Raw genomic sequence first — 125177 nt, 5'->3', positions numbered from 1 at the left:
AAGAGGTGTATTTTTAGAACAAACTTTAGAACTACTGTATGAATAGTTCAAAAGTAACCAAATTGTCTGGGGTAGTGCAATCCAGAGAACTGGCGCAGCACAAGAGAAGTCCTGGAGATGAAAATGTGAAGTTTAGATTATAGAGATTGTTAGTCTTAGATGATAAGCAGAACAGAGCACATGTAGGGTGGTAGGTGGAGATGTAGGGTGTTTCAGAACTGTGGAGAGCTTTGTGGGTGAGAGTGATGTTTGTTTTGTACTCTGTAGCAGATAGGCAACCATTGAAATGACTGGTACAGAGTGGAGGTAGCAGTGTAGCGTCTGGTCAGAAATATGACCTTGCTACATTTAGAAAAAAAAGCCAAACATACGCACTTAGTACATACGTACACCTATACAGATATCTACAAAAGGAAGGTACACTAACTTTATACAGGCATGCTCACTTATGCACACTCATATCACATAAGGTCTCATGCTGATGTATGCGCTCGGACCGCAATGCCGCAGTCCGTGCATTGCAGTGCTTGCTTGGAACGTGTTGCACGGACGTCTGCATGAAACGTTAAATACATGCGCCTATACACTAGATACACTAGATACAGCCATTTAAAAGAAAAAAAATCTAAAAAAAACAAATACTCATTTTAATGCTGCCTTAGGCACCCATCCTCATGTGACTAGTGGCTAATAGCTTTGATCACAACAATGTTTCTATTCTGATTTTTTTCTACAGCTCATGAGGGATTGCTGCCTCCCAACCATCAGTGTCTGTCGTGTGCTCCCCTTCCCTCACAGAGGTGCAGCCTATGTGACCTCTTTCCATCTTTATTTGCATGTGTTTTCTCATTCCTGTTTTCCTCTGATACAGTAAAGGCTGTGTATTCTGCCTTCACTCACAACTTGTGTACTTTCTTCCATTTCCCTCTCCACACACTGATCTGCTGTTTACAACCACAGGTAGGAACTGTCAAATGTCATGAGCAACCTGACAGCCAGCTATGTACTGGTGTTACACAGACTCTACAGCAGCAAAGTATTAAATGTATAATTAATACTATTTGGAGAAATGCCTTATTTGTCCATTTAAGGAGCAAAAGAACAATTTGAAAATTTACAGTGTAAAGTTGTCTTTAAGTCATTATAACTACCTCACTCATGTTTCATGTGGGGACTACTGATTTTCTTTTTTTCTGTACATAAGTTCGCGACATAAATTTACTTTTATAACGCTGGTTCACGGCACAGGCTGAATTTGGGGAATGATATGGCTTCATTGCTGCCGAGATGCATTTCCCCTCTTTAGCTGTTTGCATTCTGTGCTTTGAGTCCACTTTCCTCCCAAACTTCTTAGGGGTTCTCAACTTACTGTGAAAACATCCCTGTCGCTTGTCCTCTGAGAAGTGACATCATGTTTATTACCACATCCACCATTAATGACATCATATCGCAACCCTGTATCAAAATGACTGCCCGCCATAGTCTCATGGCGTTACATTTCACTGCATGTGACATCGATATCCAGAGAACTAGTGATGGGGGAACAACGGACTATGGTGCTCAAAAGTCTTGTACAATTTTTATGCTTTTTTTTCTCCCTCTGGTTGACCTCTGAATAGTTGTGCCATTTTCATTGTTTTTGCCAATGTCTTTGTGTTTTGAAATTTATTGAGACGACACATGAAAAGTCTCTTTTGTATTACTATTTTTCTATATTGTATTTATTTATTCAGGATCCGCTTTTATCTCGTATAAATTGAATTATAATAGATTCTTTTTTTTTTTTCTAATTGTTTTTCTTTAATTCCAGACCTTTAGCTTTAAATCTTTACCTTAATTCAAGATGTCGTTACCTTTTCTTAAGAACAAAACAAGGCATAGACTTGATATTTTAAGCTAATGTCTAGCTTTAAAGTTAAACCATTCAGCACGTTTTTACATAAGGAAGTATATTCCCTTGCCTCCCAATAAAAATTCTACATTTTTTTTTATAGAGATTAGTGTTGAGCGAGTATGTTCTGTCCAAGTATGCTCGGGCCGAGCTCCGAGTATTTACAGCTGCTCGGTGATATGTTTGAATCGCTCCCGTGTGCATGATTTGCGACTGTTTTACAGCTTTATTACATGTGAGGAATGTCTATTTCTTACACATTCCTCACATGTAATAAAGCTGCCAAACAGTTGCAAATCATGCACATGGGAGGGATTCAACCTCATCACCGAGCAGTTGTAAATACTCGGAGCTCGGCCCGAGCATACTCGGAACAGAACATACTCGCTCAACACTAATAGAGATCCGATATGCTAGTCATGAGAAATAGTCATGTCTGAAAGTGTTGGTACCCTTGCAATTGTTCCAGAAAATGAAGTACCGTATTTTTCGGACTATAAGACGCACCTAGGTTTTAGAGGAGGAAAATAGAAAAAAAATGTAAGCAAAAAATGTGGTCATGATGCCCTGTTAAGGGGGAGGGAGCCTGCTGCTGACACTGTTATAGGGATATTGTCCCCCAATTCTTTTAATATCCCCCATCTTGGTATATATGGCCCCCTCCTTCCTGTTATACGTGGCCCCCATCCTGATATGCATGGCACCCCAAACCACCATCCTGGTATGCATGGCACCCTTCATCCTGTTATGTATGGCCCCCCTCACACCCATCCTGGTATGTATGGCACCTTCATCCCTCTACCTGGTATGTATGGTACCTTCATTCCTCTTCCTGGTATGTATGGCACTCTTCATCCCTGTATGTATGGCCCCCTTCATCCCTGTATGAATAGCACCCCTCATCCTTCATCTCTGTATGTATGGCCCCCCTCATCCTGCTATGTATGGCCCCCTTTATCCCTGTATGTATGGCCCCCTTTATCCCTGTATGTATGGCCCCCTTTATCCCTGTATGTATGGCCCCCTTTATCCCTGTATGTATGGCCCCCTTTATCCCTGTATGTATGGCCCCCTTTATCCCTGTATGTATCTCCCCCTTTATCCCTGTATGTATCGCCCCCTTTATCCCTGTATGTATGGCCCCCTTTATCCCTGTATGTATGGCCCCCTTTATCCCTGTATGTATGGCCCCCTTTATCCCTGTATGTATGGCCCCCTTTATCCCTGTATGTATGGCCCCCTTTATCCCTGTATGTATGGCCCCCTTTATCCCTGTATGTATGGCCCCCTTCATCCCTGTATGCATGGCCCCCCCTCATCCCTCATCCCTGTATGTATGGCTCCCTCATCCTGTTATGCTTGGCACCCCCTGATCCCCGTCACGCTGCACAGAAACAAAATGAACAATCATACTCACCTCCTCTCTCCTCCAGTGCTGTGTTCCGCTCTGTGCCTGAATAGTCACTGTTCCACTCCCATGGGTGTGGTGAATATTCGTGAGCTTTAATAGCAGGCACACTGACTGGCTAGCGCAGCAGGAGCCGCACTGGCTACAGCGTGCTCGCTATTAGGGAGAATGAATGGTCACTGCTCCCCTTGCACGCAGTACCGGCGTGGGGAACAGTGACTATTCCTGCAGAGAGCTGGACACAGCGCTGGAGGAGAGAGGAGGTGAGTATGAAAGTTTTTTTTTTTTTTCTGTGCTGCGTGACGGGGATTAGCGGGTGCCAAGCATACCTGGATGAGGGGAGACATACATAAAGGGATGAAGGGTGCCATACATACCGGGATGAGGGGGGCCATACATACAGGGATGAAAGGTGCCATACATACCATGAGCCGCACTGCGGGAACGGTGTGCTGGTTATTAAGGAAAATTAATATTCACTGCTCCCCACACTCATGGGGGTGCGGAGCAGTGAATATTCATTTTCTTTAGTAGCGGGCACAATCCAGGCTGCAGCAGGCGGCTGCTGCCTCCTGTTCACCGCTACTCCGCCACTGTTGCTTCCTGCACATCCCCCACCACCCACAGCCACAGTAGTTATGTATATCGGACTGTAAGACGCACCCCCCACTTTCCTCCAAAATTTTGGAGGAAAAAAGTGTGTCTTATAGTCCGAAAAATACGGTATTTCTCCCAGAAAATTACTGCAATTACATGTTTAGTTATACCCATATTTATTTCCCTTGTGTGTATTGGAACAACATAAAAAAACAGAGAAAAAAAGGCAAATTGGACGTAATTTCACACAAAACCCCAAAAATGGTCCAGGTGTCACCACATGACATCGATACATTTGGCTTGAAGTTAATTACCAAACTAATGCAGTAAGTATATTTTGAAAAACCTTTTAAAGCAGATCTGTCTCCAGATTTCAAAATACAAGCCACATACGTCATTACACACTGTAGATCTCATAAATCTGATGAGGCTAGTGTACTTACTTTGAAAATAGATGTTAGGCTGTCATAAATGTCTCTGCCAGCTAGCCTGATTGAAAGCTACTTGGTGTCTCTCCTTCCTGCTGCTGAGATCTCAAGTACAACTGTCAGCTGACAAACTGGATAGGCAGACACTGAATATACTTGGACTCATGAACTCTCCTTCCTTTACCTGGACTCATACGATGATCATTTTAGTATTAGGATTATGCAGCCATTCTAATTTGTGTTTTCAAAGTATGTACACCTGCCTCATCAGGTCTAAAAGATCTGTGTAATAATTTATGCAGTTTGTATAGGAAATTAGCAGTTTTTAATTTTTGCTTTTTCATTTTTTCCTCTCCTTCTATCAACAGCTATAGCTGTTATTTTTCCATCAAAACGGATATGAGTGCTTTATTTTTTGAACTACAAAGTGTAGTTTTCACTATTTGCTTTACCATATGTTTTGCTGAAAAAAAGGGGAAAAATTCCAAGTGGGGTAAAATAGTGGAAAAAAATGCAATTCCACCATTGTTTTTTGAATTTTTAGATTTTTTTTTATATATTTTAGTGGTTAAAAATATTCAGCACCTCAAATGCCATTTTGAAGTACATGCACCTTTTTGATCACCATTTATTGCAATTTTAAAAGATGTGCCGCAACTGAAAAAAACAAAACAATACTGGTGCACTTTTTTTAAAAAAAACTGACGTATATTTTATTAGTTGGTAATTGCTTTTTAATATTTTTTAACATTTTATTAGTCACCTTAAGCTATTGGAGCCTGTGATCTCTTTGTCGTCTGTACATTACACTGCAACCCATTAGTACTAGAGATGAGCCGATCGATCCATGGAGGATCAACCTTGGAGTTGATTTTCCTGAAGATCGCGGTTCTACGCAAATTCTCTTTCCCTCTATCTCTCCCCCTCTCTCTTCTGCTCTTTCTTCACCCCTCTTCCCTTTTCTCCTACTCTGTACTCCACTCTTACTCCCCCCATATTTTCTCTCCCCCTTATTTATCTCTCCCCTTTATTTCTCTCTCCCCTTTATTTCTCTCTCCTCCCCCCATCTTTCCCTCCTCTTTTCCTCTCCCCATCTCCCCCCCCATCTTTCCCTCCTCCTTCCTCCCCCCATCTTTCTCTCCTCCTTCCCCACATCTTTCCCTCCTCCCCCCCATCTTTCCCTCCTCCTTCCTCCCCCCCCATATTTCCCTCCTCCTTCCTCCCCCCATCTTTCCCTCCTCCTTCCTCCCCCCCATCTTTCCCTCCTCCTTCCTCCCCCCCATCTTTCCCTCCTCCTTCCTCCCCCCCATCTTTCCCTCCTCCTTCCTCCCCTCCCATCTTTCCCTCCTCCTTCCTCCCCTCCCATCTTTCCCTCCTCCTTCCTCCCCCCATCTTTCCCTCCTCCTCCCCCCCCATCTTTCCCTCCTCCTTTCCCTCCTACCCCTATTTCCCTCATCTTTTCCTCCACCTCCCATCTTTCCTTCCTCCTCCCCTCCCATCTTTCCCTCCTTCCTCCCCCATCTTTCCCTCCTCCCCCTATTTCCCCATCTTTCCCTCCTATCTTTTCCTCCTACTCCCCCTCCCATCTTTCGCTCCTACTCCCCCTCCCATCTTTCGCTCCTACTCCCCTCCCATCTTTCACTCCTCCTCCCCCTCCCATCTTTCGCTCCTCCTCCCCCTCCCATCTTTCGCTCCTCCTCCCCCTCCCATCTTTCGCTCCTCTCCCTCCCATCTTTCCCTCCTCCTCCCCCTCCCATCTTTCCTTCCTCCCCCCCATCTTTTCCTCCTCCTCCCCCCCCATCTTTCCTCCTCCTTCCTCCCCCCATCTTTCCCTCCTACTTCCTCCCCCTCCCATCTTTCCCTCCTACTTCCTCCCCCTCCCATCTTTCCCTCCTTCCTCCCCCCTCATCTTTCCCTCCTTCCTCCCCCCCTCATCTTTCCCTCCTTCCTCCCCCCCTCATCTTTCCCTCCTTCCTCCCCCCCTCATCTTTCCCTCCTTCCTCCCCCCCTCATCTTTCCCTCCTTCCTCCCCCCATCTTTCCCTCCTTCCTCCCCCATCTTTCCCTCCTTCCTCCCCCCCTCATCTTTCCCTCCTTCCTCCCCCCTCATCTTTCCCTCCTTCCTCCCCCCCTCATCTTTCCCTCCTTCCTCCCCCCCTCATCTTTCCCTCCTTCCTCCCCCCCTCATCTTTCCCTCCTTCCTCCCCCCCTCATCTTTCCCTCCTTCCTCCCCCCCTCATCTTTCCCTCCTTCCTCCCCCCCTCATCTTTCCCTCCTTCCTCCCCCCCTATCGTTTCCCTCCTTCCTCCCCCCCCCATCGTTTCCCTCCTTCCTCCCCCCCCATCGTTTCCCTCCTTCCTCCCCCCCCTATCGTTTCCCTCCTTCCTCCCCCCCCCTATCGTTTCCCTCCTTCCTCCCCCCCCTATCGTTTCCCTCCTTCCTCCCCCCCCTATCGTTTCCCTCCTTCCCCCCCCCCCCCTATCGTTTCCCTCCTTCCCCCCCCCCCCTATCGTTTCCCTCCTTCCTCCCCCCCCCTATCGTTTCCCTCCTTCCTCCCCCCCCCTATCGTTTCCCTCCTTCCTTCCCCCCCCTATCGTTTCCCTCCTTCCTTCCCCCCCCTATCGTTTCCCTCCTTCCTTCCCCCCCCTATCGTTTCCCTCCTTCCTTCCCCCCCCCTATCGTTTCCCTCCTTCCTTCCCCCCCCTATCGTTTCCCTCCTTCCTTCCCCCCCCTATCGTTTCCCTCCTTCCTTCCCCCCCCTATCGTTTCCCTCCTTCCTTCCCCCCCCCTATCGTTTCCCTCCTTCCTCCCCCTATCGTTTCCCTCCTTCCTCCCCCCCCTATCGTTTCCCTCCTTCCTCCCCCCCCTATCGTTTCCCTCCTTCCTCCCCCCCCTATCGTTTCCCTCCTTCCTCCCCCCCTATCGTTTCCCTCCTTCCTCCCCCCCATCGTTTCCCTCCTTCCCCCCCCCCTATCGTTTCCCTCCTTCCCCCCCCCCCTATCGTTTCCCTCCTTCCCCCCCCCTATCGTTTCCCTCCTTCCTCCCCCCCCCTATCGTTTCCCTCCTTCCTCCCCCCCCTATCGTTTCCCTCCTTCCTCCCCCCCCTATCGTTTCCCTCCTTCCTCCCCCCCCTATCGTTTCCCTCCTTCCTCCCCCCCCTATCGTTTCCCTCCTTCCTCCCCCCCCTATCGTTTCCCTCCTTCCCCCCCCCCCATCGTTTCCCTCCTTCCCCCCCCCCCATCGTTTCCCTCCTTCCCCCCCCCCCATCGTTTCCCTCCTTCCCCCCCCCCCATCGTTTCCCTCCTTCCCCCCCCCCCTATCGTTTCCCTCCTTCCCCCCCCCCCTATCGTTTCCCTCCTTCCTCCCCCCCCTATCGTTTCCCTCCTTCCTCCCCCCCCTATCGTTTCCCTCCTTCCTCCCCCCCCCTATCGTTTCCCTCCTTCCTCCCCCCCCCTATCGTTTCCCTCCTTCCTCCCCCCCCCTATCGTTTCCCTCCTTCCCCCCCCCCCCTATCGTTTCCCTCCTTCCCCCCCCCCCCTATCGTTTCCCTCCTTCCTCCCCCCCCCTATCGTTTCCCTCCTTCCTCCCCCCCCCTATCGTTTCCCTCCTTCCTCCCCCCCCCTATCGTTTCCCTCCTTCCTCCCCCCCCTATCGTTTCCCTCCTTCCTCCCCCCCCCCTATCGTTTCCCTCCTTCCTCCCCCCCCTATCGTTTCCCTCCTTCCTCCCCCCCCTATCGTTTCCCTCCTTCCTCCCCCCCCTATCGTTTCCCTCCTTCCTCCCCCCCCTATCGTTTCCCTCCTTCCTCCCCCCCCTATCGTTTCCCTCCTTCCTCCCCCCCCTATCGTTTCCCTCCTTCCTCCCCCCCCTATCGTTTCCCTCCTTCCTCCCCCCCCTATCGTTTCCCTCCTTCCTCCCCCCCCTATCGTTTCCCTCCTTCCTCCCCCCCCTATCGTTTCCCTCCTTCCCCCCCCCCTATCGTTTCCCTCCTTCCCCCCCCCCTATCGTTTCCCTCCTTCCCCCCCCCCCTATCGTTTCCCTCCTTCCCCCCCCCCCTATCGTTTCCCTCTTTCCTCCCCCCCCTATCGTTTCCCTCTTTCCTCCCCCCCCTATCGTTTCCCTCTTTCCTCCCCCCCCTATCGTTTCCCTCTTTCCTCCCCCCCCTATCGTTTCCCTCTTTCCTCCCCCCCCTATCGTTTCCCTCCTTCCTCCCCCCCCTATCGTTTCCCTCCTTCCTCCCCCCCCTATCGTTTCCCTCCTTCCTCCCCCCCCCTATCGTTTCCCTCCTTCCTCCCCCCCCCTATCGTTTCCCTCCTTCCTCCCCCCCCCTATCGTTTCCCTCCTTCCTCCCCCCCCCTATCGTTTCCCTCCTTCCTCCCCCCCCCTATCGTTTCCCTCCTTCCTCCCCCCCCCCTATCGTTTCCCTCCTTCCTCCCCCCCCCTATCGTTTCCCTCCTTCCTCCCCCCCTATCGTTTCCCTCCTTCCTCCCCCCCTATCGTTTCCCTTCCTCCCCCCCCCCCTATCGTTTCCCTGAAATGATGGTGACCATCTTGGATATATTTTTAAATACTGCTGTCACGCTTGAAAGTCATTTAATAAGTTAGGCTACAGCCCCACTATCTGTATTTGGTATTCAATCAATATTTTTTCTCAGGAGTGGGAGCCAAAACCAGGAGTGGGTGATAAATGCAGAATTGGTGACTTGTTTCTATTAGACCTTTTCTCTAATTGTTCCTCACCTGGTTTTGGCTCCCACTCCTGAGAAAAAATACTGACCAGATACTGATAGTGGGGCCGTGGCCTTAAACGGATGATCCAGCTCTGATCGCATCAGTCACTCACTCTGGGTGCCATCTATTTAATGCAGCTGTCACTTGCACTCTACAGAGCAGGCTCATCTACTCAGCCCCCTTCCGTATAGTGACAGCACAGGACCGCCATACATGTACGGCAGCCATCACAATGTTTCTAGTTCAGCACTTTGCAATATTTTAATTTTTCTAAATTGTTCTGTTAGAGGTTTTTGCTGGTAAAACTCAGTAAGGACCGCTCGAAGTCTGTGCTGTGGGCTGCACTAAATTGGGCAACGTCCTGCTCATCACTCCTTGCTCGCATGAGTGAGCGTTGTAAGATCCTACGATGCTCGCTCCTGCCCTGAAGACTAACACTACAGAGTTTAGTGCAGGAAAAATCCTCCTAAGAGTAGGTTCACACTGAGTTTTTTTTCCTCAGGAGTATTTGGAGCAAAAACTCTTAAAGAAAAAAAAAAAAACATGAGTTCAAAAAGCATGCGTTTTAGAAATTTTTAGAGTTTGTGCTCCAAAAACTCAGTGTGAACATACCCTTATCGTGTAAATTAGAAAAACGATTGAATTACAAAGTCCTGATGTAAAATACTGACCAAATACTGAAGACATGAGCGAGGACGTAAGTGGAGGTACGTTTTAACTTCCCTACAAAATGTTTCCTACCTATATCATTACCAACAGTGAACACTAGGTGGAGCTCATATTAAGCTTTTGACATTTTTGGTTGTGACACATATTGGTAAGTCTGGATCCTGCACAGCTGCCACCATTGCTGCGCTCAGCATAATCTGCCTCCACTGCGAGGAAAGGAAGTTCACCAAGGCTCTAAAAAGTGTCTGCCCTATGTGATCTCACATGAGGCAGCAAAATTCGATGATGTTATTTATAATCTCGGTCTAATATTCCTGTTACCAGTACTACGAAACTGACAGATTATATTTTGGGGACTTTTCTTAACCCTTACAAATAAATTACTTATGTCCAATAATAAAGAATATATGATAATTCAGAAGCCATCATAACTAATAAAAGGAATTTAGAAGGGTTGTCAGACAGATAATACTGATGACCGTCTGTTAACGGGTCAATAGGAACTGAGCTGCAGTACCCAGAACGGCCACTTACACGTTGTACAGAGCTGTGGTTTAGCTGTGGCCACCATGTGACCTTCTCACAGCTGATTGGTTGAGGTGCAATGTGTTGGACCCCCACTGATATGATATTGATGACCTTTCCTGAGGATAGGTCATCAATATCATTTGCCAGGACAACCCCTTTAAGAACTACAGATGCATCTCTCTAAATTAGAATATCATCAAAAAGTTAATTTATTTCAGTTCTTCAATACAAAAAGTGAAACTCATATAATATATAGAGTCATTACACACACAGTGATCTATTTCAAGTGTTTATTTCAGTGAATGTTGATGATTATGGCTTACAGCCAATGAAAACACAAAAGTCATAATCTCAGTAAATTAGAATAATTAACAAAAAACACCTGCAAAGGCTTCCTAAGCATTTAAAAAGGTCCCTTAGGCTGTTTCAGTAGGCTCCACAATCATGGGCAAGACTGCTGACTTGACAGATGTCCAGAAGGCAGTCATTGACTCACTCCACAAGGTCCCAGAGTCTGGAGGAAGAGTGGAGAGGCCACAATCCAAGCTGCTTGAGGTCTAGTGTGAAGTTTCCACAATCAGTGATGGTTTGGGGAGCCATGTCATCTGCTGGTGTAGGTCCACTGTGTTTTATCAAGACCAAAGTCAGTGCAGCCGTCTACCAGGACATTTTAGAGCACTTCATGCTTCCCTCTGCCGACAAGCTTTTCGGAGATGGAAATGTCATTCTCCAGCAGGACTTGGCCCCTGTCCACACTGCCAAAAGTACCAATACCTGGTTTACACACAACAGTATCACTGTGCTTGATTGGCCAGCAAACTCGCCTGACCTTAATCCCATAGAGAATCTATTATAGAGAATCTATAGGGTATTGTCAAGAGGAAGATGAGAGACACCAGACCCAACAATGCAGACGAGCTGAAGGCTGCTATCAAAGCAACCTGGGCTTCCATAACACCTCAGCAGTGCCACAGGCTGATCGCCTCCATGCCATGCCGCATTGCTGCATTGATGGAGTAATTGATGCAAAAGGAGCCCGACCAAGTATTGAGTGCATTTACTGAACATACATTTCAGATTTTAAAAACATTTTTCAAGCTGTTGTTACAACCCCTGGCAAAAATTATGAAATCACCGGGCTTGGAGGTGGTGCAAAAAATACTAGTGATGTATTGGAGTGTTCTTTTGTGTGTTTGTTTTTCATGTTTCCATAATTTTTTCCTTAGAATTGAGTGATTCTATAATTTTTTCCCTCTGCTTGGTCTGAAAAAAAATTACCCTTACTGAGTACCACATTTTTAATCTTGATTTCTTTTAGTGTTTCTTAAAGCCTTAAAGTTGCCATTTGAAATGACTTTAGTTTTGTGCCATGTCTGTGATCTGCTTTTTTTCAACAACATTAAAAAATGAACATCCTCCGAGCACGGTGATTCCATAATTTTTGCCAGGGGTTGTATAAAGTATTCTAATTTACTGAGATAATGACTTTTGTGTTTTCATTGGTTGTAAGCCATAATCATCAACATTAACAGAAATAAACACTTGAAATAGATCACTCGGTTTGTAATGACTCTATATAATATATGAGTTTCACTTTTTGCATTGAAGAACTGAAATAAATTTAACTTTTTGATGATATTCTAGTTTAGTGAGATGCGCCTGTATCAGGCGTGGTAATCAATTATCACAGTGAGCGCCACTTCAGTCAGAGAAAAATAATGGTTATTTAAAAACAACCAATAAGTGAAAAGTCCTAAAACATAACAAACACATCTTTGGTATGCCCAAAATCATTAAGAAAATAAGTGTACTATTTAATTATTGGCAAAAAAGTAATTTTATTCTTATAGTAAAATTTAATATAAATTCAATAAAAAATAAAAACACAAAACATGGAATGTGAAATGTAAAAATGATGATATCACAAATGAGCAAAAACCCATCCAGAAGGCACACCCACACAGGAGATGAAAAAGGTTGTGGATTTTGTTATAGATTCCAATCTATGTATAGCAAAAGATAAAATCCATTGGGAATTTTGATATTAGATTGATGAAATATGTTACAATGTGGCAAGTAGATTAGATTTTATGTCCCCCCCCCACATATTTTGAGGCCCCCCACTGTGATCCCCCCCAGACAGTATGATGGCCCCCGTACAGTATGATGTCCTCACATTACCCTTCACATAGTATAATGGTTCCTCAGCCCCATACACACAGTATGATGCCCCCACACACATTATGATGTGCCCATAGCACTCCACACAGTTTGATGGCTCCCACAATCCCCCACACAATATAATGCCATCACAATCATCCAACACAATATGGTACCCCCACAGCTCCCGACTCCCACACAGTATTATGGCCCCACAGTGCCCACCACACAATAATAGCAATAATACTCTGTAATACAATAATAGCAATAATACACTGCAAAATTTCCAACCACAAATCCCAATGATAAAGGGCTTCTTGGGGCAAAATTTTGACATCACCGTTCAAGCAGCATGAACACAGGGGCCTGTGATTGGCTGCCATAATCAAGTGACTTTAGCTGTGTGTCATTGCTGACGTCAGCGAAGACGCACGGCTAAAGTCACATGACCACGCAGCCAATCTCAGGCCACCATGGTCCTGCTGTTTGAACGGTGACGTCTGCAGGTGTAAACATAGCACCCTGTGATGGATCCAGGTAACTGCCAGTAGGTGAGTCTAGTTTAGTTTGTAATTTTTTTAACTATATCAAGCCACTGGTGAAAATTTTAATTTTGCCTGGACAACCCCTTTAAATACGCAGAATTACCACTCTGTAAACTCCTGGGTATCCAAACATGCCTCCGATTACTGGTGTCTGTAATGCGCTGCACCATCTTACTATGGCCGAGCTCACACTCTCTGTTCTAGATCCAGAAAGTGTTGGATGGGACTACGCTCAGGGCTCTGTCATGGTCTTCCACACCAAATAATAATGAATAGAGGGTGAGAGAGAGAGGACATGACATAATGAATTGGGGCGGAGGGGTGCATGTAAATATAATGAATCGGGGGAGTGGGAGGTACAGAGTGGGGGCATTGAAGATGACCGAGTGTGACTGGTAATTAATTGGGGGAAAGAGTACAGGTTCTAATTAATTTACTTATTGGGTGTGAAAAGTGGCCGTTTATAGTCAGTGGGGGCACAGTAGTAGATTACAATTGATATTTGGAATGGTGGCTTGCAGATATATTAATGGTGGTTGCACGTCTATATTCAACTGCATAGTGTAGAAGTTGGGGAATGTGCTCGAAGCGGTGCTCTAGAGAACAGTGTTATTTTATGCAGAGACGAGTTTTGGCTGGAAGAAGTGACGGTGGTCTGCGCTGGATCAAGAAAAGCGAAGATGAAGGACTTCAACTAGAGACGTGACTGATGAGGAGTCAGTAGCTTAGTTGTACACTGACACTATACACTGTATACTATATACAGAGCTCCTGTGTATAATGGCACTGGTGATCACTGTATTACCTGCATACTATGCACTATATACAGAGCTCTTATGTATAATGTCACTGGTGATCACTGTATTACCTGTACAGTGACACTACAGAGCTCATATGTATAATGTCACTTGTGATCACTGTATTACCTGCATATCTATGCACTATATACAGAGCTCTTGTGTATAATGTCACTGGTGATCACTGTATTACCTATACACTATATACAGAGCTCCTGTGTATAATGTCACTGGTCAATGTATTGCTTGTACACTATACACTATATACAGAGCTCCTGTGTATAATGTCAATGGTGATTACTGTATTACCTTTACACTATATACTGCATACTATGCATAGAGCTCCTGTGTATAATGGCACTTAAGATAATATTAGTATTGTGTTTTTGTATTAATTATCAGTATTGAAATTATCGGTCACCATGTGGTGGTAATATGTGGTCTGGTTACAGTGTGGCGGTATTTGTTTCTTGTATGTGGTATTATTTGTTAACTGTGTGGTCTGGTCATGGTGTGGCGGTATTTGTCCCTTGTATGTGGTATTATTGGTCATTTAGAAAAATGTATGTGACACATTCCCTTAAAGAAAAATAAAGAAAAATATACTTAAAAAGAGTATTGGATATTTTAAGAGTACAGTAGGGCTCTGCCAAAAAAGTCTACCTTGTCTTGGTGGCGGCTTAAAAAATCTTTTGGCCAAAACAAAAGCTGATGGCTATGTGTGTGATATGGTGTTCAAAGGGAACTCTTAATGCGTGATTATTGAGGATGTGGTGCAAAAGTGGAGTTTTTCCAAGAGTGGGCGGTGGGACTGTGGAAGGTTCAAGGGGTGGAGCCTGGGCGGAGTCTTAAGGGTGCCCAAAAATTTTGCAAGTATGGGGCCCTGATATTCCTGGTGGCAGCCCTGCTCCTATTACAGGACTGCGCTGGTATCTCTGAGCTCTTTACCACCAGCCATTCTGGTACATGTTAGTAAAGGCAGACAGCATGACGAGGGACTTGATGTTATACACGAGGGGCGGTATATTATACACCCCAGGGCAGTAGCACTGAATAAAAAAACTGTAGTCAAAGTTAAAGTAGTGCGGCTCAAAAACTTTGTCCAAATGGTGTATCATCTTCAGGAGAAGACCATCTATATTCCCACCCCTAGTGACATTGCACCATAACGAAAAGCTTTGCATTTTCTATTGCCCTTTTTGTTTGAGCTCCTCTCAATTTGTTAAATTTCGGTTTGCTGCGAGTGAATAGGAACATTTTAGTTCATAGAGTTAAACTTCTTTACAGATAAGATTTTCTCTGAGAATTTGTTACAATTTCATCCTCTTTTTTTTTTTTTTGCAATCCTTTGTTAGCAATAAATTGTTTTACTTCTATTGATATATTGTATTAGTCTGGAGCCTGGAAGATTTGGCTCTGCATAGACTGGATACAAGAGTATTCACCTCTTGGCTGTGAGCGCTCCTCAAGTCTGTACAGGTGTTTAGCCAGCAGAGATTGTAATACCGGCAGTACGAAAAAAAAAATATGAAAAAGTTGCATTGCGGCGGTATTATTTATTGTAATCTGAAAAACTGGAACAAATACTTACACTTTCTTCCCTTCTACCTTCTATGAATCAGTTCATTGTGAGCGGAGTAAAATATAATTACAGGAGGAATGTTGTCCTGTCATGTCGTGGTGCTGGCAGAAAAATGGCCATATTTGCAGATCCTTGGTAAACTCGCCAAGAATTAACCTCAAAGTTTCTCCTGGAAATAAAAAATTGAATTTATTCAATAAGCAAAAAGCTCTTTATTAATCAAGAACATATGCTGGATTCACTATATAACTGTTGCTCAAAACCCATTATACAGTGGATATATCGTATAAGAGATACGTTACATCTGAATTAAAGCCGATGTGTCCGATTCATCATCTGCATTTTTTTTGTCAATTTTTTGTCTTGTGGTATTAGTTGTTTTTCTTTTAGTTCTTTTTAAATTCTTCAAAATGGCGCACATGGTTCATAAATTTTGTGTAAAATCAAAAATGCTCTTTTTTTTCTCTAACAAAGAGCAAATAATAAAACTATGTTCCACTAAAATGCGCAAAATTTGCACAAACTTGTACAGACTTGCATAAAATCGCTCCAGCGGAGGACTCGAACGTATTTACGCAAAAATTTCACAGTTGATGAATCATCCGTAAAAATTTGGAAACACCAAACACCACCCACAATGACTAACTTAAAAAAAAAATGGGGACACTTGTAAAATAGACTTTAAAAAAGGCATAGATTAAAAAAAGAATAATACACAAATTAAAAACACAAAAAATAGCCAAAAAAGACGCAGAAATACAATAATGAATTGGCCCCATTGTTTTTTATTTCAGTGCTGATTTATCAGAAGTTGAAGTTACAGGCCTCCTGTGAGAAGGGCTTACATGCTTTTGTCCCCATGATAAAACTTCCTGGCCCTATACTGCTTGTTTCAGGTCCTTCCACAACATTTCTATTGAAAAGGTTGAAGAGAGACCCACTTGAGACTATGTCGCCCAAGGGCCACATAAACTTTGAGCAGACCCTGAGAATAATTCTGTTTTTCCCTTCACCTATGACAGCACACATTGAGAGATTGATCTGCCCCATTAAGGACAGGAAACCGTCTGAAATTAAGGGCGCTACCTCTCCCTCGCTTCAGTTTAGCCTACATTTTTGCGGGAGTTCCAGCCCCAAGAGGTATCAAAGCCCACTCTACCAGGGCTGTGGCAACCTCCTGGGCCGAGAGAGCGGAGATCTCCATCAACCAGATATATAAAGCCGCTACTTGGTCTGAACCTTCCACTTTTTATAGGCACTATAGATTGGATCTGTCCTCCTCTGCTGAACTCGCCTTTGGGAGAAGGGTACTTCAAGCGGTGGTCCATCCCTAGGGTGCTTTCATTCTCCAAAATTCTCTCAAGGTGTGCTGTCATGGGTGAAGGGAAAACACCAAGGAAACACCCGTATTTTTCCCCCCGTTTTCTCACTAGTTGGGTGCTTTGTGTGTGATGTAGGTGTTGTTTATGTGCCTAACATTTGTATTGAGGTCTTCTCAATGCTCTGTAATCAACTGAAGCGAGGGAGAGGTACTACCCTTTTATTTCAGATGGTTTCCGGTCCTTGATGGGGCGGATCCCTCTCTCAAGGTGTGCCGTCATGGGTTCTGGAAAAACCTGCTGCTACCGGTAAGTAACCTTGGTGTTTTGATGACCAGATTATCACTGCAGTCTACATGGTTTCTGACATCATAAAGAATACTGAGACCCCTGACAAAGCGTATAGCGCCAATGTGAACAGAGCCCAATCTATGGCCCTCATGTACTGGATAGATCACTGCTCTGATTTTCATTGTGTAAATGTCTGCAGAGGAATAATATATGGAGCAGATGTCATGGGGGATACACTCGCTCCACTGTTATTTAAAGCTTAGTCTCTTTTATTTCAAGCAACATTAAGGAATTTCTTTTGATTTTACAGAACAGTCCAAGGGGTAATGTGCTGAATTGATGCCACATGCAGTCCAGCTGAGGGCTTCCCTTTGTATCATCACTCTGGAGAATTATAAGGTCGATATTCCACCTGTTTGATTTGGACTGTTTTTATTTTCGGTTCCTCATCCTCTCTGTGACTTTTCTGCACTAATATCATGTAGTCTGGGGTCTCAGGATGCAGCTGTGGGTGCCAGCGCTCGATTTATAGGACACCCAACTGGTGAAATGTTCACATGTCACACCGCCACCTGTGACATCACCACCCTTTGTTTGGACACATCGGGCACAATGCCCATAACCATGTCATCACTGTGGTACGACATCTCTATAATTTTACAGGGCGGCCTACATGTGCATCTCTTTGACAACAGCCCTGATCACAATAGTGGAGTGAAAGGCCCTCATGATGTCATTTCCATACTATTGACACCCATCTTAGAATAGGGGGTATGATGTTTAATGCATGGACCACTCCTACTAGATGCAGCTGTTGTGTAGCAGATGATGATCCCTTAATTTATCTGGCCGGTGCCCCTAGTGACATCATCATGGGGGCCATCGCTGCCTCTCATTATGTCCAATGTCCTCATCCATAAAAAGGACTAAAATGAAGGGCGGACATACCACTGGTGCAACCTGTGCAGCCACACAAGGACCCAAGAGGTAAGGAGGCCACTTCAACCTCCAACGTGGCAAGCAGTTTCTATCATAGACAGATAAAGGGATGCATTATCATGAGCTATTCGACTGCAAAGGGCCAAAATACTGTTCTTGCATGGAGGCCCTCTCTTGTACCCTTGAATAGAATAGTGCATGCTGCTATTTTTTTTGACACAGACATTCCTGTGCACTTGGTAAAAGACCACGGCACTCAGAATGATGCAAATTTAATGTGCTTTTATTGGGGGATCAGTATGAGGTAAGAATCCATAGTGTCATAGATGGCCAACGTTTCGGTCCATCCCTAGAGCTTTGTCAAGGCCTTAGTCTAGTAGTGTGGGTATATGCAGTTGTCTCCATGTCCACTGCTGTGCACTTGATTGTCTGAAACAAGCCTGATACCTTCAAATTCTTGTCCCATAGTGCATCATGTTGTCAGCAGCACATCCCATTTACATCAGGTGATCTACTGTTGAAAATAATGATTTATTTTTTTGCCAGCACAAATGATCAAATCACCCGACCAACAAGAATTTAGCTCATTTGTCAGTATGCTTACAAGGATTGATAATTGGGAATGAGTGGACTTATGGCCATTTTACGAATATGTAAAACAGCCGAAAAATGTACCTCTCATTTCAGGTAATTTCAAAATAAGCATTCATGTGTGTGTATATAAGGGAGAAGACTATTTATAATTTTCAGTTGTCTCTGAGTTAGTGGGTAGATACTAGCCGCTATGCTGTCTCCAGGAACTCCTGCTCTCATGTCTCTGTGTAGCACACAGACAGAAGGAGCAGAGGTATGGAAAAAATATACAGCAGTACTGAGCTCTGTGGCTGTTAATCCAGAGCTGTAATTATGTAAAACCGTTGCATGAAGCTGCAGGATGATCATAGAATCATAGAATAGTAGAGTTGGAAGGGACCTCCTGGGTCATCTGGTCCAACCCCCTGATCAATGCAGGATTCACTAAATCATCTCAGACAGATGTCTGTCCAGCCTCTGTTTGAAGACGTCCATTGAAGGGGATCTCACCACCTCTCGTGGCAGCCTGTTCCACTCATTGATCACCCTCACCGTCAAAAGTTTTTTCTAATATCTAATCTGTGTCTCCTCCCATTCAGTTTCATCCCATTGCTTCTAGTCTTTCCTTGTGCAAATGAGAATAAAGATGATCCTTCTACAAAATGATCTTTCTCATTGTGCCGAATACTTCTCTCCCCTGGTGTTATGTTTGCATCAAGAATTTGTTGAAATTTCATTGAATCCATTCTTCCCTCTACCTGTGAAATGTTCCCTGTGCTATTGGCTGCAACACTACCCCAAAGTGTGATTGATCCACCCCATGCTTAATGGTTGGCGAGATGTTTTTTTTCCTGAAATTCTGTGCCCTTTTTTCTCCGCACATACCTTTGATCAATGTGGCAAAAGAAGTCTTATTTTAACCTCATTGGTCCACAAGACTTGTTTCCAAACTACCTCAGGCTTGTTTAGATGTTCTTTTTCATACTTCTGACCCTGAATTTTATGGTGAGGACGTAAGAGAGGTTTTCGTCTGATGACTCTTCCATGAAGGTCATATTTGTGCAGGTGTCTCTGAACAGTAGAACAATGTACCACAACTCCATAGTTTGCTAAATCTTTCTGAAAGTCTTTTGCAGTCAAACGGGGGTTCTGCTTTGCCTCTCTAGCAGGCCTCCGAGCAGCTCTCATTTAAATTTAGCTTGGTCTTCCAGACCTTATCTTTACCTCCACTGTTTCTGTTAATTGCCATTTCTTAATTATATTTCAAACTGAGGAAAAGCCAACTTGAAAATGCTTTGCTATTTTCTTATAGCCTTCTCCTGCTTTGTGGAACTCCACCATTTTTATTTTCAGAGTGCTAGGTGGCTGCTTAGAAGAACCCATGGCTGCTGTTTCTTGGCACAAGGTTAGAGGAGGCTGGGTTTTTATAAAGCTGGGAAATTTGCATCACCTGGCCTTTCTTAACGATGATAGTGAACCATCCATAACCCTAACAGGCTAATTAAGGTCTGAAACCTTGGTGAAAGTTATTTGAGCACACAAATCTCCAAGGGTGCCGAACTTTTGCATCAAACCAATTTTCCTTTTTTTCATTTTTAAAATGAAAAAAAAAAAAAGTATATACTGTATATCTTTTTTGCCTAAAATAGAAAGGAAATGTGTCATCTTTAACTTTATGCCTTTTTGAGATCATTTCAACTTCAACTTGCTTAACTGTTCACAATAACAGTAATCTTGAAAAGGGGTGTCCAAACTTTTACATGCTACTGTACATTCACTGTATGGCGTCATTGCATATTCCAGTCCTATCCATACGTCTCTATTTTTTTAATGACGTCACTCCTGGACTCAGAGTGAATGTATAAAATGTTAGACAGAGTCACTTGAGAATACACAACGATTATTTCTGGCGCTGGGTCATATAAAGCTGTTTATACATTGGTACAAGGAACAGAGTGACTTTATATGGGAAACACGCTGGTATTTTGGGAAAGAATTTCGAGCTTTCAAAACCTCATTCCTGTCCAACACGACCACGATCAGAGAAACGTCCATGCCATGTGAACACAAGCCAGCAGTCCCACTAATGTCCGTGTTACTGCACTGATTTACCTTTGCTTTGGTAATAATCACCTTTAGGAAGTGACAAATTTTGGTTTTAAGAAGACTTGTCACTTGCCATAAATTTGTAATTTTTGTTAACCTGGTGAAAATGCAGCTGTTCTCCTGAATCCAGAGATGTTTTTCTTTTGTTCCCGTTTCTCTCCGTTCCTGAGATACGGCCCCCTCCACCTTTCATATAAATGTTCTTTTAGCCGACAGGACATTGTCCTCATAAAGACCCCCACAGAGAAGAACTGATCATCACGACCACTTGGCTAACAATGCTAGATAAAATGACCCCTATACAGCTCTATTGACTGAAAATGTAAAAAGTTATGGCGAGGAGGAAAAATAATTATCAAAAGCAAAGAGGGAACTGCATGTGATGCCTTCAGAGATGCTGAATGGGTTAATATCCTATACTGAGCTGCGGGAGCGTCTCAGTGTTAGACTTTTAACTGCACGAAGACTGCGCCCTGAATGTTGATGTGGCAGCGAGAGTTAACATATGCTCTGCATTGCACTTCTAATGATTTAGCTTTTTTTCTTTTTAGATGATGATGTCAACAATTTTCCCCCGTTTAGCGCACGGCCCAGGGTAGTGTCATATTCCATCCATTTACCGAGCGAATGGGAGAGTAAGGCCGCAGCAGAGCCATCCGGAGAGAATTAGACTGCCAAATTGAATCCCTTCCTTGTCCGTGAATACTCCAGAACGTGATGTATATAAAGACATTCCCAGGAATGATTTACATAGTGGTATGAAAAAGTCTAATACTCTGAATGCTGATCTGCATGGAACAGAATGAAAGGGAAATACAGTGGCATGTAAAAGTTTGGGCACCCCTGGTCAAAATTACGGTTATTGTGAACAATTAAGCAAGTTGAAGATGAAATGATTTCTAAAAGGCCTAAAGTTAAAAATGACACATTTCCTGTGTATTTTAGGCAAAAAAAATATTGTACTTTTTTTTACATTTTAAAAATACAAAAAGGAAAATGGTCCGATGCAAAAGTTGGGCACCCTTGGAGATTTGTGTGCTCAGATGGTTTTGACCAAGGTTTCAGACATTAATTGCAAAGCTTGGGCACCCTGCATGGTTAGTACCTATTAGCACCCCCCTTTTGACAGCTTGTAAATGCTTTTTGTAGCCAGAAAAGAGTCTTTCAATTCCTGTGTGAGGGATTTTCATCCATTCTTCCTTGGAAAATTATTCCAGTTCTGTGAGATTTCTGGGTCGTCTTGCATGCACTGCTATTTTGACGTCTAGCCACAGATTTTCAATGATGTTCAGATTAGGGGACTGTGAGGGCCATTGTAAAATCTTCAGCTTGCGCCTTTTGCGGTAGTCTATTGTGGATTTTGACGTGTGTTTAGGATCATTATCCATTTGTAGAAGCCATCCACTTTTCAACTTCAGCTTTTTTACAGATGGTGGTATGTTTGCATCAAGAATTTGTTAAAATTTGATTGAATCCATTCTTCCCTCTACTCGTGAAATGCTCCCCATACCATTGGCTGCAACATAACCCCAAAGCATGATTGATCCACCCCAATGCTGAATGGTTGTTGAGATGTCCTTTTCCTTTTAATCATTGTAGCTTAAGAGTTCTATTTTAACCTCTTCGGCCATAGGACTTGTTTCCAAAATGCATCAGACTTGTTTAGATGTATTTTTGCATACTTCTGACCCTGAATTTTATGGTGATAATGCAGAAGAGGTTTTCTTCTGATGACTTTTCCATGAAGGCCATATTTGTGCAGGGGTCTCTGAACAGTAGAACAATGCACCACAACTCCATAGTCTGCTAAATCCTTCTGAAGGTCTTTTGCAGTCAAGCGGGGGTTCTGATTTGCCTCTCTAGCTATTCTATAAGCAGTTCTCACTGAAATTTTGCTTGGTTTTCCAGACCTTATCTTGCCCTACACTGTTCCTGTTAACTGCCATTTCTTAATTACATTTGGAACTGAGGAAAGGGCAACTTGAAAACGCTTTGATATCTCCTCATAGCCTTCTCCTGCTTTGTGGGCCTTCACCATTTTCATTTTCAGAGTCCTAAGAAGCTGCTTAGAAGAATCCATGGCTGCTGTCTTTTGGCACAAGGATAGTCTGGGTTTTTATAAAGCTAAGAAATTTGCATCACTTGGCCTTTCCTAACAATGTTAGGGAACAAGCCATAACCCTAACAGGCTAATTAAGGTCTGAAACCTTGGTCAAAGTTATCTGAGCACACACATCTCCAAAGCTGCCCAAACTTTTGCATCGGCCCATTTTCCTTTTTGTAGTTTTTCAAATTAAAAAAAATGACTGTGTGACGATACAGCTTATAATCTTAATCAGCCGGACAATTAGATTGTTAAACCAAGAGAAATACACTATTATCTTTGTGTTGACTTATAAATGTATGTGCATTTATGTGGCTGGTCAAGAAAGACATACGATTATTTGTATAACCCTGATTGTTGTCTTATGTTGGTCTGTGGAACAATGAATGTTTGCTAAATATGTTGATTAACCATTGTGTGGACCCTGTGGCTTGTTGATTTGCAAAATAGGAGCACAAACTACGTAAATTGATTAAATGCACAAACAATGAGACCTGAGACCTGTGAGTAATTCCCTCCCTAACCCCTTACCTGTGAATGTGTACTTGAATGGACAACTGTAACTATTTTAAGGGAGATGTGGATCTGTAGGAGAGAGACTTGAAACAGAAATTGGAAAGAGACTTTAAAAGGAGAATCAAATATCAGAGACTCTCTCAGACAATCAACTAGCTTGGTATCATGGCTTTACCCAAAGAGACATAGATTTGGATTCTACATGATTCCGGCCCTGACTGGAAAGATACGGATCTGCTCCATTGACCACCAGAGAGCCCATGGATACATTTGGGGAGACCAGGTTGGGATGATGAAGTCACTTGTCCCCATGGATATGTTGTTTGGGGTTGCCAGGTGAGACCCTCCGGACGCCTGAAACCCATGGAGACAGATTGGCACCAGCCGGTCATCTGGCCGGTCATCTGGCCCCATGGAAACTCTCAGAGAGGCTAGGGTGGGACCCTCGGGTCTCCTGGCCTTGTACCTCAATGGACTGCTAGCTTCCTAAGCTTTCCACTACCATCTCTCTGTGGGGGCCAGCCAGAAGTGGGAGTCCACTGGTTGAGATAGTTGGCCCTGGAAGTCCCAAAGTCGCAGCTGTTCCATCCCAGGTGGGCTAGAGGAAGGGTGAGGACTGTGTAATGTGGTACCATCTCGGGTATTTGCTGGGACTGTTTTGTGTGTTTATTGCCTGCTTTGTGGTTCAATAAAGTATTGCCACGCTGTTTTACCCTCACCTTGTGTTGTCTGAGTGGTATTACCCCCACGGAAGACCCCGGGTCTTCACAATATGTATATTTTTTTTGCCTAAAATACAAAGGAAATGTGTCATCTTTAACTTTAGGCCTTTTAGACATTAACAGTAATTTTGACCAGGGGTGCCCAAACTTTTATATGTCACTGTAGTCAGGGCCGTATTTGAAGTTTCTGCTGCCCTAGGCACTGTCAGTGGTCGCCTCCCCGTCACGTCCCCCCCCACGTCGTGCCCCCCTCGCATCCAATATCTTCCCCCCCGTCGCGGCCGTTTCCCCAAGTTTTATGTAGCTTCCCCCCCCCATTCCATGTAGCACATATAAAAGGTTTGTAGGGGTAAATTCCTGCAGACAAACTGCCTTGAAATAAGACCACAGGGCTGCTGCAGGCACTGCAGCATTGCATATGGGGGTGAGGGTGGGGTGGGAGCGGCCCACACAGACCACAGGGCTGCAGCATTGCATATGGGGGTGGGGGGGAAGGGAGCGGCCCACACAGACCACTGGGCTGCAGAATTGTATATGGGGGTGGGGGGGGATGGGAGCGGCCCACACAGACCACAGGGCTGCAGCATTGCATATGGGGGTGGGGGGATGGGAGCGGTCCACACAGACTACAGGGCTGCAGCATTACATATGGGGGGGGGGTGGGAGCGGCCCACTCAAACCACAGGGCTGCAGCATTGTATATGGGGGGGGGGGGGTGGGAGCGGCCCACACAGAACTGGGCTGCAGCAGGCACTGCAGCATTGCATATGGCCCATATGGCCCACTGTGTCCCTCCCTGCCTGCCATCATGTCTCACCAGTGACAACAGTCACAGACTAGTCAGACTCCTCAGAGTTTGAGACTAGTCAGAGACTCAGGCAGTCTGGGCTCTGTCAGGCTGGCTGTACTGTCTGTGCACAGCACAGAACACAGTACCGGCGGCAGCTGCCGACTGCGCGTCTGCGCCTAAACTATGATCCCGCCGCCTGCTGACGCGCCCCTGGGCCTACTTGGTGTAGCGTTGCGCACGCGGGGACTACCCGGAGCCGGGCCTGTTGGGGGTAGTAGTCTCGTGGCGGTGACCCGGTCCGTGCCCAGGGAGTCAAACTGTGTGGCTGAGTAGTAGTAGCAGTAGATGTTGGACGACTACGCCACCCGTTGAATGCAGCTATGGAGCTGCCGCTGCAGGGCAGACCGCTGAGGCCGGTGGAAGGATTGTGCAGCGTGGATGGTATAACCCCCAACGGGAGGGGTATGGCCTCAGGGCAGCCGACGTGGATGATGGGGGTAGCAGGAACCACTCAGAGACGATGCGGTGTAGTTCAGGGTCTTTACTGGTGATAAAGATAGACCCTCCCGGAGTACTGGCTAGCGATCGGGGCCTGGTCAGTCTTTGAGCAGATGGGATCTCCCCTGGCCAGGCGGAGTTGTAGGCCTCCCCAACTAATTGTACTCTTCTGGCTACCTTGCTAGAGGCGGGTAAAAGTAGCCCACGTCCCTGAGTGTACCGTGTGGTGCTCACCCGTATGGCCGGTGACTCGGGGCCTTCTAGTGGCTTCCGCTCCACGACGGCGGTGCTGGTCCCACGCGTGTGACCGTGCCTTCGGGTTTCTTGGCCAGAGGACCTGAAATCCCCTGCCGGTCCGTTTCTGCTGCTGGGTAAGGATTAGTCCCCACAGCCTCGGACTCCGGGTCCGGTGGTAACTCTTCAATCAGGGCGAGCTCTACAGCTGCCAGCCCCTGATTCCTTTTAGCACGACTTCCCCAGAGCTCCTGATCTCTCTTTCCTATGCTGCTTCTCCTCTTCTCTCTGTACTCTTTCTCACTAACCCTGCCTCAGCCCCAGTTTTATATAGGGGAAGTTCTTCCCCTCCCAGGACTGGGCAGGAGGTGTGGCATGCATAGGATTCCTGACCAAGAGACCTCCCACCTGCTCTCAGACGTAATATCTCTATTACTGTGGCAACCAGACCCCTGGGGTGTCACACCGCCATCATCAATTATGCTGCAGTCTAGAGCAGACTGTCTGCAGAAGCGGCAGCTCCTCAGCCAGCATCATGCACCGGCACCACGGCCCGGGTGGCAGTGTCGGCGCAATGGTACATCACAACAGAACACAATTACCGGCACTGCCTGCTGAGATGAGCCGCCGCCAGCGATGTGCTGCCGGCCCTCCGCGGGAACTTCAAGTGCCCGGCAGGGGCGTACATAGAAATCATGGGGCCACATAGCAGAAGTCCCAATTGGACCCCCCCTCCGAAAAAAGAAAAAAACAAAAATTAAATAATTGTCGGGGTCACAGAAGAGCAAATCTCACAACTTTCCAGGCTTTACATAGTAATTTTCCTCCTGCTGAAGTCCTAGATTCCTCTTTCATTGCCCTCATAAAAAGTATGATGCCAACAAAAGTGCCCCCATAGTGAATTCCTCCACATGAACAGTATAATGACCCTACTGTACCCCACCTCAACTCCCAAGGCAAAGTATGGTGACCCCAACACAGTATGATCCCCCCGACTGTGACTCCCACACAGTCCTCCATGCACATTAAAGGGCCTACGTACATTGTAATGGCCGCACTAGCCCTCCAAACAGTAAGATGGCCCCCACACAAACCTTCATACTGTATAATTCCTTTCACACAGTATAATGGTCCCACACAAACCTTCATACGGTATAATTCCTTTCACACAGTATAATGGTCCCACATAACCCTCCAAATATTATAATGCGCCCACCATAATCCTCCATATAGTATAATGCGCCCACCATAATCCTCCATGCAATGAAATGCACTCCCCATGGTCCTCCATGCAATGAAATGCACCCCATGGTCCTCCATATAGTATATTGCACTCCTCATAGTCCTCCACACAATATATTGCAGCCCCCATGGTCCTCCATACAGTATAATGCGGCCCCATAGGGCATAGTGCGGCCACAGTCCTCCAGTAATATGGGCACCACATTTAAATAAATACACACTCACCGCTCCTTGTTTCCCCGCTGCTTCAGTCTCTCAGCTCCACTGTCTGACCCGCGGTGAAGTGATGTCATCGCGTCGCTGCGTCAAACGCAGAGGGGAAATGATGGGAGAGGCAGGGCCGGTTTTAGATAAAGTGGGGCCCTAGGCAAAAGTTTAAAGTGGGGCCACAAATGCTCACATATTGCACCATCACACTCAAAGATTTTGGTTGTATTTACATGCTCTGAGCACAGACCATTAAATGAGCGTGATTGACAACACTGAAGTCGTTCTACAGTTTTTCCCCGGCCTCTTTACACCGGCTGAGGAGGAATGGAGACAGAATGATCAATCTGTCCCCATATAGTTGCATATTATCAGCAGCAGATCTGCAGGTTACACCGGGCGATGTGCTGCTGAGAACAATGATGTTTGTTCTTCCATAAACAATCCAATCACCCGATGAATGAACAGAATTTTGCTCGTTCGTTGGATGATTGCCGATATGTTTACACCTACAGTGGTGGCCAAAAGTATTGGCACCCCTGCAATTCTGTCAGATAATACTCAGTTTCTTCCTGAAAATGATTGCAATCACAAATTCTTTGGTATTATTATCTTCATTTAATTTGCTTGCAAGGAAAAAACACAAAAGAGAATGAAGCAAAAGTCAAATCATTGATCATTTCACCCAAAACTCCAAAAATGGGCCAGACAAAAGTATTGGCACCCTCAGCCTAATACTTGGTTGCACAACCTTTAGCCAAAATAACTGCGAACAACCGCTTCCGGTAACCATTAATGAGTTTCTTACAATGCTCTGCTGGAATTGTAGACCATTCTTCTTTGGCAAACTGCTCCAGGTCCCTGATATTTGAAGGGTGCCTTCTCCAAACTGCCATTTTGAGATCTCCCCACAGGTGTTCTATGGGATTCAGGTCTGGACTCATTGCTGGCCACCTTAGAAGTCTCCAGTGCTTTCTCTCAAACCATTTTATAGTGCTTTTGGAAGTGTGTTTTGGGTCATTGTCCTGCTTGAAGACCCATGACCTCTGAGGGAGACCCAGCTTTCTCACACTGGGCCCTACATTATGCTGAAAAATTTGTTGGTAGTCTTCAGACTTCATAATGCCATGCACACGGTCAAGCAGTCCAGTGCCAGAGGCAGCAAAGCAACCCCAAAACATCAGGGAACCTCCGCCATGTTTGACTGTAGAGACCGTGATCTTTTCTTTGAATGCCCTCTTTTTTTTTCCTGTACACTCTATGTTGATGCTTTTTCCCAAAAAGCTCTACTTTTGTCTCATCTGACCAGAGAACATTCTTCCAAAACGTTTTAGGCTTTCTCAGGTAAGTTTTGGCAAACTCCAGCCTGGCTTTTTTATGCCTCGGGGTAAGAAGTGGGGTCTTCCTGGGTATCCTACCATACAGTCCCTTTTCATTCAGACGCCGACGGATAGTACGGGTTGACACTGTTGTACCCTCGGACTGCAGGGCAGCTTGAACTTGTTTGGATGTTAGTCAAGGTTCTTTATCCACCATCCGCACAATCTTGCGTTGAAATCTCTCGTCAATTTTTCTTTTCCGTCCACATCTAGGGAGGTTAGCCACAGTGCCATGGGCTTTAAACTTCTTGATGACACTGCGCACGGAAGACACAGGAACATTCAGGTCTTTGGAGATGGACTTGTAGCCTTGAGATTGCTCATGCTTCCTCACAATTTGGTTTCTCAAGTCCTCAGACAGTTCTTTGGTCTTCTTTATTTTCTCCATGCTCAATGTGGTACACACAAGGACACAGGACAGAGGTTGAGTCAACTTTAATCCATGTTAACTGGCTGCAAGTGTGATTTAGTTATTGCCAACACCTGTTAGGTGCCACAGGTAAGTTACAGGTGCTGTTAATTACACGAATTAGAGAAGCATCACATGATTTTTCAAACAGTGCCAATACTTTTGTCCACCCCCTTTTTTAGGTTTGGTGTGGAATTATATCCAATTTGGCTTTAGGACAATTCTTTTTGTGTTTTTTCATTGAAGACAAATTAAATGAAGATAATAATACCAAAGAATTTGTGATTGCAATCATTTTCAGGAAGAAACTGAGTATTACCTGACAGAATTGCAAGGGTGTCAATACTTTTGGCCACCACTGTATGAGCTCTCATCTGTGCAGTCAGGATTTAGAAGTGTGGAATCTACACACACACTGTGTGTCACATAATGACACTGTGTCTATATCTGGCCATCTACATATACAAGTTAGAATAATGCAATAAAATATATAAACATACATATTTAAACACGTACGTACACGGCACACACACGTACAAGGCACACATGGCACACACACACGAACAATGCACACACACAAGTACAATGCACACACATGCAAGGCACACACACGTACAAGGCACACACAAGTACACAATGCACACACACGTACAAGGCACATACACGTACAATGCACACACACGGCATACACACACGCGCTGAAGAACTAATGCTCAGTAGATACACACATTAGACATAGCACATGTATGCAGGACAACACATGTTCATATAAACACATACAGATATCTCACAGACAGCACACACTGCACACACCTCACATACACACACTGCTTTACACTGCAGGAGCAGCACAGCACACAGGTGGACACAGACTTATCTGGCAGCTCAGGTTGGTAGATGCCGGTCTCTGGCTCCCCCCCCCCCCCTCTGTGCAGGAGGACAGGAGCACGCTCCTCTTTCAATGCAAGGCCCTCATCAAAGGTCCTGAAGCTCTCCAGACTGCAAGACCTGAGGTGACATCACGGTCACATGACAAGTTGCATGATCGTGATGTCACTACAGGTCCTGAATCAGTCTCTACATCAGAAGTTTCACTGACAATGCTATTATCAGTGAAGCTCCTGCTGTAGACAGTGGGGGCCCAATGTGGGGGTGTGGCTCCGATGCGGACGCTGGGGGGGGCGGAGCCACGCTGCCGGCTCGGAGCACGAACCAAAAAAAAAACACGCTCAGGCGCCGCCCTCCCCGAATTCCGGCGCCCTAGGCACGTGCCTACAAGTGCCTAAGGGCAAATACTGCCCTGACTGTAGTAATATTATTGATCAGTGTATATTTCTTTTTTTTTGTACATTGTATGGTTTTTTTTTAGTATTTCATGCTGGTATTTTTACTGTGGTACTATTTGTGCACTGTATGGTAGTTTTTGTGCCATTTTAAAATAATTATACAATTTTAACCTGTTGTCTGTAGCCTCTTCTTGCTGAGCGATACCTTGCCTCTCCACTTCTGAAAATAGTAGGATGGTTCATGTCAACGACAACGTAGTCCTAGCAAGAAGGCACGTGCTCCCTGATGCATTCAGTCTCAATATGACTTTTTACGGTACACATACAGCTATTTAGACTGTAATTTAGCTAATATCCAAATCTAAATTCTTAATTAACAAAAAAGCAAAAATTTTCTACTATAATCGCAAAGAAAGAAAAATTTGGATGGAAAATGTGTTATCTCTTTTTTCACACATGTCTATTTTGTAGTTTCCTTCACCTGTTCACTGTATGAATGGCAACATGTAGGTTAAAATTAATTTATAAAGATTAGTAGATTGCAGGACTGGAATGGGAAAAAAACGGAAACACTTGGGTCCTAAAAGACATTAGTTCCTAAAATAAAATTTATTTGAAATTGGATACACTATGTTATACTTACAGAGTATGAGGAGAACAATGCACGACTCCGGTATTCAAAAAACACCAAAGAGTAAGTGCCCTCATCACCCTCAAGCCCTGCACTCAGTATAAGGCCGTTTTCACAGATCCGTGAAACATGGGTCATGCATAAAAGGGAAAACCTGACCCAAACCGTTGGTCTCCTGACCTGAGCTAATTGGTTCATAGGCATATATGAATTAATTAGCTCAGGTTGGTAGACCGGGTGGACTGGTCGGGTCTCCTGATCCAACATGCTCCGTGTTTCACAGATGAGTATATTCATTTTGCCCTGAGTGTTCCTATAAAAAAGCAGTAGTGTAAGGTGATCTTTCAACAGCTCCATAAGTTTTATATTAGTGGGCTTCTCTATTTTACAGGGCCAGTGAGGGCGGAGAGGTCCACCCGAGTACCAGAGGATCCTCCAGGACACCTAGACATGGACACAGTAAAGGACTAGCAACTAGATTGCAACTACTTAGCGTAGATATCTGCATGGTCTATAGACCTACAATTTTGATAGTGACGGATCAATTTTGCCAGAGAAAGAAGAATATTTCTTTGATAAGATATATTACAAAGTTGCTTATTTTCATGTGTTCTATTGATTTATGAAATAAAATTAAAATGATGGTTAAAATGTAAGCAATTTTTTTAATTTTTTAAAGGGGTTGTCAAATATTAGAAAACATGGCTGCTTTCTTTCCAAGATAACGCCACCCAGGACCCATGGGATTTGTATGGTAATGCAGCTCAGCTCTATTTACGTCAATGGAGCTGAGTTGCGGTACAAGAAACAACCTATAGTCATGGGCGGCACTATTTCTGAAATAAAGCAAGCAGGTTTATTTAATCCTAGGAAACCCATGGTCTAGTACAATATGAAGATTATTTTTAACATACTTGGAAATTTTAAAAAACGGACCTCCTGTGTCCTCACTTCTAAAAGGCCATACATCCATCTTGCGCCTCCTTAGTTGCATCTGGATCTCAGAACTCTATGTAATGACGGAGCATACCGGGTATACACACACAAAGTCTTCCAGAAGCGATGCTTTCCAGGAGGTTCAGCAGCATCTGAAAGATTTGTCACATTTTCTGGGAATCTCAGAGGTTGCGGACATTCCAAGAAAGTCTTTCTGTGGATGCTCAAAGGTAATATGAGGCCTTGCGAGGAGGCAGGCAATTCACTTTGATAATTCATGAGCATATGGTTCCAGTTCACAGTGACATATATGCTTTTTAAACAGCAGAAACAGACAGAAGAGGGCCCCTGTGCAAGAACAATATATGGGCCCTTTGCCGTTCAATATCTCACCATAATACACAATTTCACCTGCTCTGAAGATGGTAGTGGGCCCCTTACATCTTGGGCCCCCGTGTGGCATAGTGTTTCTGCCCTTGTGCTTTTTATTGTAAAAAAAGGTATCAAACCCCAAATTATTCACTAAGTAGAAAAAACTAGGGGAAGATCCCACTAGAAAGACCCCTCTTTAACAGGACTTTAAAACTTAGCTTTTATAATGACCTCTAAAATATATATCTCTGTTTTGGGGTGATAGTTAAAATAAATCCGTTGTAATTAGTGTACAAGTAAATGCTTCAATAAATATCTAAATTATAGCACCTTGGGGTGCCATTCTTATTAGGTAGAATAGGACATGAAAGAGTTACAGCACATGTCTCACCCCCTCCCCCCAATATGTTTCACCGCAGATGCGGCGTCATCAGGGGATGGGACAATGTTGTGAATGGCGGCCGGAGACCTGGAGCAGTTTGCAAAAGAGTGGTCCAAAATTCCAGTTGAGAGGTGTAAGAAGCTTGTTGATGGTTATAGGAAGCGATTGATTGCAGTTATTTATTCCAAAGAGTTTGCAACCAAATATTAAGTTGAGGGTGCCAATAATTTTGTCTGGAGGTTTGTGAGAAATTATGTCCAATTTGCCTTTTTTTTCTGTTTTTTTTTTTGTGTTGTTCCAATACACACAAAGGAAATAAACATGTGTATAACAAAACATGTGTAACTGCAATAACTGTCAACGGTGCCAACACTTTCGGCCATGACTGTATCTATTTAAGCATTCACTTGTATACTAATTACACCGTAAAGCAGACAACGGACTTATTTAAACTATCACCCCAATACAGAGATATATATATTTCATAGGTCATAATAAAAGCTAAATTTGAATGCCCTGTTAGAGAGGAGTCTTTCTAGTGGGTTCTTCCCCTAGTTTTTTCTATTTGGACAATATACCCCCCCCCCAGGTCATTTGTCTCCATTTGTGTATTCTAAACTATTACCAGATTATTCACCTTCTCATTGCTTAACCCCAAAACTGCTATAGAAAATAAAAATAAACTCTCCAGATCTTCCTATGTGAGTGCAGAGCCGCCACTGAGGGCCATGCCCTACTTTCCTACAGGTCGGTGACTCTCGCTCTTCATGTTCTGTGCAGATTTCCTTCACCTCGTGAGGTAGCGGAGATCGGATGTCTGCGGCTGGAGTTTCGGCTTCCTGTTTAGCTGTTGAAATCTATGTGAGTCAGCAAGAAGCTGCTGGTGCGACACCTAGGAATGTTCCCCGTTACTCGTCTTCCTCGACAGTTTATGAGGAGAGATTTCAGGATTCCTTCTATTTTCCTCTTGTTTGTCTCAAGTCATGTGTTGGCTCATTATTAATATCTGTAATGTGTTCCTTTAGTTCACGCCTAAATATAAATGAGTTAAAAATGCTCTAAATTAATTCTCCACTCTGCTCTGATAAAGGGGAAGAATAAAAACATCAATCTTCTGCAGATGGGTGTCTTTTCCTGTTAGGGTATATTCAGACGCAGGGGTGTAATGACCACAGTCGCAGCTGCTACCGGGCCCGGAGGATAAGGGACCCGCCATTGCCAGCAAATATTTCAGCTGGATGTGCGACCTCAGATGCATGTTCAGTTAAGTGTATTGCAGCGCACAGACACGTAGGGTCCATGCGCTGCAATACACACTGCTGGCCAATCAGAGGCCAGCAGCTGACATCGGTGTGCATGTGACCGGGGCGCAGGGACGTCATGCGCTCCCATCGCTTGCATGCTGAAGTCAGCTGCCAACTCCAGAAGAAGACGCCGCGTGGTAGGGGAGAGGAGGAAAGGTGAGTATAATGTTTCTGTCTTGTTTTTTAAATTAGTGAGTACACAGGGCTCGTGGCCATACTACTACATGTATGACTATGGGCTGTGCATTATACTATATGGAGGACTATGGGGAGTGCATTATACTATATGAAGGACTATGGGCTATGCATTATACTGTATGGTGGACTATGGACTGTGCATTATACTATATGGATGACTATGGGCTGTGCATTATACTATATGGAGGACTATGGGGAGTGCATTATACTATATGAAGGACTATGGGCTATGCATTATACTGTATGGTGGACTATGGACTGTGCATTATACTATATGGATGACTATGGGCTGTGCATTATACTATATGGAGGACTATGGGGAGTGCATTATACTATATGAAGGACTATGGGCTATGCATTATACTGTATGGTGGACTATGGACTGTGCATTATACTATATGGAGGACTATGGACTGTGCATTATATTACATGTATGACTGGGATATGCATTATACTGTATGGATGACTATGGGCTGTGTATTATACTATATGTGGACTATGCATTATACTATATGTGGACTATGGGCTGTGCCTTATACTATATGGAGGACTATGGGCTGTGCATTATACTTTATGAAGGACTATGGGCTATGCATTATACTATATGGTGGACTATGGACTGTGCATTATACTATATGGAGGACTATGGGGAGTGCATTATACTACATGGTAGACTATGGACTGGGCATTATACTACATGTATGACTATGGACTGTGCATTATACTACATGTATGACTGGGATATGCATTATACTGTATGGATGACTATGGGCTATGCATTATACTATATGGTGGACTATGGGCTGTGCATTATACTATATGGAGGACTATGTGCTGTGCATTATACTATATGGAGGACTATGGGCTGTGCATTATACTATATGGAAGACTATGGACTGTGCATTATATTATATGGAGGACTATGGGCTATGCATTATACTATATGGAGGACTATGGACTGTGCATTATACTATATGGTGGACTATGAACTGTGCATTATACTATATGGTGGACTATGGGCTGTGCATTATACTATATGGTGGACTATGAACTATGCATTATACTATATGGTGGACTATTGGGAGTGCATTATACTACATGATGGACTATAGGCTGTGCATTATGCGTCATGCGCTCCCATCGCTTGCATGCTGAATTCAGTTGCCAACTCCAGAAGAAGACGCTGCGTGGTAGTGGAGAGGAGGAAAGGTGAGTATAATGTTTCTGTCTTGTTTTTTAAATTAGTGAGTACACAGGGCTTGTGACCATACTACTACATGTATGACTATGGGCTGTGCATTATACTATATGGTGGACTATGGGCTGTGCATTATACTCTATGGTGGACTATGGGCTGTGCATTATACTATATGGAGGACTATGGACTGTGCATTATACTATATGGAGGACTATGGGGAGTGCATTCTACTATATGGTGGACTATGGACTGTGCATTATGCTACATGGAGGACTATGGGGAGTGCATTATACTATATGGAGGACTATGTGCTGTTCATTATACTATATGGTGGACTATGGAGAGTGCATTATGCTATATGGTGGACTATGGGGAGTGCATTCTACTATATGGAGGACTATGGGCTGTGCATTATACTATATGGAGGACTATGTGCTGTGCATTATACTATATGAAGGACTATGGACTGTGCATTATACTATATGGTGGACTATGGAGAGTGCATTATATTATATGGTGGTCTATGGGGAGTGCATTCTACTATATGGAGGACTGTGGGCTGTGCATTATACTATATGGAGGACTATGTGCTGTGCATTATACTATATGGAGGACTATGTGCTGTGCATTATACTATTTGGAGGACTATGGACTGTGCATTATACTATATGGAGGACTATGGGGAGTGCATACTACTATATGGTGGACTGTGCATTATACTTTATGAAGGACTATGGGCTATGCATTATACTATATGGTGGACTATGGGCTGTGCATTATACTATATGGAGGACTATGGGCTGTGCATTATACTATATGGAGGACTATGGGCTGTGCATTATACTATATGGTGGACTATGGGCTATGCATTAGACTATATGGAGGACTATGGGCTATGCATTAGACTATATGGAGGACTATGGGCTGTGCATTATACTTTATGGAGGACTATGGGCTGTGCATTATACTATATGGAGGACTATAGGCTGTGCATTATACTATATGGAGGACTGTGGGCTGTGTATTATAATATATGGTGGACTATGGGCTATGCATTATACTATATGGTGGACTATGACCTATACATTCTGTGCATTATACTCTATGGTGGACTATGGACTATGCATTATACTATATGGTGGACTATGGACTGTGCATTATACTATATGGGGGACTATGTGCTGTGCATTATACTATATGGAGGACTATGGGCTGTGCATTATACTATATGGAAGACTATGGACTGTGCATTATATTATATGGAGGACTATGGGCTGTGCATTATACTATATGGAGGACTATGGACTGTGCATTATACTATATGGTGGACTATGAACAGTGCATTATACTATATGGTGGACTATGAACTATGCATTATACTATATGGTGGACTATTGGGAGTGCATTATACTACATGATGGACTATGGGCTGTGCATTATGCGTCATGCGCTCCCATCGCTTGCATGCTGAATTCAGTTGCCAACTCCAGAAGAAGACGCTGCGTGGTAGGGGAGAGGAGGAAAGGTGAGTATAATGTTTCTGTCTTGTTTTTTAAATTAGTGAGTACACAGGGCTCGTGGCCATACTACTACATGTATGACTATGGGCTGTGCATTATACTATATGGAGGACTATGGGGAGTGCATTATATTATATGGAGGACTATGGGGAGTGCATTATACTATATGGTGGACTATGGACTGGGCATTATACTACATGTATGACTATGGCCTGTGCATTATACTACATGTATGACTGGGATATGCATTACACTGTATGGATGACTATGGAGTGTGCATTATACTATATGGAGGACTATGGGGAGTGCACTATACTATATGGAGGACTATGGGCTGTGCATTATACTATATGGAAGACTATGGGCTGTGCATTATTCTATATGGAGGACTATGGGCTGTGCATTATACTATATGGTGGACTATGGGCTGTGCATTATACTATATGTGGACTATGGGCTGTGCGTTATACTATATGGAGGACTATGGGCTGTGCATTATAATTTATGAAGGACTGTGGGCTATGCATTATACTATATGGAGGACTATGGGCTGTGCATTATACTATATGGAGGATTATGGACTGTGCATTATACTATATGGTGGACTATGGGCTATGCATTATACTTTATGGAGGACTATGGGCTGTGTATTATACTATATGGTGGACTATGGGCTATGCATTATACTATATGGTGGACTATGAACTGTACATTCTGTGCATTCTACTCTATGGTGGACTATGGACTATGCATTATACTCTATGGTGGACTATGGACTGTGCATTATACTCTATGGTGGACTATGGACTGTGCATTATACTATATGGTGGACTATCGACTGTGCATTATACTATATGGAGGACTATGGACTGTGCATTATACTATATGGTGGACTATGGGGAGTGCATTATACTATATGGAGGACTATGGGGAGTGCATTCTACTATATGGTGGACTATGGACTGTGCATTATACTACATGGAGGACTATGGACTGTGCATTATACTATATGGTGGACTATGGACTGTGTATTATACTATATGTGGACTATGGGGAGTGCATTATACTATATGGAGGACTATGTGCTGTTCATTATATTATATGAAGGACTATGGGCTGTGCATTATACTATATGGTGGACTATGGAGAGTGCATTATGCTATATGGTGGACTATGGGGAGTGCATTCTACTATATGGAGGACTATGGGCTGTGCATTATACTATATGGAGGACTATGTGCTGTGCATTATACTATATGAAGGACTATGGACTGTGCATTATACTATATGGTGGACTATGGAGAGTGCATTATACTATATGGTGGTCTATGGGGAGTGCATTCTACTATATGGAGGACTGTGGGCTGTGCATTATACTATATGGAGGACTATGTGCTGTGCATTATACTATATGGAGGACTATGTGCTGTGCATTATACTATTTGGAGGACTATGGACTGTGCATTATACTATATGGAGGACTATGGGGAGTGCATACTACTATATGGTGGACTGTGCATTATACTATGTGGAGGACTATGGGGAGTGCATTCTACTATATGAAGGACTATGGGGAGTGCATTCTACTATATGGTGGACTATGGACTGTGCATTATACTATATGGAGGACTATGGGCTGTGCATTATACTATATGGAGGACTATGGACTGTGCATTCTACTATATGGTGGACTATGGACTGTGCATTATACTATATGGAGGACTATGGGCTGTGCATTATACTATATGGGGACTATGGACTGTGTATTATACTATATGGAGGATTATGGGGAGTGCATTATACTATATGGAGAACTATGGGCTGTGCATTATACTTTATGATGGACTATGGACTATGCATTATACTATATGGAGGACTATGGACTGTGCATTCTGTGCATTATAGTATATGGTGGACTATAGACTGTGCATTATACTATATGGAGGACTATGGGCTGTGCATTATACAACCCCTGGCAAAAATTATGGAATCACCGTGCTCGGAGGATGTTCATTCAGTTGTTTAATGTTGTTGAAAAAAAGCAGATCACAGACATGGCACAAAACTAAAGTCATTTCAAATGGCAACTTTAGGGCTTTAAGAAACACTACAAGAAATCAGATAAAAAATGTGGCACTCAGTAAGGGTAATTTTTTTTCAGACCAAGCAGAGGGAAAAAATTATGGAATCACTCAATTCTGAGGAAAAAATTATGGAATCATGAAAAACAAACACACAAAAGAACACTCCAATACATCACTAGTATTTTGTTGCACCACCTCTGGCTTTAATAACAGCTTGCAGTCTCTGAGGCATGGACTTAATGAGTGACAAACAGTACTCTTCATCAATCTAGCTCCAACTTTTTCTGATTGCTGTTGCCAGATCATCTTTGCAGTTTGGAGCCTTGTCATGGACCATTTTCTTCAACTTCCACCAAAGATTTTCAATTGGATTGAGATCCGGACTATTTGCAGGCCATGACATTGACCTTATGTGTCGTCTTTCAAGGAATGTTTCACAGTTTTTGCTCTATGGCAGGATGCATTATGATCTAGAAAAATGATGTCATCATCCCCAAACATCCTTTCAATTGATGGGATAAGAAAACTGTCCAAAATATCAATGTAAACTTCGGCATTTATTGAAGATGTAATGACAGCCATCTCCCCAGTACCTTTACCTGACATGCAGCCCCATATCATCAATGACTGTGGAAGTTTGCATGTTCTCTTCATGCAGTCATCTTTATAAATCTCATTGGAACGGCACCAAACAAAAGTTCCAGCATCATCACCTTGCCCAATGCAGATTCGCGATTCATCACTGAATATGACTTTCATCCAGTCATCCACAGTCCACGATTGCTTTTCCTTAGCCCATTGTAACCTTGTTTTTTTCTGTTTAGGTGTTAATGATGGCTTTTGTTTAGCTTTTCTGTATGTAAATCCCATTTCCTTTAGGCGGGTTTCTTACAGTTCGGTCACAGACATTGACTCCAGTTTCTTCCCATTCGTTCCTCATTTGTTTTGTTGTGCATTTCCTGTTTTGGAGACATATTGCTTTCAGTTTCCGGTCTTGACCCTTTGATGTCTTCCTTGGTCTACCAGTATGTTTGCCTTTAACAACCTTCCCATGTTGTTTGTATTTGGTCCAGATTTTAGACACAGCTGACTGTGAACAACCAACATCTTTTGCAACATTGCGTGATGATTTACCTTCTTTTAAGAGTTTGATAATCCTCTCCTTTGTTTCAACTGACATATCTCGTGTTGGAGCCATGATTCCTGTCAGTCCACTTGGTGCAACAGCTCTCCAAGGTGTGATCACTCCTTTTTAGATGCAGACTAACGAGCAGATCTAATTTGATGCAGGTGTTAGTTTTGGAAATGAAAATTTACAGGGTGATTCCATAATTTTTTCCCTCTGCTTGGTCTGAAAAAAATTACCTTTACGGAGTACCACATTTTTAATCTTGATTTCTTTTAGTGTTTCTTAAAGCCTTAAAGTTGCCATTTGAAATTACTTTAGTTTTGTGCCATGTCTCTGATCTGCTTTTTTTCAACAACATTAAACAACTGAATGAACATCCTTCGAGCCCGGTGATTCCATAATTTTTGCCAGGGGTTGTACTATATGGAGGACTATGAACTGTGCATTATACTATATGGTGGACTATGGGCTGTGCATTATACTATATGGTAGACTATGGAGTGTGCATTATACTATATGGAGGACTACAGGCTGTGCATTATACTATATGGTGGACTATGGACTGTGCATTATACTATATGGTGGACTCTGGAGTGTGCATTATACTATATAGAGGACTACGGACTGTGCATTATACTATATGGAGGACTATGTACTGCATTTTACTATATGGAGGACTATGGGCTGTGAATTATACTATATGGAGGACTGTGGGCTGTGCATTATACTATATGGAGGACTATGGACTGTGCATTCTACTATATGGAGGACTATGGACTGTGCATTCTACTATATGGAGGACTATGGACTGTGCATTATACTATATGGAGGACTATGTGTGGAACCCCAGGGGTCTGGTTTCCACAGTAATAGTAATATTACGTCTGTGAGCAGGTGGAAGGTCTCCTGGTCAGGAATCCTAAGCATGCCACAACTCCTGCCCAGTCCTGGGAGGGGAAGAACTTCCCCTATAAAAACTGGGGCTGAGGTGGGGTTAGAAAAGAACACAGACAGAGACAGAGACACAGTCTGGTCTGGTGTGGAGCAGTTGCAGGGAAAGTGACAACAGGAGCTCTGTGGGAGCAGTGATAAAAGGAGTCCGGGACTGGAAGCTGTAGAGCTCGTCCGGACTGGAGAGATCTCACCGGACACGGAGTCCGAGGCTGTGGGGACTGTTCCATACCCAGCAGCAGAAACCGACCGGCAGGGGATTTCAGGTCCTCTGGCCAAGAAACCCGAAGGCACGGTCACACGCAAGGGACCAGCACCGCCGTCGTGGAGCGGAGGCTACCAGAAGGCCCCGAGTCACCGGCCATACGGGTGAGCACCACACGGTACACTCAGGGACGTGGGCTACTTTTACCCGCTTCTAGCAAGGTAGCCAAGAAGAGTACAGTTAGTTGGGGAGGCCTACAACTCCGCCTGGCCAGGGGAGATCCTGTCTGCTCACGGACTGACCAGACCCCGACCGCTAGCCAGTACTCCCGGGAGGGTCTATCTTTGTCACCAGTAAAGACCCTGAACTACACCGCACCGTCTCTGAGTGGTTCCTGGTGCCTGCGTGCAATTCTACCATCCCCATCATTCACGTCCGCTGCCCTGAGGCCATACCCCTCCCGTTGGGGGTTATACTACCCACGCTGCACAACTGTACCACCGGCCTCAGCGGTCTGCCCTGCAGCGGCGGTTTCGTAACCGCATTCAACGGGTGGCGTAGTCGAACAATATCACATCTGCCACTAAAAACATCGCCACTTAGTTTGACACCCTGGGCACGGACCGGGTCACCGCCACGAGGACTACCACCCCCAACAGATCCGGCTCCGGGTATTCCCCAAACATGGCCCAGGGGCGAGTCAACTTTTGGCGTAGTCGGCAGGATTTCGTGCCCGCAACCACCGGGTACTGCATGCCTGAAAAAGACTGTTAAACTTACCTGTGGTGAAGATTCCCGCCATCCGACGCCATCTTTTGCCTTCTTCCCGCCATCCGTGGAGTTTTCCCGCCATCCGACGCCATCTTTTGCCTTCTTCCCGCCATCCGTGGAGTTTTCCCGCCGTTGGACGCCATCTCGAGGACGCCGCGCGGGAAGAAGAGGGGCGTGGACTCCGAAAGCGCGCGAGAACTGAAGCCCCGCCTCACGTCCGGACGTTGCGTAAGGTCCTGGAAGGAACCCAGCAGACGCCGACGTCACAGGAGCGCGATGGAAGGTCCTCAACCCTGACAATCCACTGCGGAGCCGCGGCCTATGGAAGAGGATCATCGCAAGGTAGGCCACGGTCCACTAGGGGGGAGGAGGATGTCGGATACGGAGGAGAGCTTCACTGTCACAGCCACCGCCAGCACCACCGCTGCTGCGGTCATGCCTTTCACCATGCCCTACATCCCGGGGGCAGCCTGGCTACCCCAGTACTCAGGGGAGTCACATACCCTAAATGACTTCAGAGAAAGGCTGGATAGCCTCTTCCAGGTGTACCCCCTCACAGAAGAGCAAAAAGTGAGCATCCTGGTGGCTCAATTAACGGGGGCAGCCCAAAGGGAGGTAAAGTCCTGGCCACTTGAGAGGAGGAGGACTGTCGCAGAGATACTAGCCCGGCTGAAGGACACCTTTGATACCCGTACCTCAGCCGAGATCAAGCTTAGATTCTACGGGTGCAAGCAGCGAGCACATGAGAATATAAGGGACTATGCACTAAACCTACAAGAGGCCCTGAGAGCCATTAAGCAGGCCGACCCTGACGGCGTAGGGAACGAAGACAAGCTGTTGACTGAACAGTTTATAGAGGGTCTACATTGCAATGCCCACCGAACCCAGTTGCGAGCAATGGCCTTACAGGACCCTCATCTGGACTTTGCACAGTTCAAGGACAGAGCCATCCGGGTGCTCAGAGAACCGGCACCAGGTGGCGCTGTGACCCACAAACGCCCTGCTACCACTTACCACCAGGAGGCGGCGCCCCTGTCGGCAGGGCCTGTGGGAGCTGATGCGCAGGCTTTAAACAATGACCCGGCTACAGACCTGCACCATCAGGTCCAAGAGCTAACTAAAAGCGTTGCCGCGCTAACCCGAACTGTGCAGTCTTTACAGGTTTCTACTCCAGGGAAGATCCAGCTGGCATCCGGACCGGAGGATATCCCGTGGCGCCGACCAAGGAGGACCCCACCGGCCAGAGGAAGACCCAGCGACCGATACAACGAGGACGGACAACCCATCTGCCGCCGCTGCAATCAACCCGGACATATGGCAAGGTACTGTCCTTTAAACTGGCACAACCTGGGGTAGAGGGCCAACCCCTAGGAATAAGATCACCAGGCCCATCGAACTGGCGTGACAAATACGTGGGAGGACGTCCAGTCTTGCCTGTAGTACTGGATGGCATTCCTATGAGTGCCCTACTTGACACCGGGTCACAGGTCACCACCATCCCGTACGTGCTCTTCAAGCAGTACTGGAATGACTCGGATATAACCCGCTACCCAGACGACGACTTGAGTATCATCGCCAGCAATGGTCAGCCCGTGCCACAGATCGGATTTAAAGAGATGACCATTAAAATCGGTAAAGTCGAACTGGCAGCACAGGGACTGATCATTGTGGACATTGACAAGCGCGAGAGTCACCCAAAGATAACTCTAGGAACTAATGTGATTGAAAATTGTCTTGCAGAGGTGATTCTTATTTTACAGCAGGTTGCCAAGAACGCCAGCTCCGGCCAGCAGCGAGTGCTCCAAAAAGAGATCCGGGCACTGATGCGACGGCAACAGGTGGAACTCTCCGGTGGTGAGATTGGTAGCGTGAGAATGTGTGACCCTTTCCCTATTGCCATGCCCCCGAAAAGTGAAATGATGATTTGGTGCCGGGCAGCTATTGGTCTCAGAGGTAGAGACTACCAAGCAATGGTAGAACCCGTCTACTCAGACAGTAGGCCCACCATTTTGACAGCACGGGGGGTGGTTGATGTACGCCATGGGAGGGTGCCCGTTCGCATAATAAATATCGGGAAGAGGGAAGTGTACCTGCCCCGGTATGCTACGCTAGCCAAATTGTATACCATCAACCAAAATTCTGTACAGTCCTTGGAACCCTTGCCTCCATCTCATCCAGAGGAAGGTAACGGCTCTAAGCAACAAATGGAGGACTGGTGTCAGCAACTGCATTTGGGTACTGACTCCACACCCGCTCACCAAAAGCAGGGAGTCTACCGGGTGATCCAGGAATACGAGAGAGTGTTCAGTAAACACCCGCTGGACTTCGGGCGAGTAAAGGGAGTGGAACATCACATCCCCACGGGAGATCATCCTCCCATAAAGGAAAGGTATCGTCCCGTACCCCCTGCACACTACCAACACGCCAAGGGGATGCTTAGAGACATGAAGGAGGCTGGGGTAATCAGGGATAGCTGTAGCCCCTGGGCAGCTCCACTAGTCTTGGTTAAAAAAAAAGACAACACCATGAGAATGTGTGTAGATTACCGGAAAATCAACCGTATCACACACAAAGATGCGTACCCCTTACCAAGGATAGAGGAGTCTTTGGCTGCTTTAAAATCTGCTAACTTCTTCTCCACTTTGGATCTCACTAGCGGGTACTGGCAGGTTCCTGTCGCAGAGGCGGACCGGGAGAAGACCGCATTCACCACCCCGATGGGACTTAGCGAGTTTACCTGCATGCCGTTCGGACTCTGCAACGCACCAGGAACCTTCCAACGATTGATGGAATGCTGTCTGGGACACCGGAACTTTGAGACGGTCCTGCTGTACCTGGACGATGTTATAGTTTATTCCAAAACCTACGAGGACCACCTGAAACACCTGGCGGAAGTGTTCGAAGCCCTGGCAAACTACGGTCTGAAGGTGAAACCGTCGAAGTGTCACCTGCTAAAACCAAAAGTGCAGTACCTGGGACACGTGGTGAGTGCTGACGGAGTGGCTCCTGACCCTGATAAGATCACCGCGATTAAGGAATGGCCAAGACCCTCCAGCGTAAAGGAAGTGCGGCAGTTCCTCGGGTTGGTAGGCTACTACCGAAGATTCATTCCCGGTTTCACCAAAAAGGCAGCTCCTATGCAGGACCTCCTGATAAGCCAGTCCAGGAAGGCCAAGAACCAGAAGCCGCCCTTCAGATGGGAGAAGCTGGAAGAAGAGTCCTTCCGCCAGCTGAAGATGGCCCTCACGGGGGATGAAATCCTGGCGTACCCGGATTACAGCCAGCCCTTTATCCTCTACACCGACGCAAGTAACATCGGGCTAGGAGCCGTACTGTCCCAGATCCAGCAGGGGAGAGAACGGGTAATTGCTTACGCCAGCCGAAAACTGCGACCCACCGAAAGAAACCCTGAGAATTACAGCTCATTCAAGCTAGAGTTCCTGGCAGTGGTGTGGGCAGTCACCGAACGCTTTAAGCACTACCTCGCCTCTTCGCGGTTCACCGTGTACATGGATAACAACCCGTTGACACACCTGGACACTGCAAGACTCGGTGCCCTGGAGCAGAGATGGATGGCCCGCCTGTCCAACTATGAGTTCACGATCAAATACCGGGCAGGACGCTCCAATACCAACGCGGATGCCTTGTCCAGAATGCCAAACCTACCGGACGTAGGGGAAGATCCAGAGGAACTGGAAGAAGTTGAACTCCCCGCGTTTCACCGTCATGGGACTACCCAGTATTCCCACCGTGTAAGGGGTAAGCAATCCGCTACGTTCAACCCCTTACCTCATTACAACTGGGCGGAAACACAAGACAGTGACCCCGCCGTCCGACTAGTGAAGGAGATGCTGACTCAGCCAGATGCCCGCCTTGACCCAGACGCTCCGGAGGAGACCAAGCAACTGTGGGCTGAGAAGAGTCGACTGTTTCTTTACAAGGGGAAGTTGTGCCGCAGAATGGTTAACTCCCGGACGCATGAACTGATCTGGCAAGTAGTGGTGCCAAGAAGAGACGCGGCTATGGTACTGGAGGCATACCACGACGGAGCTGGGCACTTCGGATGGAAGAAGCTGGAGTTCCTGCTGCGCGGGCGGTTCCACTGGGTAGGCATGAGAGGGACCATCGAGAGGTGGTGCAGAGACTGTGGCCCATGCAACCTAAGAAGGAAGGACCGTGCCAGCCAGAAGACCCCCCTGCAGTCCATCGTCACCAGGCAGCCGTTGGAACTGGTAGCCTTGGACCATGTAAAACTGACCCCCAGCAGAAGTGGCTACGTCTATGCGTTAACCATCGTGGATCACTACTCCCGGTTCTTGGTTGTAGTCCCCGTCAAGGACTTAACGGCTCAAACAGCAGCTAGAGCCTTCCAGCAGCACTTCTGTCGTCCACACGGATACCCAGAGCAGGTGCTGACGGACCAAGGACCTGCCTTTGAAACGGAAGTCTTCCAGGAGTTCTGCACTCTGTATGGCTGCCGGAAGATAAGAACAACACCCTATCATCCGCAAACCAATGGACTTTGCGAGAAGATGAACCAGGTGGTGATAGACCTTCTGAAAACATTGCCCCTGGAAGAACGCAGTCTGTGGCCTGAGAAACTGCCTGATCTGGTGGACCTATACAACCACATCCCTGTAGGTTCTACCAACTGTACCCCGGCTTACCTAATGAGAGCAAGACCTGGTAAGCTGCCTGTTGATCTGGATATGGGAGTCCTGACACACGAGGACACTTCACCAGAAGCAGACTGGGACACAGAGAGGCAGCAGCAGTACCGGAAAGTACAGGAGAGCGTTGAGCGAAGTCTCCGTCAAGCAAGAGAAAGACAGGAGAAGACTTACAACCAGTATGCTCCCGCTGTTCCCCTGGTACCTGGAGAGCAGGTCTTGAAGTGGAAAAGATGGCTCCACAAGTTGGACGACCAGTGGGAGAAGGACCCGTACACCATACTGCCATCAAGCCATGAAAACCCAAAAATCTGCACAATCAGTAAGGATGGAGGAGAGACCACAGCCATTGTCTCCCGAGATCACCTGAAGAAGTGTCCCGAGCAGCTACGAAACCCTGAAGAAGATCAAGAAAACCCTCAACCCGCAGAGGAAAGGGAAGAGATGGTCAGTACTGTACTCGGAGACTTCCCTCGGTCTTGGACACAGGTAAATGGCGCTGTTGTGGTACCCGTCCTCACCTTCCTCCAGCCAGCATCCCAAGTGCCTACGGAAAAACAGGTAGAGCTGGAAGAGCAGCCGGTCCAGGAGGCAGAAGACCCCACACAAGCAGACCAGGAGAATCGACCCTCTGCTTATAGTGAGCCTGCCGTGCCCCTAGTGAGCCAAAGAGTCCGTAGACAGCTGCCCAGCTTACCTTTGACAGCTCCTACACCCTGTAGCTCAGGACCGGTCAGTAAGCTCCGTAGGTCTACTAGGGCCAATAGAGGCCAGTTGCCCGTACGTTGGAGGATTTAAAGTGATTTAGACTGTTTTATTGGTATTTACCTGTTTACTGTTGCTTGTAAATAATTATGTTTTTCCAGTTATTTTATAGGTATCTTTTGTGGATTTACTAGAACTCTATTGTATATATGTTTGGAGCGTAACCCAGGAACGGACTAAAGACTGTTAAAGACTCGGGGCAGGACAGACCCCTACCTGGTTACGGCTCCCTGTTCTTTGGTGAAATGGACACCCTTTTGCTTCAAAAATTGCACCCGGTTGCGGACACGCCGTGACCACCTTAACGTGTTTTTCCTTATTGTATTGTTCCTGCTTATACCCTGTTATGTTTTCAAAAATATGTTTAGTCCCGGAGTACTAAATTTTACTAGGGGGGAATGTGGAACCCCAGGGGTCTGGTTTCCACAGTAATAGTAATATTACGTCTGTGAGCAGGTGGGAGGTCTCCTGGTCAGGAATCCTAAGCATGCCACACCTCCTGCCCAGTCCTGGGAGGGGAAGAACTTCCCCTATAAAAACTGGGGCTGAGGTGGGGTTAGAAAAGAACACAGACAGAGACAGAGACACAGTCTGGTCTGGTGTGGAGCAGTTGCAGGGAAAGTGACAACAGGAGCTCTGTGGGAGCAGTGATAAAAGGAGTCCGGGACTGGAAGCTGTAGAGCTCGTCCGGACTGGAGAGATCTCACCGGACACGGAGTCCGAGGCTGTGGGGACTGTTCCATACCCAGCAGCAGAAACCGACCGGCAGGGGATTTCAGGTCCTCTGGCCAAGAAACCCGAAGGCACGGTCACACGCAAGGGACCAGCACCGCCGTCGTGGAGCGGAGGCTACCAGAAGGCCCCGAGTCACCGGTCATACGGGTGAGCACCACACGGTACACTCAGGGACGTGGGCTACTTTTACCCGCTTCTAGCAAGGTAGCCAAGAAGAGTACAGTTAGTTGGGGAGGCCTACAACTCCGCCTGGCCAGGGGAGATCCTGTCTGCTCACGGACTGACCAGACCCCGTCCGCTAGCCAGTACTCCCGGGAGGGTCTATCTTTGTCACCAGTAAAGACCCTGAACTACACCGCACCGTCTCTGAGTGGTTCCTGGTGCCTGCGTGCAATTCTACAATCCCCATCATTCACGTCCGCTGCCCTGAGGCCATACCCCTCCCGTTGGGGGTTATACTACCCACGCTGCACAACTGTACCACCGGCCTCAGCGGTCTGCCCTGCAGCGGCGGTTTCGTAACCGCATTCAACGGGTGGCGTAGTCGAACAATATCACATCTGCCACTAAAAACATCGCCACTTAGTTTGACACCCTGGGCACGGACCGGGTCACTGCCACGAGGACTACCACCCCCAACAGATCCGGCTCCGGGTATTCCCCAAACATGGCCCAGGGGCGCGTCACTATGGACTGTGCATTCTACTATATGGAGGACTATGGACTGTGCATTATACTATATGGAGGACTATGGGATGTGCATTATACTATATTGAGGACTATGGGCTGTGCGTTATACTATATGGAGGACTATGGACTGTGCATTATACTATATGGAGGACTATGGACTGTGCATTATACTATATGGAGGACTATGGACTGTGCATTATACTATATGGAGGACTATGGACTACATTTTACTATAAGGAGGACTATGGACTGTGCATTCTACTATATGGAGGACTATGGACTGTGCATTCTACTATATGGAGGACTATGGACGGTGCATTATGCTATATGGAGGACTATGGGATGTGCATTATACTATATGGAGGACTATGGGCTGTGCATTATACTATATGGAGGACTATGGACTGTGCATTATACTATATGGTGGACTATGGACTGTGCATTATACTATATGGTGGACTATGGACTGTGCATTATACTATATGGAGGACTATGGACTGTGCATTATACTACATGGAGGACTATGGGGAGTGCATTATACTATATGGAGGACTATGGACTGTGCATTATACTATATGGTGGACTATGGACTGTGCATTATACTATATGGAGGACTATGGACTGTGCATTATACTACATGGAGGACTATGGACTGTGCATTATACTATATGGTGGACTATGGGCTGTGCATTATACTATATGGAGGACTATGGACTGTGCATTATACTACATGGTGGACTATGGGCTGTGCATTATACTATATGGTGGACTATGCACTGTGCATTATACTATATGGAGGACTAATGGCTATGCATTATACTATATGGAGATTAAGGGCTATGCATTATACTATATGGAGGACTATGGGGTGCATTATACTACATGGATGACTATGGGGTGCATTATACTACATGGATGACTATGGGAAGTGCATTATACTTCTGCTATGGGGCCCCATGACATCTATCTTTGCCCCTGTTGAGTATAATGGTTTATTTTTTTCTATACATAAAAGAACAGCGGTAGACCGGGGGACATATATCAGAATGGGGGATATATATACCAGGATGGGGCCAAGACGAGGGACATAGCCCTCGGTGCATCCTGCTATTTATCAGACTCCAGTTACACCACTGTTCCAGAGGCATATTTGCCAGGCGGATTCAGCTTGAAAAACTCAGCGGAGTGCCATAAAATGAGCATGGCATTACTGTGCACATGTCTTATGTCACTTCTTTTAACCACCACGGGGTTTGAAAACCGTGTAGCGGTTAAAGGAATTGACATGATGGTTCTTCGGGCGGCTTCCTAGCAGAAAGTATAGAGTAAAAGATGCCGGTGGCGGCGCTGCTGCCAGAAGAATGAAAGCAAAACCACCGGTGAGGGCTGTTTCAGGAAAAGGCCCCGTACTGGGAATACTCGGCGGCTGCGCTGGCATCTAATGGACGCCTTAAAGAAGACTCTGGTTTGGCTAAACATTGACTTAGTGCTATTTTTTTCCTATAGATGGCACTAAAGAGCCAGCTTTCTTATTACCAGAGTAGAGCTAATTTGCATACCTTTTATCCCTTGGAGCTTTGCCTGCCTTATATGGCTATGTTTACACACAGGGTATTTTTTAGGCATTTATATTTTTCTAGTGGAAAACACTTCAGAAAACGTTCCTTTTTGGGGATGTTTTTGGAGGAGGATTTCTTTTCCTGAAGCAGTTTTGAAGTTCTTTGCAGGCTTTTGATTGGACAAAATCTATTTTGGACATGTTTTCTTCAGGATCTGCTTCAAAGAAGTGACATGAGTTTTTCCTCATAGAAATTAATAGGAAGAGTTTTCACGGGATTTTTAAACTGTTTATGAAAAGGATTGTGAAGCCGATCTGCTCTAAAAAAATATTTATAAAACTGTGTGAACTTAGCCTAAGTCACCCTTCTCCCTAAGGAGAGAGCACTCCCTAATGCTGTACATGATCATGCACTACCCTAATCTTCCACTTTGGCCAATCAGTTGTTGTTAATAGTCCCTCAAAAATAAACTAATCCCACTAATGAGAAGAAGAAGTTTCCAAATCCGTTCTCTTAGCACAGCAGGTCACACACTGGACTATAGTTGTGAATCTACACTTGGGGTAAAGTTAATGAAATGAAGATGTGGCATAAAATGTAAATTGAAACCATAACATATCCTCTTTTATAATTACAGCTGAATTCTTACTGAAACTTGAGTTTCTTTTTTACATTATCACGAGTGCCACCACCAAGTCATCTTGTGCCGCCTGCCTGGTTTGCCATTTACTCTTCTTTTCCAGACAGTCTGACATAACTTCCTGTTTGCTGTAGAAACTCCGGTCCATGAGATTATGAGTCCTGTGACCTTTTATGTTCTTTTTTTATGTTATTTTTGGATACAGAGGAGACATCTGCCCCTGATTGCTGTTTTCTACAGTGACCAACCAATGGACTGATTGGTGGGAAACAAGGTTCAGCCATTGTCCTTCCCTAAGGCGATAAGAGGTTAGGAAGGCAGTGCTTGTGGCACATATCATCGTTGACACTATCTGCCGGCTCTCTGAGATGCTCTTCCGTGGGAAAATCACTTGAACCAAAAATGTTTTTTTTTACATAGTTAAACCCCTTTTTTACGCTATGTTTCTTTGATGCCTCTGCTATGCCCCTTGAATGTACATTTGGAAGCTAGAGCTTTGTTATTAGACGGCATCCAAACATCATCATCCTGGATGTACCTGGAGAGTTGGCAAATATGTAATTGTTGCCTCTCTAGGAGTTTAGTTATATAGTGTCCAGAGATTGTAGTCACACTCAGGCAATGGTGCATAAACGCTTAAAGGGCACAGGTATTGTGGGGGTGTGATAGATTCTACGCTAGGGCTCAAAAACTTTAATCCACTCCTCCATGTCACTTCTCATTGGGTGTGAAGAAAAGAAAGGCACTTCTGGATACAAGGTGCACAAGTAGGATCCCAATCCGTTAATAATATGCAAAAGATACTTGGCACTCCACCGCTACATGTCTAAGCGGGTGATGCCGCAGACTTCTTCTCCGCACTACTGCACACAGTCTCCTAGTATCTGGAGGACTGATGAAGGTCTTGTATTGACCGAAATGTCTTATTCTTTTCTGGATGTTCCATATGTAATAACATACTCCTGTTAAACACATGTAACGATTGCCAAGTATCTTTTGCATACTTCTCATTGGGTGACATTGCTGGATCTCCACTAGAATTCGGAGATGATGGTTCTCTTACGCCCTTGTTTATTATACAAATACAACGCAGCAATTGTATTGTATGTAAGAAGTGTTAAAGGGGTTCTATCATCTCTCTTCAGGAGCACATCGCTTCCCTTTCACCCAGTTAAAGGGGTTGCATCATATCTCTTCAGGAGTGCATCGCTTCCCTTCCTCCCAGTTTCCTGCTTGCCAGGGTGTGATGCGCTTCTGAAGGTTGACAGTTCGGATCAATGATACAGTCGCGCTGCTTGTCTGAACTTTGCTCTCTCCCATGTTGCACGTAGACTGACCTTTGCCTCTGCAGCATGGGAGAGAGAACAGGGACACTGATGCTAGCTGGATTGAGCAATATGGCCAACTTTGGAACAGTGAGTCCAGGCTCTGGAAGTACATCCTGACGCTGGCACTGGTGTCAGGACGTAATCTTTCATTGCACGCGCCTCAGTGCTCAGTAGTGAAAACTACGTGTGCGTGCTCACAGAGCAAAAAGAAATTAGAAGGCCAGTGGTCATCAAAACATGGCTGCCTGTACAAGCACTGTGGCGAAAAGGTCATCGAGGGCCGTATATGGCCCTCGGGCCTGAGGTTCCCTACCCCTGCTCTAAAGCATAAAGCATGCAAATTCTCGCACCTTACCTAAAAAAACAGCCACCTCTGAAACTGTAGAGGTGGCCAGTAACCTAGGCAATGCGGTGTACACAATCAAATGAAATATCCCGTCGTCCTTGAGAACAAAGAGTATTTTTAATAAGAGGTAAATTCTAAAGTAGTTTGTTTTTCCAAGCACTTTTCAATTTTACCCATTTAATAAGATGAGGCGACTCGCTTAATCTTGCCATTCACATTAGATAGCTATCAGCCAAACAGAGATACGGCAGACATCTACTGGATCTATCCTGACTCCTCCATACACCGGATCACTCGACCAAATGTTCCTGTTTTCTCTTTGAGGGATCTACTGCCCCAATCATCTGACATTGGCCTATATCTCCTGCCGAATAAAAGGACTAGGTGCTGAAATCCAACCGCCGGATCCTTATAGTCTACGAGGTACAGTTGGGACTTGGAAGGTCTCACAATAGATGGGGTGCCGATACTGAAAAAATCAGCAGCTTTGGCCAACATTTATCCAATATGTGGGGGTCTTTAGGCCACAATTACAATGGTGCATTATTGTCTACGTATTCTGATATGAACTAGGTCCTAGTGCACTAGCGTATTTCCCTGGAGCTGTAAAAACACATGTATATATTATACCGCCATGCTCCATATTCTACAGTACACTGTCAGATTCCATATGTAGAAGTCAGTGGAGCCTGAAAAAAAATACATTTCATCCATATGGACTTTATTAGGCAAAAATAAATCCATAAAATCTAATGAAAAATTGAATAAAAAAAATCCTGTAGGCCCTGAAATCGTAGGTCTACCCAGGTACAGTATGACCCTATAAACTTCAACCGTCATGTAGATAATGCATGAAAATGAAAAAAAGATTAAAGTAGTTGGTAATGAAACAAGTGTTTAGTTGGGAAACCCAGTTGAGCCATTTTTCTTTGAGGATGATGAAGGATGATGTTCCTCTGCTCTTCACATGTGTTCATTGTTCTCGCAGCCAGAATGGTTTATTCATAATTACAACTTGTATATTGGACGCCTGCAGGCAGGGAAACACTCTGCTAGAAAAGATATGATGACATCTCTTAATCCATCGCCCTTTAGTCTACACCCACACACAGTGATCATTACACCAAGGGCTCCGGATGTGATTCACTGTCGCTTTTATTATTTATATGAATTACAACCTTACATAATAGAAAGAGGGACAGAGTCTCCATTCTTATAATGTCACATTCGTAGGACCCTTTATAAAAACTATCACAAGAATTATTTCTATGGCGCCAACCTATTCCGCAGCACTTTGCTATTCAGAAGAATATGTACAAACAATCTTAGATATTAAAAAGTAATATGTGATTCAGGCAAAGAAGAGGGAGTGTACAAGAGCTTACAGTCTATGAGAAAATAGGGGGCACAAAAGGTAAAAAGTGCATGTGGTGTATAGTCCAGCCATCTTTATAATAAATAGGGATATTTATGTAAAGCTGCACAAACTAGTCACCATGAGTCTGTATATGCCCAGATACAAAGTGTTACTGTGTGCATGGAGGGTGTGGGAAACAGCTGATAAAAGGGACCGGGAAATAATGCAGGAAGGGAGAACAGAGAAAAGTAAGATTAGTGAGGAGAGGTGATAAACCAGCCTAAAAAGTTGTTTTTAGTAATCATTTAAAACTGTTGTTATTAGGAAATAGCCTTATTTTTTTAAGTAGCGCATTCCAGAGAACTAATGCAGCACGGGAAGAGTTTTTGAGATGAGTAATGAGAATCTACTATGGAAAGTGTTAGTCCTAGATTTTTTAGCATAACAGAGAGAGCATGGATAGGGTGGTAGTCAGAAATGAGGGGTGAGATATTGGGCAATGTAGCATAATGGAGTGATAATTTATATTACACAGGGAGGAGGCTGCCACTGGAAAGGGAGGATTCTGGAGATGTTTTTAAGGTGCATGTGGCATGAGCAGGGCCAGGACAAGGGATAGGCCGGATAGGCACCTGCCTAGGACGCCACCGTCTGCCTACCCAAGGGCGGCATACTTAAAAAAAATTAAATGCCTGTGGCCGCCCAACATCTTCCTTCAGCCATAGACATTCAGCACAGTGATGGCCAGGGTGCAGACACGGAGGTGAACAATGGCAGGTACTGACTGTATGATATAGTCAGCACCTACCCTTAGTGGAACGAGTTCAGCTCCTGAGCCCGCTCCATACACCCTCACTTGCTCCATGATGTAAAAGTATTTTATGATGTTATGGAGTGATAAGGTTTTAAAAAGTGGACAAGAAGTTCTTTGCTATGACTATTTGCTGAAAGAGTCTGTTTATAATAAACTATTCCCTTTTGTAACCACCATACCCAGCGATCAGTTATGATCTGTTGGGTAACCAAGAAGTAAGTGTCCAGTTTCCCTGCAGCAACACCACAGGAAGAAATAAGCATTGCATAGTATCCTTTCAAACTGTTAGGTTATCTGTGTAATGTAGGAGAAAACTGGTCCTCCACAGTTCTCCACTATGGCCAAGAAGTGAGGATTCAGGGTATTTTAGGTTTTCTATAGTAGACTGCCCTTTTAAGCTCCTTTGGATTTAGTCACACACAGTACTTAATATGGGCAAGAATATCTCTTTGAATTTCTTTATCTCTAAAGTATTTATCTGCTTTCAAAACACATTGTTATTGCTATTATCATAGTGTCTTAAATAATCCACTTTTAGCCTATCTTATCGTATTCCGTCTAGACTAGAGTAACACCCTCCTATATGCTTCCTTTTAAACAGATTGGATCCTGTCCAAGCAACTGAGAATAGTTCAGCTAACACAACCTGAGTATCGCCTTCTTCGGTGCCATATAAAGTAAGATGAAAAATTATGGTTCTACAGATCCTGGCCGCCTCCCTTTGCAATAATCCACGCCAGGTTTCTCAGGTAACCCTGCAAACTTCTCTGACATTGTCACCCAGGACCTTTTAAGGCCGTCTCAGGTGGAGGCTCGGTGCTCGGGTACCAAGTACATTGTCCACAGTTGCCTCAAGTTTGCTACTTCTTCACTTAGCTGACCTACAGACAGATGTCTTTCATCACTTTTTTTACTCTTGTCTTACATGCTACAACCGCCCTTATTTCTAAACTCAGTCCAGCTTACTAGGTTTTGCCCACATCCATCTTTCTGCAAGCAAGTTTCTAATTTCTCACAACTGTTTTCGGTGCTGTTCACTCCTGGCCTCTGCTTTCAAGGTAACATATCAATTCACACAAGACCCCGGTCTGCCTATGCTTCACTCCTATTCTGCTGGGAGATATTAGACTGGATTTACTTCACTGATGCTCTAGTGATTAACCATTGCTCTGCTGGAATTTCCCAGGCTGCATACCTGTCAAAAGAGACTAGTTTCCTTTACAATTACTGCTCCCATGTTTCTGCACACCTGAACCTGTTTTATCTGTGCTACCTGTTCCATTTTTTTGTCTGGCAACTTGCATACCCTGATTTCCTGGTCCTTGCTGATCCATGTGTTGTCCATTAAGAAACGCTTTTCTGCACTATCTCCTCCGGTCCATGCTGCTCACTCAGACCTGTGGCTTAAAGAATCCACATCACCGATTGAGTTATTTGAGAGACTGCTCTATAATTTATTTATTTTCTTTATGGACATAATTTTTATGTTGTACTGTGTAAATAATAGTATTTCATTGCAGGATATGAAAATGTCAAGTCAGGATGTATGGGCTAATCACTAGTGTTGAGCGAGTATGTTCTGTCCGAGTATGCTCGGGCCGAGCTCCGAGTATTTATAGCTGCTCGGTGATATGGTTGAATCGCTCCCGTGTGCATGATTTGCAACAGTTTGACAGCTTTATTACATGTGAGGAATGTGTAAGAAATAGACATTCCTCACATGTAATAAAACTGTCAAACAGTTGCAAATCATGCACATGGGAGCGATTCAACCATATCACCGAGCAGCTATAAATACTCGGAGCTCGGCCCGAGCATACTCGGCGAAAGGGTTAATAGAACATACTCGCTCAACACTAATAATCACAGTTTATTGTATTGTTTAATACAAGGTAGCGGGGAGGCCAGAGTTGCAGGGCAGGGTTTTGTCAGTTGGTGACTGTTGTTAGGGGAGTTCAAGGAGGCAGTGAAGCTGTGCATCATAGGAAAAAGGTCTGGATAGAGCGGTGCGACCCTGGATCTGTTTTTGGTGACCCTGGGATGTATGTTTTTGCTTCACATGAGCTGACTCATCGAGGACAACCAAGGACACAGCATCTTGGCTATGTGAGGCCTTATTTCTAAGGACTTAGAGAAGCCCTGCATTTGAGAGATTGGCATTCTCTATGAGATTCAAGTCAGCATTTCTGATTATTCGGGACTCAGCCCAGCAAGGACATTTCAGTCTCAGGATGTACCGGTACCATTTACAGCTGAATATATATGAGCATATATAAATAACTGTATGGAGTTCTAGTTAGTTAGGAGAAAAGGCCTCTTCTGTAAGAGACAGTCCAAAAACTACTCTGAGTAGGCGATTACTAAAGTACTGGCACAACACTGTCGTTTTATTGATTTATTCATAGAAAGGGTTAATCGCGTGTATTTTGCTTGCATGTAACTGTTAATTCTGTTAACTGTACCTGTGTATACTCTTATTCGGTGTTATTGACAGTAACTGCTGTCATTGTATTTGTTATATATTCTCTGTTTCCCTACCATCATTTCCTTTGTTTTATAAACTGGTTAGTAAATGTTCATATTATATTATTTAATCTTTGTGCGTGTCTGCTGATTGCTGCTGAACCTCTCTACCTGTGGCCGTCCCTCATCCATGTTTCAAGGATACTATGTCAGGATTTTGCCAAGAAGATGTGTGTGTATGACACAAAACAGCTGCAGCACCACACTACAATTGCCTGCACTGGGGTCTCGATAAAAATGGGGATTTGGCTCCAATTGGAGATGCTGCGGTGCCTACACTGAAGCTGCAGTTGCCCTGCGAAACAGGAAGACATGATGTCTGTTCCATATTGGGAGGATTTTAAAAAGCATAATTACTAAGGTTAGAAAGGACAAAACTCACATGTTTAATGTTATTTGTATGGCTGAGAAATGATCCTTGTACAGAGATCTAAGACTATGCTCAAACAGAATTTTTTAAAGAGCTTTTCTGGGGAGAAAATCCACTCTAAAATTCTCCTCAAAAACTGTTCAAAAAATGCTTGGAAAATTCATTTCACAAATCCACTTTTCTGTTCATATGAGGTGGTTTTTAAACCTTTTTTTTTTCCCTGAATAGGTATTGAAAAACACTTTTTTGAAGCAGATGCTGATGGAATCTGCTACAAACTAGGCACTATCAAATGAAAAGTCTGCAAAACGCTTCAGGGCAAAAAAAAAAAACTCTTCCTAAACTCTTCAAAAGCTCTTAAGGAAATGATACTTCCTCCCAACCCCCACCCCCTCCAAAAAAAAAATGTTTCATGATGTGGGAAATTATTGAAATGGTCACCTCAAAAAATCTCCATGTGAACATAGTCTAACAGTTTGGGTATGTGCACGCGACGTCTTTGTTGTTTTTTTCTGGAGCGTGTCAGGTCAGGTCAGTTGCTTCACGGCTTTCCAAGCAGTTAAAAGAAGTGGAAAAAAAAAAAAGAATATATACACAGCAAGTGTTTTTGACATTTCTGTACATAAGTTCATTCTTTTTGGCTTTTTTTAGCACTTTTGTAGGCTGGTTCCTGGCGGAATCCATCTGAAAAAGACGTTGTGTGCACATAACCTTTGTCTGTGCATTTTCAGTCTTCCTTGTCATAAAATAATTCAGCATCTCAGCTCTTTCATCTCTCACATATTTTCTCTTCCAAGGAAGCTGATCAGCAGATCCCGCCCGAGTATGGAATCGCTCAGTTCTCTCCGTACACTGTCAATACTTTGTGATACGCATGCCCCATCCATGGCCGCCCCATCCATCACCTCCCCAACCCACACCCAGTTGTTTACACCCAACACAACAAGCAATCTCATGGCGCTGTGGGATATGTAGCGTTAATAGGGGAAACGTCCCCTGTAATCAAATAAGGAATCTCAGTAAAGTATAATTATCAATCTGACATTCCAGGGATTGCTAAGTAGAGACTCCCAGAGGCTCTCTGGAAATGTCTGGTATTTCTCTCGCCTTGTACTGTACGCTGTTTGTCCTATGAAAGAGCTGCTTGTAATTCTTGTATTCATTAGCTCTGCCGAGCCTCCAGCTCCTTCATAAATGTTGTCTGTTGCTGTAATATTGATGGACAGACAGAACAAGGGCCCCCTATTTCTCCATAGTTGTAATGTGGTGAAACCCCCACCCCCAGAACACAAGCACTCACACTAACAGTATCGGACTGGGTTGCCAAGGGCCCACCAGAAACATCAACTCCAGGGCCCCACTTTTCAGCTACGTGCAAATGTGACTTTATCCTTATTCACAAAATTCTATAGCAACAAACTAATACACTGGGTTGATTGACAAATGAATAAAATGCTGCCTTTGTCTGTATATGGTTAATCAAATATATTTAACTCATAAGTACTGCTCATATAAGAGGGTGGTGGGCAAGTCCTGCAGAGGGGCCCACCGGAGGATTCTCCTGTTCTCCTGTGGGCCAGTCCGAGCATGCACACTAGTATAAAGGATGGGAAATGACTTACCCACTAATTTATCTGGTCAACTTACAAAATTCTAGGGCTAGATTCATCATCTGCATATTTTTTTTCAGTCTAACTTGATGTTTTTGAGCCAAATTAATCAAAGTGGTGTAAATTTTGCACAAAGCCCCCAATTTTTTTTTCTGTCTTTAAATAAAAGAAAAGTAAAATTTTGCAAAATGTCACAAAAATGTGCCAAAATAACAACATAAAATTACTCCAGTGGATGGTGTGGTTGGTTACAGGGGGAGAAAAGCAGATTTTTTTTCTAAGGCCACGTTCACACGTTCAGTATTTGGCCAGTATTTCACATCAATATTTGTAAGCCAAAATCAGAAGTGGTTGAAAAATACAGAAATGGTGCACTTGTTTCTGTAGCGCCCTGCTGCGCACTGGTGCCACAGATCCCAGAGGGGTGCATGGATGGAATTCTCCCCAGTGGCCTCACTACATGCAGACATCTCCACCTAATCCACTAGATGGAGCCCTGTCAGGTATATAAATACTAGGGGGTGGAGTTCAGGAAGTCAGTCAGTTGGAAGCAGACAGTGTGACACCATGCTGCAGCTCCAGACAAGCTGAAGTCTGTGTGGCTGAAGGCCAGGCTAGGCCCAAGCTGCGGGCTAGTCTGGCCAGTGAGAGCCTGGAGCAGGCTAGAAGGCAGGTGAGAGTTCCTGTCAGGCATAGACAGGGACAGAACTCAGAGAGTGTGCATGAGAGAGTCTGCAGACTGAGGAGAAGAAGGAGAAACCCATAGGGGGCAGAGGAGCATAACAGGCTCACCCCGAACCATATACCGGACACCGGCTCCGCGCCTACAGGGATCTTTATGACCAGTAGGAACAACCGGAATCCCTGGAGAACTACAAGTCCCAGGTTAACCAACCGCTGACCACAGCAACAGGGTTAGGTACCACTAAGGCTCCAGCGACCAGGAATAGTGGGAACCAGGAGAAAACCCACCACCAGGTCAGTAGGTACAAGAAGGAAGCAGTAAGCAAGCCAGGCCTAGCTCCAGGCAGGCCCGAAGCTTAGAGAGTAAAAGACACAGATCAGGAGGCCTTACACCCGCTCACTGGGGAGAGTCCAGAAATGTACCCTTCGCCCTGAGTGCCCTGGACCGTACCTGCATCACCACCAGTAAAGGTATTGAAGTTTACCCTTGTGTGTGTGCCTGTACTTCCTCTGGGACCATCCTGCCGTCTCCCTCCTGCTTCCACCATCTTTCTACACCTCTACACTGCCCTGAGGCCTGCTCCACCTGTGGGGAGCCGTCCCATCATAGCTGCCCCTAACATCATCCTCAGTGGACTGTCGCAGCGCTGGTAACCTCTTACCAGAATCCACACGAATAATCCCAAAATCCCCATATAATATAAATTCCCCTTTTCAGTGACCGCCCTGGGCCATGGACCGGGCCATCCACCGTGATATCCCCCGCAAGCAGCCACAAGGCCCGGCTGCCGAGTACCCCACAGCCCTGGGGGCGAGTCATCTTCTGGCGTCATGAACAGGATTTCGTGCCCACTGCAACGACGGAGTATTGTGCCCGTTGCCACCGGGTACTGTGCGCCTTTAATAAGAACTGTGTGTTTAACTGTGGCGAAGATCGCCGCCATTACTGTGTTGCCGCGCGGGAAGAAGGGCGTAACCGTGGGAAACTGAGAGGCGTACCTGCTGAAGCGCGCGAAGCCCAGGACACGCCCCACTCCGCGACAACGAACCAGGAAACGCAAGGTCCTGGAAGGAGTCCAGTGAGCGCCCTGACACCAGACGCAAGCGACACAAGGTCCTGAAAGAAGACCGTCGCCTGCGGAGCTGCGGCCTACCGGAAGAAAAGTAAAGAAGGTAGGCCACGGTTCACTAGGGGGGCTCAACGATGTCCGAAGCCCAGCAGAACGCCGCGGCCCTCGACAGCGCCCCCGCAGGAGTCTCTTCGTCCGGTGCTGCTCATGCAGGAGCAGTCGCCGCACCAGCAGGAGCTGTGGCACGGATGGTGCCCATGGCTCTACAGCATGCCCTAAATGTTCAGAGGGTGAGGGAACTGTTGGAACAGGACACCCTGACTGAACGGGAGGATGACCAGGACGGGTCACCCACCTCCCATAACCAGGCGCAGCCCAGGAGGGGGCGCCCTTGAGCTACTAGTTCCCCGGTAGCTCTCATGTAACCTGAACTTGGAGTCCGTGAGCTATGAGCGGTCCCACCATTGTACGTAGTTTGCACCTCCTGAGGTGCCCCCTGGTGGTTTTCACAAGACCACCACCACTAAAACCTGCTTGGCGTGGCCGAACCAGTGGTCCTACACCAGTCCTGCAGCCCGCCCAGGACCTTCGTTGGGGGTTTGGAGCAGGTCCCCCACGAGCCAGCTTACCCGGATGAGAGGGACACACCCGAGGAGGGATCTCATCAAAACTGGTCATTGCAGAACGTAAAGTTGTGTTGCTGCTATTGTGTGTGTGCAGCCCACAAACTATTTCCTTGTACATAATTGCACTCCCTGGAGTGCCGCTAAAGCTACTTATGCAGTGAAATGGACACCCTGTTAGGGGACTCACTGACATGTGCTCCAAAACTTTAACTATTGTATATATGTGTATTACTTATATGTTTTTGCAACGTTCAAGAAAAGTGCCTCCCATAAAGGGAAGAAATGTTATTGTTTAACCTGTTTTTGAAAAATGCTTCAGTCCAGGAGTACTGAGTTTTACTAGGGGGGAATGTGGCGCCCTGCTGCGCACTGGTGCCACAGATCCCAGAGGGGTGCACGGATGGAATTCTCCCCAGTGGCCTCACTACATGCAGACATCTCCACCCAAGTCCACTAGATGGAGCCCTGTCAGGTATATAAATACTGGGGGGGTGGAGTTCAGGAAGTCAGTCAGTGGGAAGCAGACAGTGTGACACCATGCTGCAGCTCCAGACTAGCTGAAGTCTGTATGGCTGAAGGCCAGGCTAGACCCAAGCTGCGGGCTCGTCTGGCCAGTGAGAGCCTGGAGCGGGCTAGAAGGCAAGTGAGAGTTCCTGTCAGGCACAGACAGGGACAGAACTCAGAGAGTCTGCTCAGGGAGTCTGCATGAGAGAGTCTGCAGACTGAGGAGAAGAAGGAGAAACCCATAGGGGGCAGAGGAGCATAACAGGCTCACCTCGAACCATATACCGGACACCGGCTCCGCACCTACAGGGATCTTTATGACCAGTAGGAACAACTGGAATCCCTGGAGAACTACAAGTCCCAGGTTAACCAACCGCTGACCACAGCAACAGGGTTAGGTACCACTAAGGCTCCAGCGACCAGGAATAGTGGGAACCAGGAGAAAACCCTACCGCCAGGTCAGTAGGTACAAGAAGGAAGCAGTAAGCAAGCCAGTCCTAGCTCCAGGCTGGGACTGTCCTGCCGTCTCCCTCCTGCTTCCACCATCTTTCTACACCTCTACACTGCCCTGAGGCCTGCTCCACCTGTGGGGAGCCGTCCCATCATAGATGCCCCTAACATCAGCCTCAGTGGATTGTCGCAGCGCTGGTAACCTCTTACCAGAATCCTCAGGTGGCGTCACGAATAATCCCAAAATCCCCATATAATACAAATTCCCCTTTTCAGTGACCGCCCTGAGCCACGGACCGGGCCATCCACCGTGATATCCCCCGCAAGCAGCCACAAGGCCCGGCTGCCGAGTACCCCACAGCCCTGGGGGCGAGTCATTTCTATTATACTTTTCCTCTGATTGTTTTGGCTTACAAATATGGAGTTAAAAAACTCACGAAATAATCAATGTTTGCCATGGCCTAAAACAACTATAAAAGAAACATTCATGTAAAAATCTGAAAGCGAAATCGCAAAACATAACTTGAAAAAAGGCGCAAATCATTTGATGAATTTGTCGCAAATCCATAAGTCACTACTTGAGAGGTATTCACACCAAAAAACTGGCGGAAATGCAATGAGGAATCAAGCCCCTAGCGTTTGTGCTCTGTAACCAAGCCAGGACATAGCCAGGACTCACCTTTAGGGTATACATACACTGGAAAGATATGCTTCAAATTTTTAGTTCATATTTCCGTGCTGAAAATCTGAAGATTACTAGAATACCTACAAAGTGAATGAGATTTTACCGAATCTCATTGAAAAGCCACAAAAATAATCCGTGTGTAAAATGACGTGCAGATTTAAATGCTGCAGCCTGTCTACTGATGTTGCCGACTTGTAACACGGATCACAGCCTTTGTAATGCAAGAGGTGAAATCTGTAACTATTCCACAGCTAATTTACAACAAATCTATAGATTCTTTGCAGATTTTTTTCTGGTCAATTTACATTCTGTGTAGATATAGTCTTAGGAAACATTCACACAAAGTTTTTCATGCAGATTTTGAAGTGTATTGTGTTCCAGAATCCACGAAACAACACTTTGGATACTCTTTTAGTACTCTTCCTGACTTAAATAGGAAAATCATCTTGTTGTTCATACAAGCTTTTTTTCCAATAAGGGATTATTTTTAATTATATGTCACTTCTTTGATGCAGATTCCTTGTTGAATCCATTTAAAAATGAATTGTCAGAACATACATCCCTAGCCTTGTCCATGCACTGACTAAACAGTACAGACCCTGACTAAATCAGACACCACTGAGCTAGCGCCAGTTTAGTCAGACACATCTAGTCTGCTCAGTTTCCCCAGAAGACTGACTTAGATGAACACCTAGCCTGTTTACATGCTGAGCTAGTCTGGTGCACCTAATCAGAGCCTGCAGAGCTAGGATTTTTTACCAATATTTCTCTTTAAAACCATGTTGAATTTTTCCACTTCAGTGCAAACATACACTTAAACAGCTAAAGTTATAAAAGTAAAAATTGTAAGTGTGCCCTGCTGTATTTTCTAGCCAGGACTACTTGTCTACAGAATCAGTCAAGTGGTAATGATTAGTTCTGGAAGGTCCAGAACTGACTTGGTACCCAAGCAATAATGCTCATGGGCACCAACTATACATGTTTTTTTTATTACTTTTTCCCATAAATTTAAATGTTAGCACAATTTTATTAACTGAAGGTAAGTTTCAATCTGCAATCTTCATTCATTTCTAGATCACCTGACATGCAGTTTGCACCTTCACCTAAGTTTCAGATTTTTCTTTTGTGGGAGTGTTTCTCCCAGTAATACATGCTGGATGTGAGGTTTGTGTGTATCCAGTGTACTGCTGTCTTTTTTAGCTCATTTTTCAGCACAGCTGCTATCCTGCACCTTTTTCCTTTACATGTGCTTTCCTCCCGATCTTTAACCTGTGTTTTTCTGCTTTCCATAAGACTTTAGATATTTTTTCCTCTCTCCACACTGTGGAGATCTATGTACACCCCTCACACCTTCTTGCTGCTCTCTCTAATATTAAAGGGTTTTCCGCTTTTAGAAAATAATTCCTGTAGTGAATCTGTAGAAAGCCAGATATTATTCCCTCTCCCTTGCTCCAGTTCTCTGTAAAATTTTAGATATTTTTTCCTCTCTTCACACTGTGGAGATCTGCATCCAACACCTCCCTGCTGCTATCTCGAACATTAAGAGGGTTTTACACTTTTGAAAAAAAAAATTCCGGAAGTCTTAAATAAGAAAGCCAGATATTATTCCCTCTCCTCCACTCCAGTGCCAGCTTTCCGCCGCTGCCTCAATCGCAGTGTTTTGGCTACAACAGTGACATCACATTGACGGGTCACAACTCCGCTGCAGCCAATCACTGAGCTCAGCGGCTTGTGCCCTCTACGAAGGCAGAGTCACTGAGGTCAGCAATTGGCTGCAGTGGTGATGTGAGCTGTAGAAGTGACATCACTGCTGCAGTTAAAAATAGAAACAAAAACAGTGGTGGAGAGCTGGTGCTGGAGCTGGGATTGGTGAATATTATCTGACTTTGTAACTTTATACTACAGGAATCATTTAGAGTTCAATATTGTAAAAGTGGAAAACCCCTTTAAGAGAAGGAAGAATGAGGGCAGAAAGAGCTATCAGAACTGAACAGGAGCTCTGACAGATTTGTAACAATTTTGAAAAGTAAAAAGACTAAGTCAGTCTCCAGTAGTAAAAGGGAAGATAATTTTTAAAAAAAATATTTGTTGAGTTGCAAGACATTATGTGCAAAGGTGTACGTAGTGTAACAATGGCAGGTAGGCTAGGGTTGAATACTATCTCTGATTAGGTGCACCTGGCTAGGTTTACATATAAACAGGATAGGTGTTCATTAGTCAGTCTGCTGGGGGAGCTGAGCAGACTAGATGTGTCTTGGAGCTGAAAAGAGAGACCAATTGGAATCTCTCTCGAAGAGTCTCCACAGGCTGAGTGCACCAAGCCGCAAATATCAGCGGTTGCTGCTGTGCATGAAAGCAGTTTTGGTGACCGAACTGGGACTACCTCAGCGGTGTCTGAAGTAGTCAAGTTCTATATTGTTTAGTCAGCGCCTGGACAAGGCTAGGGATTTAGGTTTATGATTTGGTTTTTGATGCTGTGCATTCTGTGGAAATAAACGTTATACAGTTTATGGCATCAAAACCTTGTGCCTGTGTGAATGCTACCGACTACCAGAGAGAGTGAATCCCTATAGTAGCCTTCAGGATAAAAAAAAAAAATCCTTATCTGTCCTTGTGCTTTCCTGGGAGCTTTTAGGGAGATTTCAACAGTGTCTGGAAGATCTGAAAACTATTTTGAGGAGTCCAAGAGGTCGCCTTTTTTTTCAGTAGTTTCTCAGATGCCTCAAGACGGGTTTTTTCACATGTACAAGACATTTTGTAATGTGCAGATTCGGCACACTGAACAGTGAAGACTCATGGATTGATAGGTGAGGATATATTTGCTTTCTTACAGACTTTATATTAAAGCAGTTGTCAAGAATTAAATCATTTTTCTCTACTGAAGTTTGCAAATTTCTTTCCACACCCAACAAAACGAAATAGTCTTAATCCAGTCTAAGACTGAATGACAGCCTAATATAAAATGAACCATCTGATGCAACCAGCAGATATGTCAGTGTGTGTATAATAGCTGACTGTACAATGCCAAACACGGGCAGGAGAAAGCACTTATGGAAAAACTCCCTCGGGGTTAAACCTTTTCATAATGAAAGCTCCCAAATGGTCTTTAAGATGATGTCTGAGAAGTGGAGCAGAAAGTATTTTGCACTCTGAGTCACTTTAAGTTTCAAACTTAAAATGTTTCAGCGCCCCCCCCCCCACCACCCATCCAAAAAAAACCACATTCATTAAAGTAACAAAAAATGCTCAATGCCATTCTATATACAGGCAAGAGCCTAATCTCAATGAATGCATCAATGGTGGACTTAGATTAGAATTAGCAGGGCCATATTTGGCACTTATGCTGCCTTAGGCACTATAACCCCTTCACGCTATGGCCATTTTCCATTTTTTCGTTTTAGTTTTTTCCTCTCCTTCTACCAAGAGTAATAAGTTTTTTATTTTCCCGTCAATATAGCCATATGAGGGCTTGTTTTTTGCGGGATGAGTTGTACTTTTGAATAACACCATTGATTTTACCATATAGTGTACTGGAAAATGGGAAACAATTTCCAAGTGCGGTGGAATTGCAAAAAAGTTAAATTCCACAATTGTTATTTAGTTGTTTTTTTTTTACTATGTTCACTATATGGTAACACAGACCCGGCAATATGATTCCCCAGGTCACTACAAGTACGCAGATACCAATATGTATAGTTTTATATTTATATATATATATGTGTGTGTGTCACCCAGGGGAATATAGGGGACTCGGTACCCGGGCCTTTTACCTTGCTTAGGATGTCACGGCAGTCGGCTCCCGGGCCCGTACTCTGGGGTCTCTCTTGTAAAAGGGGTTTTTAGTGTATAGTTTGAACCGTGACGCCACCTGTGGTATCCGGTAATTGTTACCGGCGCTGCTGCAGACCTCCGGGGGTGATGAAATGGCAGCTGGGATGATTCTGCTCCCCACAGGCGGGGCAGGCCCCCGGGGCAGAGTTGATGGAAGGATGCAGGTGAAAGATGGCCCGGTCAAGGGGAATGACGGACACGCACACAGGGGGTTCGCTTCAGTACCTTTACTGGAGTAACGGCAGGTATGGTCCAGGGTACTTGCTAGGAAGGGTGCACTTCAGGACTTCTCCCCAGTGAGCGGGTATAAGGCCTTCTAATCTGTGTCTCCCTCTCTCTAAGCTTCTAGCCAGCCTGGAACTTGGCCTAGCTTCTGTGTTGTGTTGCTCTCTCACCTGACCGCTTGGTAGTAGGACCTTTCCTTGGCAACCACTATCCCTGGATGCCGGGGCCTTCGTGGTTCCTAGTCCTGTTATTGCTGGTAGCTTCAGGGTCTGGAAGCCTCCTGATATGCGGTTGTCCCTACTGGGTATAGAGGACCCTGTAGGCGCGGACCCGGTGTCCGGGTTGTATCTTGGGGTGAGCCTATGATGCTCCTCTGCCCCCTCAACTCCTCTCTCCTTTCCTTACTACCTCCGGCCACACTCGCGGCCCTCAATCCAGCAGCAGACATGCTGCGTCTTCACTGCTCTCAGTGGCAGCACACTCTCTGACTGGCACTGGAGTGAGGGCCTCTTGTGGAGAAGTCCATCCATGCACCCTTTTGGGTCCTGTGGTACCTGTAGTAGCAGGGTGCCACATTCCTCCCTAGTACAATTCAGTACTCCTGGACTGGACTGAAGCATTTTGTAACAGGTTACAACAATAACAATAATTATAATAACAAAAATAAAGTTACAGTAAGTGCCGCAAGAAAGCGTAAAATGAGTAACATGAGGGACCCGCCTGAAAACCCTCAACGTAGTCCCTGGGCGTGGCTACAGGGCATAAGTGATCCAGGTGTTGGACCACGTCTTCGGGCCACGCCAAACGGGTTTTTGTTCAGTGGTCAAATAAGGGGGCACTTTTAATGAGTGCAACTATTTACAAGGACAGTTTTTGGCTGATCACAGTCCTCAGCCTACAAGTCTCTGTACCCTGACGGGTAACTACAGGCACACATTAATTTCAGTTTACACAATAAACAATAGGCAATACCCAACTGGGTAACTATTTATACTTTAGGCATTTTGTATTTTAATCCCTAAGCCTGGCAGAGATTTGGCCTTGTGTGCTGCGTGTGGACCTTCGTAGCACTGGGGTGATACTGGTGTCTGTGCATGCACTCTCTGCTAACCTATCAGGTGTACGTGCTGGTAGATTATAAAACTGCCTCAATCTCTCTATGGGACTGGCAAGTGCACTGATTACTGGGTCTTCAAGCTCTGCTTCAACGGGTGATCCTCTGACTGGGGACTCTTCCTGTTCCTGAGCAGGTTCCTCTAGGGCGCTCACAGGTTCTTCTTGTGGTTGATAGAAGTGTATTACTGGTATAATAACTGCTCTATCAAGTTGAGGCCAGTCCGCAGGGAAATCTCCTAGAACAGTGTGAAGCACATGTTCCTTCTGTTCTTCCGGTGCTATAGGAGGTACTTCTTCCTCCGATGTCTTCAGTAGACCTGGGCATACCTTCAACTGGTCTCTTGAGACTGTTGCGGTTGTCTTACCTCCATCCTTACTAATCAGGCAGGTTTTACTGTTGTCATATCTGGAGTTTAGCACAATGTAGGGCTCTCTTTCCCACTGGTCATCGAGCTTGTGACCTCTTCTTTTCCGCTTTAGCACTATTTCTCCAGGTGCCAAGGGTTCTGCTGGTGCATGTTTGTTATACTGCTCTTCCTGTCTTTCCCTCACCTTGTTTAGACTGTCTTCGACACAGGCCTGTACCTTCCTGTACTGCTCTTGCCGACTTGTGTCCCAATCTTCAGTGGCCGTATCTGCAGCAGGTTCTACCCCTCCGAGGTCCAGATCCATGGGCAATAAGGTACGCTGGGGTACAATTAGTAGAACTCACGGGTATGTGGTTATACAGGTCCACTAGGTCAGGTAGCTTTTCTGGCCACTGGTTCCTTTCTTCCAAAGGTAGGGTTTTCAACAGGTCTATAACGATGTTGTTCATTTTCTCGCACATACCGTTGGTTTGCAGATGATATGGCGTAGTCCGGATCTTCTTGAATCCATACAGGTGGCAGAATTCCTTGAATAGCTCAGCTTCGAAAGCATGGCCTTGATCTGTGAGCACCTTTTCCAGATATCCATGGGGTCTGCAGAAGTAGGCTTTTAACGTTCTTACTGCAGTTTCTGCTGTCAGATCCTTGACAGGGGCTACCACCAGGAAACGGGAATAGTGATCCACCATGGTCAGGGCATAGGAGTAGCCTGATCTGCTGGGTGACAGTTTGACGTGATCCAGAGCGACAATCTCCAGGGGTTGGATTGTTTTGATGGACTGCAAGGGTGCTTTCTGGCTGCCGTAGTCTTTCCTTCTGAGGCTACAGGATCCACAATTCCGGCACCACCTTTCTATGGAACTACGCATTCCAACCCAATAGAACCGGTCCTTCAGCAGGGTTTCCAGCTTCTTCCAGCCAAAGTGACCTGCTTGGTCGTGGTAGGCCTCTAACACCATCTGGATATCTGTCATGGGTACAACAATCTGCCACACCATTTCATGGGTCTTGGGGTTGACATACCTTCTGCACAGCTTCTCTCTGTAGATGAACAGCCGGCTTCTCTCATTCCACAGGTGTTAGGCTTGTGGGGGAGCATTCTTCTCCAGGTGAGAATCTTCTTGGGTTATCAGTCTTTTGATGAGGCTGACAACCGGGTCACTGTCCTGGGTCTCCTTCCAGCTGTGATGAGGTAGAGGGTTTGGCGTCCTACCATGACATCTTCTGGAGGCATGTTGCTCGTGGACCATTCCATTTCTGTGGAAAGCAGGTAGTTCAATTTCTTCGAGATCATCCACTTCATCCTCGGTGTCCGACTGGTGGGGCATTCTCGACAAGGCATCAGCATTGGTATTCTTGTGACCTGCCCGGGAATTGATTGTGAACTGATAATTCGACAGTCTGGCCACCCAACGCTGTTCCATGGCTCCCAACCTGGCAGTTTCCAGATGTGTCAAGGGATTATTGTCAGTAAAGGTTGTGAACTTAGTTGAGGCTAGGTAATGCTTTAATCTTTCAGTGATAGCCCAGACTAAGGCCAGGAACTCCAGCTTGAAGGAACTGTAATTCTCTGGGTTCCTCTCAGTAGGGCGAAGCTTCCGACTGGCATAAGCAATTACCTTTTCTCTGCCATTTTGCTTCTGGGACAACACAACTCCCAGTCCCTCGTTGCTGGCGTCGGTATACAACAGGAAAGGCTGGCTGTAGTCAGGGTAAGCCAGGATTTCTTCACCACTTAGGACTTCCTTCATTACTGCAAAGGATTCAGCCTGTTCCTTACCCCACTGGAATGGGGGATTTTTACCTCTCTTGGACTGTCCTACCAGGAGATCTTGTAAAGGTGCTGCCTTTTTGGTGTAATCCTTCATGAACCTCCTGTAGTACCCGACCAGTCCCAGAAACTGACGTACTTGCTTGATGTTTCTCGGTTCAGGCCACTTCTGGATGGCAGTGACCTTCTCCGGGTCTGGTGCTACTCCCTCTGAGCTGACCACGTGTCCCAGGTACTGAACCTTCTGCTTGAGCAAGTGGCACTTAGAAGGTTTTAGTTTCATCCCGTACCGGGACAATGCTTCAAATACCTCCATCAGGTGCTTCAGATGGTCTTCATACGTCCTCGAGTACACGATAATGTCATCCAGGTACAGCAGCACTGTCTCAAAGTTCCGGTGTCCTAAGCTACACTCCGTCAGCCTCTGGAACGTTCCGGGGGCGTTGCAGAGCCCAACGGCATACTGTTGAACTCGCATAATCCCATCGGGGTGGTGAAGGCTGTCTTCTCCCGGTCTTCCTCAGCAACAGAGACTTGCCAGTACCCACTAGTGAGATCCAATGTAGAGAAGTAATTGGCAGATTTTAGTGCAGCCAGGGATTCTTCTATACGGGGCAAAGGGTGTGCATCTTTATGTGTTATTCGATTAATTTGTCTATAACCTACACACATCCTCATGCTACCGTCCTTCTTTCTGACCAGGACCAGGGGAGCTACCCAGGAGCTACAGCTATCCCTTACTACCCCTGCCTTTTTCATGTCATGCAACATTTCCTTGGCTTTTTGGTAATGTGCTGGTGGTACGGGTCTGTAACGCTCCTTAATGGGTGGATGGTTACCGGTGGGTATGTGGTGTTGTACCCCTTTAACCCTCCCAAAATCAAGTGGGTGTTTACTAAACACTTGTTCATATTCCTGAACCACTCTGTAAACACCGTGCTTTTGATGGACAGGAGTGGCGTCAGTCTCAACATGGAGCTGTTGACACCATTCCTCCAGCTAAGCTTCGGAGTCATCGTCCTCCACTGTGTCTGATGGGGTCAAGGATTCCACTGTGTGTATGGCATCATCATTCACAGTATACAGTCTGGCAACAGTGGCGTATCGTGGCAATTTGACTTCCTCCTCCCCACAATTTAGGAGATGTACAGGTACCCTTACATTGCGTACATCAACTACCCCTCTAGCCAGGGGCGGACACAGACTGTAGTGGGCCCCTGTGCAAGAAATTTTGGGGGGCCCCCCCTGCCCTTCATAAGGCAACAAAGTTATGTAAACATAACCCCCCATGTGCATCTCTCACCCCCCCATGTGCAGCTCTCATCCCACCCATGTGCAGCTCTCACCCCCCGTGCATCTCTCATCCCCCCCATGTGCATCTCTCATCCCCCCATGTGCATCTCTCATCCCCCCCATGTGCATCTCTCATCCCCCTCCGTGCATCTCTCATCCCCCCCATGTGCATCTCTCATCCCCCCCATGTGCATCTCTCATCCCCCCCCATGTGCATCTCTCATCCCCCCCCATGTGCATCTCTCATCCCCCCCCATGTGCATCTCTCACCCCCCCCCATGTGCATCTCTCATCCCCCCCCATGTGCATCTCTGATTCCCCCCACTCCTAGTTAATTAATTGTATTTAAAAAAAATAAAACTTGTTATACTTACCCCCATGCAATCCCTGCAGAATCCTGGCGCTCGTCCACGTCGCTGCCACCAGGTTCTCCTGACGTTCGGCCATGTGACGGCGCCACATACATAGCCATCAGCTTTTGTTTTGGCCAAAAGATTTTTAAAGCCGCCACCACGATAAGGTAGACTCTTCTGGGCGGGCCCTACTCTAACCTATTAAAATTTTCTTAAAATATCCAATACTCTTTTTAGATATATTTTTATTTAGTTTTCTTTAAGGGAATGTGTCATATACATTTTTTTTTTAAATGACCAATAATACCACATACAGGGAATACCGCCACACCATGACCAGACCACATATTACCACAACATAGTGACCGAATAATACCACACAGAAGGGAGAAAAACTGCCACACCATGACCAGACCACATATTACCACTACATTACTAATATTACCACCACATTACTAATATTACCATAAGTGTCATTATACACGGGAGCTCTATACATGGTATGTATAACGTAAGTGTCCAGGTAATCTAGTGATCACCAGTGAAATTATACACAGGAGCTCTGTATATAGTGTCAGTGTACAGGTAATACAGTGACATTATACACAGGAGCTCTGTATATAGTGTACAGGTAATACAGTGATCATCAGTGACATTATACACAGGAGCTCTGTATATAGTGTCAGTGTACAGGTAATACAGGGATCACCAGTGACATTATACACAGGAGCTCTGTATATAGTGTCAGTGTACAGGTAATACAGTGATCACCAGTGAAATTATACACAGGAGCTCTGTATATAGTGTCAGTGTACAGGTAATACAGTGATCACCAGTGACATTATACACAGGAGCTCTGTATATAGTGTCAGTGTACAGGTAATACAGTGATCACCAGTGACATTATACACAGTGTACATGTAATAGACTGACTCACCGGTGACGTCTCTAGGTGAAGTCCTTCATCTTCGCTTTTCTCCTTCATCCAGCACAGACCGCCATCACTCGTCTCTGCATAAAATAACACAGTTATCTAGAGCACATTCCCCAACTTCTACATTACGCAGCTGAATACAGACGTGCATCCACCATCAATATATGGTTAGTTATTAGGCAACCTACCATTCCAAATATAAATTGTAATCCACCACTGTGCCCCCATTAACTGTAAATAGGCACTTAATATATAATTTAATTAGAACCTCTACTCTTTCCGCCAATTTGTTACCAGTCACACTCCTGCATCCGCAACGCCCCCTACTCTATACTTCCTGCTCCCCGCATTCAATATTTACATGCACCCCCTGCCCCAATTCATTATATCATGTCCGTGCTCTCCCCACCCCATCATCATTTATCATTTACTCTCCCCCACCCCACATTCGTTATGTGCCCCTCTCTCATCCCCCTCCCCCACATGTGCCCCTCTCTCATCCCCCTCCCCCACATGTGCCCCTCTCTCATCCCCCTCCCCCACATGTGCCCCTCTCTCATCCCCCTCCCCCACATGTGCCCCTCTCTCATCCCCCTCCCCCACATGTGCCCCTCTCTCATCCCCCTCCCCCACATGTGCCCCTCTCTCATCCCCCTCCACCACATGTGCATCTCCCATCTCATCCCCCTCCACCACATGTGCATCTCCCATCTCCCCCCCCCACACACATGTGCATCTCCCATCTCCCCCCCACCACACACATGTGCATCTCCCATCTCCCCCCCCCCACACACACACATGTGCATCTCCCATCTCCCCCCCCCCACACACACACATGTGCATCTCCCATCTCCCCCCCACACACACACACACATGTGCATCTCCCATCTCCCCCCCCCCACACACACACACACATGTGCATCTCCCATCTCCCCCCCCACACACACATACACACACACATGTGCTTCTCCCATCTCTCCACTCCTAGTTAATTGTATTTTAAAAAAAATAAAACTTGTTATACTTACCCCCATGCGATCCCTGCAGAATCCTGGCGCTCGTCCAAATCGCTGACAGCAGGTTCTCCTGACTTCCGGCCATGTGACGGCACCGTCACATGACCGGAAGTCAGGGGAATCATCAAGGCGCTGCTGCAACAGCGCAGCTCAGCGCTGAAATGTCCCGGACCCGGCGCATAGCATGGGGCCCCGGAGAGAGACGCACAAGAGGGGGGCCCCCGAGGGGGCCCCTACCGGCCGGGCCCCATACTGGAGTCAGGGCAGTCATGCCCTGATGGCGGCCCTGCTGGAGGCTGGAGGGGCCCCCTCTCCCTCGGGGCCCCCGTTCAATGAACCGGCTGCACGGGCGGTAGTTCCGCCCCTGCCTCTAGCAGTTAGGAGTGTAGGTCTGTGTTCTGAGCTAGTGGTCTCCACTACCGCCTGGTAGTTCCGTCCCTTGAGACCTATTGCTGCCCTACACCAAATCAGCATTTCACTCATTGGGGGAATCACAATGGGTATCGGGTCTGTCACCCGTACATTACCAATCTCACCACCTGTTAGCTTTACCTGTTGCTGGTACAGGAGGGATCGAATTTCTTTCTGGAGCACCTTCCTCTGCCCTGGTTTGGCAGTGTCAGCAATCTGTTGGAGTAAAAACAACATTTCTCCAAAACAGTTACCAACAATATTTGTACCAAGTATCATATACGGATTGGTATCACCAGGGTTAGATTCTATGACAATTAGTCCTTGGTCTTTTAGTTCCACTCTCCCCACCTTCACTGTCACGTCCTTAAACCCTACTAGGTTAAGAGGAAGGCCGTTAGAGGCATACACAGAGAGGTTCGGGGCTGGCGGGTGGAGTTCATCTATGGACCAGTACCTTTTCTAGAGGACATCAGGTATGATGGTTACCTGTGAACCGGTGTCCAGGAATTCAGGTGTTGCTATACTGTCCAGCACGATGGACAGGAAAGGCCTTCCTCCTACAAACCAGTCGTACCAGCTTGATGGGCCTGATTGATCTACTCCTGGGTGTCGGCCCTTGGCCCCAGGGTTTGCCCGTTTAAAGGACAGTTCCGCGTGGTGTGGCCTGCCTTGTGGCAACAGTAGCAGATGAAGTCTCCTGGAGGGCGACGTTGGTCCTGCCACGAGGTGGCGTTGTCCTCCTACGGGGTGGCGTTGTCCTCTTTCTTCTCCTCATCCAGGGGACATCTTCAGGACAGTCGGCGAGTAGGATCCTTCCTTTCAGCTCGGGCTCCGTCTGTAGCTGCAGGGTGCTCAGGACAGTGGCCAGGGTTTTACTTAGCTGACGCACTTCAGAGCGCAGGCTGTCCAGCTCGCTAGGGGGCACTGTTTGCATTTTTGTTTCAGCCGTTAATGACGGAGCAGTGGGTGCTGTGGGCACTGGGGTGGCCCCACCCTTGTAACGCTGGATAGCAGTATCTGATAGTTCCAGGGGCTGCAGACCCTTAATAGCCATGTCCTTCAGGGCGTCAAAGGTGGCATTTGGATGATCTAAGGCCCACCACCTTACGGTTCTGCTCTCCTCCTGAGACCTCAACCCCTGGATGAACTGTTCTGTCAGCATTTTGTCCTCACCATGTATGCTGGCTGGACTAACCTGTTTCAGGGCCCGCAGGGCTTTTTGTAGGCGCCAGGCATAGTCCCGGATACTGTCCTCAGGTTTCTGGGCACAGTGGTAGAACCTCATCCGGAGATCTGTCTCAGTGCGGTTTTCAAAGACAGTTTGCAGTCTCTTAAAGATAATGGACACTGATTCCTGGTCTGCGGCTGGCCAGGTTTCAACTTCCCGCTCTGCGGCACCAGTCAGTTGTCCCAGCACAACAGCGCCTCTCTGTTTACCAGTCATTGAATACATGTCCAATACACCACATATCTTTCTCTTGAATTTAGACAGGGTGTCTGGCTTGCCATCATACTGGGGAAGCCATTTTGCTCCGGGGATGTATGGCAGGGCCATGGGCATGACTGGAATCGCGACCCCTGTTGGTGGGGCGGCTGCTCCGGCCTGAGCAGCGCCGGGCGCGAGTTGAGCATCAGGAGCGTTAACCGGTGCTCCGGCGTTTTGCTGGTCGTTGGCCATGGTTGCGCCCCCCTAGTGAACCGTAGCCTACCTCCTTTACTTTTGATCGGGTAGGCTGCAGCTCCGCAGACGACGGTCTCCTTCCAGGACCTGACTCTTCCTGGAGCTGCGTCAGAGCGCGAGGCGGGGCTTGAGTTTCGCGCGCTTCCAACAGTCACGCCTCTCTGGTTCCCGCGGTTACGCCCCTCTTCTTCCCGCGCGGCGGCGCGGTAATGGCGGCGATGTTGTTCACCACAGTTCAAATACAGTTCAATACGGCACACAGTACCCGGTGGCAACGGGCACGAAATCCTGTTTGTGACGCCAGGAAGAGAGATGTGTCACCCAGGGGGATAAAGGGGACTCGGTACCCGGGCCTTTTACCTTGCTTAGGATGTCACGGCAGTCGGCTCCTGAGCCCATACTCTGGGGTCTCTCTTGAAAAAGGTGTTTTTAGTGTATAGTTTGTTTCGTGACGCCACCTGTGGTATCTGGTAATGGTTACCGGTGCTGCTGCAGACCTCCGGGGGTGATGAAATGGCAGCTGGGATGTTTCTGCTCCCCACAGCCGGAGCGGACCCCCGGGGTAGAGTTGATGGAAGGATGCAGCTGAAAGATGGCCAGGTCAAGGGGAATGACGGACACGCACACAGGGGGTTCTCTTCAGTACCTTTACTGGAGTAACGGCAGGTATGGTCCAGGGTACTTGCTAGGAAGGGTGCACTTCAGGACTTCTCCCCAGTGAGCGGGTATAAGGCCTCCTGATCCGTGTCTCCCTCTCTCTAAGCTTCTAGCCAGCCTGGAACTTGGCCTAGCTTCTGTGTTGTGTTGCTCTCTCACCTGACTGCTTGGTAGTAGGACCTTTCCTTGGCAACCACTATCCCTGGACGCCAGGGCCTTCGTGGTTCCTAGTCCTGTTATTGCTGGTAGCTTCAGGATGACCAGGGGTCTGGAAACCTCCTGTTATGCCGGTTGTCCCTGCTGGGTATAGAGGACCCTGGAGGCGCGGACCCGGTGTCCGGTTTGTATCTTGGGGTGAGCCTATGATGCTCCTATGCCCCCTCAACTCCTCTCTCCTCTCATTACTGCCTCCGGCCACACTCGGGGCCCTCAATCCAGCAGCAGACGTGCTGCGTGTTCACTGCTCTCAGTGGCAGCACACTCTCTGACTCTCTCTCTGACTGACTGCCTAACTCCACCCTCCATATATATATATCCCTAACAGGGCTCCCTCTGGTGGTTTGAGGTGGAAGGGTGGAAGTGTTTGTTTGTAGTGAGGGCCTCTTGTGGAGAAGTCCATCCATGCACCCTTTAGGGTCCTGTGGTACCTGTAGTAGCAGGGTGCCATATATATATATATATATATATATATATATATATATATACAGTACAGACCAAAAGTTTGGACACACCTTCTCTTTTAAAGATTTTTCTGTATTTTCATGACTTTGAAAATTGTACATTCACAAAGAAGGCATCAAAACTATAAATTAACACGTGGAATTATATACTTAACAAAAAAGTGTGAAACAACTGAAAATATGTTTTATATTCTAGGTTCTTCAAAGTAGCTACCTTTTGCTTTGATGACTGCTTTGCACACTCTTGGCATTCTCTTGATGAGCTTCAAGAGGTAGTCACCGGAAATGGTTTTCACTTCACAGGTGTGCAATGTCAGGTTTAATAAGTGGGATTTCTTGCCTTATAAATGGGGTTGGGACCATCAGTTGTGTTGTGCAGAAGTCAGGTGGATACACAGCTGATAGTCCTACTGAATAGACTGTTAGAATTTGTATTACGGCAAGAAAAAAGCAGCTAAGTAAAGAAAAACGAGTGGCCATCATTACTTTTAGAAATGAAGGTCGGTCAGTCCAAAAAATTGTGCAAACTTTGAAAGTGTCCCCAAGTGCAGTTGCAAAAACCATCAAGCGCTACAAAGAAACTGGCTCACATGAGGACCGCCCCAGGAAAGGAAGACCAAGAGTCACCTCTGCTTCTGAGGATAAGTTTATCCGAGTCACCAGCCTCAGAAATCGCAGGTTAACAACAGCTCAGATTAGATACCAGGTCAATGCCAGAAAGAGTTCTAGCAGCAGACACATCTCTACAACAACTGTTAAGAGGAGACTTTGTGCATCAGGCCTTCATGGTAAAATAGCTGCTAGGAAACTACTACTAAGAACAGGCAACAAGCAGAAGAGACTTGTTTGGGCTAAAGAACACAAGGAATGGATATTAGACCAGTGGAAATCTGTGCTTTGGTCTGATGAGTCCAAATTTGAGATCTTTGGTTCCAACCACCGTGTCTTTGTGCGACGCTGAAAAGGTGAACGGATGGACTCTACATGCCTGGTTCCCACCATAAAGCATGGAGGAGGAGGTGTGATGGTGTGGGGGTGCTTTGCTGGTGACACTGCTGGGGATTTATTCAAAATTGAAGGCATACTGAACCAGCATGGCTACCACAGCATCTTGCTGCGACATGCTATTCCATCTGGTTTGCGTTTAGTTGGACCATCATTTATTTTTCAACAGGACAATGACCCCAAACACACCTCCAGGCGGTGTAAGGGCTATTTGACCAAGAAGGAGAGTGATGGGGTGCTACGCCAGATGGCCTGGCCTCCACAGTCACCAGACCTGAACCCAATCGAGATGGTTTGGGGTGAGCTGGACCGCAGAGTGAAGGCAAAAGGGCCAACAAGTGCTAAGCAACTCTGAGAACTCCTTCAAGATTGTTGGAAGACCATTTCCGGTGACTACCTCTTGAAGCTCATCAAGAGAATGCCAAGAGTGTGCAAAGCAGTCATCAAAGCAAAAGGTGGCTACTTTGAAGAACCTAGAATATAAGACATATTTTCAGTTGTTTCACACTTTTTTGTTAAGTATATATATGAAATCCACATGTGCTATTTCATAGTTTTGATGCCTTCAGTGTGAATGTACAAATTTCATAGTCATGAAAATACAGAAAAATCTTTAAATGAGAAGGTGTGTCCAAACTTTTGGTCTGTACTGTATATATATATATATATATATATATATATATATATATATATATATATATATATATATATTTATTTATATTTATATGCACTGCTCAAAAAAATAAAGGGAACACTTAAACAACACAATGTAACTCCAAGTCAATAACACTTCTGTGAAATCTACCTGTCCAGTTATGAAGCAACACTGATTGTGAATCAATTTCTCCAAATGTTGTGCAAATGGATTGGGCAACTGGTAGAAATGATCGGCAATTAGCAAGATACCCCCTATAAAGGAGTGGTGCTGCAGGTGGTGACCACAGACCATTTCTGTGTTCTCATCCTTTTTGGCTGTTGTTTTAGTCACTTTTTCATTTTGCCATTGCTCTCACCCCTAGAGGTACAGTAGCATGAGGCGGTGTCTACAGTACAACCCACAGAAGTTGCTCAGGTAGTGCAGTTCATCCAGGATGGCACATCAGTGCGAGCTGTGGCAAGAAGAGTAGCTGTGTCTGTCAGCACAGTGTCCAGAGCATGGAACAGATACCAGGAGACGTGGAGGGTGCCGTAGGAGGGCAACAACCCAGCAGCAGGACCGCTACCTCCGCCTTTATGGAAGGAGGAACAGGAGGAGCACTGCCAGAGCCCTGCAAAATGTGCATGTTTCTGCACAAACGGTTAGAAACCGACTCCATGAGGGTGGTATGAGGGTCTGACGTCCACAGATGGGGGTTGTGCTCACAGCCCAACACCGTGCAGGACGCTTCGCATTTGCCACAGAACACCAGGATTGGCAGAGTCGCCACTTGCGCCCTGTGCTCTTCACAGATGAAAGCAGGTTCACACTGAGCACATGTGACACACATGACAGAGTCTGGAGACACCGTGGAGAGCGATCTACTGCCTGCAACATCCTTCAGCATGACCGGTATGGCAGTGCGTTAGTAATGGTGTGGGGTGGCATTTCTTTGGAGGTCCGCACAGCCCTGCATTGCTCGCCAGAGGTAGCCTGACTGCCATTAGGTATCGAGATGAGATCCTCAGACCCCTTGTGAGACCATATGCTGGTGCAGTTGGCCCTGGGGTCCTCCTAAATGCAAGACAATGCCAGACCTCATGTGGCTGGAGTGTGTCAGCAGTTCCTGCAAGATGAAGGCATTGAAGCTATGGACTGGCCCGCCCGTTCCCCAGACCTGAATCCGATTGAGCACATCTGGGACATCATGTCTCGCTCCATCCATCAACGTCACGTTGCACCACAGACTGTCCAGGAGTTGGCGGATGCTTTAGTCCAGATCTGGGAGGAGATCCCACAGGAGACCATCCGCAACCTCATCAGGAGCATGCCCAGGCGTTGTAGGGAGGTCATACAGGCACGTGGAGGCCACACACAATACTGAGCCTCATTTTGACTTGCTTTAAGGACATTACATCAAAGTTGGATCAGCCTGTAGTGTGTTTTTCCACTTTAATTTTGGGGGTGACTCCAAATCCAGTCCTCCATTGGTTAATAAATTTGATTTCCATTGATGATTTTTGTGTGATTTTGTTGTCAGCACATTCAACTTTGTACAGAACAAAGTATTCAGTGAGAATATTTCATTCATTCAGATCTAGGATGTGTTATTTGAGTGTTCCTTTTATTTTTTTTAGCAGTGTGTGTATATATATATATATATATATATATATATATATATATAAGTGGTGGAAAAAAAATTCTGAAATTTGTACGGAAAAAAGTTTTTGCGTTTGTTGCCATTTTCCGAGACACGTAGCATTTTAATTTCATTTTATTGCAATATTGCGGCAGTCAAAAATCCGTAATTCTGGTGTTTCGATTTATTTCTCGTCACGCCATTTACCAATCTGATTAATTTACTCCGTGATACTAAATATGTGTATTTTTTTTAATTGTTTCATTTTCAATGGGGAAAAAGAAGTGTGATTTGAACTTTTATGTTTTGCATTTTTTATATTTTTTGAAAAAAAATTCTCACTTTTTACAGTACTTAATAGTGTCCTTAGTTGACCTGAAGCTGCGATTGTTTGATCATCTGTGCTACACATAGCAGGGCATCAGCCCTGCAATGTATAGCAGAAATGACGATCTCCTATGAGCCGGTGTTCACAGGAGTATCAAAATGACAGGCATGAGGGTCTTCTGCAGACCCCCGACTGTCATGACATATCCTGCAATTTTCACACTGGCTACAAAGGTTTTTTGAAATATAACTTCCTATTGATTCAGGAGACTACACATGTACATTAGCCACAATGGTCAGATCCTGGCCCTATCTTTTGTATTGAAGTGTCTAATGAGCGTGTGCACGGTGAGCTGTGACATTACCTATTGTGATTGGTGGATCCTGTGTTATCAGCTGTGTATAGAGGTGTTACCTCTCATTGTAATCCTGCCTCTGATAATATACAGTAGAACCTTGCTGTAAACTTTTTCTTAAAGGACAGGAAGTATAAGCCTAAAAAAGCCCCGGGGGCCAGCGTGAAACGTGCAGATTACTAATTTATTTTTTTTGCTAAAGATTGTAAAATTAAAAAAAAAACATTGTCAATTTCTTTTAAATACATGTAACTATTACTTCCACACCATTCCCCCTTAAATACTATGAGCGCTATACCGTATTCCCCTTATGTACTTTGACTGCCACATTGTCCCCCTTGATGAACTATAATTACCACATGGTCAAATGGGGCAAATTGATAAGAGCCTATTTTTAATAATCTTTGTGAATCATACATCACAAACAAACAAAATAATCATTCCTGGCAGAGAAAAAAGTAGATTTCTCTGATCAGATATGTTAAAGAGGTTGTCCTATACTTTAGCATTGATGACCTGTCCTTAGGATGGGTCATCAATGTCTGATCGGCCACCAGCCGGAAGCACTCACTTGCGGAGCTGGCCATCTTCTGATAGTGGCTGGGGCCTGGTACTACTTATACACCTACTATTCAAATCAATAGAAGGTGGATGTGCAGTATCCTGCGGAGGCCACTATCAGAAGACGGCTAGCTCCACAAGTAGGTACACCCAGTTGGCGGCCACCGACACAGATAACAGTTGGTCGGCGGGGGTGTCGGGTGTGAGACCCCAACCGATCAGACCTTGATGACCTATCCTAGTCATTTTATATCATCTCTAGTATACATGCATATAGGAGCTATAGGGAGTACATTTTGACCCTTCTGCCACATAAGAAGACCCCGTTATTACAAATAGCATGTAAGAGTGTAACGTGGCATGGGGCAATAGCCGTGGGCAAGGTACTCATCTCTTGTGCCCCGACATGCTACATGAAAGTGTGGGTCCTGGCTGGGTGTGTGGGCTTGTGTTGTGAGGGCGTTATGCCCGTGTAGACCACATGTAACCAATGTTGCTGGTTTGCCAGGACCAGATGTTTGACAGTTCAAAGAGGGAGATCACCTGTTCTTTGAAAATATAGTTTTACTGAACAAAAGTCTGATGACAGCTAAGTACATGAGGTAGCACATTTCTTCTCGTATGTTTCAATATCACAGAGCATCTCTACATTTTCTCTTCACTTATTTCACTTCTCTGGTTCCAGTCTCCACTAGTCTCACTTGTTTCTGCACAGTCCAGCCTAGTACCGCATTACAGTCCGTGAAAGTCATCTTTTCCTCTCGCGGTTCCTCGTCTTTTCCCTTTTAAAGGGATAATGCCAATATGGCGGAAACTAGCTTGTCGACACCTAAGTAACCCCCTGCCCAGGACGTCTACTTCGTTCCGTGTTCTGGTCCGTCCAGTACCAGGACCCGGCTCACTTAGCCTCCTAGTCCTCCGGTCAGTCCACTGACATGTCTCACCTTGATCACTCTGTAGCTCAGTGAACTCTTTCTCTTCTCTCCTGGTATCCAGAAGCTCCCTATTCTCTGCTTTGGTCTCCTCTTTCGGCTAAGTGACACCCACGAACTGCGCCACTGCACACACTGGACCTTATGTCCGTCTTGTTCACTCACTGAGCCTTAACTGACTTTCTAACAGGAAACTGTGTCTGTCCATTGCACTATCCCTTCCCACTATGGGCTAGTCCCAACTTTTAACTCTATCTTACCCTACTCACTCTCTGTTGCTGGCCAGAACACTACAATGCATCACAACATAATTCACGTTACACATCACCTTTACAATAAGGCATGACGTTATGCTCATTACACTCTACATTGTACACAGCACTGATGTCTTCAAGGGGGAACTGGGCAATATGTCCATCTCCTTGCAAGAGGATGACCCTGTTACAAATTTTGCATTGGAGAGCAGGCAACTTATTTTTTTTCTTCATAGAACTAGAGGTAAACTGTACCACATTAGCGTAAATCAAACAATTTTCAGGGTTCATAGAGTGACGGACACATTCAGCTCTGCTACATTTGCAGGCACACTTCTCAGATATAACTACAATGTACACTGATGGGAGTAATATTTAGATACATAATAAGCGGAAGATACCCAGCAATATCCAGACATCACTATGTTGTAGTGGTGGCAACGTCAGAGTAATATTAAGTGTATTGAAAACTATTGGTGCATTATCTGACCCGATCCATGGTGAAGTGATGATGGGAGCATAAAAGGCTTATTAAATTATTCATAGAGTTAGTGAGTAAGAGAGAAAAATGACTCCTGTGAGAATGAAGGATGCAATGTCTGATGCATTATTTCTTCTGGCATTTAAGTTGCTTTTAAAGTCAATAAACCTTTCATCTACTTCCAAAATGCCATCACTCCAACAATTAAATGAAAAAGTCTTTAACATAGGAAACTGGATTCCCCTGATGTTGTATATTACATAGGTGGAAAAACGGCATAGGTTCATCAAGTTCTGAACCAGTTATACATCTATGTCACTGGATAATTTACAACCCACAATGCAAATTGTTGTGAGAAAATCATCAAGCCCCCTTTTAAATCTTTACTGACCGAGCTAATCTTGACCTTAATGACCAGGCCAAATTTTAGAATTCTGAGCACTGTCACTTTTATGAGGTAATAACTCTGAAATGCTTCAACATATTCCACTAATTCTGAGAATGTTTTTTCGTGACATATTGTACTTCATGAAAGTAGTAAAAAAAATTCAATATAACTTGCATTTATTTGTCAAAATATCGCAATTTTTGGCAAAAATTTTGAACAAAAATCACAATTTTCAAACTCTCAATCTTTATATCCTTAAACCAGTTAGTCACGCTGTACAAAATAATTAATAAATAACATGTCCCGTATGTCTACTTTGCATCTGCATCATTTTTCAAATGTCATTTTATTTTGTTAGGATGTTAGAGGGGTTAAAAATTTAGTAGCAATTTCTCCTTTTTTCAACAAATTTACAAAACCTGTTACTTTAAGGACCTATTCAGATTTCAATGGACTTTGAGGGGCCTATATATTGGAAATTTATCAAAATGTGTTACCATTTTAAAAACCACAGCCCTCAAATTCTTCAAAACTGTTGTCCGGAATTTTTTTAAGCCTTCAAGTGCTACACAGGAATTAATGCAAAGTGGAATGAAAAAAAAAATTACATTTTACATCTAAAATGTTGCTTTAGCCCCAATTTTTTCACTTTTGCAAGAAATAACACCAAAAAGTGGACGCCACAGTTTGTTACCCACTTTCTTACAACCGCGACTATACCTCACATGTAGTCCAAAAGTTCTGTTTGGACAAATGGCAGAGCTTGGAGTGGAAGGAGCAATATTTGAATTTTGGAACACAAATGGGCTGAAATACGAGTAGATTGGGGGCAACATGTCACATTTGGAGAGCCCCTGAGGCGCAAAAACAGCAGAAACCCCCCACAACTGACCACATTTTAGACACTACACCCCTCAAGGATTTTATCTAGGGGTATAGTGACCATTTTTAACCCACAGGTACTACACAGAATTTGATCACATTATATCGTCATATTGAATATGTCATCATATCTTGATAATTTTTTTTGTGACTTTTGACAAAACCCTAAACCTAACCCTAAGTCTAACCCTAACAGCAAAGAATGAAAAAAAACAAATTATAAAATAAAAAAAAATTAAAAATGTAATCTGACTAGTGTGAAGACACAGGGTGGGGGTGTGTTATCAAGGGTGTACACAGCGAGGCACAGCCCAAGTACTACCTGTCAGGGATTCCAACACAGGGACGACACGGGAGATCAAGTGCCGTCACGCTGTCAGTATTTCGTCCGGAGTCGCGAGCACGCGATCCAGACTACTGCTGCGTAGGTATGGGTAAGCAACCAGTGAACATATGGTGTCACACCTCTGGGTCCCAAAGCCTGGAATCCGTGTTTAACGCCCTCTGTGCGGTCACTGTCAGCTTCACGATAGCCCAATTATTATTATTCTCTGCCACCACCGGCTGAGTTTTAAATATAATACAGGCCTGGCTGGACGTCTGCATTTTGGTAGCTGGTATGGCTTTGGGTAAGGGAATGATTACAGAACAAAAGGAACAGGACTATTACATTTTATACTTAATCCAAAAGGGAGGCAGTGTTAAAGAAAAATATATACAAGTATGTTACAAAGGAGACATTAAAATACATAGGCAGTTACATAAAATAAACAGGATAAAAGAAGATAACTTACACTATATGATCGCTGAGACGTTTCAATATAGGTGGAGATGGGGCTCCCCAGTTGATTTTGCTGTTATCGAACAGGATCCATTGCTTATAATTCTTATTCCCCCCTGGCAATGAGTGAGTCTGTACTGTCCCTTAGTTCTCTTATACCTAAGGGGAGATCTGTCCACACACCCCCTGTGCTGACATCATGTGGGCCGGTCTCCAGCCTGTACACTTTTATTAAAAACACTAACTTCTGCGATAACTCATTGCTTGATGATCGCAGAAGCGTGCAAACGATGCCATATTTTCCCTTATGATTTTATCTTCAGTTAGAAACCACACATCGCATAGTCACAGTCTGCTATTCTGGTGTTTTTTGCGCTACAGCTCCCTGATTTTGCTTACAGCCCTGGAAAACTACATATACATTCCTGGGTTGATATATTCACTAAACATATGGGTCCCGTTGCTGTCGGACGTATGGAACTCACAATATTTCATATTTCATTTTGGAGTCGGCAGCTGGAAATTTCTGTTAAACTCTCTTTGACGCTTGGGAAAGCAACTTTCCCAGTTACATGTGAATTTCTGCAACCCTGCCAGTAATTACCCCTTACCTCTTCCAGGGACAAGATGCTTGCTTCTAAATTAAGTTATTACACGCCTTGGCTGGCATTTGTTTGTGTAAGTTAATTCTCAGGCGTGTGTTAATTGGGGCTTTTGTGCTGAGCAGAAGGGGAGTAAGGGAGGGGGGGGTGAACATCTATGTCAGGCAAATGTAGAAGAACATTTTCCTGACTTTAATATTTCCCTGACGCTACCATACTTACTAATTATTGGGCTTTTGATCACAGTGATGGGGTCTATCACAGTGATCAAAAGTCAGGAACCAATAAGAATAATGCCTGCGTTTGCCGGGTGCTGTCCAGCAGATCTCAACGGGTGCACTGCACATGTGCGCGCCATTTTGTTTCGGGAACTGGTGGAGGAGGGCCGGGGGATGGTGATTCCCATACTAAGATACCGTGGAGGGCTTGGGGACATAATTTCTCTCTCCTCAAACATGTTAAATCATGTCAGAGGAAAGAGAAATGATTTTTACACCGGATCACACTTTTTTTTTTTACGTAACCACTTTTTTTATGTATATTGGCGGTCATTAAGGGGTTAAATCTCATTATACACTGTGTGTACAGTTCTTAGGCAATGAGTATTGTGACTATATCATCATTTTAGTGCAGATTTTCCAACTCTGTGATGTATAAACTTGATGCTTATTGGATGAAGCAAATCAGGTGGTGTATATGGGTCACAAAAAATGTGTTGAGAAAAAGAGACGCAAATTAACTGCCAAAAATTTGAGAAGAATCAAATGTGAAGTGATCAGAAAGCCATTATCCTCCAGTGCTGCCATACTCCAGAGCTGTAACCTACCTGGAGGCCAGTAGTACAAGGTGTTCAGTGCTCAGAGACACGGCCGAGGTGAGGAGGCTGAAACCCGACCACCACTGAACAAGACACAGAAGTACAAGGTGTTCAGTGCTAAGAGAAATGGCCGATGTGAGGAGGCTTAAACCCGACCACCACTGGACAAGACACAAAAGTACAAGGTGTTCAGTGCTCAGAGAAATGGCTGAGGTGAAGAGGCTGAAACCTGACCACCACTTTACTTAGTTTCTCTATGTCTCAAGCACTGCTATACTTTTGCAATACACCTATCGGTGTTACACTAGGTTTTGGCTTTAATCCTAAGTCATGTGACATGAGAGTCTATATTGACTTTTAGGATTGCTTCCAATACAGTCATATGAAAAAGTTTGGGCACCCCTATTAATCTTAAGCTTAATGTTCTATAAAAATTGGTGTTTTTGCAACCGCTATTTCAGTTTGATATATGTAATAACTGTTGGATACAGTAATGTTTCTGCCTTGAAATGAGGTTCATTGTACTAACAGAAAATGTGCAATCTGCATTCAAACAAAATTTGACAGGTGCATAAGTATGGGCACCTCACCAGAAAAGTGACATTAATAGTTAGTAGATCCTCCTTTTGCAAAAATAACAGCCTCTAGTCGCTTCCTGTAGCTTTTAATGATTTCCTGGATCCTGGATGAAGGTATTTTTGACCATTCCTCTTTACAAAACAATTCCAGTTCAGTTAAGTTTGATGATCGCCGAGGATGGACAGCCCTCTTCAAATGATCCCACAGATGTTCAAGGATATTCAGGTCTGGGGACTGGGATGGCCATTCCAGAACATTGTAATTGTTCCTCTGCATGAATGCCTGAGTAGATTTGGAGCGGTGTTTTGGATCATTGTCTTGCTGAAAGATCCATCCACTTTGTAACTTCATATTTATCACTGATTCTTGAACACTATTGTCAAGAATCTGCTGATACTGAGTGGAATCCATGCGTCCCTCAACTTTAACAAGATTCCCAGTGCCAGCATTGACCACACAGCCCCAAAGCATGATGGAACCTCCACCAAATTTTACTGTGGGTAGCAAGTGTTTTTCTTGGAATGCTGTGTTTTTTTGCCACCATGCATAACGCCTTTTTGTATGACCAAATAACTCAATCTTGATTTCATCAGTCCACAGGACCTTCTTCCAAAAAGAAATTGGCTTCTCCAAATGTGCTTTTGCATACCTCAGCCAACTCTGTTTGTGGCGTGCTTGTAGAAACGGCTTCTTTCGCATCACTCTCCCATACAGCTTCTCCTTGTGCAAAGTGCCTTGTATAGTTGACGGATGCACAGTGACACCATCTGCAGCAAGTTGATGCTGCAGCTCTCTGGAGGTGGTCTGAGGATTGTACTTGACTGATCTCACCATTCTTCTTTTCTGCCTTTCTGATGTTTTTCTTGGCCTGCCACTTCTGGCCTTAACAAGAACTGTCCCTGTGTTCTTCCATTTCCTTACTATGTTCCTCACAGTGGAAACTGACAGGTTAAATCTCTGAGACAGCTTTTTGTATGCTTCCCCTGAACAACTATGTTGAATAATCTTTGTTTTCAGATCATTTGACAGTTGTTTTGAGGAGCACATGATGCCACTCTTCAGAGGAGATTCAAACAGGAGAACAACTTGCAAGTGGCCACTTTAAGTAGCTTTTCTCATGATTGCATACACCTGGCTATAAAGTTCAAAGCTCCATGAGGTTACAAAACCAAAAAAAGTGCTTTAGTAAGTCAGTAAAAAGTAGGTAGGAGTATTTAAAACAAGAAAATGATAAGTGTGCCCATACTTATGCACCTTTCAAATTTTGTTTGAATGCAGATTGCACATTTTCTGTTAGTACAATAAACCTCATTTCAAGGCAGAAACATTACTGTGTCCAACAGTTATTACATATATCAAACTGAAATAGCTGTTGCAAAAACACCAATTTTTATAAAACATTAAGCTTAAGATTAATAGGGGTGCCCAAACTTTTTCATATGACTGTAGCTGGCACTAGCCATCTTCCTTTCTGAAGAGACAATTTGCATATTTCCTAGAGGAGTATTGCGGCTTAAAACTCTCCTCACCTTGGCATGTCAGACTTGACATGTCAGTCTCTGCAAGGAGAAACATTACCCAAATTTTAATAAAAGAAAAAAGTAATAATACATTTAAAGGGAACCTGTCATGTCCTGTGTACTATCTAAACTGCCCCCATTGCATGGTTAGTGATGCAATGTGCATCACTAACACACTTTTTCCATTAAAATCGGCACAAAGATAATGTGTATAAAACACTTTATATATGCATATCCTACCTGCTCGTTTAGTCATAGGAGTGTGATTCCTTGCATTTAGTCATCGTTGTTGCCGCCCACGCATTTGAATTCTCAGTGACCCCCGGCTTGTGCTGATGCAAGTATCTGGTGCTTGCGCAGTATTTGTCATCGCCAGACGCGTTTTGCATCTCTGGGAGCCGCGCACGCGCTGTGACGAGCAGCTCTGGCCCCACACAGTGAAGCTGGGAACTACACAGCTTCACTGCGCACGCTCGTTCAAATCCCACCAAGGACAACTTCTGCAAGGAGTTTGTATGTTCTCCCTGTGTTTGTGTGGGTTTCCTCCGGGATCTCCTGTTTCCTCCCACACTCCAAAGACATACTGATAGGGAATCTAGATTGTGCCCCAATGGGCACAGTGCCGATATTGTCGGTGAAGCGCTGTGGAATTAATGACACTACAGTAGGTATGGAAAGGATTCAGACGCCTTTAAATTTTCCACTCTTTGTTTCATTGCAACCATTTGATAAATTCTAAAATGTTCATTTTTTTCTCATTAAAGAAACACTCTGCACCCCATCTTGACTGAAAAAAACAGAAATGTAGACATTTTTGCAAATTTATTAAACAAGAAAAACTGAAATATCACATGGTCATAAGTATTCAGACCCTTTGCTCAGACACTCATATTTGAGTCACATGCTGTCCATTTCCTTGTGATCCTCCTTGAGATGGTTCTACTCCTTCATTGGAGTCCAGCTGTGTTTAATTAAACTGATAGGATTTGATTTGGAAAGGCACACACCTGTTTATATAAGACTTCACATCTCACAGTACATGTCAGACCAAATGAGAATCATGAGCTCAAAGGAACTGCCCAAGGAGCTCAGAGACAGAATTGTGGCAAGGCACAGATCTGGTCAAGGTTACAAAAGAATTTCTGCATTACTCAAGGTTCCTAAGAGCACAGGGGCCTCCGTAATCCTTAAAAGGAAGAAGTTTGTGACCACCAGAAGTCTTCCTAGACCTGGCTGTCCAGCCAAACTGAGCAATTTTGGGAGAAGGGGCCTTGGTGATAGAGGTAAAGAAGAACCCCAAGATCACTGTGGCTGAGCTCCAGATATGCAGTAGGGAGATGGGAGAAAGTTCCACAAAGTCAACTATCACTGCAGCCCTCCACCAGTCAGGCATTTATGGCAGAGCCTCTCCTCAGTGCAGGACATATGAAAGCCCGCATAGAGTTTGCTCAAAAACACATGAAGGACTCCCAGACTATGAGAAATAAGATTCTCTGGTCTGATGAGACAAAGATAGAGCTTTTTGGTGATAATTCTAAGCGATATGTGTGGAGAAAACCAGGCACTGCTCATCACCTATGGAACTCTCTGCCGCATGATGTTGTAATGAGTGATTCACTATTAAAATTTAAGAAGGGCATGGATGCCTTTCTTGAAAAGTATAATATTACAGGTTATATATACTAGATTCCTTGATAGGGCGTTGATCCAGGGAACTAGTCTGATTGTCGTATGGAGTCGGGAAGGAATTTTTTTTCCCATTGTGGAGCTTAGTGTTTACCACATGGGTTTTTTTAGCCTTCCTCTGGATCAACATGTTAGGCTATGGGTTGAACTAGATGGACTTAGTCTTCCTTCAACCTTAAAAACTATGTTACTATGTTACCTGCCCAATACAATCCCAACAGTGACACATGGTGGTGGCAGCATCATGCTGTGGGGGTGTTTTCCAGCTGCAGGGACAGGACGACTGGTTGCAATTGAAGAAAACATGAATGCGGCCAAGTACAGAGATATCCTGGATGAAAACCTCTTCCAAATGTAGCGCCCCGAGGGTTCGGCCGCTACAGGGGTATTGCACCTCTGCCAGAGGTGTGATATCCCACTCCCGGGTAAGGATGGAGTGTGGACCAAGACTCGGTAGGCTGCATGCATCACACACACCCCATTTCCGGGGGACAGCTCAATGGTGCTTCCATTAGACAGTAATGCAGGCACGACAGAATCTGTCCCTGGCTGGAGTGGGGAGGGGGGAGGAAAACCCAGTGATGTAGGAGCAGGAGGGGACGGTCTCTGGGCATAGGCAGGAGCCCATTGGTTGCAAGTCACCTGGGCTCATACACAGAGAGGGAGGTATAAAAGGTGGGCACCATCTTAGAAGGTCAGTTCAGTCAGGAGGAGAAGAGGAGAGGAGCTCAGCCAGAGAGGGCTGACAGGGAGCTGTGGCTCAGTCTGGGCCCAGCTCCACGAGGCAGGCCTGGAGTGAAGGCCAGAAACAGCAGAGAGGACAGGACCAGCAGAGAGGAACAGAAAGGAAAGGAAGAAAGGAACGGAACACTAAGAGAAGCCCAGAGACACGAAGGCAGAAGGAACCCCAAAGGCCCAGGAGATTGCGGGTGACGGGTTGGCAGACAGGGTACCGGATCCCAAGTTGGTGGAGGCGACTAATCCTTAGCCAAGGACCGGCGGTCATGATCACGTCTTGGTGCGACCCCTCACTACACCTACTAGAAAGGCACACCACATATGGTCAGGGAAGTGGACATCCAACATCCCAAGAGAAGGCCCGAGGCAGTTGGACAAAAGTAGTGTCACTGGTGGGGCACGGCCAGAGAAAGGAATCGAAGGGAGTCCTGTGCCACACTCTGGAATTGCCTGGGGGTTGACCGAGCCCCTTGCCTTGTGGACTCAGCACGGCTTGGGCAGTCACTACAGGTACCGAAGTGATTTGGAATATAAAGAACTGTGAGTAAAGCCTTTGAACTGCAATCCCACGTCTCTGTGCTTCATCGCCGCGCCAGCACTACTAGTGCTGGGACGCTCGCACCATCACTCCCATCATCTACTACACTGCCCTGGGGCTCCACTCTTCCCGTGGGGAGTCACACTACCTCAGCTGCACACACCATCGGCCCCAGCCGTCTGCCTTGCAGCGGCGGTCCGCGCCGACCGCAATCCACGGGTGGCGTAGTCGGATATTAACCCATAAAAGCCCCCACAAAAGACCGCCATTGGCCTGACCACCCTGAGCCACGGGACCGGGTCACCTCCACGGAGACTACAACCCCCAGAAGCCGGGTGCCCCTCTTGCCCAGGGGGCGCATCACATAGTGTTCTGGACTTTAGACTTGGCCAAAGGTTCACTTTTCAACAAGATAATGACCCTAAGCACACCGCTAAAATAACAAAGGATTTGCTTCAGAACAACTCTGTGTCCATTCTTGACTGGCCCAGCCAGAGCCCTGACCTAAACCCAACTTATCATCTCTGGAGAGACCTGAAAATGACTGTCCACCAACGTTCACCATCCAACCTGACGGAACTGGAGAGGATCTGCAAGGAAGAATGGCAGAGGATCCCCAAATCCAGGTGTGAAAAACTTGTTGCATCATTCCAAAGAAGACTCATGGCTGAATACTTATGACCATGTGATATTTCAGTTTTTCTTTTTTGATAAATTTGCAAAAATTTCTACATTTCTGTTTTTTTTCAGTCAAGATGGGGTGCAGAGGGTACTTTCATGAGAAAAAAATATGAACTTTTTAGAATTTACCAAATGTCTGCAATGAAACAAAGAGAGAAAAATGTAAAGGAGTCTGAATACTTTCTATGGTGTTTCACTTTGAATATTGCTAGGCAGATTCTATATGCTCTTTTAAGATTCCATCCCAAGATTCCATCATGACATCACTGATGATGGTCAGTTATTATGACATCACAGGTGACAGTCACTACTAATACAATGTACACAGGTCACGACTGCCCTTGTTTGGCTTTATACCTAGTGACTGACTGACCGCACTTGGTTTTGCTTGATATGACCGGAATTCTTCTGGACAATCTTCAGATAGACGCACTATGGGCGATTCTTACCACCAATCGCCCTGATCTACCACCCGATGGCGTCCTCAGCTTCACTCGCCGGCTGGTGGTGAAGCTAGTAGTTGACTGCCTGACCAAATACCACGAAGGTAATCTAACCTCAGAGTATTTGACGGATTTACTTCAGAACATCAGGACATTAGTACAGCAGGTAAATGGCGGACACTTCGCACAAAACATCTCCATAATACTTGGCTTTTCTCATCTCAGGATTTTAATTTCTGGTTTCATCTTCATAGGCTGAAAAAAGATATCAACATGGAGATTTGGCTTTTATTAAAGAACTGGCCCAAAATGTCCTATCTGTACTGGAACGTCCGGCCTGCTCATTGGAACGCCTGGTAAGAACCCATTATCTTCTCTATCACGTCCTTGTTTTCTCGTCTTCAGTCAGATATCAGAAGATCTTATGTTAGATCTTAGAGGCCTCCTTGTCAGCTCCTGGCAGACACAAGATATTTCGTGGTCGCCTGTCTCTGCTGCTCCATCGTCTGTGATGACAGTCTGTATTCTGCTGATCTAGTCACAGGTCAGTGGTGGGAAGTCTGTATTTCTGTCTTGCTCAATTGTCAGTTTTCCTGCTTGTAAGTGCTGCAGCTGAGATAATAGACTTATTACATGTAGAGTATGTTGTGTATACAAGTCCCTCATGCAGTATATTAATCTGGATCTGATGGAGAGGAGCTGCAGTGTAAAGTCATTTCACCCAACACTGAAATTAATCAAGTAAATCCAGGTTTAGACCTCCCTGATTTATATATATATTTGGTGATTTATTGAATTAATCAACATATTAATTATATATATTATATCTATCAGGAAACACCAGAAGGTGACGCCAATGATGGGCAAAATCTAATTATGGAAAAGCCTGACTCTACTAGGAGTCAGCCGGAGCTGAGCAGCGATCTGATCACAGGTGAGCCGACCATCCAACATTCTACAAGGAATATCCAGATATTATAGAGAGCAGGAAATAACTTATAGAGTTACACTTTACTCTGTGTAAAGGGAATCTGTCAGCACAATTTTACATATAGAAGTAGTGGTGCGGCTGTACGGCCCTTTACCACCAATAAAATTATACTTTTTTTTTCCCAGAGATCTGATGTGGCAGTCATGGGAATCTAACGCAGAAACCACGTCCTCCTTGATTTCCATATGGCTTCTATGGCTGATATCCCAGGACTGGCACATCAGATCTGTCCACAAGACGAATCATTTCTATTGGGGGACAAGCACCTATACAGCCATACAACTACTTCCATATGTACCAACCTACTGACAGGCTCCCTTTATGGCTGTGTGACCTGTCCGTTATGAGTCTCCCATACACTACATTGGGGTCCACTTATTCATGGCAATCACTTCAGCTCTCTCTTCCCATCACTAACAAGTACATTTAGGGTGACGGTTCGCCATTCTTGTGATTATTGGGGATTCTTCCATCATTTACATTACACTCATCTGCCATATGGATCTGCCGTTCGTTTTCATATACGTATTCATTGCCATTTTCTCCGTTATATTATTGTATTACATATGTAGGATTGATATCGTCTAATACACACATGTCAAATTCTGGCCTGCAGGGTGATTATGTTTGGTCCGCGATGCTGGCACTGCCCCCCCATCATACCGTATGGAGGACTATGTGGGGCCCATTATACTGTATGGAGGACTATGTGGGGCCCATTATACTGTATAGAGGACTATGTGAGGCCCATTATTCTGTATGGAGGACTATGTGGGGCCCATTATTCTGTATGGAGGACTATGTGGGGCCCATTATTCTGTATGGAGGACTTTGTGGGGCCCATTATTCTGTATGGAGGACTATGTGAGGCCCATTATTCTGTATGGAGGACTATGTAGGGCCCATTATTCTGTATGGAGGACTATGTGGGGCCCATTTTTCTGTAAGGAGGAGTATGTGGGGCCCATTTTTCTGTATAGCCTACTATGTGGGGCTCATTATTCTCTATGGAGGACTATGTGGGGCCCATTATTCTGTATGGAGGACTATGTGGTGCCCATTATTCTCTATGGAGGACAATGTAGGGCCCATTATTCTGTATGGAGGAGTATATGGGGCCCATTTTTCTCTATAGAGTACTATGTGGGGCTCATTTTTCTCTATGGAGGACTAAGTGGGGCCCATTATTCTTTATGGAGGACTTTGTGGGGCCCATTATTCCGTATGGAGGACTACGTGGTGACCATTATTCCGTATGGAGGACTATGTAGGGCCCATTATTCTGTATGGTGGACTATGTAGGGCCCATTATTCTGTATGGAGGACTATGTGAGGCCCATTATTCTGTATGGAGGACTATGTAGGGCCCATTATTCTGTATGGAGGACTATGTGGGGCCCATTTTTCTGTAAGGAGGAGTATGTGGGGCCCATTTTTCTGTATAGCCTACTATGTGGGGCTCATTATTCTCTATGGAGGACTATGTGGGGCCCATTATTCTGTATGGAGGACTATGTGGTGCCCATTATTCTCTATGGAGGACAATGTAGGGCCCATTATTCTGTATGGAGGAGTATGTGGGGCCCATTTTTCTCTATAGAATACTATGTGGGGCTCATTTTTCTCTATGGAGGACTAAGTGGGGCCCATTATTCTTTATGGAGGACTTTGTGGGGCCCATTATTCCGTATGGAGGACTACGTGGTGACCATTATTCCGTATGGAGGACTATGTAGGGCCCATTATTCTGTATGGTGGACTATGTAGGGCCCATTATTCTGTATGGAGGACTATATGGGGCCCATTATTTCTGTATAGAGTACTATGTGGGGCCCATTATTCTATATGGAGGACTATGAGGGGCCCATTATTTCTGTATAGAGTACTATGTGGGGCCCATTATTCTATATGGAGGACTATGAGGGGCCCAGTATACTTTATGGAGGACTATATAGGGTGCATTATACTGTATACCTCTTAGCCTGCACCTTTGTCCAAGTTTTTTATTTTGGCCCTCTCTGTATTTGAATTTGACATCTCTGGTCTAATACGTTTTATTTCTTTACCATTTTATCACTATTTTAGAAACAACTGTGCTGGCGAATCCCGATAGTGAAATCTGTGAAATCCCGGAGATCCTTGAATCTGCCAGTGTAAGTATCATAGAGGGGATGTCTGTCTATCGTCAGATCATGGGGTATGAATGACGTGTCCAATATTACCCCCATATAACCACGAGATATCTCTATCCCTTATTCTTTTATAGAATGCGATCGATTCCTTACACCCTGTGAGAAAGCCGTGTAAGAGCGACTATGAAACCTCCAAACTGATCAGCGGTGGAGCTTTTGGGTAAGATTTCTGTTGGCGTCACCCACATTTCTCAGGGTTCCCTATTCCAATGCTTCTGCCTCTGTGCTCTACCATACAGTGTTATTACAGAGAGATAACATCTTTTCACAATCATTGCAGCACTTTAAATTTGGAAATTTGGACCAGTTTTTACTTGGACTGAATCAAATCTACTGATTAAATTCTGTGAATCTGCCCAAAAAGAATTTCTGTAGATTCTCTCATCTGTAGTGTGACCTGGGTAAGGACTTGGGCTGACATGGCATTATGCATCGTGATCCTTTATGTAGAGCATGCGTGTCATATTCTGACCCATGGGCCAAATCTGGCTCGCAGGATGGTTAGATTTGGCCCGCGACACCAGAACCGCCACCCATATGTGGGGCAATTTATTCTGTATGGAGGACTATGTGGGGCCCATTTTTCTGTATGGGGGACTATGTGGGGCCCATTATTCTGTATGGAGGACAATGTGGGGCCCATTATTCTGTATGGAGGACTGTGTGGGGCCCATTATACTGTATGGAGCACTGTGTGGGGCCCATTATACTGTATGGAGGACTATGTGGGGCCCATCATTCTGTATGGAGGACTATGTGGGGCCCATTATTCTGTATGAATGACTATGTAGGGCCCATTATTCTGTATGGGGGACTATATATGGCCCATTATTCTGTATGGAAGACTATGTGTCACCTATTATTCTATATGGAGGACTATGTGGGCCCATTATTCTGCATGGAGGACTATGTGTGGCCCATTATTCTGTAGTTAGGACTATATTTGGTCATGTCTCCTACTTACTCTCCAAATGACACCTCACCACCTGTGAACTTGACGCAATCCCATCCCACCTCATCCCTAACCTTACCACAGTCTTCATCCCAACCCTAACGCACCTCTTCAATCTGTCACTAACAACCGGTGTCTTCCCCTCATGTTTCAAACATGCCTCAATCACACCCATCCACAAAAAGCCCTCCCTTGACCCATCCTCTCTGACTAGCTACCGTCCCATATCACTTCTCCCCTATGCCTCAAAACTACTAGAACAACATGTCCACCTTGAACTGTCCTCCCATCTCTCCTCATGTTCCCTCTTCAACTGATTACAATCTGGCTTCCGACCGCATCACTCGACTGAAACTGCCCTGACCAAAGTCACCAACTACCTACTAACCGCCAAATCCAAGCGACACTACTCCATCCTCCTTCTTCTGGACCTGTCATCTGCCTTCGACACAGCTGACCATTCCCTCTTACTACAGACTCTCTCATCTCTTGACATCACGGACTTGGCCCTATCTTGGATCTCCTCATACCTAACAGACAGGACATTCAGCGTCTCCCACTCACGCACCACCTTCTCATCTCACCCCCTATCTGTTGGTGTCACCCAAGGTTCAGTTCTAGGACCTATACTCTTCACCATCTACACCCTTGGCCTGGGACAGCTCATAGAGTCTCACGGCTTTCAGTATCCCCTCTATGCTGATGACACACAAGATCTACCTCTCTGGACCCGATATCCCCTCCCTACTAACCAAAATCCCACAATGTCTGTCCGCCATCTCATTCTTCTTCTGTCCCAGATTTCTAAAACTTAACATGGATAAAACAGAATTCATCATCTTTCCACCCTCTCATTCATATCCCCCATTTGACCTATCCATCAACATCAATGTCTGTTCACTCTCCCCAGTCCCACCAGCTCGCTGCCTTGGGGTAAGCTTGGACTCTGATCTCTCCTTCAAACCACATATCCAAGCCCTTTCCACTTCCTGCCGACTCCAGCTCAAAAATATCTCCCGGATGCGCGCATTCCTCAGCAAAGACTCTGCAAAAACACTAGTGCATGCCCTCATCATCTCCCGCCTTGACTACTGCAACTTCCTGCACTGTGGCCTCCCCTCCAACACTCTCAGCGCCCCTCCAATCTATCCTAAAATCTGCTGCTCGACTAATCCCCCTGTCCCCCCCGCTATTCCTCGGCCTCTCCCCTCTGTCAATCCCTTCACTGGCTCCCCATTGCCCAGAGACTCAAGTTCAAAACCCTAACCATGGCATACAAAGCCATCCACAACCTGTCTCCTCCATACATCTGTGATTTAGTCTCCCAGTACCTACCTGCACACAACCTCCGATCCTCACAAGATCTCCTTTTCTACTCCCCTCTTATCTCCTCTTCCCACAATCGCATACAAGATTTCTCCCGCGCATCCCCCCTACTCTGCAACTCTCTACCCCAACACACTAGACTCTCGTCTACCGTGGAAGCCTTCAAAAGAAACCTGAACACCTACCTCTTCCAACAAGCCTACAACCTGCAGTAACCACTGCTCCACCACATTACTGCATTACCTCCTCTACCCCCACCTACTATATCCCCACCCATCCCTTGTAGATTGTGAGCCCTCGCGGGCAGGGTCCTCTCTCCTCCTGTACCAGTCGCTGACTCGTTTTGTTAAGATTATGTAAATGTTTTTGCTATGTATACCCCCTTTTTTCACATGTAAAGCGCCATGGAATAAATGGCACGATAATAATAATAAATAATAATAATAATTATTCTGTATGGATGACCATGTGGGGCCCATTATACCGTATACTGGTTGGCCCTCAACTTTATCCAAGTTTTTTATTTTGGCCCTTTGTGTGTTTGAGTTTGACATCCCTGATGTAGAGCCATCTTTTCTAGATGCCATATATTTCTAGAGACAGCCAAACTTCTAGTATTAAACATTAGTACAGAACATCATATAATGACTTCAATAGATGAACTGTTAATCATGATTCATTATAAACCCTGGATTTTACTTCTCTCCAGGGCCGTCTACTTAGTGCACCATAAAGACTCAGACCAGACCTTTGCTATGAAGAAAATGGACAAGCGGAGCCTGGACACTCCAAAGGAAGTGGAGAGGGCCTTTCTGGAGAGGGACATCCTAGCATACGCAGATTGTCCCTTTGTGGTCTCCCTGCTCTGCTCCTTTCCAACTAAATCTCACCTGTGTATAGTCATGGAGTATGTTGGAGGTAGGACATGTACATTATATTATATCCAGCCCATGCCTGCTTATATCGTATCGCCTATCATATAATTAGTATTTGTCCCCGTGGACGGTTTACATCCCCACAAAGCATTTACTATAAGTTATCTATTACCTAGATGCCTCGAAAGTCACTGATCTGTGTGATCTCCCTGTATGTCCACACTGAGCATGTTGATATCTCCAGCTGTAGACGAGACGTCACGTCATGTTATGTTTATAGTAGCATGGACGACATTTCACCATGACTTCAGACTAATATTTTGTGCACTATACATTATATTTCTATATTTTCTATCCTGCCCCAATATATCCACTCACTTCTCATTATGCAAAACCCCTCACCGGTCATATTTCCTTTCTACTATAGGTGGAGACTGTATGACCCTTCTAAGCACCAGGGGTCCTTTATCTGTCCCATTGGCCCGCTTGTACTTTGCAGAAGTAGTTATTGCTGTGGAATACCTGCACAGCTATGGTGTGATGCACAGAGACCTGAAGCCTGACAAGTAAGTGACCCTTGTAGTATAATAACGGGGGGAGTTATCATTTATTATCACACGGTCTGAGCAGCTAAAACCTTCTTTTCTTTCACAGCCTCTTGATAACATCTGATGGACACATTAAAGTCACAGATTTTGGGCTGTCAAAACTTGGTCGCATGATCCCAAAAACCAACATCCACCAGGAATTAGCTGAGGACATCGCCAGAGAATTCTGTGATCGCGAGGTTGGCATCACTTACAGGAATTTCGCTTGTTCCTTACAAATCTCATCAAACTATTGTTTCTTCTCTCTACACGTTTCATTTCTAGAAACTTTTCCTCTGATATTTTATCTTCTGTCATTGTGTTTTTATGGAGAGAACTTGTCACAATAATAGTTAATAATTTGCATCTCTTTCTTTTGTCGATTTACAGTTCTGTGGCACCCCATCTTACGTAGCCCCAGAGGTAATCCTGGAACAAGGCTATGGAAGACCTGTTGACTGGTGGTCAATGGGGATAATCCTACATGAATTTCTTGTGGGATCTGTACCGTTTCATGGGAATTCTGTAGAGAAACTTTTTGAAAGGATTGTCAGTGGTAAGTAGAATAATCCTCCCACTGCTGATTGGCTTAGTTATTTGATGTATTAATCTGAAGCTTTGCTTTATATTACAGTCCAATAAAGAGGTTTTATTTTCTATTATTTTCTACATTACAGGTGACATAATTTGGGATTGTGATTCTGCTCCTTCCCCTGATTCTCAGAATCTCATCACTGAGCTGCTCAGAACAAATCCTGCACATAGACTTGGGACAGGTAACATATATGATAGTATTAATATTCACTTACTACACCTAAGACATATCAGTCACATCCAAGAGGATCAGCCTTTCTTTATCTGCTCTTCCATTTCTAGTTTTCCACACTTTGACTTTCAGTGTATTTCCTTCATGTCGGCTGTTATGTCTTTAGGTCAAATTATGATTAAGTTTAAATATGGAGCAATCTCTGACAATGTCCGCGTCACTATTGGTCTTCTTTTTCCAGGAGGAGCAGGTGAGATCAAGGAACATCCATTCCTGAGTGAGGTAAACTTTGACAACCTTCTAAGTGAGAAGCCAGAGTACGTTCCTGAGCTGATATCAAATGTAGACACCAGCTTCTTTATCGGTAAGTAGAATGAGACGTCAACTAAACTAAGTGTCAGTTTGTCTCGTCTTCCCTAATATGTGACAATAAGTAACCATTAATGTTAGTGATAAAATTGTGACTATGTCTGTGACCATGTGTTACACTCACAACCTCTAATAACATGTCGTTACTTATGTGTTGTAGATCACTCTGATATGTACCTACATATTGTCTCAGAGGAGGAGGAGGACACAAGCGAGGACAATGATAGCCTTGAGTTCCAAAACTTTACATCATCTTCTGAAAGGCTTTCTAAAGTAAGTATGTCATCAATAAATGCAAAATATGTAAAGAAAAGAAAAACCTCTTTAAAGTGAAGAAAAACAAATGCATTTTTATCTTGTTTTTGTCCAAATATAGCTCTGTGCCACCGCTACCAGGACAATGAGCAATGAGGATCCCAAGTCCCAGCCAGATTGTTCACCAGAATCCATTACAGAAATCTCAGAAATGTGAGTATATTATGGGGTCATTACTGTGAGCTCCAATCTGATATATGTGCACAACACCAAATGTAGGACATGAATAACATAATGGTAAATGCAGCCTCCACTGCCCCATGGTTAGCGGTCATAGTGGTTTGGACTTCAGAAATTGTTCATGATATCCTTTGTTTTCTGCCCTGCTCCATAGAAGGTAGAAATGAGCAGGAGACTTTCCCCACTATGACTTTCATACGCCCTATTAGGCCTTATGGTCGGGAGTTCTTCTAGTGAGACAACCCCTTTTATTCTACTTTTATTTGTGACTTACACCTTTTTTCTTCCACCAAACAGGCAGAAAGAAGTTTCCCCCTCTGTATCTGATAGAGACGATGCTATGACCAGCGTGCCATTATCGTCCCCATTGTCAGGTATGTACATATCTACAGCACAAATAAGTGAATGTTTACTTCAAGACTCAGGAAAGCAGTTCCTATAAGAATATATCCTCAATGTTTGTTTTTTTTACTTTCTGATCAGACTTTCCAGCTCAGGAGGAAAGAAAATCTTCAACAAATCTGATTAAAGAGCAACAAAAATCAGAAAATGTAGAACAGGTGAAAAAGAGACGAGGTAAGTGTGAGAATCAGCTCCATGTTGTGTGATGTCGGTCAGTGAGCGTAATTCATGTGGAGCAGATGTCGTCTGTCGGTGATGGGATTGTCACATGTATGATGGCTGACGATGATCCCTGACCTCTGTGTGGTGAGATTCCTCTGCCGTCCGGCCACTGTGACCGCACAGTAGTATCATGTAATATGGAGTCCCATCACTTACATTATATTTACTTCTCTTCTCATAGGTTCCATCTTCCGTCGGATCTTATCATCCTGCCGGCGTGGATTATCCAGGGCTGCCCGCATATTTGCTGGTTGTTGCAGTTCCACTGAAGTCATCTAAAAGACATGAAACCTCCGTATCTAGCGCCCGGAAGTACAGCAGATCCACCATCAGTGCTGTACCTGTTTGGAAGGACCTTCACCAGGACCTTCTCACTGTTACATCTCTACCCGGACATGTTCCGGTGATGTCTGCTTCTGCAATATTCATACTGCTAGCCTTATGTGGCTTTTACTGATCACCTGGCATCTAACCTCGGCTGTCTTCCTGACTATGATTATGGCTATTGTTTCTGTGCCTGGTGATGGGCAGCACGGTGGCTCAGTGGTTAGCACTGTAGCCTTGTAGCGCTTGTATCCTGGGTTCCCACCACGGACAACGTCTGCAAGGAGTCTGTATGTTCTCCCTGTGTTTGCGTGGGTTTCCTCCGGGTTCTCCGGTTTCCTCCCACACTCCAAAGACATACTGATAGGGAATTTGATTGTGAGCCCCAACCTTCCATACTATTAGTAATAAAAGAAAACATAAATAAATTAAACTTTTATGTGTAATGACACTTTATTGCATCCAAAAGAAACATATTTCTGGAACTTATAGTATATCAAGAATATGTATCATGCATGTTTAATTGTTGGGATACCATACAGAACAACAGTTGCCCCATGTCCCTCATTACTTCTTTAAATTTGGGGCAAATGTGCAGAAAATAATCAATGACTGTGTTGCATATCAGTGTGATGTTCTCCATTTTTCATGTCCTGATCCAATGAATTCACATCTCAGATCTACTGAGACTCAAGTGAAAGCTTCTTTGTTTCAGCTCTCTGCACAATCCTTGGTTGTCACTGATCTAGAAAGGACAAATCACTTGTTGTGGGAAAACCCTTATAATGTCTCCCTGCTCCACTCCATAAATGTCCAGCACCAATGGCTGAGCCTTAACACATGGATCACAGGGTTTGTGATCATATTGGTGCAGCAGATACGTCCATATTACCATAGTAGGGTCCATGATTATCCATTGAGTTGTGGGGGACTCACATCCATGACCCCGAGGTAATGACTAGAATCTGATGTGTAAAAAGAGAACATCAGGCCATAGAGGATAATAGGAGGGTTGGAAGAGAGAAAGGATTTTTAATTGCAGCAGATACAGATGGGTGAATTCATTCAAATAAAAATGATTTCTACTCAAATTTTTTGTAATTATTTGCAATTTTATGCATATTCAGCAAAATGGCGGTCAGTTGTAAAGAGCCAGCAAAAGGTTAAAAAGCAAAAACCATACCTCATCGTTCACCTCTCTGGCCACCCTCCCTGCTCCCTGCACACTGTCCCGTTCTCCGCACTCCCGTCACTTCGCATCTATAGCAGGTTATTCACTTTAAGCCTATGGCTTCCCAGAGTTCATTGAGCATAGCCTGGCCGTACTCACAGCTGAAAGCCCCAGTCTAGAGGAACACTGGGACAGAGATGACACACAACAGAGGCTCAGAGGACTGGATAGTGAGCAGCGAGCAGCCATGATGGCTGGAGAGGTGAGTATAAATATTTTTAGAATTTTTTTTATATCTTACATTTATTATGCTCTGGGGTACGGAGAGGCCCCAGATCATAATAATGCATGTTAAATCCTTGGAGAACGGAAAACTTATCTGTGAATTCAATTTACCAGTAAAATCCAAGCAAACGGGCGAGAACATTACTACCCCTTCTACTCATTTTCGGGGGTGGGGTTGGCCTCTTTTCTCTTTGCTCGTCAAGTTCTCTCCTTGCAATGTGCACTAACAGTGCGCTCTCTTGCCAGCTCTTCACTTCTCATCAAAGGGAGCGCACTGTCACTGTGAATTGAAAAGGATATTGCACAGTGACAAGGGAGCTCATGCAGAGCATACGTCAGAATTGATGACATATGCATGCAAATTTATTAAACAAGAAATACTGAAATATCACATGGTCATAAGTATTCAGTCCCTTTGCTCAGACACTCATATTTGAGTCACATGTTGTCCATTTCCTTGTGATCCTCCTTGAGATGGTTCTACTCCTTCATTGGAGTCCAGCTGTGTTTAATTAAACTGATAGGACTTGATTTGGAAAGGCACACACCTGTCTATATAAGACCTCACAGCTCACAGTGCATGTCAGACCAAATGAGAATCATGAGCTCAAAGGAACTGCCCAAGGAGCTCAGAGACAGAACTGTGGCAAGGCACAGATCTGGTCAAGGTTACAAAATAATTTCTGCTTTACTCAAGGTTCCTAAGAGCACAGTGGCCTCCATAATCCTTAAATGGAAGAAGTTTGGGACCACCAGAAGTCTTCCTAGACCTGGCCGTCCAGCCAAACTGAGCAATTTTGGGAGAAGAGCCTTGGTGATACAGGTAAAGAAGAACCCCAAGATCACTGTGGCTGAGCTCCAGAGATGCAGTAGGGAGATGGGAGAAAGTTCCACAAAGTCAACTATCACTGCAGCCCTCCACCAGTCAGGCATTTATGGCAGAGTGGCCCGACGGAAGCCTCTCCTCAGTGCAAGACATATGAAAGCCCGCATAGAGTTTGCTCAAAAACACATGAAGGACTCCCAGACTATGAGAAATAAGATTCTCTGGTCTGATGAGACGAAGATAGAACTTTTTGGTGATAATTCTAAGCGGTATGTGTGGAGAAAACCAGGCACTGCTCATCACCTGCCCAATACAATCCCAACAGTGAAACATGGTGGTGGCAGCATCATGCTGTGGGGGTGTTTTTCAGCTGCAGGGACAGGATGACTGGTTGCACTTGAAGAAAACATGAATGCGGCCAAGTACAGAGATATCCTGGATGAAAACCTCTTCCATAGTGCTCTGGACTTTAGACTTGGCCAAAGGTTCACTTTTCAACAAGATAATGACCCTAAGCACACAGCTAAAATAACAAAGGATTTGCTTCAGAACACCTCTGTGACCATTCTTGACTGGCCCAGCCAGATCCTTGACCTAAACCCAACTTTGCATCTCTGGAGAGAGCTGAAAATGACTGTTCACCAACGTTCACCATCCAACCTGACGGAACTGGAGAGGATCTGCAAGGAAGAATGGCAGAGGATCCCCAAATCCAGGTGTGAAAAACTTGTTGCATCATTCCCAAGAAGACTCATGGCTGTACTAGCTCAAAAGGGTGCTTCTACTGAATATTGAGCAGGGGGTCTGAATACTTATGACCATGTGATATTTCAGTTTTTCTTTTTTAATAAATTTGCAAAAATTTATACATTTATGTTTTTTTCAGTCAAGATGGGGTGCAGAGTGTACTTTCATGAGAAAAAAATATGAACTTTTTAGAATTTACCAAATGTCTGCAATGAAACAAAGAGTGAAAAATGTAAAGGGGTCTGAATACTTTCTATGGTGTTTCACTTTGAATATTGCTAGGCAGATTCTATATGCTCTTTTAAGATTCCATCCCAAGATTCCATCATGACATCACTGATGATGGTCAGTTATTATGACATCACAGGTCACAGTCACTACTAATACAATGTACACAGGTCACGACTGCCCTTGTTTGGCTTTATACCTAGTGACTGACTGACCGCACTTGGTTTTGCTTGATATGACCGGAATTCTTCTGGACAATCTTCAGATAGACGCACTATGGGCGATTCTTACCACCAATCGCCCTGATCTACCACCCGATGGCGTCCTCAGCTTCACTCGCCGGCTGGTGGTGAAGCTAGTAGTTGACTGCCTGACCAAATACCACGAAGGTAATCTAACCTCAGAGTATTTGACAGATTTACTTCAGAACATCAGGACATTAGTACAGCAGGTAAATGGCGGACACTTCGCACAAAACATCTCCATAATACTTGGCTTTTCTCATCTCAGGATTTTAATTTCTGGTTTCATCTTTATAGGCTGAAAAAAGATATCAACATGGAGATTTGGCTTTTATTAAAGAACTGGCCCAAAATGTCCTATCTGTACTGGAACGTCCGGCCTGCTCATTGAAACGCCTGGTAAGAACCCATTATCTTCTCTATCAAGTCCTTGTTTTCTCGTCTTCAGTCAGATATCAGAAGATCTTATGTTAGATCTTAGAGGCCTCCTTGTCAGCTCCTGGCAGACACAAGATATTTCGTGGTCTCCTGTCTCTGCTGCTCCATCGTCTGTGATGACAGTCTGTATTCTGCTGATCTAGTCACAGGTCAGTGGTGGGAAGTCTGTATTTCTGTCTTGCTCAATTGTCAGTTTTCCTGCTTGTAAGTGCTGCAGCTGAGATAATAGACTTATTACATGTAGAGTATGTTGTGTATACAAGTCCCTCATGCAGTATATTAATCTGGATCTGATGGAGAGGAGCTGCAGTGTAAAGTCATTTCACCCAACACTGAAATTAATCAAGTAAATCCAGGTTTAGACCTCCCTGATTTATATATATATTTGGTGATTTATTGAATTAATCAACATATTAATTATATATATTATATCTATCAGGAAACACCAGAAGGTGACGCCAATGATGGGCAAAATCTAATTATGGAAAAGCCTGACTCTACTAGGAGTCAGCCGGAGCTGAGCAGCGATCTGATCACAGGTGAGCCGACCATCCAACATTCTACAAGGAATATCCAGATATTATAGAGAGCAGGAAATAACTTATAGAGTTACACTTTACTCTGTGTAAAGGGAATCTGTCAGCACAATTTTACATATAGAAGTAGTGGTGCGGCTGTACGGCCCTTTACCACCAATAAAATTATACTTTTTTTTCCCAGAGATCTGATGTGGCAGTCATGGGAATCTAACGCAGAAACCACGTCCTCCTTGATTTCCATATGGCTTCTATGGCTGATATCCCAGGACTGGCACATCAGATCTGTCCACAAGACGAATCATTTCTATTGGGGGACAAGCACCTATACAGCCATACAACTACTTCCATATGTACCAACCTACTGACAGGCTCCCTTTATGGCTGTGTGACCTGTCCGTTATGAGTCTCCCATACACTACATTGGGGTCCACTTATTCATGGCAATCACTTCAGCTCTCTCTTCCCATCACTAACAAGTACATTTAGGGTGACGGTTCGCCATTCTTGTGATTATTGGGGATTCTTCCATCATTTACATTACACTCATCTGCCATATGGATCTGCCGTTCGTTTTCATATACGTATTCATTGCCATTTTCTCCGTTATATTATTGTATTACATATGTAGGATTGATATCGTCTAATACACACATGTCAAATTCTGGCCTGCAGGGTGATTATGTTTGGTCCGCGATGCTGGCACTGCCCCCCCATCATACTGTATGGAGGACTATGTGGGGCCCATTATACTGTATGGAGGACTATGTGGGGCCCATTATACTGTATGGAGGACTATGTGAGGCCCATTATTCTGTATGGAGGACTATGTGGGGCCCATTATTCTGTATGGAGGACTATGTGGGGCCCATTATTCTGTATGGAGGACTATGTGGGGCCCATTATTCTGTATGGAGGACTATGTGGGGCCATTATTCTGTATGGAGGACTGTGTAGGGCCCATTATTCTGTATGGAGGACTATGTGGGGCCCATTATTCTGTATGGAGGACTATGTGGGGCCCATTATGCTTATGGAGGACTATGTGGGGCCCATTATACTGTGTGGAGGACTATGTGGGGCCCATTATTCTGTATGGAGGACTATGTAGGGCCCATTATCCTGTATGGAGGACTATGTGGGGCCCATTTTTCTGTAAGGAAGAGAATGTGGGGCCCATTTTTCTGTATAGCCTACTATGTGGGGCTCATTATTCTCTATGGAGGACTATGTGAGGCCCATTATTCTGAATGGAGGACTATGTGGGGCCCATTGTTCTCTATGGAGGACAATGTAGGGCCCATTATTCTGTATGGAGGAGTATGTGGGGCCCATTTTTCTCTATAGAGTACTATGTGGGGCTCATTTTTCTCTATGGAGGACTAAGTGGGGCCCATTATTCTGTATGGAGGACTATGTGGGGCCCATTATTCCGTATGGAGGTCTATGTAGGGCCCATTATTCTGTATGGTGGACTATGTAGGGCCCATTCTTCTGTATGGATGACTATATGGGGCCCATTTTTCTGTATAGAGTACTATGTGGGGCCCATTATTCTGTATGGAGGACTATGTGGGGCCCATTATTCTGTATGGAGGACTATGTGGGGCCCATTATTCTGTATGGAGGACTATGTGGGGCCCAATATTCTATATGGAGGACTATGTGGGGCCCATTATTTCTGTATAGAGTACTATGTGGGGCCCGTTATTCTGTATGGAGGACTATGAGAGGCCCAGTATACTTTATGGAGGACTATATAGGGTGCATTATACTGTATACCTGTTAGCCTGCAACTTTGTCCAAGGTTTTTATTTTGGCCCTCTCTGTATTTGAATTTGACATCTCCGGTCTAATACGTTTTATTTCTTTACCATTTTATCACTATTTTAGAAACAACTGTGCTGGCGAATCCCGATAGTGGAATCTGTGAAATCCCGGAGATCCATGAATCTGCCAGTGTAAGTATCATAGAGGGGATGTCTGTCTATCGTCAGATCACGGGGTATGAATGACGTGTCCAATATTACCCCCATATAACCACGAGATATCTCTATCCCTTATTCTTGTATAGAACGCGATCGAATCCTTGCACCCTGTGAGAAAGCCGTGTAAGAGCGACTATGAAACATCCAAACTGATCAGCGGTGGAGCTTTTGGGTAAGATTTCTGTTGGCGTCACCCACATTTCTCAGGGTTCCCTATTCCAATGCTTCTGCCTCTGTGCTCCACCATACAGTGTTATTACAGAGAGATAACATCTTTTCACAATCATTGCAGCATTTTAAATTTGGAAATTTGGACCAGTTTTTACTTGGACTGAATCAAATCTACTGATTAAATTCTGTGAATCTGCCCAAAAAGAATTTCTGTAGATTCTCTCATCTGTAGTGTGACCTGGGTAAGGACTTGGGCGGACATGGCATTATGCATCGTGATCCTTTATGTAGAGCATACGTGTCATATTCTGACCCATGGGCCAAATCTGGCTCGCAGGATGGTTAGATTTGGCCCGCGACACCAGAACCGCCACCCCTATGTGGGGCCAATTATTCTGTATGGAGGACTATGTGGGGCCCATTTTTCTGTATGGGGGACTATGTGGGGCCCATTATTCTGTATGGAGGACAATGTGGGGCTCATTATTCTGTATGGAGGACTGTGTGGGGCCCATTATACTGTATGGAGCACTGTGTGGGGCCCATTATACTGTATGGAGGACTATGTGGGGCCCATTATTCTGTATGGAGGACTATGTGGGGCCCATTATTCTGTATGAATGACTATGTAGGGCCCATTATTCTGTATGGGGGACTATATATGGCCCATTATTCTGTATGGAAGACTATGTGTCATCTATTATTCTATATGGAGGACTATGTGGGCCCATTATTCTGCATGGAGGACTATGTGTGGCCCATTATTCTGTAGGGAGGACTATATTTGGTCAAGTCTCCTCCTTACTCTCCAAATCACACCTCACCACCTGCGAACTTGACGCAATCCCATCCCACCTAATCCCTAACCTTACCACAGTCTTCATCCCAACCCTAACCCACCTCTTCAACCTGTCACTAACAACCGGTGTCTTCCCCTCATGTTTCAAACATGCCTCAATCACACCCATCCTCAAAAAGCCCTCCCTTGACCCATCCTCTCTGACTAGCTACCGTCCCATATCACTTCTCCCCTATGCCTCAAAACTACTAGAACAACATGTCCACATTGAACTGTCCTCCCAACTCTCCTCATGTTCCCTCTTCGACTGATTACAATCTGGCTTCCGACTGCATCACTCGACTGAAACTGCCCTGACCAAAGTCACCAACTACCTACTAACCGCCAAATCCAAGCGACACTACTCCATCCTCTTCCTTCTGGACCTGTCATCTGCCTTCGACACAGTCGACCATTCCCTCTTACTACAGATTCTCTCGTCTCTTGGCATCACGGACTTGGCCCTATCTTGGATCTCCTCATACCTAACAGACAGGACATTCAGCGTCTCCCACTCACGCACCACCTCATCATCTCACCCCCTATCCGTCGGTGTCCCCCAAGGTTCAGTTCTAGGACCTCTACTCTTCACCATCTACGCACTTGGCCTGAGATAGCTCATAGAGTCTCACTGCTTTCAGTATCCCCTCTATGCTGATGACACACAAGATCTACCTCTCTGGACCCAATATCCCCTCCTTACTAACCAAAATCCCACAATGTCTGTCCGCCACCTCATTCTTCTTCTCTGCCAGATTTATAAAACTTAACATGGATAAAACAGAATTCATCATCTTTCCATCCTCTCATTCATATCCCCCATCTGACCTATCCATCAACGTCAATGTCTGTTCACTCTCCCCAGTCCCACCAGCTCGCTGCCTTTGGGTAAGCCTGGACTCTGATCTCTCCTTCAAACCAAATATTCAAGCCCTTTCCACTTCCTGCCGACTCCAACTCAAAAATATCTCCCGGATGCGCGCATTCCTCAGCAAAGACTCTGCAAAAATACTAGTCAATGCCCTCATCATCTCCCACCTTGACTACTGCAACTTCCTGCGCTGTGGCCTCCCCTCCAACACTCTTGCGCCCCTCCAATCTATCCTAAGCTCTGCTGCTCGACTAATCCACCTGTCCCCCCGCTATTCCCCGGCCTCTCCCCTCTGTCAATCCCTTCACTGGCTCCCCATTGCCCAGAGACTCAAGTTCAAAACCCTAACCATGGCATACAAAGCCACCCACAACCTGTCTCCTCCATACATCTGTGATCTAGTCTCCCGGTACCTACCTGCACGCAACCTCTGATCCTCACAAGATCTCCTTCTCTACTCCCCTCTTATCTCCTCCTCCCACAATCGCATACAAAATTTCTCCCGCGCATCCCCCTACTCTGGAACTCTCTACCCCAACACACTAGACTCTCGCCTACAGTGGAAGCCTTCAAAAGAAACCTGAAGACCTACCTCTTCCGACAAGCCTACAACCTGCTGTAACCACCGCTCCACCACATTACTGCATTACCTCCTCTACCCCCACCTACTATATCCCTACCCACCCCTTGTAGATTGTGTGCCCGCGCGGGCAGGGTCCTCTCTCCTCCTGTACCAGTCGCTGACTCGTTTTGTTTAGATTATGTAAATATTTTTGCTATGTATACCCCCTTTCTTCACAAGTAAAGCGCCATGGAATAAATGGTGCTATAATAATAAATAATAATAATAATTATTCTGTATGGATGACCATGTGGGGCCCATTATACCGTATACTGGTTGGCCCTCAACTTTATCCAAGTTTTTTATTTTGGCCCTTTGTGTGTTTGAGTTTGACATCCCTGATGTAGAGTCATCTTTTCTAGATGCCATATATTCCTAGTGACAGCGAAACTTCTACTATTAAACATTAGTACAGAACATCATATAATGACTTCAATAGATGAACTGTTAATCATGATTCATTATAAACCCTGGAATTTACTTCTCTCCAGGGCCGTCTACTTAGTGCACCATAAAGACTCAGACCAGACCTTTGCTATGAAGAAAATGGACAAGTGGAGCCTGGACTCTCCAAAGGAAGTGGAGAGGGCCTTTCTGGAGAGGGACATCCTAACATATGCAGATTGTCCCTTTGTGGTCTCCCTGCTCTGCTCCTTTCCAACTAAATCTCACCTGTGTATGGTCATGGAGTATGTTGGAGGTAGGACATGTACATTATATTATATCCAGCCCATGGCTGCTTATATCGTATCGCCTATCATATAATTAGTATTTGTCCCCGTGGACGGTTTACATCCCCACAAAGCATTTACTATGAGTTATCTATTACCTAGATGCCTCGAAAGTCACTGATCTGTGTGATCTCCCTGTATGTCCATGTAGCGCCCCGAGGGTTTGGCCGCTACAGGGGTATTGCACCTCAGTCCAGAGGTGTGATATTCCACTCCCAGGTAAGGATGGAGTATGGACCAGGGCTCAGTTAGCTGCATACAGCACACACACCCCATTTCCGAGGGACAGCTCAACGGTGCTCCCACTAGACAGAAGTGCAGGTGTGACACCCCAGGGGTCTGGTTGCCACAGTGATAGAGATATTACGTCTGAGAGCAGGTGGGAGGTCTCTTGGTCAGGGATCCTATGCATGCCACACCTCCTGCCCAGTCCTGGGAGGGGAAGAACTTCCCCTATATAAACCTAGGGCTGAGGCAGGGTGAGTGAGTAGAGAAGAAGTAGAGACAGAGAAGAGCAGCAGATATAGGAGAAGAACATCAGGAGCTCTGTGGGAGCAGTGCTACAAGGAGTCAGGGGCTGGCAGCTGCAGAGCTCGCCCTGACTGAGAAGTTATCACCGGACCCGGAGTCCGAGGCTGTGGGGACTAACTCCTATCCAGCAGCAGAAACCGACCGGCAGGGGATTGCAGGTCCTCTGGCCCAGAAACCCGAAGGCACGGTCACAAGCGTGGGACCAGCACCGCCGTCGTGGAGCGGAAGCTACTAGAAGGCCCCGAGTCACCGGCCATACGGGTGAGCACCACACGGTACACTCAGGGACGTGGGCTACTTATACCCGCCTCTAGCAAGGTAGCCGGAAGAGTATCGTTAGTTTGGGAGGCCTACAACTCCGCCTGGCCAGGGGAGATCCCATCTGCTCAAGGACTGACCAGGCCCCAATCGCTAGCCAGTACTCCGGGAGGGTCTATCTTTGTCACCAGTAAAGACCCTGAACTACACCGTACCGTCTCCGAGTGGTTCCTGCTACCCCCATCATCCACGTCGGTTGCCCTGAGGCCATACCCCTACCGTTGGGGGTTATACCATCACGCTGCACAATCCTACCACCGGCCTCAGCAGTCTGCCCTGCAGCAGCAGCTCCTTAGCTGTACTCAACGGGTGGCGTAGTCATCCAACATCTACCGCTAATACAGCGCCACTTAGTCTGACTCCCTGGGCACGGACCGGATCACCGCCACGAGACTACAACCCTCAAGAGATCCGGCTCCGGGTAAGCTCCCGCGTGCGCAACGCAGCGCGACACAGGCCCAGGGGCGCGTCACAGGCACGACCGACTATGTCCCTGCCTGGAGTGGGGAGGGGGGTGGAACACCCAGTGCTGTAGGGGCAGATAGGGGTTGGTTCCTGAGCGTAGATAGGAGCTCATTGGTTGCTGGTCACCTGGGCACATGGTCAGAGGGAGGTATAAAAGGTGGGCACCATCTTAGAACAGTGTTCAGTCTGTGAGGAGAGGAGAGCTGACAGGGAGCAGCAGCTCAGGCTGAGTGCTGCTCCAGAGGCAGGCCTAGAGAAGAGGCCGGAGCCTGAGAGGAGAAGGAGAAGTGGGCCTGGAGAAGAGGCCAAGGGAAGGAGGAGAAGACAGAACAGGAAAGAAGGAGAAGAGAGAGAGAAACAGAAGGGCTCAGGAACAAGAAGGTGGAAGGGACCCTAAGAACCCACGAGAATCCAGGGTGAAGGGTCAGGCAGATTAAGGGTACCGGATCCCAAGTTGGTGGAGGAGAAACTACCCTCAGCCAAAGACCGGTCGTCGTGATCATTTATTGGTGCGACACCTCATCAAACCTGCTAGGAAGGCACCATATAGGACAGCGGAGGACGGGGCCCACGTTTAACCGCATAAGTCCGCGGCAGCTGGACAAAAGTGGGTCACTGGTGAGGCAGGCCAGAGAAAGGATTAAAGGGGGTCCTGTGCCATGCTCCTGAACTGCCTGGGAGTTGACCGAGCCCCTCACCTGGTGGACGCAGCACGGCTCGGGCAGTCATTGCCTGCAGAAGTGACTTGGATATTAACCGTGAGTAAAGACCCTGGACTGCAGTACGTTGTCTGTGTGCTTTTTCGCTCCTCCGGCACTACCGGTACTGGGACTCTCACCACCATCACTCCCACCATCCACTACACTGCCCTGGGGCCGCACTCTTCCCGTGGGGAGTCACATCATCCCAGCTGCACACATCATCAGCCCCAGCGGACTGCCTTGCAGCGGCGGTTCCTAATAACCGCAATCCACGGGTGGCGTAGTCGGACATTATCTAAAGTACAGTAGCAGACTACCATTGGTCTGACCACCCTGAGCCGCGGGACCGGGCCGCCACTACTACCCCCATCGTTCCCCTATCGCCCGGATCCGCGTGCCCCACGGCCCAGAGGGCGAGTCATCCACACTGAGCATGTTGATATCTCCAGCTGTAGACGAGACGTCACGTCATGTTATGTTTATAGTAGCATGGACGACATTTCACCATGACTTCAGACTAATATTTTGTGCACTATACATTATATTTCTATATTTTCTATCCTGCCCCAATGTATCCACTCACTTCCCATTATGCAAAACCCCTCACCGGTCATATTTCCTTTCTTCTATAGGTGGAGACTGTATGACCCTTCTAAGCACCAGGCATCCTTTATCTGTCCCATTGGCCCGCTTGTACTTTGCAGAAGTAGTTATTGCTGTGGAATACCTGCACAGCTATGGTGTGATGCACAGAGACCTGAAGCCGGACAAGTAAGTGACCCTTGTAGTATAATAACGGGGGAGTTATCATTTATTATCACACGGTCTGAGCAGCTAAAACCTTCTTTTCTTTCACAGCCTCTTGATAACATCTGATGGACACATTAAAGTCACAGATTTTGGGCTTTCAAAACTTGGTCGCATGATCCCAAAAACCAACATCCACCAGGAATTAGCTGAGGACATCGCCAGAGAATTCTGTGATCGCGAGGTTGGCATCACTTACAGGAATTTCGCTTGTTCCTTACAAATCTCATCAAACTATTATTTCTTCTCTCTACACTTTTCATTTCTAGAAACTTTTCCTCTGATATTTTATCTTCTGTCATTGTATTTTTATGGAGAGAACTTGTCACAATAATAGTTAATAATTTGCATCTCTTTCTTTTGTCGATTTACAGTTCTGTGGCACCCCATCTTACGTAGCCCCAGAGGTCATCCTGGAACAAGGCTATGGAAGATCTGTTGATTGGTGGTCAATGGGGATAATCCTACATGAATTTCTTGTGGGATCTGTACCGTTTCATGGGAATTCTGTAGAGAAACTTTTTGAAAGGATTGTCAGTGGTAAGTAGAATAATCCTCCCACTGCTGATTGGCTTAGTTATTTGATGTATTAATCTGAAGCTTTGCTTTATATTACAGTCCAATAAAGAGGTTTTATTTTCTATTATTTTCTACATTACAGGTGACATAATTTGGGATTGCGATTCTGCTCCTTCCCCTGATGCTCAGAATCTCATCACTGAGCTGCTCAGAACAAATCCTGCACATAGACTTGGGACAGGTAACATATATGATAGTATTAATATTTACTTACTACACCTAAGACATATCAGTCACATCCAAGAGGATCGGCTTTTCTTTATCTGCTCGTCCTTTTCTAGTTTTCCACACTTTGACTTTCAGTATATTTCCTTCATGTCGGCTGTTATGTCTTTAGGACAAATTATGATTAAGTTTAAATATGGAGCAATCTCTGACAATGTCCACGTCACTATTGGTTTTCTTTTTCCAGGAGGAGCAGATGAGATCAAGGAACATCCATTCCTGAGTGAGGTAAACTTTGACAACCTTCTAAGTGAGAAGCCAGAGTACGTTCCTGAGCTGATATCAAATGTAGACACCAGCTTCTTTATCGGTAAGTATAATGAGACGACAACTAGACTAAGTGTCAGTTTGTCTCGTCTTCCCTAATATGTGACAATAAGTAACCATTAATGTTAGTGATAAAATTGTGACTATGTCTGTGACCATGTGTTACACTCACAACCTCTAATAACCTGTCGTTACTTATGTGTTGTAGATCACTCTGATATGTACCTACATATTGTCTCAGAGGAGGAGGAGGACACAAGCGAGGACAATGATAGCCTTGAGTTCCAAAACTTTACATCATCTTCTGAAAGGCTTTCTAAAGTAAGTATGTCATCAATAAATGCAAAATATGTAAAGAAAAGAAAAACCTCTTTAAAGTGAAGAAAAACAAATGCATTTTTATCTTGTTTTTGTCCAAATATAGCTCTGTGCAACCGCTACCAGGACAATGAACAATGAGGATCCCAAGTCCCAGCCAGATTGTTCACCAGAATCCATTACAGAAATCTCAGAAATGTGAGTATATTATGGGGTCATTACTATGAGCTCCAGTCTGATATATGTGCACAACACCAAATGTAGGACATGAATAACAATGGTAAATGCAGCCTCCACCGCCCCATGGTTAGCGGTCACAGTGGTTTGGACTTCAGAAATTGTTCATGATATCCTTTGTTTTCTGCCCTGCTCCATAGAAGGTAGAAATGAGCAGGAGACTTTCCCCACTATGACTTTCATACGCCCTATTAGGCCTTATGGTCGGGAGTTCTTCTAGTGAGACAACCCCTTTTATTCTGCTTTTATTTGTGACTTACACCTTTTTTCTTCCACCAAACAGGCAGAAAGAAGTTTCCCCCTCTGTATCTGATAGAGACGATGCTATGACCAGCGTGCCATTATCGTCCCCATTGTCAGGTATGTACATATCTACAGCACAAATAAGTGAATGTTTACTTCAAGACTCAGGAAAGCAGTTCCTATAAGAATATATCCTCAATGTTTGTTTTTTTTACTTTCTGATCAGACTTTCCAGCTCAGGAGGAAAGAAAATCTTCAACAAATCTGAGTAAAGAGCAACAAAAATCAGAAAATGTAGAAAAGGAGAAAAAGAGACGAGGTAAGTGTGAGAATCAGCTCCATGTTGTGTGATGTCGGTCAGTGAGCGTAATTCATGTGGAGCAGATGTCGTCTGTCGGTGATGGGATTGTCACATGTATGATGGCTGACGATGATCCCTGACCTCTGTGTGGTGAGATTCCTCTGCCGTCCGGCCACTGTGACCGCACAGTAGTATCATGTAATATGGAGTCCCATCACTTACATTATATTTACTTCTCTTCTCATAGGTTCCATCTTCCGTCGGATCTTATCATCCTGCCGGCGTGGATTATCCAGGGCTGCCCGCATATTTGCTGGTTGTTGCAGTTCCACTGAAGTCATCTAAAAGACATGAAACCTCCGTATCTAGCGCCCGGAAGTACAGCAGATCCACCATCAGTGCTGTACCTGTTTGGAAGGACCTTCACCATCTACCTGTGGCCTTCTGACTGTTACATCTCTACCCGGACATGTTCCGGTGATGTCTGCTTCTGCAATATTCATACTGCTAGCCTTATGTGGCTTTTACTGATCACCTGGCATCTAACCTCGGCTGTCTTCCTGACTATGATTATGGCTATTGTTTCTGTGCCTGGTGATGGGCAGCACGGTGGCTCAGTGGTTAGCACTGTAGCCTTGTAGCGCTTGTATCCTGGGTTCCCACCACGGACAACGTCTGCAAGGAGTCTGTATGTTCTCCCTGTGTTTGCGTGGGTTTCCTCCGGGTTCTCCGGTTTCCTCCCACACTCCAAAGACATACTGATAGGGAATTTGATTGTGAGCCCCAACCTTCCATACTATTAGTAATAAAAGAAAACATAAATAAATTAAACTTTTATGTGTAATGAGACTTTATTGCATCCAAAAGGAAACTTATATTTCTGGCTCTTATAGTACATCAAGAATATGTATCATGCATGCTTAATTGTTGGGGGTCCATACAGAACAACAGTTGCCCCATGTCCCTCATTACTTCTTTAAATTCGGGGCAAATGTGCAGTAAATAATCAATGACTGTGTTGCATATCAGTGTGATGTTCTCCATTTTTCATGTCCTGATCCAATGAATTCACATCTCAGATCTACTGAGACTCAAGTGAAAGCTTCTCTGTTTCAGCTCTCTGCACAATCCTTGATTGTCACTGATCTAGTAGAAAGGACAAATCACTTGTTGTGGGAAAACCCTTATAACGTCTCCATGCTCCACTCCTTAAATGTACAGCACCGATGGCTGAGCCTTAACACATGGAGAACCAGACATTCAAGGGTTTGTGATCACATTGGTGCAGCAGATATGTTCATATTACCATAGTAGGGTCCATGATTATCCATTGAGTTGTGGGGGACTCCCATCCATGACCCCAGGGTAATAACTAGTATCTGATGTACATATGTGTAAAAAGAGAACATCAGGCCATAGAGGATAATAGGAGGATTGGAAGAGAGAAAGGATTTTTAGTTGCAGCAGATACAGATGGGTGAATTCATTCAAATAAAAGTGATTTCTACTAACATTTTTTGTAACTTTTTGAAATTTTATGTGTATTCAGCAAAATGGCGGTCAGTTGTAAAGAGCCATCAAAAAGTTAAAAAGAAAAAAAAACATACCTCATCGTTCACCTCTCTGGCCATCCTCGCTGCTCCCTGCACACTGTCCCGTCCTCCGCACCTCCGTCACTTCGCATCTATAGCAGGTTATTCACTTAAGCCTATGGCTTCCCAGAGTTCATTGAGCATAGCCCGGCCCTACTGAGAGCCCCGGTCTAGAGGAACACTGAGACTGAGATGCCACACAACAGAGGCTCAGAGGACCTGATAGTGAGCAGCGAGCAGCCATGATGGCCGGAGAGGTGAGCGAAGAGGTGAGTATAAATATTTTTAGAATTTTTTTTTATATCTTACATTTATTGTGCTCTGGGGTATGGAGAGGCCCCAGATCATAGTAATGCATGTTAAATCCATGGAGAACGGATAACTTATCTGTGAATCAAATTTACAAGTAAAATCCAAGCAAACAGGCGAGAGCATTTCCACCTCCGAAACAGGCATCACTTTCGGCGACAGGGTTGGTATCTTTTCTCCTTGCTCGCCAGGTTCTCTCCTTACAATGTGCCCTAACAGTGCGCTCTCTTTCCAGCTTGTCATTCTCATCAGAGGGAGTGCACTGTCACTGTGAATTGAAAAGGATATTGCAGAGTGACAAGGAAGCTCATACAGAGCATACGTCAGAATTGACAAGCTATTCATGGCCAGGAGAGCAGGGACTAGCCCAGCTTCTTACACAGACATCACTGATGATGCTACATTTCAGGGTAGGGCCAGAGACTACAGCATTAACCACAGCCTCTGCCCCCTGAAGATGTCTCGTTTGAGTATCCCAGCATGCAGTGGGAATTCTCAAACCAAATGTCATCAAAATAATAGTAGTTAAAAAATAAATAAAGCAGTTAGACAGAGTAGAGAGGGAACGATAGGGACTTTTTAATAAAAGTATGTTAGAAAAGCTATTAGACATTATGTAGATAGACATTGAAGATTAAATCAATGATAGTTTCGGACAACCCATTTAAAACTATGGTTTTTCTTCAGGACAATGCTCCATCAGAGCATTGAAGTCTCCACTGCTCAGCTGCCAGTAAAGGCAATAAAGATGAGAGAATAATGACACGACCCCTTCCTCACCTGAACTAAATCCTCTTGAGAACTTGTGGGCCCTTCTTACACTAGAGATTTATGGTGATCTGTGTCTGGGAGACTGTGGTTGCTGTTGCCCAAGAAGTTCGATGGAGCTTATGACTATTTTTGCAAAGAAGGGCTACTGATTTGGTCACTGATATTTTTTTAAATACTGAATATCCAAATTGTATTTTTGTATTTTGAGTTGTTTGGTTATTATTCCCACTTTAACAGATGAAAATAAACAATTGAGATGGGAATATTTACGTTTTTAATTTAGTTGCTCAATAATTCTGCACACTTAGATATTCTCCTAGGAAAAACCTCACTTTTACTTACTTAAATATTCAGGTTTCACGTTTATTATCCTCTTTGGATTGATTGACAGCACTATAGTTGCTGTATTCCACAGTCTGACTGCTCTAACTGTAAAGAACCCTTTCCTATTTTGATTCGGGAATCGCCTTTCCTCAAGGCTCCACATGTAATGAGTGCCCCCTGGTCCTTTGTAAGGGCTTTGGAAGGAATAAGTCATGTGCCAGTCCTTTGTATTGACCACACATGTATTTATACATATAAATGAGATTACCTCCTTGGTGTCTATTTCCTAAGCTAAAGAAGTCCAACTTTTCTAACCATTCATTATAGGCGAGACCTTCCAACACTTGAAATAATCTACTTGCTGCTTTTGAACTGACTCTACCTTTCCAATATCGTTTTCAAAATTTGAAGCCCAAAAGTGGATGCCATATTCTAGATCGGCCTTACATTTGATTTTTTATTTACAGAGGGGTAATAATACATTGGGTTCAAGTTTCTTGCCATATTCATGGGCCAATGGTGCCTTGAGCATACTCTGCTCGTGGTCATTCAGCTTGCTGTTTTGGACTGTTTTTCTTATAAATTCAGCCTATTTAATACAACAATATATTGGAGTTCCCAAATCATAATTACTATTCAACTGATATTGATATTACAGTCATATATTTAAAATGCAGAGTTAATAGAGGTAAAAGCAGGAAGCGGAGTGAGAGAACTGTGCAGCTATAACTATACAGCTGCACAGTTCTCTCTATGAATGAACATTTTAAAATTATTAAAAAAAAAACTTAAGGTCTGCACTGGAGAAGACATTTCCGGAGTAGTTTCTGAGCGGCACAGCCATGTTGTTTTACAGCTTTGAGGAACTGTGCTGCCAAGAGAGTTTCTGGCCACTTGGTAGCCTTCCCCTGTGGAGACCAAAGCTTATTGCCTTAAGCCTGCGCCCATAGGCGCATCTGGAGAAAGGCACTTCCTAAAGGAAAAAATGTACATCTATCTACATTATATACCCGAAATACAATGTGTTTACATGCACATATTGTTAATTAGAATAATAAATCAGTACAGTGATGCGAAAGTGAGAAGTTGACATCCAGGAAGGGATAGAGAGAAGGTTGAAGAAAGTACTAAATGTTGTCAAAAGTGAATAAAAATTACTTTTTTGTGGCTTACTTGATGGTGCTAAATAATCTGTGCCTAAAGCTCCTGAGATGTAAATCCAGTATTCGGTGGGACAGACTAACTAGGTAGTCAGTTATTGTTTCTCCAGGATCATGTTCACTTATTGTGCTGATGATGATGATACGTTGACATCACACATCAGGCACATACACACAGTAAGGAAAAAAAGGTTCAGCTTCAATTATCTGCCTCGTGACCTTAGAAAAACCTCTCTAATTACACAATAACATACTGTTTTGTCTCAGACATTTCCCTGACATTTGTATCTTCAGCAGTTTTCTCTGATCATGACTGTACTCACCATGTGAAGTGTGCTCAGATGCAACCTCCGTTCAGAAGCTTAGGAGGAAACTCTTTGAAGTTAGATTTCACAACAGTATTTCATGTTTATGGAGCCTTGGTCTGAGGCTGTGGAGTTTTCAGCTTCTAAAGTCAACCAAATATATCTGTCTGCCACACACCCTCAGCATTCCTCTCCAAGCTGCCCCAGACCTCACCAATATGATTCAAGGTAACGGAAATCTGAAATCTGATGGTATTAACTCTGATTTGACAATGTGGGTGTTCCTATAGTGTAACAATTGAGCTCACAGCCCATTATTATGCACCCAATTTTTCAAATATCTTACTATACATCCTATATAGGGAAAGCCGTCATATGTTATTGACGCGCCCCCTGGGCCGTGGGGTACCCGGAGTCGGGCCGGTAGACGCTGGGGGTAGTAGTCACAGTGGCGGTGACCCGGTCCGTTACCCAGGTGGTCAATCCAAAAGGCTAGTCTTATATGTAAAGGTGTTTAATGTCCGACTACGCCACCTGTGGAGTGCGGCTAATGAGGCCGCCGCTGCGGAACAGTCCTCTGAAGCTTATGGTTTGTCAGCAAGGGTGGTATAACTCCCCACAGGAAGAGTGTAGCTTCAGGGCAGTGTGTGTGGATGATGGTGGTTGTAGTGCAGGGAGTCAGTAATGAACACAGAGTCAGAGAGTGCAGTCCCAGGGTCTTTACTCACGATTATAGCAGTTCCAGTTACAGGCGCCAGTGCAAGGCCCACGGCGTCCTGTGTTCACGCAGTGAGGGGTTCAGCCAACCCTCCGGTAACTCCGGAGCATTTAACAGGACCCCCTTCTGTGTGTCCTCTCTCTGGCCTGCTCCCTGCACCTCACACCCAGTGGCACTTCTATCTGGTATCCTCGGGCCTTGGCGGGCGACGTGTGTTCCGTCCCCTGGGTCCTATGTGGCTACCTTCTTAGTGTACTGGTGTGGACTTGTGGCCTGCGGTACTTGAAGTGCTGCAGCCTCCGGTTTCCTAGTGGGGCCTTGTAGCTCCGTGCTAGTTGAGGGACCGGTTCCCTTTATCTGGCCTGACCCTCCTACTTTCTAGTAGCGGCGGGCGTACGGGTGGCTTGCTGCACGGCCTGTACCCCTGGGGTCCCTTCTCTCCTCGTTCCTGGAGCCTTTCCTGCTCCCTCTCCTCTCAGGCTCAGACCTCCTGGCTAGGCCTGCCTCTGGAGCAGAGCTCATGCAGAGCCTCTGCTCCTGTCACTTCTCCTCAGACTGTCTGGCTGGAACTGAACCCCTATTGTAAGATGGCTCCCGTACTTATACTCCTACTCAAGTGCTCCCAGGATCTACGTCCTCCACCCCATCCACTACATAGTTCCCCCTCTCTAGGTGGTTCCTCCCCACTCCAGCCAGGGACGAGGGACTGTGCTCTCCCGTAGGAGCAATCTCGCCCTGTCCCCCGGAAATGTGGTGTAGTGAATGCAGGTGTTAGGGTCCTGAGCTGTACTCCTTCCTTACCTGAGAGTGAGATACCACACCTCTGGGTGAGAAGCAGTACCGCTGTGGCGACTGAACCCTCAGGGGCGCCACATTATACTACCTTATCTTATCTACTGGCTTCCTCTGTAGGATTTCTTATTTGAGACCATCTGATATGGTCTATGCTAGGACCTTTATTTAATTCATCACCTAGCTGGCAGCATATACTTACATCTGTTATGTACTGAATGCTGTTTAAGGGATGTAAGTCTCTTTGCAGGATTTTTCCATCATATCCTGCCTCCTTCTTTAGCTGTTCCCTCTCCCCTCCCCCATACCCTCTCCTACTATTTATATTTGATTGATTTTGTGTATTATAAATAAAAAAAATGTTTCAATAAAGTTTATATTTTATGATCTAAATCCCTTTTGTGTCATTCTGGAGATTACCTATAGGTATATTAAGGTAATTCTTTTCACTAAGGGGTTTCTTTCCCCTCTATGCATAATCTCTTTCTCCAATATGCGTTTCTTGTTGGTTTTTATATCTGTCTTATCAGTCCTTCATGGTGTCAGAGAGACCAAAATACAAATTTAGTGTATGTTGACATGCGTTTTTGACGTGGTTTTCCCATATTTTTTTCTGTGTGATTTTGCTGTGAAAAAACTCAGCGTTTTAAAGTACCAGCAAAGTGAATGATATTTCTGAAATCTCATGCACACGCTGCTTACTTTTTCAGCGTTTTTGGAGCATTTTTCACTTTTCAAATGAATTGGAAAAAAATGCATAAAAAAAATGGAAATAAACGGCAAATACTGAACATGTGCACATACCCTAAAAAAACGATAATATAAAACAGGAGTTTATTTAGAAAAAAAACATATTATAAAGTGCAGCATATTTCACACAGTTCAGTGTTTTACTAACCTGTCCTTGCTCCAGTCCCATTTTGAATATTTTGCTGCTATTAACTATTGCATTGCTGGAAGGTATCAGACTGCATTTCTGTGATTAACTGCTCTCCTACTGGAATATACCATTTTATTGTACAGTTTCTGTTCCTATGTGTATCTGCACACCTGGTTCTTCTTCATCAGTGCTATCTGCTCCACTTATTTGTCTGCCATCCTGCATAATCTGCTGTTGTCTTGGTCCTCACTGGTCCACGTGTCATCTGTCAAGACCCCCACCTCCTATGGCTTAGAGCAGGGTTCCCCAACTCCAGTCCTCAAGGCCCAGCAACAGGTCATGTTTTCAGGATTTCCTTAGTATTGCACAGGTGATAATTCCATCATCAGCACAGGCAATAGTTACATCACCTGTGCAATACTAAGGAAATCCTGAAAACATGACCTGTTGGTGGGCCTTGAGGACTGGAGTTGGGGAACCCTGGCTTAGAGAAACCACCTCATCTGACGAGCCCTTAATACTGTGCCAGTGCTACATTTTTTGCCCTCTTGGCAGTTGAGTCATGTTGCTGGGAAAACAGCGGTCCATTTGTGTTGTTTCTAGTTCATTGTTGTGTAGTTTGATCCCCTTTGCACATAACAACACTGATCTCATACAACAAAGTATTGTTTCATTTGTCCATGTTCTAAACTCTGTTCCTATGTAGTGGTTTCTGATCAGCTCATCAAGTTCTGCTATATAAACAGTTAGTATATCTCATTCATTGCCTGAGTATCAGTGCAGATACTTCTGATTCTACCTGGTGTAAATAGTATTGCTCACTCATTGCCCTCATTGCCTGATTATCAGTGCAGATGCTTCTGGTTCTACCTGCTGCAAAGTGTACTACGTCTATTCT

At 45.2% G+C, this 125177-nt stretch overlaps 1 protein-coding gene and 1 long non-coding RNA gene across 2 annotated transcripts; both read left to right on the top strand.

Annotated features, from left to right (window-relative positions):
- The first annotated feature begins 21116 nt into the window (after window positions 1-21116).
- LOC141168603 (uncharacterized) lies at window positions 21117-93598 on the top strand. Its single transcript, XR_012252273.1, has 3 exons — window positions 21117-21317; window positions 55135-55282; window positions 93496-93598. It is a non-coding gene; the product is annotated as an uncharacterized lncRNA (long non-coding RNA).
- A 6697-nt stretch (window positions 93599-100295) lies between these two features.
- Window positions 100296-101771, top strand: LOC141270727 (microtubule-associated serine/threonine-protein kinase 3-like). Its single transcript, XM_073680864.1, has 6 exons — window positions 100296-100364; window positions 100555-100720; window positions 100842-100940; window positions 101172-101294; window positions 101460-101572; window positions 101676-101771. Exons 1-6 carry the CDS (start codon window positions 100296-100298, stop codon window positions 101769-101771), a joined length of 666 nt encoding a protein of 221 aa, XP_073536965.1.
- Window positions 101772-125177: the final 23406 nt, after the last annotated feature.

This window comes from Phyllobates terribilis, unplaced genomic scaffold, assembly GCF_046119375.1.
Source record: "Phyllobates terribilis strain yellow unplaced genomic scaffold, ASM4611937v1 Scaffold_1__5_contigs__length_1240528914, whole genome shotgun sequence".
Classification (NCBI taxonomy): Eukaryota; Metazoa; Chordata; class Amphibia; order Anura; family Dendrobatidae; genus Phyllobates; species Phyllobates terribilis.
This window is presented reverse-complemented; position numbering and strand designations above follow the sequence as displayed.

Excerpts from the sequence above, each read along its gene's own strand:
- LOC141270727 (XM_073680864.1), top strand. The coding sequence starts at position 100,296 with ATGATCCCAAAAACCAACATCCACCAGGAATTAGCTGAGGACATCGCC. Across the intron at positions 100,365-100,554 it reads GAGAATTCTGTGATCGCGAG|TTCTGTGGCACCCCATCTTA; the intron begins GTTGGCATCACT and ends GTCGATTTACAG. Across the intron at positions 100,941-101,171 it reads TGCACATAGACTTGGGACAG|GAGGAGCAGGTGAGATCAAG; the intron begins GTAACATATATG and ends TTCTTTTTCCAG.